At 42.4% G+C, this 144,179-nt stretch overlaps 3 protein-coding genes across 11 annotated transcripts in view; 2 read left to right on the forward strand and 1 right to left on the reverse strand.

Annotated features, from left to right (window-relative positions):
- The first annotated feature begins 6,255 nt into the window (after positions 1-6,255).
- LOC145413500 (uncharacterized) lies at positions 6,256-22,812 on the forward strand. Its single transcript, XM_080283196.1, has 3 exons — positions 6,256-6,403; positions 18,381-18,562; positions 22,666-22,812. The coding sequence occupies exons 1-3, from the start codon at positions 6,370-6,372 to the stop codon at positions 22,810-22,812; spliced, it is 363 nt and encodes a 120-aa protein (XP_080139322.1). The 5' UTR covers positions 6,256-6,369.
- Positions 22,813-23,636: 824 nt separating this feature from the next.
- Positions 23,637-111,121, forward strand: Mi-2 (chromodomain-helicase-DNA-binding protein Mi-2 homolog). Of its 9 annotated transcripts, none has more exons than XR_013899730.1 (32): positions 23,637-23,796; positions 24,048-24,176; positions 25,652-25,852; positions 26,312-26,506; positions 28,216-28,434; positions 28,900-29,057; positions 30,752-30,920; positions 35,722-35,849; positions 38,426-38,643; positions 39,005-39,215; positions 42,094-42,529; positions 43,012-43,251; positions 44,158-44,280; positions 45,868-46,055; positions 47,994-48,122; positions 49,508-49,679; positions 50,477-50,634; positions 50,861-51,047; positions 51,520-51,666; positions 57,189-57,318; positions 58,086-58,180; positions 63,871-63,962; positions 64,564-64,750; positions 64,983-65,088; positions 67,990-68,177; positions 76,962-77,192; positions 80,377-80,645; positions 84,262-84,427; positions 84,946-85,140; positions 85,880-86,054; positions 98,522-98,775; positions 110,229-110,361. XR_013899730.1 is itself a non-coding variant. In XM_080283137.1 (32 exons), the coding sequence occupies exons 1-32, from the start codon at positions 23,653-23,655 to the stop codon at positions 110,444-110,446; spliced, it is 5,751 nt and encodes a 1,916-aa protein (XP_080139263.1). In that variant the 5' UTR covers positions 23,637-23,652; the 3' UTR covers positions 110,447-111,121. The 9 variants fall into 9 exon arrangements, 7 of the variants coding, with proteins under 7 accessions (XP_080139263.1, XP_080139268.1, XP_080139264.1 ...); XR_013899731.1 differs by having other exon boundaries at positions 80,377-80,633; XM_080283137.1 differs by having other exon boundaries at positions 98,522-98,668; positions 110,229-111,121.
- A 12,323-nt stretch (positions 111,122-123,444) lies between these two features.
- Positions 123,445-144,179, reverse strand: part of Not10 (CCR4-NOT transcription complex subunit 10) — a 62,821-nt gene continuing 42,086 nt past the window's right edge. The window contains exons 9-16 of the mRNA XM_080283197.1: positions 142,654-142,766; positions 139,603-139,742; positions 138,712-138,898; positions 138,020-138,183; positions 133,051-133,160; positions 130,911-130,983; positions 129,594-129,659; positions 123,445-123,458 (exon numbers count right to left, since the gene is read on the reverse strand). Of these exons, the coding sequence (XP_080139323.1) occupies positions 129,607-129,659; positions 130,911-130,983; positions 133,051-133,160; positions 138,020-138,183; positions 138,712-138,898; positions 139,603-139,742; positions 142,654-142,766 (840 nt within the window). The 3' untranslated portion in view covers positions 123,445-123,458; positions 129,594-129,606. The remainder of the gene's footprint in view (positions 123,459-129,593; positions 129,660-130,910; positions 130,984-133,050; positions 133,161-138,019; positions 138,184-138,711; positions 138,899-139,602; positions 139,743-142,653; positions 142,767-144,179) is intronic.

The following is a 144,179-nucleotide window of genomic DNA, read 5'->3' on the forward strand; positions in this document are numbered from 1 at the left end:
CTCACAGTATCACAGGCAATATTTCACCAATATAACACAGACAGATTTACAGACAACACAACCCAATATATCCACAGGGACAGTTCTTAAGCCTAAGTATTCGCATGACAGACGGGTCCTAGCTAATACATCATCGCGTGACATGTACGGAAGTCCCTAACTTAGCCTCTATATACGCGTCACACAAGCCGACAATATACTGTAGGTCACAGTGGGGAAAGTGGGGGGGTGGTTAAGAGGGCTTAATGAGGATAGGGAGGGTTTCTCTCTGTGGGGCCGGGCCAGGGGCAGGGAGGAGAGGGGGGAGGATATAGCACTGAGATACACTGGGATATTGTTGTGTTACATGAATGATACGGGGCCCGACTGTCACCGTCCGAGTGGGGGGGGTCTCAACCCGGGGCTGGGGTTACACACTCCGCGCGTGATTCACAGGAGCTCGATTCATCGGCCAGGGGGGGTGGGGAACACTATGAGTGCGGTGTGTGTGTGTGTGTGTGTGTGCAGAGCACGGGGATAGGGGGAAGGAACACAGGAGAACGGTTCACTGGTAGTTCACTGGGGGGGGGGGGCTCACAACACTGGGGAAGTATACAATCACGAGACCTGTTACTCACGGTTCTGACGGAGGGGGGACCACGGCCCTCGGGGAAGAGAACCTATGCGGGAAGCTCCAGTGGCGGCCAGACGTGGGAGGCGGGCCATCCGGGGAGCTGTGTAGGACAGTGGGGCCCGTGGAGTTGCCACTAGTCCGGGAGGAATGGAGCGGTGTCTGGGGTGGCTTCCTCACCGCGTCGGCCCTGCAGGAGGCAGGGCTCCCGGGGCTGGGACCGAAGAGGGCCAGGAGTTGGGGTGTACGCTGATGGCCCTTGGTCGTTTTGGGGATCCGGGGGAGGGCCCGGTGGAGGCCCGGGCCGAGGGTCCGTTGCGGGGAGGGTGCTGCCAGGGCAGGGCAGCCTGCACTTCGGTCCGGGGCGGTCACCAGGGAAGAACTGCTGCCACCAGCTTCGGGAGAGGCCCTTCGGCCACGGTGAGCACCTGGAGATGCCTGCCGGCTCTGGGGGCTGTGGCCTCTGCTACTGGGGGAGGCCGGCAGGGTAGGACTGCGGCCTCTGGTCCTGGCGGAGCCCATCAGCATCTGGGGTGGGCAGGGCTGGAGGGACTGGATACTAGGCCTCGGGGATGCCTCATCTGGTCTGGACCCAGGTGGGGAGCCTGTAGGGGGAGAGACTCCAGCCTTCCAAGGAGAGGGCTGGAAAGAGTGGCACCTCGCTCTACCACCGGGGCAGTGGGTCAAGTCAGAGTTGATTCCTTTCGTCTGGCAGCCCTGTCGGGCACTGCCTTGGGCACGGGGGCACTCCTGTCATGGGGCTAGGGCCTCCTGCCCTTGAGACGTCGGGAGGAGGAGGTCGGACGTACTCTCTTGGCTTTTGCCACAGCTCCGACGGAGCATTCCCTCCCTTCGTCGGGTCGGAGTTACCTGTCCCGGGGATGTCAGGAGGACAAGGTCGGACGAACTCTCGCAGCTTACGCCACAGCTCCAGCGGAGCGTGCCCTCCTTCCATGTGGGAAGGTCTTGTGCCCGTAACGTTGGGAGGAAGAGGTCGGATGTACTCTCTCTGCTTTCGCCACAGCTCCGACAGACCATGCCCTCCTTCAGTCTCGGTGGGGGAATAGCAACCCTAGAGACTCCTCCAGAGTCCTCAGTCAAACGTGGAGCCAATCCAGCAGACTCGGCGTCCGAGGGTGTGCTTGGGAGTTTGCCACTGCATGTCCCACCCTGATTCTGGCAAGCATTCCCTCCGCTGGAGAGTAGTGTACTTTCCCTGTACACTGCCGGGTGGTCTGGCTGCGCATAAGAGGAGCGCCGAGTCACGAGGAAGATATGTCATTGTTGCCGGGACGTTGAGCCTGGTAAATTGGCCCCTCTGTCGTCTCCTAGTGGGGTGGGTATCACTCCCTCACTCTCTCCTCCTGGGGTGGTGGTGTCGGGTTCACCCCGCCACGCCTGTATTTCAATCCTCTTGTATGTTAAAATGCAGTATAGTGCCACAGGGGGCGACCTAACACCCCAAGAAGGAGCCCACAGAGGAGCAACGACAGCGCGCTGGGACTCAGGGCGACAACGACACAAGTCCACCCGGGCTGCACACCCCTATGACCCGGAGATTGCCTGCCACCACCATAGCAGGAATACAAGAAATCCTTCCGGGCGACCTTCCCCAACCAACATCAGGGTGGAGCTGTTACTCCAGCTCTAGTCAGCACCCTTGAGACAGCCGGTAGCCGCTCATCCCTCCTGAAGGAGACGGCCTGCAGCTGCTCCCGCCTTTGTCAGGAGACGGCCTGTAGCCGCTCTGAAGGTGTCCTTTCCAAGATGGCCAGTAGCCACTCAACCCTCCTGAAGGAGACGGCTAGCCACTCTGAGGGAAAATAGGAGATGGCCTGTAGCCACTCCCGCCTTCATCAGGAGACTGCCTGTAGCCACGCTAAAGGTGCCCTTCCCAAGACGGCCTGTAGCCGCTCAACCCTCCTGAAGGAGACAGCCTATAGCCACTCTGAGGGAAAATAGGAGATGGCCTGTAGCCACTCCCGTCTTCGTCAGGAGACGGCCTGTAGTCGCTCTGAAGGTGCCCCTTAGTCGGCTTGTAGCTGCTCCCTTTCCCAGGCCATGGCCAGTAGCCGGGCCTTAGTGACGGCCTGTAGCCATGCTCCTAGAAGGCCATGGCCAGTAGCCGGGCCCTACGGTAGGAGACTGCCTGTAGCCGCTCCTCCGTCAGGTGCCGACTCCTGTTCACCAACCTACGACTCAGAGGGAGTCCCCAGCCTGGAGGAGTATTGGAGAGGCCCCGTGACTTCTGGCCTCTTCTCCCTGCAACAGGATCTGGAGAGGACTCATCTGATGGACCCCGATGTAGGCCAGCGACGTAGGCCAGCGCCGCAGCCCTTTCCTGACGGTGCCACCGATCACCAAGGACCGCAGCCCTCGGGACCCCCAGACCTCCCCAAGGACCCCTGGGCGGGACTTTCCTACACCCAGACGCCGGAGATCTTCGTCCTCCGTCAGGCGCCTGAGCGAGAAGTTCAGACAGTTATTCGGTCCCAGCCCTGAGGGCCGTACTCCCGCCCCAAGCCCCGAAAGTGCGGGGCCCTTCGCCACCTGCAGCCCCGGACGAGAGAGGACGCCCCTACACGTGATCCTGTGGCCCCTGAACACAGAGGCCCCCCGCGGAACCCAGCCCCATCAGTAGTGAGGCTGGGTCACCTCCGCCGCCCTTGTACCTGACCGCCACGACGCCCAGACCCGAAAGGAGTGACAGTGAAAGCACAGTGTCCGTGACTTAGAGACGTAAAGGCAGAGCAGTGAATTAACCATATAAAGAAAGTCAGTGAAAGAAGCACCAGCGACTATATAAAAGTGGAGTGAATACAAGTAACAGTAAAACCGTGAACACGGCCAAGCAGTGAAATACGGGTCCATTACAGTGAATACGCTACCATCTAATAACGCCGCTTCATACTAAAATCATACACAGACCCCAGTGTTGCCAACCGCGAAACAGTACCACCCACTCCACAAATATATAAAACTTGGACTTCCTGCAATAATAGTATATAAACCTCTGCCCTAAGTGCTATTTACCTTGCCCGACCTTGACCTGGGTAGTATCCTGCGCGATACTAATAACCCATATCTAGGCCTAAGAAGTATAATTGTCCACCGTATCTGTATTCGTGACATCTACCCGTTCCACTGTAGAATTTAGTAATAAACGAATAAGGTTGTTGCCTTGAGTTTTTGTGTCCTGCCTCTCTCCTATTTGTCTAAGCTCCGGTCTAGAAAGAGAGCCCAGCTACACACTAGGCGTTAGGGGGACGGGAAGCCAACCCTAAAACACCTAGCATTACATATGTTACTAATGCAAAATGTCGATACTCAAACGACATTAATAACTTGTAATTTTAATGTGTAGATCAATGCAAAATAAATCGCTAAGGAAGAATGCTACGAAGCCGCCTATATATTTTAGAATATGGACCCAAGGGCGACATGGAAGGGGGTTTAAGGGACGAAACGAGCGGTTCCAGAGGAATCTGGAGTATTTTTATATTATTAAGAGAAGCAAATGGGAAGGAATTTTGGCAGTGCTTCGAGGTTTTACAGTATGTTATTATTTGGATAGGTTGAAGGTGGTAAAGATTGGAAATTGAACTCTCAACATAGAAAAGGTTATTGTTGTATAACAGATACATACAGTATGTCCAAGTCTTAGCCCAGACTTTATGGGACTGTGAGACAGTCCTTGCCTATTGGCATTATCTAAGGTTAACTAGCACCCGCAGAGCTTCTGGCACCATCGGAGGTTATTTTGTGAATTTCAATATAGCTTTGTTACAGAAATGTCTGCAGAGTCCAGTACATCAAACTGTACAGTCTTTTCATTTAGGTGAATTTACCCATGTGCGTAGATTCTGCGGACGGGGGTTTATATCCCTCCCTACACCTGAGTCCGGGGAGATGTCCAATGTAATCATCCCCTCCCATAAATCGGGCGATCCAAAAGAAATGCAAAGTTAAACCTTCAGTTACCCTCAGAGAATATTTTACACTGAAAATGCAGTTATTTCAGTAACGGGAAAACTGCAACTGGATCAAGTATTATTACATCAGAAAATTTAAGTGTATCCGATACAGCAAACTCGACTTACGAAACAAGCACCAGAAGGGGCTATTTCATAGCCATCTTTTTGCCTACCTCAGTCAAGTTTATATACAAGAAACTGCATTAGCCAGGCACGGATCTGGGGGAAGGGAGCCGTCGGGGGACGTAGTCCCCCATTTTCGGCAGATCAATGATTACTTACAGTAAAAGAACAATGTTATTTACATTTATGCAATGAATACCCTATTGCACATACACATACCTATATTGTTGTTCTCCTGTGATAAAAGCTAGTAATATAAATGAACTTTTATACTTCTCTATTCCTTAGCGCACCGAGAGGTATTTCCGCCAGGATTTTTTTTTTTTTTTTTTTTTTTTAATACTGTTGGATACGGCCCTGTAAGCTGACGTCTTTCGGCGGTGGACATCACTGATCTCTGCATCTTTAGTCTGAAGTCATACCCCCTGGAATCAGAATAAATCTACACCAATTAATTTGCCTCTAACTTCCAAAAGGTACCGACCCATTCTCGTTGACCTGGCAGACCTCGTAACATCTCTACCCCAGAGTGTTATGCACTGGTTTTGTCTCTTACCCATCACCATATGAATTCTACGTTACTGATGCAAAATAAATCGAGGAAAACGTGTTACGAAGTCTACTATGTCGACGAGAATAAGAACAGCACTATTTTGCCAGGCAAGTGGGCATGCTTGTTTTCATTTCAGTAACTTTCTCAAAAGTTCATAAATCTTACACGTATATCTAAACGGGCATCGGTGTACAATGTACTATAGCCCACAGGGATACTTCTTATTCTCAAATTACATCACCACCGTACATGAGGTTTAGAAGTAATTAAGGCATCCGGATGTAGATGCTTCAGTTTTCATCCTTGTGTGTAATTACTGGGGATGACCCCAATATTACTTCAATATCAGAGCAGTCAGAATATTCATCTTGGCTTTCACCACTCACAGTTTACGCTTCTTTCCCCCTTTTGCCACTCGATATATCCAATGTCGTTCACGTTCATTATGCAATTACCCTTATGAAATATCTGAAGTTTACGTAGGACTAGATAACTGGTATTTCTTATCCAACTCTTAAAGAAATGTCGTATAAATACTTCAGTAATGCATAGGTCTATTAGGTTGTTTTTCTACCCTGACTCCTAAAGCATGCGATAACAGCGGACTTTCAAGAAAGTTCACGATCAAGGCTGAAAAGATGCCGTCGTTACCGGGACTGCGAAGCGATACTTGGTTCGCTCCCTGATGATGATTAATTAGGCTGTGGAATTGTGCACACAGATGGAGAGAGTATTAAACCGTAATGAATTTCACAAACTGATTTAATCCAGGCTGGTGAGGGAAGAAAAAAAGTTATTCGCTTGAACTGATGAACTGTATGAGAAAGGCAGGCGGAAAAGTATTCACTAGTCAATAATGCAATGCCGTGCTTTTATTAAAGTTATTTCCAAAATTTATTGTATAACACAGATTGCCAAAGGACGCAAGCCACGCTCCCCAACGCATGCGCACTTGACTTTCTTTTGTCCCGAAAAACCCCGACCGACCCCGACAAACATCCAGCGAGTGAGGAGGCAGACGCTAGTTTCCAATTTTTTTAACGACGTTCGATGGAAAAATAGCAAGGAACCACAGAAAACTAGCGTCGTAGTGCGGGTTCACCCTCAGGATGCCGTCAGACGTGGATGAAGCAGAGTACCAGGGTAAGTAAAAGAGAAATTTGGATTGATAGAAGGAAGGTTAGTGTTTTGAATGGGCCGGCGTGATGCACAGTGTTCACAGGAATCTGGACCTTATTACTTGTGATGAGTGAGCTTCAATATGTCTACAATACACACACAGGTGTATAGAACCTTAGACTGCATGATTTGATGGCTGAATATAAGCAAAAGTTAAAATTTCATCATGTTGGCAGTGACGCTGTACCAAATATGGGTCGGCTAGTCAGCGACGAATCGGGATTGTGTCGCTGATGCTGGTGGCCTGTCGCTGCCTAGCCGACCCTCATGACAGTGATGACTTGGTAATTTGGGTTATTTCCTTCCATAGTTTGTTAAATATTCGGTCGTACCACTGTAGGATAATGAAGCATCACTTAAATTGCTTGTGTGTATAAGAGTTGCAGTTAAATGTCTGAAGAAACGTTTGTAGTTGCACGTCTGGCATCCGTGTTGTCGCTGAAAACCGATCCTATCGTTTTTGGCGCGTCATTTGTATGTCGAGAGAAGCAAATTTTTTGTTCTCAAGTATTAATAAATCTGCATAATTTATTAAACAATCACAAAACGCCTGGAAATTCTAGTGGACTAATATCCAGTAGGAAAACACTTGTTGAACTGATTTTGTGGGTTCACCTAACCTGTACAAATGATTGGATCCATTTCATTATTCTAAACTAGCACAACTTTCATTTTGGCACTGTGTAATGCGTTTGCATAACGGCCTTGAAAAGCTTTGACCATTAACCACTCTTAAGTGTACTTATTACTGTTTACCGTGGATGTAACTTCTGTTAATGGGTACTGAATTTCCAAAATTTTTAAATTGTTTTGCAAAAGTGCTTGTGTACATTTATGTCTCCTCATACTGCTACCTTACACGCACAGCCAAACAGGAATGAACCATCTGGCACCAGAAATGAGTTGGTAGGAGGTTAGACTGATGGCTGAGGACACTGAGGCAGTTTGTGTGGCCCCCTAATGCGGAATTAGGGCATTTGGATATACAGCAGATTGTCCAGTCCATTATTGCCCCTATCAGGATTACTGGTGAGGGTTGAACAATCCAAACTTTATATGAGAGTGAAGAGTTGTTTCTCCCAGATGTGGTATGGAACAGTTAAGGATATTTATTATGGATGACATCCAATAGTACAACCAATGCCAGTCAGGTGTCCATATGGTCATACCATGTAGCATGGTCCAGTAATTGGTCTCTGCTACAAGAAACCATATGGTTGTCAGTGCAGAATAGGGTTGCTATACTGTACGTCCGGTGTCACATGCACAGAGTGACTATGCAGGAAGTTACCGTGAGTTGTTAATGTAGGAGCAATATACAGTAGTAATCGATATATATTAATATATGATAATGTTACATCATACATGTAATTATAATACAATATCATAACCATCTGTTTATCAGTGTCATGAAACAAGAGTGTCTTGAATCACATAATACAACCAGAAAAGTATCGAAGTATCGGCCATATTTTTACCTTGCCGATACAGATACAAAAAAAAAAAAAAAAAAGGCCGATACTACCGATACCGATACTATCGGCACATACCAGTATTGCTGTGCTGTATCAAAATCTTTAAATCTTTTTACAATATAATGGAAAACAGGCATTGACTGAAAAATGCCAAAACTAGATGCAGGATACGATCAGAAGAGTAACATGCTGCAGTGTAACAATGAAAAAAGCCAATAATTGTGTACATTTACCATTTATTTTATGGCTGTAACAGCACAATGGAAGAAGAAAAAATAAGAGCTCGTGGCTGAACAACAGGAAAAGGCAGGACAGTTAAGCCACCCACTAGCTCACCAGCCATGTTGGCAACACTTACTAGCTACGAAAACAACGAAAGGTCTCTCTCGTTTTTAATTATATATATATATATATATATATATATATATATAGAAAAAGTGTTGGAAGCTGAAATTCCAGACTTTCGGAGATTTTTTAAAATTCCTCCCGAACGAAGATTTTGATCTAAATGCAGGACATGTCCGGGAAAATCCGGTGTCGTATGCACGAAATGACTTTATGCAGGAAGACACCGGCATCAAATAAATCAAAAAATTAAATACATAAAAAGTAAATAAAAAATTATCGGTACCGGTAAAGCATCGGCCATTTGTATCGAAGTGTCAGTATCGGTATCGGTCAACATCTTGGTATCGGCACATCACTAATATAAAGGTTTCATAATGTCAAAGGCCCAAAGTGTGCTGGGGGCGGGGGGAGGAAGCATGGGTTTCAACGGAGGCGTCCGGTATTTTGACTGTTTAGATATGGCCACCCTAGTGCAGAATTACCTGAAGATTCCTTCAGATTAGAAGAAATTATTATGAAGACTGGATTAGCTGCAAAATGGTTAAATTCTTAATAAATACAGGCCCAGGTTATGGTGTTGACTGACCAGTGTGTGTGTAGCTGGAAGCAGAGGTGTGAAATGAGACGCGTGATTTCTCTGAATCTCCACATCACCTCTGCTGCAGTCAATACACCTGTTATACTGTGCCACAATTTAACTCACACACACACATGTAACGTTTTAGGTTTTAAATTATGTATAAAAAGATATTATTAAGTAAAATGATTATTATTTTTTTAAATTATATACTTATTAATATAGTTTTTGCATTGTATGGAAGTAACTATTATATATTACTTCCAGTTTATCTATATATGCAGTTGATTTAGGGAAAATTTAGGTTAATTAATTACATGTAGTAGAATATTGTAATATACTTTTTTTTTTCATGATTTTATTACTGTACAATACTGAGAACCTGATTTTAGTCATGCACTGGTATTTTAGCAGTATCAGTAGCTCTCTGTAAATGAAGAGCAAATTATGCATGGTTAACCAATTGAGAGCCAAAATGATATCACTACCTTGATAGCAGTCTCCAGGTTCAAGGCAAACATTTGACATGGCATCATATACAATGCCATCCTTATCTTATTGATTGCTTACCATATGATAAAGAGGCAAGGGAGCTAAATTTCATAAAGATGGCCTTTTCTTATAAGCTTAGTCTGATGCCAGTCTTACCTGTTCTTGAAAGTACAGTATTCACATTGAGGCTATTAACCACATTCTCTGGCAGACTTCCATCAATTTGTTGCCCTCGCATTAAACAGTTATTCCTCATTGTGGTTGAAGGAAGAAAATTTTGGTAATAAAAGAGGTGAAATCCACTGTAAATATGATCACATACTAACCTTTTCTCACACATGGTATAACCTGTGACATGCTGGTATATACGGTACAGTAGTGGTACATTATTTCAGTAACTTAAGCTCTTCAAGCACTCAAGTGCCCTTTCAGTATGTTTTCTCGTTTTTGTTTTTGAAGGCTCCAACATGCTTGCATGCTTCGGCCTTGGTCACCTAATGGCGGCTCTCCATGCTGCTTGATCTTTGGCAGCTTCCTTATTTAGTCCCATAACCCTGACGTCATACTCAGTGACCTCATCCCAGGTCATTGTTTAGTCTGCCTCCCACTACCCTACCCCTAACATTAACACTTCTCACTTTCTGCACCCAATAATAATCCCCCATCCTCTCCACATGCCCAAACACACTCAGTCTACCTCAGTTCATCACAACACCAATACATTCCAGTCCCATCCTACCTCTCAACTCTTCCATCGTAAACCTAGCCCCCACAGGCCTTGGACTCAAGGAAGCACTTCTCATCCATCTAATCATTGCCATTTCTGTACATTTGAACCTATGAATATCATCTTTCCTTACTGCCCAGGCCTCACTACCATACAGCTTCACACTCCTAACACATGCCGCATACAAAAATCCCTTAGCACGGAGGGAGAGCACTCTCAATGCCAGGAGAGACAACAGCTCCCATAACTTCCAACCACACCTCACTGTAGCCACTGAGCTAGCTTCTGCCCCACCTCCAGCACATAACCTGTTTTTCAAATAACAAAACTTTTCCACACACTCAAGAGACTCACCAGCAAGTTCAGTCATTTCACACCTGGCAATATCCACATGCTCTCCCTGACAAACTGTCAGCATTATCTTGCAGTCTACCTCTAATACCACTACATTCTCTTACACACCCACTTATCACAAACACTGCACAAGATGGCATTACTTCCCACATGCCCTTGTGACAGATTGTTCAAAGCCACTCTCTCTTGTTTTTGACAATACTGCCCTCAGCCCTAGATACCATCAGTTTTGTTTTATCTGCATTTAATCTTAAGCCCTTGTGCCCCATACCATCACTTCACTTTCTAAATCTTTTCTCTGCCTCCCTTTCACTCTCAGGAATCAACACCAAATCATCAGCATACAACATCTCGCACGGGAGTCCATGTCTGAAGTCATGTGAGAGGGCTTCAAGTACCATGATAAACAACAAGGGGCTCAAGAATGACCCCAGATGCACACCAACATTCACAGACAACTCATCACACAAGTCTCCATTCACCCTTATCTGGGTGTGAGCACCCACATACATGGCCATAACAATTCTAACCAGCCACTCCTTGATCCCAAGCTTTCTCATTGCCCACTTCACCACCTCTCCAGGGACTCTGTCAAAGGCCTTCTCTATATCAACAAAGACAAATTACAGTTCCCTCTTCTTTCCTACATATTTTTCCTAAAGGTGACGAACAATGAAATATGGCATCAGCAGTCCTGCCGCCTGGCATAAACCCAAACTGTATCTCTTCAGTATTCACTCTTTCTCCAGTCATACCGGTACCTTCTAGAACTCTCTCCATTACCTTCATTATCTAGTCTAAAAGCTTTATGCCTCTATAATTTCCTCTTTCCAGGGCATCACCCTTCTTCTTGTACACATTTACAGTTACATTCTTCAGCCAATCAACTGGAACAACACACTTATATAGTGGTTTAACAGGTCAGTGACTAACCTCACTCCTATGCCTCCTGAGGCTATCGACATTTCAGCAGTCAACCCAGACACACCTGCTGCCTTCCCCACCTGCATCTTGCCTATTGCCCCACTCACAGTTGCAGCATCAATTAAAGGTTAAGGGCCAAACACTGGATGTGCTGGCCTCAAACCTGCCCTATCCCAGTCAAACTCTTCACTCAACAGTCGGCTGTATTGCTTTTTCCATGTATCTTTAATATCCCCACTGTTCACCACAACCCTTCCTTCATCATTCTTCACACACTGCTCACCTGTGATATCCCTATTTTCCCTCTTTATCTGATTGGCCATCTTAAAAACCATATTCTTCCCTTCCACACACTTTAGGTTATCAAGTACGTCTCTGTGACCCAGACTTCGCCCTGTAAACCTCTTTTCTAGCCCTACGCATGGCAGCCAAGTATTCCTCTTTGTTACCACCCTTCTTCCATTCCTGGAAAAGTCTTATTTTCTCCTTAATTGCAGCTTGTATACCCTCATCCCACCACTAAGTAACCACGTGTTTTGGTGGGCCTCTTGTCATCCACATACTGAATCAGTAACTCTCAAGAGGCTGGTCTTGAGGGCTCTGTACTGTTCATTAACACTTCCATCCACATCTCCCTGTTCAGCCACCACTCTCCTCATTTCGCTATAGAAGGCATCCCTTATTACTTGGTTTTTCGACTTCCATATTTTCCTCCTTGGTGCATAGGTCCACTTTTTCATTACGTGCTCTCTAAGTACCATGTCACATATCAATAACTTGTGTTGCTGCACACACTTCTCATTCCCTATAACTTTAACATCCCTCACCAACTTCCTATCAGCCCTCCTGACCAGGAAATAGTCTATCTGGCTGCTATTTCCCCCAGACTTGTACATAGCCTAATCAACCTACTCTCTCTTTTCCTAAAATGTGTGTTGCACACAGTCATGTTCATTGCCTCCTAAAACTTGAGTATCCTTTCCCCCTCCTCATTTCTTATACCATATGCATGCATATCCCCCATGTATTCCTTCACATCCTTGTGCTGGATCACCTACATGACCATTTAAATCCCCCCCCCCCTAATACTTCAGTCTCATCATCATCCATACCACTTACCTTATTACATGTATTAAGTCATCCCAAAATCTATCCTTCTCTATCTCATCCAAGCCTGCCTGTGGAGCATATGCCAACATAATTGCAAACATCATCCCACCGAACAAAATTTTCATAACATTCATGATATATTCCAACCATTTCTCTTTAACCAATACACCCACACACCCCTATCCACCTGGATACCCTGCCACAACAACTTATAATAACAATCCTTCCCAGCAATATTTCTGGCTGATTCACCCCTATATCGGACTTCTTGCATGCATTTCACATCCACCCACCTCCCACTATTTACCTCAACCAGTTTCCTGTAAGCCAAGAAACCATTTACAGCGCTGGGTGGTAACCATATAACCAACCCATACGTGCTCCCTACGTGTCAACAAGTGGGTTGGTGGAGGGTTAGTGCCCCTCCCCATAAAACCAATAACTCAAAGTCAAATGGCCACCCTTTATGGGATTATGGCGTCTGGCAATAGATAGATAAATAGATAGACTTCCCCCCTCTGTTCCTCAAACTTCCCACACTCTGATCCCCCTGGGCGATTTGATGTCCTCAGGCTTGCCTTGAATTACATTCTTTAACTTGGTCATAATCAGTAAAAGAAGAAGAGGAGAGACATACCATAGGCCCCACCTACAGCACAGTCCCAGGCCCAGCAACGGATCTGGGACCCCTAGCCCACCAGCCTCAAACAGTGGCTGTGGTAGTGGCCTTGGGGCACCCTGCAAGGACGGCTACAGGGACATCCTCCAAGCGCACCTTGGCACTGTAACACCCATTGATGGGCAGCCTCCTGGGGCGCTACTCCCAGGTTCAGGCCTCTCTCTATTGGGCAGAAACGGCAGCCTGGGAACCGCAATGCCACGTACCCTCTAGCACAGGTTCGAGCCCCATCTCACCCTGGCCCCACAATCTATGCTGGAGGAGCCCTCATCACACCTCCCTCAAAAGGTCCGCCACTAGGTAGCAGGGGCAGTTTTCTGGCTGCATGCCCTTGCTAGCGTCAACCTCTGTGACGCCGTTGGGTACATTTCGTAATATGTAAAGCGCATGTGGTGTAGTGTGTAAGTTTGTCTGAGGAAGTGTTTGGGAGAGTATGCTGGTCTACTGTCCATGTCAGTGTCATGCTGAAAAGGTCAGCAAAAGGGGATAGTTAGATAGCTAGTGAAACAGGAGCACCAGCTCTCCCCATCACCAGCATTTCCATTCCCCTTGGGAGTAGCACCTTGATTGGCTGGTGCTACAGCCTCCTCCTGCACTTTTCTGCACTTTGCATATTCTTTTATTTTTATTTCACTGACAATAACACTAAACTTTACTGAGAAACACTGGAACATTGTCAAGATTCTTTCAGTACTCTGTATGATAAAGATCCAATTATCTGCTGAAAATTAAATTACCAGTACCAGCAATGAAATCGTTTGACTTTTTTTTTTTTTTTTTTTTCTTTACTAGAGCTTTACTAGTGTTGATCCAGGGTATAGAGAACTAACAACTGAACAGTGCATTCGGTGCAACTTTAACAGAACTATGAATGTGTTCATAACTTTAACAAATGCTGAATGTGTTGTCTTGATCGGATACTGTGGATGGAATAGCAGTTTCTCTGTTTCGCTACGTGTGCAATCTAAAACCGTTCTGCATATTCCAACAACCACAAAATTCTCTGAAAGAGGTGCCTGGTTCATTTCTCATGTAGAAATGACCATCATAGTCCTCACCAGTTGATTTTGAAGGACATGTATTAGTTTACAGTACAAGCGACCCCCACTTTATAAAAGATCATGCAGCAAAATTTCTCTTTAACGAAATTCATGTTTTACCACCCTTCACTCACCTAACGAACGCCAAAATTTGCTTTAACAAATTTTTTTCTGTGGGCAATTTTAAACCAAGTGTGCTTTCAGTCAGCAGATTCCACCACAGCAGTGTAGTTAAGGTAATGTAATTTCCCATGTCAAACATAAACAGTACTGTAAAATTTAAGAAAACAAAACTCAGTTCAAGTGCGAATTATATTTTTTATCTGCCAGTTGTGTTAAATTGTAGATGTATTTGTAGAGGTGAAGTCAGTGAATGTACAGCGAGGTTGGATGGTGAGGAATTGGAAAATGTGAGTACGTTTAAGTACTTGGGTGGTGTGATGAGTAAGGATGGAGGTTTGGAGGATGAAGTGCGTGCAAGGGTACAGCAGGGAAGAAAGGTTGCTGGTTCTTTGAAAGCAGTGATAAGAAACAGGGAAGTGAGCATGGAAGTGAAAAAGTTACTACGTGACAGTATTGTGATACCAACTCTAACGTACGGAAGTGAAGCTTGGACATTGTTGGAAGGACACAAGTCAAGAGTGAGAGCAGTGGAAATGAGTTATTTAAGAGGAGCCTGTGGAGTCACATGGAGAGACAGGCTGATGAATGAGGATATAAAGGAGCATTGTGGTGTGGATGTGGATGTGATAGGAAGCGTTATGAGGAACACACTGAGGTGGTTTGGCCATGTGGAGAGGATGGAGAGTGAAAGACTGACAAAGAGAGTGTATGTGAGTGAGGTGGACGGGGGAAGAGGGAGGGGGAGGCCAAGGACGAGATGGAGGGATGGGGTGGAGAGGTATATGAGAGAGGGGGGTGTGAGTTGGGAGCAGGGCAGTGAGATGGCGGAGGACAGGGCGACTTGGAGGCGATTTGTTTGTGGCCACCCCAAACGGGATTGAGGTGTCTGGCAATAGATAGACAGATAGATAGATTTGTAGATTAAAGGTTAGGGAGTCTTAAAATACACAAATATTAATTCAGACTGAGCAAAAAAAAGGGGTTAATACGGGTGGATTGGGGGGAAAATCGGGGTCCTGGAACCAATCTCTATTTAACGTGTTATAATGGGTTCACTCAAGAAAAAATCACTCGGCGAACGTTTTTTCAGGAATGTAACCCATTCGTAAAGTGAGGGCCTCCTGTACTAACCTTTCTCACAGATGTTGTACTAACTGCAGTAAAAGTGTTTGGCGAAGTGAAAGTTTGTACTAACTGCAGTAAAAGTGTTTGGCGAAGTGAAAGTTACTGTAGTACAATATAATTCAGTGGACACTCATTAGTGTAATAAGTGTTGCACAGATTTAGTCCTCTGAAGTAACTGATTCAACTTCCAGCCTGCAGATTAGTTTACTGCATTAGGAAGTAACTGCACTCGCGTGGCAGTCATATTATGTTACGTCAAGTTCCCATATATAGTCCTGTATACCATAATGTCTTGTATGATTTTGACAGAATATTTCATTCCGGTTTTGTAAAATTCAAGTTGTCTTTTAGCATTCTGTAACTGCCTGGAGAATAATACAAGGTATTTTTAGATTCTGACAATTGGTAAGTTGGATGTGACTAGAATCAGGTTTAGAATCCTTAGATTGTGCATGTTTCACCATTCTGTACAATTTTTTTGTTTCTTTCATCAACCAGAAAAATTCTCTCAGTATTTCTTTTATATATGGTGGGTCTGTTTACTTTCGTATAAAAACCAAAATGACATCAATAAACTGATGATGATGATGAAGAGCAGTAGGAGATTTGTCGGCTCTAAAGGTGACTGCTGTGGCTCAGTGGGTTAGAGTGCTGTGCTCTGACCCAAGGGTCAGAGGTTCGAGTCCACCTAAGGGGTTACTGGTAGACATCAGAAAGGGCATCCGGTCATAAAATGCTACATGCTCCAAACCAAAGCCCTCTACCCAGGGGTAACACCTTAGCCCTTATCGAAAGGGAGGTCTTGGTGTAACCCCCCCCCCCAAATGGTGGTGACCATCATCCACTCACTTGATGTAGTGCTGCCTACTTCCTCCATCACCTTTATTATCCTTCTCTTTGTCAGCTCTCCTCTTTTCCTATTTCTCCTATCTTTCCTGTCACTTTTTATTACTCTTCTTTCGTCTTCAGGTGGCTATACACCAAATGACAAGTCAAATGGTTTCCTGTAAATCAGGAAACACTGTACAATGTTGGGCGGAAACCATATAACCAACCCGTACATGTTCCCTACATGTCAACAAGTGAGTTGGTGGAGGATTAGTGCCCCTTCCTGAAAAATAATTAACTCAATGACAAATGGCCTGTGGAGTCACATGGAGAGACAGGCTGACAAATGAGGATATAAAGGAGCATTGTGGTGTGGATGTGGATGTGATAGGAAGCATTAGGAGGAACACACTGAGGTGGTTTGGCCATGTGGAGAGGATGGTGGGTGAGAGACTGATGAGGAGAGTGTATGTGAATTGAGGTGGAGAGGGGGGAGAGGGATGGGGAGGCTGAGGATGAGATGGAGGGATGGGGTGGAGAGGTATATGAGAGAGGGGGGTGTGAGTTGGGAGCAGGGCAGTGAAATGGCGGGGGACAGGTTGACGTGGAGACAATTTGTTTATGGCCACCCCGTACGGGATTGAGGCGTCTGGCAATAGATAGATAGACAGATAGACAAACGGCCACCTCTTATGGGATTATGGCATCTGGCTATAGATAGATGGATAGATAGATTACGGTATCTCCCCTGGGAAGCAAAAGAAACTTAGAGCTTCTAGCTGGCTGTTACAGCCGCTGACTTAGTGGTGAACCATTTTTAATGTGTGTTAACCCTTTTTGCTTTGCTGTTCTGGGGCTGTTGTCACCTTCTGTTTATTGAGAACCAACACACTTGTCAGAGTTACATGATGTCACACTTTGGCTATCTGTTACATTTCAAATTTGATCTTTTATGCTTGTCACCAGTTATAATGTAGCTTAAATCTTTTGTATACATTTATGATATGTAATTCTGTTAAGGAACAATATAGAAGGCTTTATGTGGAATGTTAAACCTTATGCAGATTTGCAATTTTCACTCCTCAAGCTAGTTTTCTTTCTTAAATAGAAGGGATACTATTAAAAAAAAATCTAAACATAGTAAAAAACTACATTCTTAGTTTGCAAATAGACACCAGTAACACCTTTGTAGCTTTTGTCGTGTTGCTGTGACAAAAGGTGAAGTAAAATATAGTAAGCTTCAAATGATTTGCTGCAAGTTTTGGAAACTTGATAGTCTGAGACTTCAGAGACAGTGTAAGCTATTCTTACACGTCAGTGGCCCAACCAGCACAGATTGGGGTGACAGGACAGGCATGGATGGTATATAGTGGAGTTGAAGATGAGAGAAAAAATGCTGTATGGGAGTAGTTTACATTTGTGAGGATGTCTGAGGTGCAAAGGTTAACATGGTGAATATTGACCATAGGCCACAGTCTGTATAATAATACTCTGTTTGTAATTAAAGCACCCGTACTCATATGAGTATAGAGCAGTATCAAATTTTGCACCAGCAATTTTATTATGGATTACACTGAGTCTGTTACATTAGGGATAAATCTGATATCAGTTATAGGAACAGTTGTATTTTCTCAGATTATCAGCACCCAGTGTAGATTTTTATTAATTATTATTATTATTTTTTTAGTGGTAGGTGGGGGCGCTCACCATCCACTCACTTGATGTAGTGCTGCACTTGAATGACTCATTTCCTCTCTTCCTTGTTTTCTTCCTTCCTCTTGTCTTTCTTTCCTCTTCCTTCGGTTTATGGGTGACTTACACTGAGTGGCAAGGCAAATGGTTTCCTGTACACCAGGAAACCATTTACTAGGCTGGGTGGTAACCATTTAACCAAACTATGGTGCCTGGTGGTTTAATGGGTAATTAAGGTGCTCCAGCTGGATTGAGCCTGTGTATGTTTATATCCAAGGGGTGGTTGGGGTTTATTGCTGATGTAATGCCACTCAGGGATGAGTGAGGCTGGTCACTCAACTTAAATGTCAGGACCAACTTGGCTAGGCCCAGGCTCCTATGCTCCTCATGGGGCAACACAGGATTAGTTGATGATGATGATGATGATGATTTTTTTTTTTATAACAGAGGAGGAGGAGGAACAGGGTGAGGGAGAGGAAGGAGAAGAGGAACAGGGAGATTCAAATGAGGAAGAGCAAGATGAGGAGTGGGGGGGAGGAAAGAGAAAGCGTAAAAAGAGCAAGAAACGCAAGTCCTCCAGAGGCGAGAGAGGACGTAAGAAGCGCAAGAAGAAGGACGAAAGTGAGAGCGTAAGTTGACTGTGTGAGCTGTATTGAGGACTGAGCTTTTGAAGAGATATCCAGATGTTATATTACACTGAATTCTCTAATACATTGCTGTTCTTCATTCAGCATAACAGGAAATCATTTAAGATTGTAGATTTCATGTTACTGCTTGTCATTTTACATGGTCAAAGCCAGTTTCTTCTGTTGCATCACATCTACATACCACTTGAAGGTAAGTCTGCCACATTCCATCCCAACACATCCTATCAAAGAGAATCACCTATCCTCTCTCAGAATAGGAATGTTAGACATAGAGGAAAGGAGGAAATAGAGGTGAAATTGTTGGTGAATTTTTGTCCTGTGCAATATATTTCTGACCATATTCTTAAAACTGGACATATTAACTATCATGAGGGGGTCATTTTTGTGGGTATCAAGCGTATTGCATTTATTATTATATGTTAATTATACAGTGGCTGTTCTTGTGCTGTATTACAGTTGCTCTTGATGGTTACTGATTCATTGTGTGGATTGACAGTGGGCCCTCCATGACCTATGGTAACATGGTTGTGGGATGAGGGTTTAGAAGCCACATTTAAGGGTGGGGGGGGGTGGAAGACACTCTGGGAATAGAAAAGAGGTTGTAACAGAAAGGAATACTTGGATGCCAAGTGTTGGGCAAGAGAGGAGGAAAACAGGGCAAAATCTGAGTTCTGTGACTTCTACTGGACAACCTAAACAGTGCTGAAAGGACGAATATAGTATTGGGGTGGCAAATCTGATGAAGCGGAAAAGCAGGGATATAGTTAAGCAGTGTGTGAAGAATGATGAAGGAAACATAGTGGTGGACAGTGAAGATGTTAAAGACACGAAGAGAGAGCATTATAACTGGTTGCTGAATGAGAAGGTGACTGGAACAGGGAAGGTTTGGAGTCTGCAGAGCCAGTGTTTGGCCTTTGGCCTTTGATACTGATTTGATAAATTTGATTGTATGTGAGTGTGTTGTCCTAGATGACTGGCCGGAGTGTGATTGTAAATGCGCATAAGGGGAAAGTTGATGTCCTGGAAAGATGAAGTTTAAAGAGGCACAAAACTTTGTGGACCAGAAAATAGAAGGTAATTTGGGTTTATTCTAGGCAAAGGGACCACAGATGCCATACCCATTGCCCGACAGCATCTAGAAAAGTATATACGAGAGAGAAGAGAGCTTTACTTACATTGATGTGAAGGTTGTGGTAGGTGGGGGCACTCACCATCCATTTAGTCGGTGTAGTGTTGCTCTCAGGTGTCTGCCCTTTCCTCTCCTCCATCATTCCTTCCATCCATCTTCTGGTCTTTCTTTCCTTCATTTTTTCCTCGTCCTTCTGCCTACAGGTTACTTTACACTCCCTCTTCGGTCTTTCTTTCCTTCATTCTTTCCTCTTCCTTCTGCCTGTAGATGACTCTGCACTGAGTGACAAGTCAAATGGTTTCCTGTACACCAGGAAACCATTTACTACACTGGGTGGTAACCATATAACCAAATTTTGGCACCTGGTCGTTTAGTGGGTAATTACTGCACTCCAGTCGGATTGAGCCAGTGAAGGTTTATATCCAAGGTGTGGTTGGGGTTTATTGCTCACATAATGCAACTCAGGGATGAGTGAGGCTGGTCACTCTCATCTTAAATGTCAGGACCAACTTGCCTAGCGCCGGGCTTCTACACTCCTTGTGGGGCAATGTAGGATTAGATGATGGATGGATGGAAAAAGCCTTTGATAGAGTTCCTAGGGAGGTGGTGAAGTGGGCATTGAGAAAGCTTGGAATTGTTAGAGTGGTTATGGTTGTATATATGGGTGTCCGCACCCAGGTGAGAATGAAGGGAGATTTAAATGATGAGCTTGCCATGAATGTTACCATACATCAGGAGTTAGTCTCGAGCCCCTTACTGTATGTCATGGCGCTCGAAAATCTCTCATGTGACTTAAGAAATGGACTCTCATGGGAGATGCTGTCTACTGATGACTTGGTGTTGATTGCAAAGAATGAAAGGGAGGCAGAGGAAGGGCTAGGAAATGGAGACACGAAGTAGGGCGCAGGGGTTTGAGAGTAAATGTGGATACAGTTATATCTAGGGCTCGTAGTTTTTTTTTTTTTTTTTTTTTTTTATGCGAGGAAGAAGGAACCAAAGGCCTTGATCCCGCAATAGAGTTCCCTCCAAGAGAAAAACAAAATACAAGAGAGAGCCAAATTCAAGATCCATTCATTTCGAGATGCCTGGACATACTGCATTTGAAAGACTGGAGATCATAGGCAGCAGGAAATACAGACAGAGGGAGACAGTTCCAGAGTTGACCTGTTGCATAAATGAAAGACTGGGAGTAACGGTTAACTCTTGCACTGGAGAGTTGGACAGAAAAAGGATGAGAGTTTGCTGCTAGACGGGTGCTACGCGCCCATCGTAGAGGTGGAGGAATGCATGCAGACAGTTCAGAGGAGCAGTGACCATTAAAGTAGTGATAGAAAAGAGATACAGATGCAACAGTGCGGCGAAGAGACAGGTTGATGGGAGTCAGTAAGAGGAGGAGAGTTAATGAGACGAAAAGCCTTTGACTTCACACTATTGAGAAGAGCTGTATGTGGGGAACCTCCCCACACATGAGAGTTGTACTCCACACAAGGGCGGATAAAACCCCTGTATAGACTCAACAGTTGTGAAGGGGTAAAGAAAGAACGGAGTCGGCTCAGCACACCCAACCTCTTGGAAGCAAATTTAACAAGAGATGTAATATGATCTTTCCAAGATAAGTCCCGAGTAAATGAAACCCCAAGCATGTTCAAGGATGATGCAGGATTAAGCTGAATATTATTAAACATTAGTGGGTATACCTGTGGAAGATTTTGATGGGTTGATAGGTGTAAGAACTGAGTCTTAGATGCATTAAAAACAACAAGATTACTTTTACCCCAGTCATAGATACGAGCCAAGTCAGACATTAGGTGTGCCATAGCCTCATCCCTTGTTTGTTGAAGTAACTGCCGAGATGGGCGTTGCGGGAACCGAATGGAAAGGTGAAGCGTGGAGTCATCAGTGTATGAGTGGATAGGGTTAGATGTACAGCTTAGAAGGTCATTGATGATTAAAAGGAAGAGAGTTGGTGATAGGACAGAGCCCTGAGGAACACCACTGTTGATAGATCTAGTAGAAGAACGATGGTACTTTCAAAGCAAAGAGGGTGTGTGGTCATGTGCAGTTTGCCACAAGGGTGTGGGAAGTAACTCAGTCATGTGCAGTGATGGCGATAGAGGTAGGCTCCAATATAAAGCTGATTTCATGCCTGTGATGTGTCGGGAAGAGCATTATAAATATTGTTAGGTGTAAAAGGACTGATCTTGCTGAAGTCTCTTGAGTTTGTGGAGGAGTTTTTGTTATTTTGGGGACATGTTATGTGTTGGAGATGGGGCTGGAGCTGGCTGTGTGGCTAGGGTAAGGGGTGGTTGGAAGAAGTTCAGGGGAGCTGCTGCCTCTCCTGAGAGTGTGAGGGCTCTCCCTTCATGCTAAGGAATCTTTGTACATGGCATGTGTTAAGAATGTAATGCTGTATGCTAGTGAGGACTTGGCAGTACAGTATGAGGATATTTGTTAGCTCAGATGTACAAAAATAACAGAAAAGATGGATGTGTAGTGCATCCATGAATACGTGGCCTGGGACAGCCAGGATTGCAATGAAAGAGTTGAGAAGAAGCAAGGGACTTGAATGTATTGGTGTTGTGATGGGGAGGGGTATATTGAAATGATGTGGACAATTGAGAGGATGGAGGATAACAGTTGGGTGGAGAGGGTCAGAAGTGTGAATGTCAGGGGTGGGGTTGCAAGAGGCAGACCAAAAAAGACTTGGGATGAGGTCATAGAGTGTGGTCCTTAGGGATAAGGGACTGAATAGGGAGGCTGCCAGAGATCGAGCAGCATGGAGAGCCACCATTAGATGACCAAGGCTGATGCATGCAAGTATTGTATGTTGGAGCCTTTATAAATGATATGATACAGTGTACTGTATTATTGCACCGACCACTTAGGAGTTTGGTGCTTCCCTCAGGTGAATAAGGTTGAAAACAATCAGAATAATGACCTTGTTTTCCTTCTACAGGAGGGTGAGTTTGAGGAGGAGTCTGAGCGTGCAGATGGGGACAGCACAGAGGAGGGAACCAGGGGTCGGGGTAGAGGCAAGGGTCGCGGTCGTCCTTCCTCTGTGGCACCAGGAGGACCGGAAGGTGGTAAGAAGGCCATTATCTGAACTATATTGTGTACCTTTTCATATCGTGATATTTGAATTAATGTTATATTATTTTATATCAAATAGGGATTAAGTTGTGAAAGTAATTAACTTTTCCCATCTTTGATATTACTTGAAGCAGCATTTTCCTTTATGATAGTGTACTTTGCTACAGTAGCCTAACCTTGGACCCCTGCACATCCAAGGAGGGGGTAATATGAGATTGGTTGTCATCATTATTATTATTATTATTGGGCAACACTGGATTAGATGATGAAAAAAAAAAATCATCACCATCATCATCCAGATCTCCTTTCCCACCCTAGGGTAGTGTGAGGAGTGACAATGTCCAGACAGCCCAAGTTTGCCCACCCCAATGGGCCATGCTTCCATTCACTCATCATTCAAGCCCCTGGAATCCTGGCTCTATCTGATTTTGCCAAAAAACTTTCACCACATTCTGTAGCTTCACATAAGTGTATCCAGTAGAGTCAAGGGATTTATTATTTTTATTATTATTAAGCAACATTGGGTCTCGTTAGTACTTGGATGGGTGACCGCCTGGGAACACCAGATGCTGTTGGCATCCCTACGAGTCAAGTGGGGTTGGTGGAGGATTAGTGCCCCTCCCTGTAAAACAATTAACTCTAAGCCTTTGGCCACCCCATTTGGGATACATGGCATCTGGCAGTGAATGAATGATGAATTATTATTATTACTACTACTACTACTACTACTACTACTCCTTACCGTGTATTAGATAGTACTTAACATTCCCATTTATCCTCATTTCAAGCAGCAGTAGGAGGAGGGAACAATGGTGGTGGTGCTGGTGGAGGTGGAGGGGGAGGGGGAGATCAGATGCCCACAGTGGCGGAGGTTTGTGAGAGCTTCAGCCTGAATGATGTGGATATTGAATATACAGAAACTGACTACCAGACCCTCACTACATACAAGCTCTTCCAACAACATGTCAGGCCAATGCTGGCCAAAGAAAATCCCAGGGTTAGTGATTAAAATACCTTTCTTATCACATTTAAACTAAGGGGGGGGGGGATTTGTTAAGTATTCTACCTGCCGTAACAAGCGTTACATAGTATTGCACAGGTTATCAAAACTAAGACAGATAAGACCTTTGATTTTGTAAGTGTCCTCATTTTTCTAACCTAGCTCTGTGCCATTTTATTTTTCAGAAGTTATACTGTTTTTCAAGTTTAGAGGAATAATTTGAGTCGAACAAAGTATTTTTGCTGCAGGTGCCGGTTTCAAAATTAATGATGCTAGTAGCAGCTAAGTGGCGTGAGTTCACTGCTCGTAGCCAGGAAGAAGAGGAAGAGGAAGAGGAGGCAGCGGACGATGAAGAACCAGAACCTGAACCAGCACAGGTTTGAATGGCTTTTTTTTTTTTTTTTTTTTTTTTTTTTTTTTTTTTTTTTTATAAATACAAAGAACAGTTACTTGATATCCATACTTTAAGTACAGTAATTACTTGACTGACATATATACAGTAATGGTGTTTACTTAACCTTTATGAGCAGCATGAACTACTGTCTTTCATAGAACAGTTTTATGCCTGCTTTTCTGTTAGATTAGCAACCGTGCAGCTATGAATGATAAAAATTTATAATGGTAACAAAGGAAACTGCTGTACAATATTCCTGTGAGTAAAGCAGGTTATAGCAAGGAAGACTTTTATAACTTAGTGTCCATGCAGACCATTGGAACAGGAGCATAGGTAGATGTGAAAGATTTAGGCTGAATACACACACACAGTATTTTTTTCACTATACTGTACTAACAATTCTATCTTGTGCAGTTTTTGTGAGTGCATGAGAGATGTAGTGGTGTTAGAGGTAGACTGTGAAATAATAATGATTCTGTGTGTGTGGTGTGTCAGGGAGAGTTCATTGAGATTGTCAGACATGAAAAGATTGATCTTACTGGAGAGTCTCTTGAGTGTGTGGAAGAGTTTTGTTATTTGGGGGACATATTATGTAATGGAGGTGGGGCCGGAGCTATCTTTGTGGCTAGGCTAAGGAGTGGTTGGTTGAAGTTCAGGGAGCTGTTGCCTCTCCTGACACTAAGAGGGATCTCCCTCCATGCTAAGGGATCTTTATATGTCATGTGTTAGGAGTGTAATGTTATATTGTAGTGAGACCTGGGCAGTTAAGGAAGAGGATATTCGTAGGCTCAAACATACAGAAATGACAGTAATTAGATGGATGTGCGGTGCGTCCTTTAATGTGAGGCCTGGGACAGCTAGGGTTACAATTGAAGAGTTGAAAGGAAGGATGGGACCAGAGTATATTGATGCGATGAGGAGGGGGAAATTGAGATGGTTTGGGCATGTGGAGAGGATGGAGGATGACAATTGGGTGCAGAAAGTGAGAAGTGGGTTGTGAGCGGCAGACCAAAAAATACTTGGGACAAGATCATACAGTGTGACCTCAGGGATAAGGGACTGAATAGGGAGGCTGCTAGATATTGAGCAGCATGGGCTCCACTTTGCCTAGTTTTTGGTTATTTGGTTACTACACTGAGTAGTAAATGGTTCTGTGGGTTATGGGAAACCATTAGGCTTGTCACTTAGTGTAGGGCTATGTGAAGTAGAAAAGAATAGAAAAGGTGACAGGAAGGATGGGTGAAATAGGAAGGGAGGAGAGCAGTCACAGAAAGATGATAACGGTGAAGGAAGAAATTGGCAGCACTACATGAAGTGAGTGGATGATGGTTGCCACCACCACTTACAGTTGTTGGTGTGCTGTTTAAATTTTGACCTGATTGAAGGTAACTGATGTTCAGATACTATATGCTTTTAAAAGAGTGAGTTGAGCATATCATGACAATCCCTCACCTTCAGATTACTCCAAAGGGTCGAGGTCGGCCTAGGAAGTCCAAAGTGGATGAGGAAGCTGAAGAAGAATTAGAGGAGGACAGTGAGGGTACTGGTAAGAAGAAGCGTGGCCGTAAACGCACCACCACTGCTGAAGCCAAGGCCAAGAAGGGTGGCAAGGTCCCCACATTGAAGATCAAACTGGGCAAACGCAAGAAAGATACCTCAGTGAGTCTGGTGATGCTGTGGCGTATATTAGTGATACACAGAAATGCAACATAACAGAATGAGAGATTTTTAAAAAATGCTGCAACTATGAAGGAATTTTGATTTGAAATAGAATATATATACTGTTTAACCTACTTGAGTCAGTTTAATTATATTATTTACATAACCTTGTATTTATATTGTTTTAATCAGTGTCAGTTTAGCAGCCTGTATATTATATTGCAGTTTTGTAATCAGGTAAACTTTGGAGAGCTTTGATTGACAGTGTGTTGTAACCTGACTCGGTTGGTGGCCAGATATTAGATAGGATGGTTGTTTTCATTACTATCAAAGCTGACTCATTGTCTATGAATTTAACTTATCCATGACTTAGTATTCAAGTTATGGAAATAGCCCAATTCCATCATGTGGAAAAAAAAAAAAAAAAGTCAATACAGCATTCTTATGAAATACCAACAGGACGACTCGAGCCAGGATAGCGATGCAGAGTTTGAACAGATGTTAGCCGAGGCAGAGGACATGAATAAAGCTGAGGATGAGGCAGAGGCAGCAACAGGTACTAAGAAAAAGGCAAAGACAAAACTGGGCAGCAAGAGCAAGCGACGTAAACGTATGAAAGCCAAGGATGAGGATGGATATGAAACTGATCACCAGGTGAGCTGTGTTTTGTGTTTTGCCATAGAATTTAATAATAGGATAAGTAAGTTAGAGTCAAAATAAGTGGAATCATAAAAAGGTAGGGAAAATGGACCAGCATGGGGGTGAAATGAATAAAGAAGCACTGGTTACAGACATACATAGATTTTGAAAGGGAGTGTTTCATGCTTGCATGGGTAAGATTTTCTCACCTGATGGCTGTTTTCCAAGCTGCACGGTCTCCTGTACATCCTGGTCAAGTCCTTTAAACCTGAGGTTCCCTCTTAGGATATCATCCCATGTTTTCCTTGGCTTGCCCGTAGGGGCTACCCCATCCACTCTGAGGTCTGTACAGTAGATAAGAATTGGGTTAATAGTGTACCTAATAGTTCACATGAAAAATACACACCAGTGAACCCGTGAAATTACTTTCTGTAAATCATGCTGGGGAATTGATAAAACTTTTTGGCAAATATGTAAGGAACTTTGATATAAAGAACATCGGGACACTAATCCACTCACTCGATGTGGTGCTGCTCTCAGATGCCTGTATCTTCCCCTTTTCCTTCCGTCATTCCATCTTTCCTATTCTGTCTTTCTTTCCATCATTCTTTCCTCATCCTTCTGCCTATGGGTAATTGTACAGTGAATGTCAAGCCAAATGGTTTCTTGTACACCAGGAAACCATTTACTATGCTGGGTGGTAACCATATAACCAAATTATGGCACCTGGTGGTTTAGTGGGTAATTAAGGTGCTCCAATCAGATTGAGCCTGTGTAGTTTTATATCCAAGGGATGGTTGGAGTTTATTGCTCATGTAATGTCACTCAGGGATGAGTGAGGCTGGTCACTCTCATCTTAAGTGTCATGACCAATGTGCCTAGCCCTGAGGTCCTACGTTTCTCATGAGGCGACATAGGATTGGATGATGGATGGATGAAGTTTGATGGAAAGGGTGAGGAAGGTTAACTTCTTCAGCTAAAGGGATCTCTAATTTGCTGATTAAAATGATCTGGGGTTAGCCAGAATAAAACGAAAAGAAAATTCTTCTGAAACAGTTACTATAATTCTAACCCTCCCAGCCTGAGGGATTTCATAAGTTATTTGTAACTGTGTGGCCCTAGGAAGAACAAAAGTTAAATATCAGTTTCTGCTGATTGAATTCATGTCCCACAAAATAGAATGATGAATTTGAGGCATAATAAGTGTGTCTTCACATAGAGTTGCAGATGGATTGTGAGATGCAGTTTTGTTCCAGTTGAATAATGTAGCTTTTGAGGGTCTAAAAGACACCGATCAATGTTTTACATGTCAGTTCCATACTTTTAGCACCCTGTTTGTGAATGTAAGTTTTTGTATTTCTTTTATAATTCATGTGGTAACTGCCTAAGGGTGGGAAAGGAGTTCCGGATGATAATGAAATGTGTTATAGCACGTAGGTAACAGATGCTGAAGGAGTAAAAAGCTATTGTACTCAGGTAGTGAAAGCCAAAAATTGAATTAAGTGTACAGTAGTTTGGCATTAATATTGCCATACATTTGAATGTACAGTATTTTTCATAATCTGTATACACACTGCAGTTGCACTGAGATTAAAGAACTGAAAAACTGTGAAATACTATAAGATGAATCTGGATATCATTGGAGTAATTTAAGTGAAGTAGTTTAATTGTGACCCATTATCAGACATGATACTAACTGACACTTTCTTGCCTCTAACCAACAGTCTCCCCCCAATCAGGACTACTGCGAGGTGTGTCAGCAGGGTGGAGAGATCATCCTGTGTGACACTTGCCCTAAAGCTTACCACTTGGTGTGTTTGGAGCCAGAGTTGGAGGAAGCCCCTGAGGGCAAGTGGTCCTGCCCCACTTGTGAGGCAGAGGGGGTTAAGGAGGAGGATGAGCACATGGAGTATTGCAAGGTTTGCAAGGTCAGTAAAGAACAGGTCAGTCCCTTCCTTATGGTTCTTTCTTCCTAACTTGGCCATAGGAAGCATATTGCCCGCCCCAATAAATGGTCATTGGGAGAATTTTACCCATCCCCCTTTTACCATTATGAGTGTATGCCTAAACCATTCAAGGCATTTCTCCTTTGCTGTTTCTAAATTCTGTAAAAATATTTCACCAAGCTTTTCCAGCCTCACAGACAGTTGTGACAGTACTGTAGAACAGTTCTGTTGTTGTTTGTGTTCGTGGCAACCATTTATAATTAATCATGTCTTTTATCAGTTTGGAGAGTTCTATGCCAAGCTTATAGGTTTAAGTGTGGAACTTATGCATATATAGAAGATTGGATGTCAAATATTTGATAGAAAAGTGGAAATACTAGGTTAAACAAATGGAATATGCTAAGGTTATGAAGAGTAAGAGCAGTATCTTAGTGATATGTGTTGTATGGTGCTGTTGTTAAGGACGGAGGGGAGTTGCTGTGCTGTGACTCGTGTGTAAACGCCTACCACACCTACTGCCTCTCACCGCCCATTTTTGAGGTGCCTGATGGAGAGTGGACTTGCCAGCGCTGTGCCTGTGAACCCCTTCCAGGAAGAGTCCAGAAAATCCTCTTTTGGAGGTAAAAAGGGGTTGTCGCTTCTGTTCAGATTCTGTATTTTACTGGATTTCCAGCATTTTTATCATTAATCAATCTACTTAATTTATGTTGTGAGCAGTTGATATACACACAACTGTTGTAGGTAATGAATACATTTGATTTAATTACTTGTTATTGGTCAACTTATTTTTCATGGGGGGCGGGGAAAATGTTTACTCGGTTAGAATTCTTTCTGATTCAGAATGAGGTCATTGTAAAAACCCTGAGCGTTCTGTTGGAAAGCCCGGTCTCGGCTGTGGCCTTCCTTAGGGACTCGGGGCTGTTTGGCCAGACTGCCTAGGGAACAACTACTACTACCCTGTCAACAGAATATCTTTTTCGTCATATTCTAACCACCCTTAGATGATATTACAGTAACCCCTCCAATATCCGGATCAATAGAGCCATAGGCAGGTCCGGATAGTGGTCCTGTCCGGATATTGGGCCCCAGCTTATGGACTAGTACTTATGGACCCTAACTCTGAAAAACACCTATACAACTCCCTCTGGACATGCATTGCACCTATTTAAGACCCAAATCACACCAATAAGGGACATAAAAGACTGAAATAAATGCAAAAGAACCATAAAATGAGGTTTTAGAGGTGAGTTTATACAATATTAAACATTCTGGGTACTTACAAGTCCCTTGGTCTTGGACTGGTTTGAACCGCCAGTTTGCAGTCCACAGTTAATCCTCTGCACTCTAAATTCTAATTTCTTAACACTGCACACCACTGTAAATTCCTGTGTGTTCTAGTGGCAAGGTATTGCAGTTTATTCACTGTTTATTCACAAAAAACAAGCACCTGTGGCTTGCACTGTTATGAGTATCTGCTCTCCATCGGAGTTAAGCTGTGACTGTTGATGTTGGTGGGGTAACAGAGTTGCCAGATCGCAACAGCCACATTACCAATCTCCTCAACTTTCATTGTCAAATATAACTTTTCATTACCAAATTCGTAAAGCTAGCATATATTCTTCACTAATTATATATACAAGTGGAAATACATGTAATCACTCTCCTTATAACTAACACCATGTTGATTATTTTCACACTATGTAGGGTAGCAGATTAATCAGAGAGAGCAAACAATCCACCATCTCCATCCTGTGTATCCTCATACATGTGAAAAATCCATTTGGTAATGCATTATTCTAATGCATTACCAAACGAATTTTTCATTACCAAATTGGCCCACACTTGGTAATGAAAAATACCAAATGGCAACCTGACAGGGGAGGGGGGAGGGGGAGCAAGGAAGGGGTGAAGGGACCATGGTGTAACAGCTGTTTGGCGCCAGGCGGGAATTTCAAATTATGGGAGGGAAAAAAGGCAGATTTTTTTCGAATTTTTTGCAGTTTTTGGCCCATTTTGGGAATGTTGGATCCCAGGAGGATTATGTCCGGTTAATGGGGATGTTCGGATATTGGGCGTTCGGATATTAGAGGGATTACTGTATTATGAAAGAGCTCATCATGTTAAGGGGGATAGTGAAGATTGTATCAAACCTCCCCAGCTTGAACAGCCTGTCCTAAGCTGAACAGAACTATCTGAAAGTAGGAAGAGCATAGTGAAAAGACATCATCATAATGAAGGGTTGAGTATTAAATTTGCATGAAATACATGTAATACACATATCAAAATGGCTGATATACTTTTCCATAAAATGAAGATTTGTGGACCCACCAAAACCACCTGAGAACTGGCGTGAACTTGTTGGAGACAAGGCAGACAAGTACCAGTTCAAATCACTTCGGGAGTTCTTGGTGAAATGGGTTGACATGTCTTACTGGCACTGCTCCTGGATCTCTGAACTCATGCTGGATGTATACCACCCACAGGTATGGTAATAGCATACATATCCTTAATTGTACAGTTCTGTGGAAGATAAAGATAAGATGTACGGTATAAACCTGTCATCATACCACACTGGGATTACTGCAGATGTGACTGCTTTGTCAATGCCTTGTAGTATTGCATTTGCTTATTATAGACCTCATTAAAGTAATATGGACCTGTGCAGATGTTTATGAAGGATTCTGTTAAGTAAAATTACATGCTGAAGAGAGTTTGGAAGTAGAAAAATGTATGGTATCACTCATTTGGCTTTTAGAAGCAATTTTTGAACATTTTTTTCTTTCTTCTTTTTTCCCTCAAACTCTCATCCACTTGTTCACTGCCAGATGTCAGGGCTGACACAAATTAACCAGATGTAGGTTACCTGTACCTTGTTAGCCTTCCTACTTGCTTGTCAGGAATTTTATATATAGAGTCATTAGTTCAAGAGTATTGGTACACTTGACTGCACCCCCATTCCCATTTACAGGCATCCTTCAGTTAATGATGAACCTTTTAATGATACTTCAATTCAGCAGTGCTTGTGTTAGATCCATAGTCAGTCTAGAGAGTACCAAGTTACTTTAGAGTTCCTAAGTATGAAACAGTTGGAGGGAGAGCCCTCTCAATGTCTGGAGAGACAACAGTGCCTAAAACGTTTTCCAACCACTGCTTCCTTGAGAGGATGGAGGATGACGGTTGGGTGTGGAAGGTGAGAATTGTGAACGTCAGGGGTAGGGTTGCGGAAGGCAGATTGAAAAAGATCTAAGAGGAAGTTATAGTGTGGCCTTGTGGATAAGGGATTGAATAGGGAAGCTGCCAGAGATCGAGCAACATGGAAAGCTGCCATTAGGTGACCAAGGTCAGTGTATGCAAGCTTGTCGGAGCTTTAATAAATGATCAGAGATGGAAGGAAAATAACTATTCCTACAGTCGCTTCTGGAAAATTTCAATCAATCAATCAATCATTTCCTGTGGCACCCTCGGGGATGCATAGGGCCTCGATGAACTCACACCACCACATCCTATCTTGTGCTAACTCCTCAAGATCTCCCCAACACTCATCTCCAGCTTCCCGCCTCATTGTCCTCACCCACGTCTCTTTTGGCCTTCCTCTACCTCTCCTACCAAGTGCCACCCACCCTGGTGTACCTCGTACTATTCCCTGTCTCCTATACACATGTCCTAGCCACTTCCATCGTGAGAATCTAACATATTCATCGATCGGCTGCACTCCCGTTATTTCTCTAATTCTACTATTTGGTATCCTTTCCCACCACTTAACTCCTAATATTCTTCTAAGTGCTTTATTTTCAAACACCAAGAATTTATTTTCCATAGTCACTGTGCTGTACCAAGACTCGTGTCCATAAATTAAGATACTCCTAACCATTACCTTATAAAGTTTGATTTTTGTATGCACAGAGAAATTGTTATTATTCCAAATATTTTTAAGCATTCCCATTGCCTGATTAGCCTTCTTTAACCTTTCCTCGAATTCAAAGTTCAAAGAACCATCCTTGGCTAAATAAGTACCTAAATATTTAAACCTATCAACTTGCTTTACAACCATACCTCCAATTACACATTCCTGTGCATTTTCCATATTCATATTGATTATTTCAGTTTTCCCACAATTAATAACCAAACCCACCTTGCGACCTTCACTCACCAAACAGTCCAACACTCTCTGCATCTCTTCTGGCCCATCACAAATCAAAACTATATCATCTGCATAATCTAAATCCAAAAGTTTCCTGTTCTCTCCCCAAAGTATACCTGCACCGGTTTCTGTTCCAACGCGTTTCATAATGTAATCAATGACCAATATAAATAGTAAAGGCGATAGAACACCACCTTGAATTACCCCGGACTTGACTTCAAACGAATCACTCAGACAACCATCAACCATCACTTTACAAAATGTGTCCTCATGCATGTTCATAATGACCCTCACAAACTCCTCTGGTATTCCATAATGTCTCATGATCTTCCCCATAGTCTCTCTCGAAACACTATCAAAAGCCTTTTCAAAATCAACAAAACAAAGACTTAATGGTACTCTCATTTCATTAACTTGCTGCATCAAATGCCTAACTATAAAGATCTGATCATTGCAACCACGTCCCTTTCTAAAACCAGCCTGTTCATCCCTCAGAATACCCTCAACCAACGGCTCCAACCTATTTAACAACACTCTACTGAAAACTTTCAAAGCTATCGGTGACAAAGAGATTCCCCTCCAATTACCACATTCACTCAGGTCTCCCTTCTTCGGAACTTTAACAATTACACCATTCTTCCAAACTGATGGTAGTAACCCCGTCACCCATATCTTATTGAATAGCTTGGTCAAGATCATTATTAATCTATCCCCCTCCACTTTAAACATTTCCGGAAATAAACCATCCTCCCCTGGTGCCTTATTATTCTTTAACTGTTTTACTGCTTTCTCCACTTCTGCAAGCCTCAACTCTCCTGTTTCTATATTTAAATCTTCCTGAGCAGACGGTATATCCTCTTCTGGTGATATTGGTCTATTAAGAACTGTCTCAAAATGCTCTTTCCATCTATTTTTAATATCTCCATCTTTGGTCAATAAATTTCCTTCCCTGTCTCTAACTGGTATTTCCTTGCGTTTACCTGTATTACCACTCAGTTCTCTAATCGATTCATATGCTATTCTTTGACTCTGTCCATCATTTTTGTTTATTAAGATTTCAGTCTCTGCAACCTTTTCATCCACACATCTTCTTTTATCTCTCCTAGCTAACCTTCTTACTTCTGAATTCAAACTCCAGTACGCAGCTCTTGCTAATTCAATCTCTTGTTCATCAATGCATTGCATCTCACTCCTCAATTTAGCCTCACCTCTCTTTTTTATCATATCCCACGTTTCCTCTGATATCCATTTCTTTCTCCTGAAGCTATGTCTCCTTCCAATTGTACATTCAGCAGTCTCATGCAAAACTTTGTTCACATCCTCCCACATCTCATCTACACTTCTCTCCCTCTCTTCCAACGTTTCCAACACCAAAAACCTATTTCTGCATTCTAATCTGAATTCCTCCTTTTCTTCTCCTTCCCTTCTAAGCTTAACAATATCGTATCTACCAACACCAGATTTTTCCTTCTTCTGATTTTTAAGTTTAAACCTTATTTTTGCAATGCTGAGTTGATGGTCACTACCAATATCCGCTCCCCGTTTAACATGAACATCTAGCAGAGAACTTCTATGCCTCCTACTGATAGCGATGTGATCAATCTGATTTTTATATTTTCCACACGGCGACACCCAAGTTGTCTTGTGTATATTGCAATGCTGAAAGAGTGTGCCCCCGATGACTAAGTCATTTGCTAGACAGAAGCTTCCAAACCTCACTCCGTTTTCACTCATCCTACTACCAACTCCCATCTTACCCATACATGCCTCAAATCCCTCATTTACTTGAATTAAATGATAATATGACAGTTAACCCTTAAATGACTGGCGACGTCGAATGATGCCCTTTAATACTGGTGCCGGGGACATCGAATTGTGCAATCTGTAAGAAACTGCAAACAGTTATGGGAAGGGAACATACATGAACGTATTCAACCATCACAAGCACTCAGGTAGTTCATCTTGCCTGTTACCGCCCATTGGTATATGTGTCATTGTAAAGTGCATAGTAATATTACTACTTTTTCTGCGAATCACAGTGAATCACAGGGTGAGTTTAGGAAGCTAAAAAATATTTTGCCAGGTGTCTGAAAATTCTCTCTACATCTGTAGGGAAAAAAAAAATCAGTTTTCAAAATTTGAAAAAATTGTCCTCATGCCGGCCTATGGTGCACATGAATGTATTACCTCATGGCCATTGAGGAGTTAAATTGAACACCGGAACACTTAGAAATCTTAAGACACACTGTAAGCAGAGAATATTAACTCAGTTGTGTCTTTAGTGCCAGTCTGTTGATCAGGTATAAATATTGCAACCTCAGTTGTGTTTGTGAATGTTATGAAGTTTTATGTAAAATTTCTTTGAATTTTGCATTATATAAGAAGATGACAAATCATTTTGGATTTCAACATTGCTGTAATGTTAAGTTCTGTATAAGTTAGTGTGAATTGTATTTCTTATAATTTTATTTGTTGGGATAGTTTCATGGTTGTGAGAGTTTTCCAGAGATAGATAAGTCAGCCTCAACAGAATGTGTAGGAAAAAAAAAAAGTTTCACAGACCTGGAACCAATGTGTACAGGAGTCTGAATGCAGTAAAAGACAGTTTTCATTATTAGGATGTAGAGGAGTCTGAATGCAGTAAAAGGCAGCTCTCATTATAAGGATGTACAGGAGTCTGAATGCAGTTAAATGTAGTTCTCATTATAAGGAAAGGATGTTTCTAATATATCACTCCTTCATATAACTCATTCTGTTAATTGGGGGAAACTAGCTCGTGAGTTTTATAGGTATGGTAGCAATCGAACTTTAAATGGCTAGTTTTCTGTAATTATTTAATAGCCAAAAGAAAGTAAAAAAGTGACAATGAGGGCTTCATGTATTTGTCTGGCTACTGGTAATTTACCTTAACTGGATTAAGTGTGTATCAGTCAGATATATTTATGTGAAACTACAGAATGTGGTGAATGCTTTTGGCATATCTGATAGAGCCAGGATTCCGGGGGCTTGACTGATGAGTGAATGGAAATGTGGCCCATAGGATTGGGCAAATTTGGGCTGTCTGGACATTGCTACGCCTCAACTTGCCCTAGGGTAGGGAAAGAGAGCTGGATGATGACGATGATGATGACCTCATTTTACAGATGCTGAGATCATACTTCAAAAAATTTGACCCAGATGAGCCACCTGTCCCAGGGATTGATGATGATGATGAACTTGGTTCTCAACGACGTCACAAGAAGGAAATCAATCCCAATTCCCTTGAAGAGAGGTTAGAGATGACTAGGAAATCTTAGTAATGTATCAGTCTGTCAGTCAGTCCTTTATTGCCCCATCAGGAGCATATGGGTCTGGGACTGGGATACTGAAAATAGGCATTTAATGTGGAAGTGAACTGTCGAAACAGCTTAGTGGCATTATGTAAACAGCAAATCTCAACAACCCCTCGGATGTAAATTTATGGGCCACATCCATCTGCAACACTGTAATCCACTAGACCACCAAGCATCCATTTATTGGTTATATGGTTACCACCCAATGAAGTAAGTGGTTTCTTGGGTTACTGGAAACTATTTGGCTTGTTGTCAGTGGTAGCACTACATCAGGTGAGTGGATGTTGAGCATCCCCATCTACTGCTTGGGTTATTGCAAGATTTTGCAGGAAAGAATGGGGAATAAGTCTGTATTCATAATTTTAAATTACACACATAAGCATAACATCTTAGAGTGAAGCAGTGAATGTAGCATTTTTTCTTGTGTGTTTCTCTGCCTTGTTTGATTTTTCTTTTTTTCCCCCTAATGACTTACAAATGTAAACCATAAAAACAATTGGATGACTTGTGATCTAGTAGCTTAAGGAATTCCAGCCAGTTATGAACCACAAGGGTTTAACCCTGAGGCTGCAGAGGTGTCGTTGTAACCCACATCCGTGGTGCAGCAAATACGGTGTGGGTGGGGTGGGGTGGGGATTCATTAACTGTTTTGACCCTATTACACCTACCCAAACATGTTTACATTTTAGTTACACAAAGTTCAATCTTTCCACTAACATTGAAACAAACTAGAGTCCTTAGGTAGTCCAGGGACAGAGAGAGCGCAAGTTGAATAGATGGTGTTTTTTGTGGTTTGTGAGTGTGAGGCTGTGTTGCAAGTGGCTGCCACACCACATGAGGGGAAGAAGGTTGGGAGATCACTTCTGTGCTTAATAACATTAATAATCAAGTTATTCAAAAAATTTTAAAGATAAGATGATGCACTTCCCTGTGGCTATGGATGTAACATACAAGGGCAAAATCACAAATGCAACACCTACTGCTAAACATGCCACGTGAGCTTAATTTTAATTGAGGTGACACCATATTGTATGTGCTTATTTTTCTTACTTTTCTTACTAGTTTGGCACATCGAGGTGACACCATATTGTATGTGCTTATTTTTCTTACTTTTATTACTAGTTTGGCGCCCCCAAGGCTATTGTTGGCAGGGTTGGGCAAGGAAAAGCAAAGCATGGCAGGGGAAGGCAGGGTAGGGTAAGGAAAGGCAAGACATGGCAGTGCTACACTTGCTGCCAAGTGTTCCACATGAGCATACTTTTAATCGAGGTGACAACACATTTTTATCCTTATATTTTTTTAAATTTTCACACTACAGTCGTTCTAATTTATCAAGGCAGTTTGGGTCGGGCTGTCTGGGACCTCACTCTGTTAGCTCTGTTGCCACATCGTCGCCACACACGTGTGCTCTCTCTCTCTCTCTCTCTCTCATATTATATATTAACTACTACTAATTGTATTTTCTTAATTTTTTCTCTTGTTTTCTACTTTTTTTCCACACCACCCCTGAGGTAAAAGTCTATAGGTGCGTTTTTTTTCTTTTTTTTTTTTTAATAACTTCCATGGCGGGAGACTGACCGAGTATGACCCACTCACGCAGGGCTGTCCCTCGTTTCACCACCTGACAACGTCTCAAAGGCAACGCTGACAAGTCTTATGAGATTTATACTATACTACAGCTTTTTTATTGAATTACATCTATACAGAGTGTTTAAAATTCATTTATAAGTATTTACTAGCTTAAAATAGGAGAGTGAGAGAGAGAGAGAGAGGTGAACACAAATAATTACACGTGTGTCGGCGGCGATGTGACAACAGAGCTAACAGTGTGAGGTCCCAGAGAGCCCGACCCAAACTGCCCTGATAAAATAGAACGACTGTAGTACATCATTTATTGTTATCACTTTTCAGTAACATAATGAAGTAGCATAATTATGCACAGATGCCACATGAGGGAAGAATGGAACACTTGACAGCACCAAAATATTTATTTACTTATTTTTCTACCACCAGTTGTGAATGGAGTTCATTTTCTTCCTCTGTAGTACTTATCTTTGGTTGTATAAATATAGCAGTTCAGAATAGCTTCACAGTGAGCATCACTTTCACTCGCTAGAATGTAACACACTGCTACATCACTCGCCATTGTTTCCAACATGGTCTTATACTAATGTAATCTCCCTTTGTGTGAGGAGAGGCAGAGTAGGGTGGAGAAATTCAAGGCATGGCAGGATAAGGAAGGTCAAAGCTTGGCAGGGAAAGGCAAGGTAGAGTAGGGAGATGCAGGATAGGATAGGGAAAGGCAGAGCAGAACAGGGAAATGTAGGTAGGGACTGAATAACCATAAAATAATTGGACTGTATAGCCTAGTGTGAACTTCAAGCTCCTCATGAAGCAAGAATAGATTGGATGATGGGTAGATAGTAATGACCTGTATATCCCCACAGTCATTGATTATTTTATGTTCTTAGCTCTAAGCTTTCATTTGTTATTCATTGCAGTCTTCATTTGCCAGGTATTACAAATATGGAATAAAGTCCACTTGGCTAAAGATTCACCGTGTACTGAACCACCGGACACTTCGAGATGGCACCACCCAGTACCTTGTGAAGTGGCGGGACCTCCCGTATGACCAGGCCACGTGGGAGGACGAGGATGAGGAGATAGTTGGCCTTAGGACTGCCATAGAATTCTATCATGATCTCCGTGCTGCTTGCAATGCTGATGCTCCTAGTCAGTATTTCTGTGTTTGTGGTGTTATTGATATGAGATGACTTCTTATCCTGATCTGGTTTCTGAGAACAGTATTTGAATTGTATGGATAGGAACCACCCTATTTCTTTTGGCAGTGTTGATACCTGTTACTCATGTGTTACTTTCCATATTCTGCATGTAAGGCCTACTTCACTGGATACTTTGTTGATACTTCCACATTTATGCTTCCCTCAGTGTGTTCTGGGATCTCAACTTCCCCGTTTTAGTGGAAGGTAGTGTTAAAATGACGATATGTGGATCCTACCATGGCAACCTTTTAGAAATTATGGGAAATTGGGGTCTTATGATGACTGAGTTTTTCTTGCTTTTCTACATACAGGCAAGAACAAGAAGGGGAAGAAGAAGGCCAAGTCAAGGATGCGTGAACTAGGTGATGAGGACCGAGAGCCATCATCGCCACGTCGCTACACTCCACCCCCAGAGAAACCAGTCACCAACCTTAGTAGGAAATGGGAGAAGCAGCCTGACTATATTGACATCACTGGACTCTCACTTCATGAATACCAGTTGGAGGGAGTCAACTGGCTAAGGTGAGAGTTATTTGTTGTAATGGTGAGAATTGTCAGTAGAAATGGTTCTTTTCATTAGAACTATTACACTAACATCAGGTCAGTAAACAGTTTTTTGTGAAACCCAAATAAAATCATATAAAGTGGGAAGTTTACATGATGTGACAAGCCCTGTGAGTTTGGGAGCTGTATCATTGCTATGAGTTTTTACATTTTTCATTAATATTCACCTGAACTGTTTGTTTTTTCATACTCTGCTGAATTAAGTGTCATATGAGATTTTGCTCAATCATTCATTGGTATAACTTAGAAGAGAGAGCATGTTGAAATGTATATACTGTAAGTATATACTGAAGTGGAGAGAGCAAAGCGACTGTTAGCTTTGTTGGTTTTGGGGGTGTACAGAGAAGGAATGCAGTGCCAGGAAATGTGACACTAGCAGAGGTGAAGATCGTTGTGAAGCGGCTGAAAAATGGGAAGGCAGCTGGATTTGATGAGGTGTATGCAGAGATGATTAAGTGTAGTAGAGAGCTTGTCAGACGTATGTAATAAGGCATGGATGAGTGAAACTGTGCCATTAGAGTGGAAAAAGGCTGTGATTGTACCCCAGTACAAAAATAACGGTGACCAAAGTGAGTGCAAGAATTATCGTGGTAGGGAAGTTATATGGAAGAATTATTATAAAAAAAGGAAGAGAGAAATCAGAAGTCCTAGTGAATGATGTACAGGGTGGCTTTAGGAGTGGCATGGATGTGTGGATCTAATATTTGTAGTAAGACAGATAGTGGAGAAAGCGTGTGAGAAGGCCTGTAAGGTGTTTATGGCATTTATGGATCTGGAAAAGTCATACAACAAAGTAGACAGAGAAGGATTGTGGAAAGTTTTGCTTATGTACAGAGTAGATCAGGGGCGGGCAACCTTTTGAGAGCGAGGGCCAGATGAGACTTTCGGGAGCAGCCCGTGGGCCAGAGTGACAAATGAGAACACAGAAGTGACTAAATACAAGAATTTTATTGGAAAACATGTAAATTAAATCTATATCAGGATACAGACTTCACACTTGAAGGGGTGGAACGTGTTTGAGCACATGGGTTAAGATCTCAAAATATCTGTGAACTTGAAAAGTACTACATACATACAGTACATGGATATGCAACAAGTGTTTACCTGCCATAAGAGTGACACATACCTCCTCTCAATGTGGAAGTCCTACAAACACTAGCATCTGGCAGGATGGCGGAAAGATTGTATCGTGCGGGGTGAGGGGATTGCCGAGTTGCCAAATAGCATCTGCCAGTTGCTGCTATTTGTCAGAATATAATTTGTTTTGGCTGTGGTTTCGCGGGCCGGATTGCTATGCTCAATCCGAGCAGGTTGGCAGGCCGGATGCTAGACCTTCGCGGGCTGGATCTGGCCCGCTGGTCGGAGGTTGCCTGACCTTGCAGATGGTAAGGTGCTAGGTGCCGTCAAGAGTTTTTATGATGGTAGTGAAGCATGTGTAGGGTAAATGGGAATGTAAGTGATTGATTCACAATCAGTATGGACGTGCGACAAGGTTGTGTGATGCCCCCATGGTTGTTCAATATATTTATGGATGGGAAGATGAGAGAAGCAAAAACACAAGTATTGAAGAGAGGGATGGCATTGGTAATGAACGGTGATGGATGGAATGTCTCAAATTTGTTGTATGCTGATGATGCAGTGGTACTTACCAATACCATACAAGAGCTTGGTAGACTGGTGTAGAGTTTTTTAGATATCTGAGTTTTGTGCCTTGAGAGTAAATGTAGAAAAGAGTAAAGTGATGGTTATTGAGAGAGAAGGTGATTCCCAGTCTGATGTTACAGTGAATCGAGAGAGACTGGAATTGGTGAGAGAGTTCAAATACCTGGATACCATGATAGAAAAGAGAGGAAAATGTGCAAAAGAGGTGGAAAGTAGAGTGACACAAAGAAAGTAGCTGGTGCTATGTAGCCCTTGAAAAGAAACAGAGGCTTGAGTGTTGCAGCTGCATGAGGCTTACATTAAGGCATTTTATTGCCTTTTTTTTTTTTTTTTTTTTTTTTTTTTTTTTTTAAGGACAATGAATGGAGGAAAAACAAAACAAAACAAAACATGTCCATGTGCCTAAAGGCACCCTCCACTCATAAAATATTTTTAACAGCCAGATGTGAGACTAATATACGGATGTGAAACTGTAGTGTGGCATGAAAATGAAAAGTCAAGAGTAAATGCAGTGGGGATTGGACTGCAGAGGAATGTATGTGGAGAACAGAGAGTGGATAGGATACAGAATAATGTGATTCGTGAAAGATGTGGAGTAAGGAAGTCTGTGGACACCAGAATTGAAGAGAGTGTACTGAGATGGTTTGACCATGTGGAGAGAATGAATGACAATAGAGTGGTGTAAAAGGTATATCTGAGTGAATTTAAAGGAGGGAGGAGGTGAGGTAGGCCAAGAAGAAGGTGGAGGGATATGGTGGATGAGTGTATGAGGAAGAGAGGTATGGAAGTTTGTGAGGCTAAGGGACTGACAAGAGACCGAGCTGGCTGGATGGATTTTGTGCAGAGAAGCGCGTAACCAGGGATTTGGCACCCCTTTTTAATGTGACAGCATTTGGATTGACTCTATCAGATAGGTATGTGTGAAAGTACAGAATGTGGTGAAAGTTTTTTGGCCTATCTGATAGAGCTAGGATTCCATGGGCTTCAGTGATGAGTGAATAGAAATGTGGTCCACTGAATTGGGCAAGCTTAGGCTGGATGGACGTTGCTGCTTCTCACCCTGCCCTAGGGTGGAAAAGGAGGTGTGGATGATTGTAATGATGATGATGATGATATACTGAAATGTGTAAAGGTTGTATTCATTATTGTAAAATTCTCTATTTTTTGCTTTCAGATATTCATGGGGCCAAGGAACTGATACTATTCTTGCTGATGAGATGGGTCTCGGTAAGACCATCCAGACTATTGCTTTCCTTTATTCACTGTATAAGGAGGGTCACTCCAAGGGTCCTTTCTTGGTTGCTGTACCTCTTTCAACAATTATCAATTGGGAGCGAGAATTTGAGATGTGGGCACCTGACTTTTATGTTGTCACTTATGTTGGTGATCGGGATTCTAGAACCATGATTCGTGAGCATGAACTGTCATTTGAGGAGGGTGCTGTCCGAAGTGCTACAAAAGCCAGCAGAATCCGCACAACTAATGTCAAGTTTAATGTGTTATTAACCTCATATGAAATGATTTCCATGGACCAGGCCTGCCTTGGCTCGCTTGAATGGGCCTGTCTGGTAGTGGATGAGGCACACAGGCTGAAGAGTAATCAGTCAAAGGTAAGACATTAACTTAGTAAATTATGTACACTACTTAAGGGTCAGACTTTCCCAATTGGAGTGACAGCCATGCCACATGCACAGGTTTTTGACCATTCAGTACTATCAAGGAGAGTAATAAGTTACTTCAGGTGTAGAGGATTGCCCAGTGTTGCCTGCATAGTGCAGTATAACTAAAGTTTATCGTATTTTAAATATAGAAGTCTGATAGATGTCTATAATACTGACATTAGAATCATATGAGTATCAGATAGAGCCAGGATTCCGGGGACTTGAATGATGTGTGAATGGAAGTGTGGCCCATTAGACTGGGCAAACTTGAGCTGTCTGGACGTTGCTACTCCTCACCCTGCCCTAGGGTGGGATAGGAGGTCTGAATGATGATGGTGATGATGAGAATCATACGTTTGAGTATAACATATATTGGTATGCAAGTAATATATTGGTACTGTGCCATAACACTAACCTCATGTTTTCTCCAGTTTTTCCGAGTGTTGAACCAGTACAACATAGTATACCGGCTGCTGCTAACGGGGACGCCTCTGCAAAATAATCTAGAGGAACTCTTCCATCTTCTCAACTTCCTCTGCCCTGAGAAATTCAATGACCTGTCAGCCTTCCAGAATGAGTTTGAAGATATTGCTAAAGAAGATCAAATTAAGAAATTACATGACCTACTTGGTCCTCACATGCTTAGGAGACTTAAAACAGATGTACTTAAGGTAGGTTCCTGTTTCTTTGGATGGCTGTGAAAGAAAAATGGAATTCCTTCATTTGGGTATAAATTCAAGTAGATTTGGAAATGTGGCCACCACACTTTCTTGCATCACTATAGACTCAAAATACAACCCACAAGCAGTATATTATACTCACAGTGCCATGAACCTTGCCCCCCCCCCCCCACACACACACACACACCACAACACTTGCCTGATGCACCACACTATCACGACACAGACAATACCTCAACAGAATCTAAACAGATATCTGGGAGTGGCCAGTTGAACTGGGCAGTTTCATGTGGTTCACATCCAGATAAACCTCGGGATGGAACAACAGCAACAACAAGTAATTTTTAACCACTAAAAGACGGACATCGAAATGTTTTGACACACTCAGGATGGGCATAATCGGCGGGGGCGATATGATGGGGGGTTTGTGGGGGGGATGAGGGGGTTGTGGGGTGGTGGAAGGGGGTGGTTGGAGGGTGTAGAGTAGGGGTTGGGTGGGAAGTTGGGTGGGGGTGGGGGTGGGAGGGTGATGGGTGGGGGTAGGGGGTGGTAGGGTAGGCTAGGGGGGTTTGGGGTGTGGAGGATGGGGGGTAGGATGTGGAGGGGAAGGGGGTGGGGGCAGTGGTGGGTGGGTGTGGTGATAGGGGGGTGGGGAGACATGACCGCATATGTGGATGTTCATCTTTTTGGTCCTCGTACTCTCGGACAGCATATGTGGACACCAGTCTTTTAGGAGTAAAAATTTAAAGTTTTGCAGTTTGATTGACACTTAAGTTTTGGTGTAACTGTGAACCTGTCTAATACAATTTTTTAATACACCAATTTATACAGAAAATTGTCAGTGTGTTCTATTCAGCTGGATTCCCCCCCTCCCAACCTATTTGTCATTCCCAACAGAACATGCCAACCAAATCGGAGTTCATCATCAGAGTGGAGCTGTCACCTCTGCAGAAAAAATACTACAAGTATATCCTCACCCGTAACTTTGAAGCTCTCAACTCTAGGGGTGGTGGCCAGCAGGTAAAGATGCTGCAAGAATTGATTTCTTGTTGTTCAGTTTGTATTTATTAAGGATCGTAACCCATTTACAGGATAAAATATCAGTAATAGTAGTAGTTTACTGTTATAAAATAGTTTTGCTTTTTGTATTCTTTTTCTCTTTTATACTTACTAGTTAGATAGCTATATGAAAGTAAAAGAGACTAGAATTGGTGAGAGAGTTCAAATACCTGGGTACAGTGATAGAAAAGAGAGGAAAATGTGCAAAAGAAGTGGAAAGGAGTGACACAAGCAAGGAAAGTAGCTGGCGATAAGAAACAGAGGCTTGATTGTTGCAGCTGCACGAGGCTTACATGAAGGAGGGTTGGTGCCAACTTTAACATATAGATGAGTCTATGGTGTGGCATGAAATTGAAAAGTCAAGAATGAGAGCAGTGGAGATGGGACTGCTAAGGAATGTATGTGGAGTACAGAGAGTGGATAGGATACGAAATAATGTGATTCGTGAAAGATGCGGAGTGTGGAAGTCAATGGATACCAGAATTGATGAGCGTGTACTGAGATGGTATGATAAGGTAGAGAGATAACAGTAGAGTGGTGAAAAAGGTATATCTGAGCGAATTTGAAGGAGGGAGGAAGCGAAGTAGGCCAAGGAGAAGGTGGAGGGATATGATGGATGAGTGTGTGAGAAAGAGAGGTATGGAAGTCAGTGAGGCAAGGGGACTGATGAGAGATTGAGCTGGCTCGATGAATGTTGTGAGAAGAAGCACATGATCAAGGATTTGGCACCCCTCTTTTAACGTGACAACGTTCGGATTGACTTTATCGGATATGTTCATGTGAAGCTACTGAATGTGGCAACAGTTTTTGGCATATCAGATAGAGCCAGGACTCCGGGGGCTTGAATGATGAGTGAATGGAAGCATGGCCCATTGGAATGGGCAAATTTGGTCTGTCTGAACATTGCAACTCCTCACGCTGCCTTAGGGTGGGAAAGGAGGTCCAGGTGATGATGATGTAAAAGAATACACACACATTCATTCGTACACTTTAAGCTCCATGTAATTGCCACCAGAAGTTGGCCTAGACCAGAACATCTTTGTTTTTAGCATCGTGAACATGATGTTGGCATAAAAAAGTAATACTGTATATGTAATGGAAAGCCATTGTTAATTGAATATAGTATAACTGTGTGGTAGGTGGTGGCGACCATCATCCACTCACTTGATGTAGTGTTGCCTACTTCTTCCTTAGCCTTTATCATTCTTTTTCTTTGCCTACCCTCCTCTCTTCCTATTTCTCCCATCTTTCCTGTCACTTCTTATTGTTTTTCTTTCCTATACAGGTGGCTTTACATTGAGTGACAAGCTAAATGGTTTCCTGTAAGTCAAGAAACCATTTACAACGCTGGGTGGTAACCATATAACCAAATCGTACGTGCTCCCTACATGTCAGCAAGTGGGTTGGTGGAGGGTTGGTGCCCCTCCCTGTGAAACAAATAACTCAAAGTCAAATGGCCACCCCTTACGGGATTGTGGCGTCTGGCAATAGATAGATAGATAGATAAGATAACTAATTTAACTCTGGACTCTACTTCATTTGTAAAAGGTATCACTTCTGAACATTGTAATGGACTTGAAGAAGTGCTGCAATCATCCATACCTGTTCCCGGCCGCAGCAGAAGAGGCTCCCAAGTTGCCTAATGGCATGTACACCACCAGAGATCTGATCAAGGCCAGTGGAAAGTTTGTGCTGCTGGAGAGTATGTTGGAGAAGTTGAAACGGGATGGCCACAGGTCAGTTGACCTCTGCTGGGGTTTCCCTTGGCTGAATGAAAGAGAAGGGTTCAAAGTTTTTTAAAAGTGTGGGAATGGCAAGGTCTGAAAGTTTGTGTAGGAAGGGGTTAAGTTAATAGTTTGTGGAAGAGAAAGTGACTTAGTGCAGGTGTGCAGACATAGACTGTTACAGTTTAGAACATTTCAAGGTAGCTTACAGCCCACACCTCCAGTGGTATTACATTAAATAAAAAAAAGGAAAAAAAAAAAGTAAAATTTCAGGAGTTCCAGATATATGCAAGCAAGGCAAAGTTGTCGCTGGTGACTAACCCATTACACCATAAGACCTTCTGAATATTTCTGAGGGAGTTGTATTCCTTTATTATATACTAGAGCAGCCATGTGGAATAAAAATCTTATTGCCATACCTTTAGAGATTTTGTAGTGAGTTTGTCCTCAGCAATTCATTTTGCCTGCTGCATTTTGATGACCTTTTGTATTCATTACATAGCATCCCAGAGGGTTAGAGTGCAGTGGGGTGGGTAAATTGCTGGGTGAAGGGAGGGGGGGTGCAGGTTTTCCATTGCCACCTTGATATGGACTACCAAGGATGATATATGCAAGTATGTTGGACGTACGTACATACATCATCTAATCTTGTGTTGTCTCATGAGGATTGTAAAATCCTGGGGCTAGGCAAGTCGGTCCTGATATTTAAGATGAGAGTGACCAGCCTCACTCATCCCTGAGTGGCATTATGTGAGCAATAAACCCCAACCACCACTTGGATATAAACCTACGCAGGCTCAGTCCAATTAGAGCGCCCTAATGAAATGATGAAACAAAGACATAAAAACATAGCAGCTGCAAATTTTAGGGTCATGAGTGATAATGTGAAGCAGTGTCATTATCTGCATAGGGCTGAGCAGTCTCCAGGGACTTGCACTGGGGGCTACTACCTGTTTTGACACGACCTTCCATGATTAACCCCTCCGCGCCAAGCTGTTTATACTAAGGTCACCCTCTCAGTATGGGCAGTTTTCCCAAAGTTGCTTGTTTTCAGACCTTAATATCTCGGAAAGTATAGCAGTTAGGGAAACAAATTAAATGCCATATAACTCACCAGCTCTTCTTCTTGCAAATAAAACCATCCCCAGGTCTGTAGCTGGTCACATTGGTGAGTAAGGAGGTGAAGAGGATTTTTGGCCGTGAGGCAGGCTGTACTGGTTTGTGTGCAGGTGACACCGATTTTTTATTTGCTTTCAGCATGATAACTTTTCCATTACTAGATAAACTAGACACAGTTGCATCCAAGACACACCCTATGGCACAATCACTTAACTCTTTCCTAGTGTCCTTGGAAAGAGGCTTGGCAGGGGTGGATGAGGCAAGGGTCCACATAAGGGGGAAACAGAATTGGACAAGAGATGTAAGAAAACATCATCCTACACATAGCAGAGTCACAGAGTCGACTGAGGTATGTTTGCCTCAGGTGCCGGGAGGCAATCCCCACCCTTTGGCGATGAGATCAAGTGGTGGCTACTTCAAACTGTGGCGCGAAAACACTTGCGATTATGGCAGTCACCTGGCGCCCCAGTGCACCAGCTTTACATCGGATATAACCGTCACCTGATGCATAGGGGTTAAAGTGTAGGCTGTACACTGCTTATTGAAGAGATGGGTTTAGTTACTTCTGTATATGTGTACGAGAATGGATGGATGGACAAGGGTTGAAAGTCCTTCCTAGGAAACCTGAAATGAAATGTGTGACAGATTTGGTGTTAAGACTTTAGTTAGGAAGGAGCAAGAGATCACAGAACGTTTGAGGCTGCCATAAAGTAAACTACGACTCCTATGCAAGCATGGAAAGGCTGTAAAACATGGGTGATGATAATAGTTTTGTGTGTACATCCTTGGTTACTACTCCTGTACTTTTCTTACCAATTTTCCCTTTTCCAGAGTGCTGATCTTCTCACAAATGACAAAGATGCTGGATGTGCTTGAGGATTTCTGTGATGGTTTAGGATACAAATATGAGAGAATTGATGGTGGGATTACTGGACTTGCCCGCCAAGAGGCCATTGATAGGTTAGTCCCTTTTTTGTACACTTTAGAGCTGTGGCATGACAAAACAGTGTACATTAATCTAAAAAATATATATATATATATTTATACATATGAGAGTTATTTAATAATTACGTAATACTCAAGTCCTTGAACTTTGAGTTAAGGACTGTTAGGGGACAGAAAAGGTAAGGGAGTACATTAATTACCCAGAATGGATAATACAGAACTGCTGTGTAATAGAATGATGGTGTAGTGGCAGAATGGAGAGAGACTGGAGTTGATGAGAGTTCAGATACCTGGGTACAGTTATAGAAGAGAGAGGAAAATGTGTAAACAAAGTGGAAAGTTGAGTGACACGAGGAAGGAAGGTATCTGGTGCTATGAAGGCCTTGATAAGAAACAGAAGCTTGAGTGTTGCAGCTGTGCAAGGCTTACATGAAGGAGTGTTAGTGCCAACTTTAACATATGGATGTGAGACTATGATGTAGCATGAAAATGAAAAGTCAAGAGTGAGAGCAGTGGAGATGGGACTGCTGAGGAGTGTATGTCGAGTACAGAGAGTGGATAGGATACGAAATAATGTGGTTCATGAAAGATGCAGAGTGAGGAAGTCTGTGGACACCAGAGTCGAAGAGTGTGTACTGGGGTGGTATGGTCATGTGGAGTGAATGGATAACCTGAGTGGTGAAAAAGGTATATCTGAGTGAATTTGAAGGAGGGAGGAGGCAAAGTAGGCCAAGGAGAAGGTGGAGGGATATGGTGAATGAGTATGTGAGGAAGAGAGGTATGGAAGTCGGTGAGGCAAGGGGACTGACAAGAGATCGCGCTGGCTGGATGAACATTGTGAGAAGAGGTGTGTGATGAGGGATTTGGCGTCCCTTTTTAACGTGACAGTGTTCGGAATGACTCTATCAAATACATTTATGTGAACCTGCAGAATGTGGCGAAAGTTTTTGGCGTATCAGATAGAGCCAGGATTCAAGGGGCTTGAATGATGAGTGAATGGAAGCATGACCCATTGGATTAGGCAGACTTGGGCTGTCTGGACATTGCTATTCCTCACCCTGCCCTACTGGGGTGGGAAAAAGAGGTCTAGATGATGATGATGATGATGATAATTGAATAAATGGTAAATGGAAACGAAACTCCTGACCCTGCCCTAGGGTGGGAAAGGAGGTCTGGATGATGGTGATGATGATGATGTAAATGGAAATAAAAATAAGCCCATAAACTGACATAGACTTTCATAAAACTGACCATTTGGCCTATTCAGTAGCTGTTATCATAATACTGATCATTGCAAATGTTCGTAAGTATAATCGGAATAATTCTTAATGCAGATATTGTTAGTCTGAAAGATGTCAGGAAATGTGTATTCAGTAATTAGCATTAAGATTTTCTTCCAGATTCAATGCCCCAGGAGCACAGCAGTTTATCTTTCTGCTGTCAACTCGTGCAGGAGGCTTGGGCATTAACTTGGCCACTGCTGACACTGTCATTATCTATGATTCTGACTGGAACCCTCACAACGATATCCAGGCCTTCTCCAGAGCTCATCGTATTGGGCAAGCCAATAAGGTGGGCCACAGTTACAATATTGCATTATACTTGAAGACATTTTGAAATAAATAAATGTTGCATCCTTGTCCATGCTTCTGTATATTGTGTCCCCATTTTGATTTATGAGCATGCTGTTCATAATTTTACTACTGTACTCTAGTACTGTCTCTTTGTTTCTGGAGTTCTTTGATGTTATTACACTTTCTTATGATTCTAAATCCTAATCCCACCACATCCTTTGGTGAGAAGAAAAGTAAGGATGATAATTTTTTATTTCTCATGTAGGTGAGGGTGCTCGCCATCCATTCACTCAATGTAGTGGTGCTTTGGGTGTCTGCCTTTTCCTCCCTACCTTCTTCTGTCTTGCTTTCCTTCATTCTTTCCTCTTCCTTCTGCCCACGAGTGACTCTACACTCCCTCTTCTGTCTTCCATTCCTTCATTCTTTCCTCATCCTTCTGCCTATGGATGACGTTAACAAGCCAAATGGTTTTCTGTACACCAGGAAACCATTTACTGTGTTGGGTGGTAACCTTATAACCAAATTATGGCACCATGTGGTTTAAGGGGGAATTTAAAACACTCCAGTCTGCTTGAGCCTGTGTTGGCTTATATCCAAAGGGGGGTTGGATTTTACTGCTCACGTAATGCCACTCAGGGCTGAGTGAGGATGATCACTCTTATCTTAATTGTCAGGACCAATTTGTGTAGCCACGGCGTCCTACGCCCCTCATGGGGCAACATAGGACTGGATGATGGATAACACTGTCCACTTAAAAATCCTGATGTGCATGAAGCTTGTCCATTTTTCCGACAGGTTATGATCTACCGATTTGTGACTCGTAATTCAGTAGAGGAGCGAGTGACTCAAGTTGCCAAACGCAAGATGATGTTGACTCATCTGGTGGTGCGACCTGGTATGGGAGGGTCAAAGTCAACCAATTTCTCAAAACAGGAGTTAGATGATATTCTTAGGTAAGGTTGTGGGAAACAGGGGATCATATTCTAAGTGTTTTATGAAATTTTGTAACACTTACTTTCATAGCTCTTGCTTTTCTGTATTTTACACATCAATAATCAAATCTCTTGTGTGATATTGATGCAGACTGTATAGTAGGTATTCAAAGCATAAATTACTTAAAAAACAATAGTGGAGTTCTCTTTTGTAGTTGCAAGACAAGTTACCATCAACAAATTTCAGGTTTGGAACTGAAGAACTTTTCAAAGAAGTGTCAGGAAAGGAAGATGAGGCCATTCATTATGATAACCAAGCTATCGAAGAGCTGCTGGACCGTAGCAAGGAGGGTATTGAACAGAAGGAGAACTGGGCTAATGAATACCTCAGTTCATTTAAGGTTGCATCATATGTCACCAAAGAAGGAGAGGAGGTGAGATTCTGCTTAGAAGTAAATAGTTCTGGCTGTTACTGGTGTACGGTACTCTTAAGGAAAATTACCGTAGTTAACTTAAATGATAGAATGTAGTGTAGACAGGTGAACATGGTAGTCTTGTGTATGGATGAGTGCAGCTTAAGTTACACTCTGAAGCACTAAGCTTTACATAGTATTTTATGATTTACAGATAAAACAGGTGATTGTCATTTGTCTAAAATAATTTAAGCATAGAGAAGACAACTACACTCACCAGCAGGTATATGAATATACATATCAGGTATATATTTGTGTATGTATGTATGTATCTATCAGTCTATCTATCTGTTTATCTATCTATCTATATATATATATTTAGAGAGAGAGAGAGAATAAACTGTGCTGGTATACTTGCATTTTTAACATTTTAATTATATGAGTACTGACTAATATAAATTGTTGCCATGGTAAATTTACTTTATTCCCCAAGGATGACATGGAAGATGTTGAGGTGCTGAAGCAGGAGGCAGACAACACAGACTCTCAGTATTGGGAACGACTATTGAGACACCACTTCGAACAGCAGCAAGAAGACCTTGCCCGCACCCTTGGCAAGGGTAAGCGTGTCCGGAAGCAGGTACGTTGCCCATTTACACAAACAGATGCACCTGAATGCTTGTGTGTTGATAAAGAAGGAAGGTGTAAGTCTGATGAATGTGAACAGATACTCAAGGAAGAGTATATTTTGTGTGTATGCTCATATGTACTCATGTAAATTGCATGGATGTCAATGGTTTATAATGTATGTTATAACTTTAAATCATGAGGAGAGAGAGGAGCAATCAGGGAGAAAGACTGAAAGTTGAGAAGCTGAGGATCAAAGAAATGGCAGGTGAATACAGGTCCAACAGAAATGGCAGGTGAATACAGGTCCAACAGAAATGGCAGGTGAATACAGGTCCAAAAGAAATGGCAGGTGAATACAGGTCTAAAGTAGGGGAGGATTTGGAATCAGTGAATTGGAATGAAATGGATCTGGACAGCCTGTGGAATGCATATAAGGATTGCGTAGTTAGGAATGCTAAAGCAGTGTGTGGTGTTGCAAGAGTAACAACAAAGAAGAAAGGTACGGCATGGTGGGATAAAGAGGTTAAGAAAGCAGTGGAAGAAGTGGCTAGAGTGGATGCAGAACAGAGGTTCAGTTGAAATAAGAAATGAATATATTGAGATCAAGAAGCATGTAAAGAGGCTAGTGAAGAGGAAAAAGGAGGAGGTAAATGATGATCTAGGACGAAAATTGATTGCAAATTACCCTGAATATAGGAATCTATTCTGGAAAGAGGTGCAGAAATGTAAAACTCCCAGTGGAAAGAAATGTGAAAATGTGAAGGATGTAAGTGGTAGATTAACTCATGGTATTGAGGTAGGGACCAGATGGAAAGAATATTTTGAAAGCCTGATGAATGGGAGTAGAGACAGCAGAAAAGCAGTAAACATGATTGGTTTGAGGGATGTGCAGAGAAGGAATGCAGTGCCAGGAAACAGGACATTCGCACAGGTGAAGAATGCTGTAAAGCGACTGAAAAATGGGAAAGCAGCTGCGATTGATGAGGTGTATTCAGAGATGATTAAAGCTAGTTGGAGAGAGTGGAATGAAGTGCTTGCTGGAGATACATAAGAAGGCATTGATGAGTGAAACTGTGCCAGGAGAGTGGAAAAAGGCTGTGATTGTACCCTGTACAAAAATAAAATTGACCGAAGTGAGTGCTAGAATTATCATGACATAAATCTATTGGGTGTGGTAGGGAAGGTATGTAGAAGAATTATTACAGAGAAAGTAATGAAAGATATCAGAAATCCTAGTGAGTGGGTGGCTTTAAGAGTGGCGGAGGATGTGTGGATCAAATATTTTCAGTAAGACAGACAGTGGAGAAGTCTTGTGAGAAGGACTATAAGGTGTTTCTGGCATTTATTGATCTGGAAAAAGCATACAACAAAGTAAACAGAGAGAGATTGTGGAAGGTTTTGCACATGTACAGTGTAGATGGTTAGCTGCTAGGTGCGGTCAAGAGTTTGTATGATGGTAGTGAGGCATGTGTAAAGGTAAATGGGGATCTACATGAATGGTTCACGATCAGTGTGGGCATGTGACAAGGTTGTGTGATGTCCCCATGGTTGTTCTATATATACTGTATATATATATATATATATATATATATATATATATATATATGGATGGATGGGATGATGAGAGAGGTAAAAATGTATGTACTGGAGAGAGGGATGGCGTTAGTAATGAATAGTGGTGGATGGAATATCACCACATACAGCTTTTCTCAACAAGGTGGAGTCAAAGGCTTTTCATCTTGTTAACTCTCCTTCTCATACTGGATGCCTTCAACCTGTCTCTTCGCTGCACTGTTACATCTTTATCTCTCTTCTTTCGTTACTTCAATGGTCACCGCTCCTCAGAACTGTCTGCTTGCGTCCCCCCACCACTCTGGTGTGTGCATATCACCCGTCTGGCAACAAACTTTAATCCTTTTTCTGTCCAACACTCTAATACAAGAGTTAACAGGTACTCCCAGTCCTTCATGTATGCAACAGGCCAACTCTGGAACTGTCTTCCTGTGTCTGTATTTCCTATCTATCTATCTATCTATCTATAGCCCGACGCCCTAATCCCGCAAAGGGTGGCCGCAGACAAAACGCCTCCAAGTCACTCTGTCACCCACCATTTGACTCCCCTCCCCCCAGCTCACCCCCCCCCTCCCTCATATACCTCTCAACTCCATCCCTCCACCTCATCCTCGGTCTACCCCTCCCTCTCCCTCCCTCCACCTCACCTACATACACCCTCTTAGTCAGTCTTTCATTCTCCATCCTCTCCACATGTCCAAACCACCTCAGTGTATTTCTCCTAATCTTTTCAACCACATCCACATCTACCCCACAACGTTCCTTCACTTCTTCATTCGTCAACCTGTCCCTCCACGTCACTCCACATGCTCCTCTCAAGTAACTCATTTCCACTGCTCTCACTCTTGACTTGTTCCCCTCTTGCAAGGTCCACGCCTCACTTCCATACGTCAGGGTAGGGATCACAATACCATCATGCAGTGACTTCTTAACTTCCATACTCACCTCCCTATTTCTCATCACTGCTTTCAGTGTGCCAACAACCTTCCTTCCCTGCTGTACCCTTTCACGTACTTCATCCCCCAAAGTTCCATCCTTACTCATCACACTACCCAAGTACTTGAATGCACTCACATTCTCCATATCCTCACCATCCAACCTCACTGCACACTCTGTGACTTCATTCCTCTCAAACACCATAACTTTACTTTTGTTTACATTAACTTCCAGCTTCCTCCTCCTACACACTGTCCCAAATTCATTCACCAAACCTTGCAACTCCCATTCATCTTCACTCAACAATACTGTATCATCAGCAAACAGCAACACCGGAAGCTTCCAAATCTCACCCTCATTCATTAGGGCCACCCCCACATCTACTGCCCTACCTTGTACCTCCTTTACAACCCCATCCATATATATATTAAACAGCCATGGAGACATTACACACCCCTGTTTCAGTCCCACATTGAGATCAAAGAACTCACTCAGCTCACCATCCACTCGCACCGTAGCCCTAGCTCCCTCATACATACTCTTCACAGCACTCAACAATTTCCCCTCCACTCCATATATTCTTAATACCTTCCACATACCTTTCCTATCTATTCTGTCATAAGCTTTCTCCAAGTCCTTGAAGGCAGCGTACACTTTCCTTCCCTTCTCTAGATACTTCTCCACTAAACATCTTAGAACAAATATCTGATCTACACACCCTTTTCCCTTCCTAAATCCCCCTTGTTCTCCAACTAGCTCCTCTGTCATATGCCTAACCCTATCAATGAGTATTCTACCATATATTTTACCAGTCACACTAAGAAGGCAAATACCCCTATGGTTACCACATACTTCTCTCTCCCCTTTTCCTTTGTACAGAGGAACAGTTATACCTGATTTCCAGTCCTCTGGAACCCTTCCCTCTTCCCAAGCCAATCTACACAACTTCCATATCCACTCCACAACAATCTCACCCCCATACCTAAGCATTTCACCACACACTCCATCAATTCCTGGGGCCTTTCCCAGCTTAATCTTCTTCATCGCTTCCACTACTTCCGACCTACTGATCTCTTCCTCCCTCCTCTCATCTCTTCTTCTCCCAGCCATTCCCCAACCACTTATACTCACACTGCTCTCACTCTCTACATTCAACAAATCCTCAAAGTGCTCCTTCCATCTCCTCAATTTCTCTCTCTTCTCCACCAACAATCTGTTATTCCTATCTTTCACTCCCCTACTATTTCCCCTTTCACACTGCCTTACTTTCTTTACCTCCTTCCAAAACAATTTCTTACTCTCCCTCCATTTCACACTCAGATTCCTCCCAAACTCTTCATCCACTTTCTTCTAACTCTCCTTCACCAGTCTCTTAACCTCCCTTCTCCTGCTCACATATACCTCTCTCTTCTCTCTCTCATCTTCTCCCCTACCTCTACTCGCCAACCATTCACCATATGCCTTCTTCTTTTGTTCCACAGCTCGTTTCACCTCATCATTCCACCATGCTGTCCCTTGCACACCCTTGCATCTCCTCACTCCACAAACCGCCTCACACGCTGCGCTTATCTCTTCCGTGAATATCTTACATACGTCTTCCATCCCTTCCATCTGCTCTAGCTCATACCTTCCCAATCTTTATTCCACTATGCTCTTATACTCTGTCCTCTTCTCACTATCTTGCAATTTCTCCACTCTTCTCACAGGAGCTGCTTCCTCCTGTCTTCCCCTTCGCCTCCTCAACCACTTTCTTTGCAGCTCTACCTTGGCCATCACTAAGTGATGGTCCGAGACTCCATTCCCCCACCCTCTCCACACCCTTGCATCCAACACTTGTCTTCTCATTCGCTCATCCACACACACGTAGTCTATCATTGCCTTTCGTTCAACAAGTTCACCATCCATCCTCCTCATTACTCTCCATGTATACCGGTGGATCATCTTATGACGAAAGTAGGTGTTGGCTATTGCCAACCCCTTACCAGCACAGATGTCCACCAAAGCACTACCATTCCCATCTACTTCAGCTGGCACACCCCACTGACCAACCACTCCATCCACTCGTACATTCCCAACTTTGCCATTCATGTCTCCAGTCAACAGCACTCTCTCGCTCCTCTCAAACTTGTCCATACATGCTTCTACTCTCGCCCAAAACTCATCTTTCACTCTTGCCACTCGATCCTCTGTTGGAGCATACACACATACAATCGCCCATGCTTGTATACCTACTTTCATCCTCACCCATACAATCCTTGCACCCACTGTTCCATACTCTCTTATATTCTCCTTCCACTTCTTGCTTATCATCAGACATACTCCCTCTCTTGCCTTCTCATTCTCACTGACTCCCGCACATATACCTACACCGTATTCCCATTCTCTCATCCTTTCACCTTTCCATTTAGTTTCAGTCAATCCACATATATCCACTTTTGCATCCTCAAGCACCTGGACAATCTCTCTCTCTTTCACTTCATCATTCACTCCTCTCACATTCCACGTTCCTACCCTCGTAATGTCCTTTGTCCGTTCCTTAGTCGTCAATGTATGGTCCGTCCGGGTCCGAGGCGCTTTATTTGCTTTTTTAGTTAGTTCTTTTTACGGGGTGGGGCACTAACCCACCACCAACCCTTTTAGTCGCCTCGTACGACAAGCAGGGATACTGGGGGAGTATTCTTGAAACCCCCCTACCCCCAGGGGGTATTTCCTACTGCTTATAATTTCCAGTCTTTCAAGTGCAGTGTGTCCAGACATCTGGAAATGTATGGATCTTCAATTTGGCTCTTTGTTATTATTTTTTTTTTTTATTGTTGAGGGAACAATTTGCAAGCTCCTGGCCTTTGGTCCCTTCTTCCTTGGGAAAAAAAAAAAAAAAAAAAAAAAATTGTTGGAAGGTGACCATAAACATGTTTGTTGGTCTAATAAATTATGAGGAAGTTTGTTATAGAATATATTTGTTGGAAGGTAACCACAGAACATGTTTGTTGCTCTGTATACTGTAACATCACTTATCATTTACAGGTGAACTATAATGATGCAGCAGATGGCCGAGAAGACCTCACATGGCAGGAACAGGGATCAGATTACAACTCCGACTTCTCCATGCCCTCAGACAATGATAATGATGATGAGTTTGATGAGAAGAATGAGAGTAAGTATTAGGAGACCAGACAAGATTGACTTCACTGACTAATATTGATGTGTGTTTTTTATCATAATATTTTGGCATTCTAGTGGAAAAATGTTGGTTCTGTAATGAAATACAATAACTAGTTCTTACTTATTGTTGAGACCAGCAAGGACTAAGATTCCACACCTGTCAAATTGTCATTAAATGTTAAGTTTTGTACAAGGATATTCTTCCTGCATTTTATATCACAGTGCATTTCTGAGGTTGGTGGGGATGCTCACCATCCACTCACTCGATGCAGTGCTGCTCTCAGGTGCCATCCCTTTCCTTTCTTCCTTCTTTCTTTCCATCCTTCCTCTTCTCTCTTACTTTCCTTTATTCTTTCCTCTCCTTCCTGTCTGTGGATGACTCTGCACTGAGTGATAAGCCAAATGGTTTCCTGTACACCAGGAAACCATTTACTATGCTGGGTGGTAACCATATAACCAAATTATGGCACCGGGTGTTTTAGTAGGCAGTTGAGGTGCTCCAGTCGGATTGAGCTGGTGCAGGTTTATATCCGAGGGGTGGTTGGGGTTTGTTGCTCAGGTAATGCCACTCATGGATGACTGAGGCTGGTCACTTAAATGTCAGGACCAACTTGCCTATCCCCAGGCAACACTGGATTAGATGATGAATGAATGAGTGAATTACCTAATGAATGCATTGTCTTTCTGTCTGTCAGTCAATTTGTTTATCTGTCTACTTATAACATGTGCTTGTCTAAAACTAACCTTGATCCATCCCAGATGATGGGAGCCGAAGATCGCGGAGGCGTGGAGATCGTAATGATCGGGATCGTCCTCTTCCACCTCTATTAGCCAGAGTGGGAGGAAATATAGAGGTGAGTTTTTAAACTACTGCACAATTTATAGTCAGTATTGTAAAAATAAAATGAATTTTAGACGCTAATGTATCAATATACAGGAAAAGTCCTCTCATTTGGCATCTGGTCTTAAGGAATTTCCGGTCTCAGCAGTTTTCATAAATAATCCCATTACGAAGGTTCTCTGCTCTGGTGGCACATATGCTGAGCTAATCGGCACCCGCGACAGGGTCGCCAGTTTGCTATTGGTACCCATGCAGTGCACCCATAGTTGCTGATTTGGTGCTGTTGGCACTAGATCTATCGCTTTTCATAATAATTTAGCACCAATCAATATTAAATTTTCTTCTATATCTAGTGTGTTTTGAACTCCAGTTTAGCATGAAGGTTTGAACAGTTCATCTATAGCTTAGTGCATTTTAAAGTTGAGCTTAGCGCTTTTGAAGATTTTTGCTCACCAACAGCGCCTGCGCTGTCAGCCATCATAACTCATGAGTGTCTGGCTTTGAGAGCGGGACTTTTTAAAAGTTTGGAAACTTTGTTGTGCTACCTTACGATCATCCTCTTGTTCTCGTGTTGTGCTATGGCCTCTTCTAATGGAAAGCCTATTGTTGTTGTGAAAAAACATACCCATAAGGTGCTGACTATCATCAAGAATTATTGAAAAAATTGGAGGTGAGTGTTCGAAAGAAGGAGATATTGGAAGATTTCAGTGTGAGCTTTTCCACTATATGCGACCTTAAGAAATAGAAGGCTGATTTGACTAAGTTTGTGTCACAAGGAACAACCAGTGAACGAAGAGTCATGAAGAAACCAAAGTTTGAGGAGCTACTATATCTGGTATTGTACAAATGGTTTGTTGGCATGTGGTCTGAGGGCAAGCCTGTATTGGGACCAATTATCTATTATACTGTAGCACAAGCCGTGCGTATTTTGGGCAGCCGAAAGTACACATTCAAATCGCACCAAAATTGGCACAAAAATCGCAAAAAAATTTGCTGATGTGAAAGACTTAGTCCCATCACAATTGAAAAATTTTTACTATATTTAATGAGCGATCACATTTTGACCAAAAAACGCCTCTCCCGGTGCCCGGCATAGGATCTCTGTAGAATTTTTTGCCCATAGCTATAACTATATTATAGCTTCGCAAGAGCCCTCCGCAGGAGCAAGTGCGAGGGGTCCAAAGGGCTCACGAGCACTTGTCATAGAGAAAGCAAAAATGTTTTATGCAGAACTGAACATAACAGAACAATGTGCTTTCTCTGGTGGCTGGTTAAGAAATTTCAAGCAACGTCATGGCATTAGGCAGCTGGATGTTAGTGACAGATCTGTCAGCTGATGCCAACGCTGCAGAACGTTACAGCCAAACGTTCTCGGATCTCATTCGGGAACGTGATCTGCTGCCTTGGCAAATATACAGTGCCAATGAAACATGCCTATTTTTTAAGAATGTACCAGAAAAAACCTTGGCAGGGGCTGGTGAAAAAGCAGCCATGGAGTTCAAATGGAACAAGGACCACATAACGGCGTTAGTGTGTGCAAATGCCATGGGAACCCACAAGCTGAAACTGTTCATTGTGGGTTCAAGAAACTGATGGCCTTGAAAACTGTGAAGAATTTGTCTGTATGGTATGATGCACAAGGTAATACTTGGCTGACTGCAACCCCCTTCTTGCACTGGTTCCACCACTACTTTGTCCTGTCAGTGAAGATGAATTTGGAGAAGGAAGGTCTTCCTGCTGACTCAAAAGTTGTCTTCCTGCCCGATAACTGTCAAGCACATCCTCTTGCAAGTGAATTGGTCAACAGGAATGTTTTTGAAGTGTACCTACCACCAACTGTTCTGTCTCTCATACAGCCTATGGACCAGGGAGCGATGCAGAAGTTTAAGTCTTTGCACTGTACATCATTTATGCGACAAGTATTGAATTCCTCTGCTTCTGTTCCCGACTCCCAGAAGGGGTTCAGTATCAAGGATGCAGTCTACATGCCTTCCCTTGCATGGGGAGATGTTAACCCCTACCATCCCAGGCATTTTTGCAATTTTATACCCACCCAATCCCGGATCAAAAACGGAAAAATTTTCATTGCATAAAACAATCCAAAAGGACATATAAATCAAGCAAAAAAAAAAAAAAAGTACTCCTTATAGGAGAAATAAGAGCAGGATGGCCGTCTGTCATGTTTTTAGCCCAGTTTCCCAAACTGTGAGCGATGTTTTCCCACCCAACTGGGCGGGATGCGTGAGAACGGGGGAGGAGAATGGGGGATTCCCTGTTCTCAATATCCTTCTCCACTGGCTCATATTCCTCCCCAGAAGTCATCCAGGTCTTCCTCTTCTGAAGAATCACTAAATGAAGGGACAAAAGGGTCCATGTGACAGTTTCAACAGCCTCCTCTAGCCCAATGAGGCGGGAAAATGGCATGGTTTTCGCGACATTCTGACGCTATGACGGACAGTGGCAAACTGATGTTACCCGGCCATGCAGAACCAAACTCCGTACTACAGCTGCTTGGACACAGTATTGCCAATACATTAAGCTACTCTTTAGCAAAAATTTATCGAGATTGAAGCAGTTTGAGATGTGCTACAGTGCTCGAATTTTCCTGTCGGCACCATCACATCGCTGGGATTAATCAAGACTTTTGTACTGTCGGTACCATGCCGACGGCAGGATTGTACGGTTTAAGAAGGCCACAATGCAAAGGTGTTTGAGGAAATTGTGGCTTGGTTCTGTGTTCCAAATGGATGAGGAAGAAAAGGAGTTTGCTGGCTTTGGTGACAAGCATACCGATGATTACCATTCCATCAGAAAAATAGTTCAGGGTTTCCCACCATCCAGTGTCTTGAGCACCCAGTTGGAGGATGGAATTGCTGAGTGGGTGGAGGGTGACGACAATGCACCAGTGGTGGAGGAGCAGACGGATGACCAGATAATCTTGAGTGTGATGAATCCCAAGGCACTGAAGGCTAGAGACCATCACAGCAGTGATGATGAGGAGGAAGAGCCAGGGAATGTCTCCTGGAAGATGGCAGCAGAGGGCTGTGAGACATTCCTGAGGTTCATTGAGAGGTCTTCTCTACACCATCACCAGAGTTATGTGGTTTCACCTGCCATACTGGGAGTTCCAAAAAAAAAAAGGGGGGGGGGGCAGCATCACTCAAGTAGGCAGCACTGTATGACCTCTTCAGAAAAGCTGCCAAAAGAGCCTCATCATCAACTGCTTTATCACCACTGCCAGCAACACCCTCTGAAGCTTCTGCTACATCTCCACCCCTGATCAACCCAATGGAGGTTGTTGACCTTGAGGGAGTGGAGGTCACTGAACCTGAGCCCTTCAAGGACCCCTTGCTGGTTGAGGACTTTTACTGTAAAGAGCTTAGTTGAAAGAGTAGTTTCGTTAATTCAGTAAAGTATTGGAACAGAAAATGGCTACTCTGTTTTAATTTTGCCTTGACCAAAATAATTCAGGATTGTGGAGTATGTGTAATCTTAATCACAGAAGAAGTTGTATCAGATTGCCTACAAGTTGCAATAATGATCTCCCTAATGTAGGCATCGACACATTTACAATTTTTAAATATGACATTAATGAGGTGATTGACAAAATTTTATCTGTATAAATGAATATGCTGTTATTTATACAAAAAGGTATGATCAAAGACAGTGATATTTGCATGTTGTACCTGTTAGTCGAGCAAAATTATCTTTCATAAAAAGAAATAATGTATATCAGCAGTGGCATCACCAGGGGTCAGTTTTTTGGGGGGCTGTAGCCCTGGTGTAGGTAGAAGGGGGGGGGCGAGCAAAGCAAGTCTATGCAGCTGGGGGGTACAGGGGGGCGCTGTAAGCCCCCCCGGAAATTTTTTCGGAAATTGAGCAGTATTAGAGGCATTCTGACAGTCGAGTGTCGACTGAACCAACTAAGTACTGCTGACTTTTTGTATAGAGTATAGGCTAGATCTCATATCTGTAAAAACAAAAATGAACAGGTAAAGTGAGGTGGCTAGCAATATACCGGAACGTAGTAACGTCTATACAGCCACTGAAACCAATACATTCAGATAAAACCGAAAACAACACAGGATTTAGCCACAGTTCACAGAAACTTCTCAGTGTAAACAAACATTCCGAGTTCCGATACTCTGAACATTCGAATTTGTGAAAAATTGCATAGGTCAGATATTTTAGACTGCATAATCCAAATTTAAAGCTCCATGATTAATATATTCCATATTATATATTGTTAATATATAATAAGTCTGATAAATGTAATACAATCTTGCATTCTTTGTGCAATAAATATATTTCAAAGAAAACCAAGCTTGGAAAAAGTATATGGGAAACTAGTATATTATAACTATTATGATTTGAGTCATAGGTTTACGTAAATTGTGAATAACTAATCAGATTATATAGCTATAAATAATATTGTATTAAACTAATATGGATGCACGAATAAAAGTGGATTGGTGGTAGGGGGTTGGGGGAAAGCTAGGTGGGTCAATGCTGAGCTGCAAGCATACTATGTAAGCTGGTGATTTTTTATTATTATTATTTTGGGGGGCTGCAATTTTGGGGGGGCTAAGCCCCCCCTAGCCACCCCCTGGTGACACCACTGTATATCAGTACATTTATGTCACGTCTGTGGATCTTAGCCTAACCAGTAAGTTTTGGTTATGGTTTAAAAACATGGACAAGAACATATTTGTTAGAGGTTTAGGAGCCTTGTCACAGTTATGGCTTGGCATAAAGGCACTCTAGCACATAGCAAGTTTTATCTATTTTGGTATATACCTGTATGTAATAGGAAAAGATAAAAAATTTATAGGAGGCTAGAGATACTAGAAGTGATAATGTTAGAAAAGTAGCAGGAGTAGAAGGTGCAACAACAGATATGCTAAATTTGGGGTGGATTTCTTATTAGAATCAATTATAGTATGCCAAGTATGATAGGAGACAGTTTTACTACAACTTGTTATTCTTTCCAGGTGATTCCAAAACTTTTCCTTATCTTCCATGCTTCTCATCTCATATTACGTATGCAGTAATCAGATCCACTTTCTCCATCACAAACCCATACCTGACATGAATGCACCTTGAGTTGATATGCTGGTAATCATTATTTCATCTACACCTCTGACTGTTTTTCAGCAGACTAACTCTCTCTTCACTCCAACATTCAGTGCTCATTGCAGACCTATACCCATTCGTCGACTTCATCCCCACCTCATCTTCGTGTAAAAAATGTCATCATGTACTGTCCTTATATGCCCTCATTTCATTACCTTCACCGTTTTACATAAGTCATTCAGACCATTGTAATGCCATGCACCCAGTGAGTCTGCCTAGTTGTACTGGCCCTGTGCAGACACAGGACCTATGTCTGAGACCTCCCAAATACTACATTTTTTAGGTACTTTCTTTAAGGATAAGGAAATTCTTAGTTCACACTACTCCCCCAATCATCTTGGCATATGGGAAATATGTGGGTTGAGTTCTCTTCCCTCAGCACCAGGGATACCAGCTGAAAAATAGTGTATACAGATCTATTATGTGTGAGAATCTGTTTGGGCATTATTTACAGCTGATGTCTTGCCTGAGCTTTAATGGCTAGGTGGCGAGTTACTAGACTGGGACTTACACTTTCCTCATACCCTCATTTTAAAGAAACTTTAGTCATCAAATTTTCTGTGATTGCAGGTTCTTGGATTCAATGCACGACAGAGAAAGTCATTCCTGAATGCTGTGATGCGGTATGGTATGCCACCACAAGAAGCCTTTAATTCTCAGTGGTGAGTAGTGTATCCACATAGTATGGTTGTTGTGGTTTGAGGCTCATTTGAACGTGAACCAGGTGGACTTCAGGTTGAAGATTCCCTTTGCAATCCACCATCTTCCTTTAGGAGGATGGGGAAGGAGATGAGGGATGGTTGTAAAACTGGTTAGTGGAGCCTTTTGGTGATGTCAGTGATATTATGTGAAAGCATTTCTCTACAGCATGTATAGTATGGTACCTCAGAGTTAAAAAAATGCATACATAATAGTACATTACTGTACTTTTTATCTTTCCTGTAGTAACAGTTTTTATTGTAAGCATTTGTATTAAATATCTGCTTTTTTTTTTTTATACAAAGGCTGCCAGAGATCAAGCAGCATGGAGAGTTGCCAGTAGGTGACCAAGACTGACACATGCAAGCATATTGGAGCCTTCATAAACGATGTGATACGATATGAAACTGTCAGAACAGTTATTTTTCAGTCACATTAACTTAGTTCTTTGTGCAAGTTTATAAGTTTGTAATTTACATAAGTGATCTGCTGGGATAAAAGCTTTATTTTATTACTATTATTATTACTACTGTATTTTTTAATAACATCGTGCCGTCTCCACAGGTTGGTGCGTGATTTGCGAGGAAAGAGTGAAAAATGTTTCCGGGCATACACGTCACTCTTCATGCGACATTTGTGTGAGCCGGGCAATGACAATGCAGAGACATTTGCTGATGGAGTGCCTAGGGAGGGACTTAGCCGGCAACATGTCCTCACCAGGATCGGGGTCATGTCACTCATCAGGAAAAAGGTTAGACCTTTTGACATGAAGTAATTCAAGTTCTGCATGTCGCTTGGAGAGGAAAAAGATTGGAACTTTAAACAAGAAGTGTTTAGAGTTCTAGCTATCTGCAGTAAATAGAATTTGCAAATCATACAAAATTGGTGTTTAATCATGCATTTAAGTACAATGCAAGCATTGCAGTTTCCGTAGCTCACTTGCCAGTTGCTCCAGATCACACTGCTATTATCTTACCTTGCAGGTGTCTGAATTTGAAGCAATCAATGGCCACTACTCAATGCCTGAGGCTTTGACCAAACCTGTGGAGCCAATCCTGTTAGACAAGAGCAATGGAACTTCTGCCTCAGGTTAGTCATTGAATAACATCAGTTGATGTAAAAGAGCGGAGGGAATGGTCCTCGCTTAGTCTGTAATTGTACAGGCAAAATGTTACTTTACGTGAAACAGCTTTGAAATTCTGGTTCATGGTGGAGAGGTTTGATGCTCAAAAAACTAATTTCTGGCCACAGAGTAGCTTGAAATAAATAAGAAGCACTTTTAGAAGAAAATATGTTAATTCATAAGCAACTTAGGTGGTGGCTCGATCGGTAGAGAGGTAGCCTGTAGTCCTAACGGACCTGGGTTAAAATCCCGCTGAGGCAGGGAACAGTTTAAGGATTTGAATTTCATAAAAATCAGACTTTACTGATCTACCAGAAGACCCGCCGACATGTCGTAAAAATACCCCCACTAATACCAATACACCAGTCCTGTATAAGACAGCCCTAGCATGTATTCAATATGGACGGTGGGTGTTAGCACCGAAGCGGTGACATGTAGAGGTGTGCGGTACGTAGGACTACTGAGGCTTGAGAGCAGGCTGTGAAGCCTATGCCCAGAGTAAAAAAAAAAAAAAAAAAAAAAAAAAACTTGCCATGCTATATTGATACTGCTATTGTTTGAGGAGGTAGGATTGCATTTAGTGATGTGTAGCGTATGTAATGTTGATTACATAATTATAAGATAGGAGGAATATTTTTTTTGTATTTAGTGTAGCAAAGCTTTTGATGAGTTTGAAAGAGTGGTACTTTAACTACAAGTTTTTTTTTATTTTATTTTTTATTTTTTTAATCAATCGGGTTACCATTAGATGATTTGTTCAAATTGAGTGAAATTATTAGCAGCAGTAGGGTTAGAGAACCCCAACCCCTTAAGTTTTAAAGCTGAATTAAAACATCAGAGAGCAGTGATAACAATGATATACTTGGAGTGAAGAGGTTAAATTATAAATCAGCAGGACCTCCAGTAGTGAAGTCATAAAGGTTTTATATAACCCCTGCATTTAAAAAAAAAAAAAAAAAAAAAGAGCCTTTCGTTTTCGTTTTTAAAGGCTCCAACATGCTTGCATGTGTTGGCCTTGGTCACCTAATGGCGGCTCTCCACGCTGCACGATCCATTGCAGCCTCCCTGTTCAGTCCCTTAACCCTGAGGTCACACTTAATGACCACGTCCCATGTCTTTCTCGGTCTACCCCTCATAACCCCACCCCCAATATTAACACTTCTCACCTTCCTCACCCAGTTATCATCCCCCATCCTCTCCACATGTCCAAACCATCTCAATCTACCTCTCCTCATCACAACACCAATACACTCGAGTCCCATCCTACCTCTCAACTCTTCCATCGTAAACCCAGCCCCTCCAGGCCTTGGACGCAGGGACACACTGCACATCCACCTAATCATTGTCATTTCTGTACGTCTGAGCCGGCGAATATCTTCCTCCTTCACTGCCCAGGTCTCACTACCATACAGCATTACACTCCTAACACATGCTACATACAAAGACCCCTTAGCACGTAGGGAGAGTCCTCTCAATGTCAGGAGAGGCAAGAGCTCCCTGAACTTCTTCCAACCACTTCTCACCCTAGCCACAGAGCTAGCTCCAGCCCCACCTCCAGCACACATGTCTCCCAAATAACAAAACTCTTCCACACACTCAAGAGATTCACCAGCAAGTTCAGTCCTTTAGCTGAATAAAATAATAATCTGGTAGTAGTGAGAATGAAATACAGTGGAATCTCCTAAATTGCTGTCTTATCAGAATGGGCTCATGCCATGATTTGAGACTTATGATATAGAAATAACTAATCTTTTTATGGGAGAAATTGCTTTATGATTCTATTGTTTACGAAAAGCTGCCCCCCTTACCCCCAAACCGACATCAAACTGGTTACCAGCAAATTCAAACAACCTGGAAAAGAAACAAGCAGTGTATTTAATGGAAATGAACAATATTTTAAGATTTTTACCTGATTCTGATTGATGACATTGCTTGAATGGACAGGGGAGGGGGGAGGGGCTCCTCCTTATCACATGATCGGCCATAGTAAATATTCTCAAGATAATTTCAACCATAATGAAGTCCTGTACAAGCTATATCCTGTAATGAGGTCCCTGGTGGAATGGCCCTTCCCACACCGATTCCCCCTTAAGAAATTCCCCGCTCACAGTCCACTCCACCTTACCCCCATCCTCCCATGGAAAGAGAGAGTGCACACACACACACACACACACACACACACACACACACACACACACACACACAGACTGTGTTTATGTAAACAGCATGACATGTTAAAAAAAAACGCATCAGGAAACCTTTGCTTTTGAGGTTGCAGTCGCGCATTACTCATAATTTCCACGAATTACTGAGCCTGCAAACAGTTGCATGATGTTTCCACGTATTATGAATTCACTGTTTAGAAATGTGCGATTTAGGAGATTCCACTCTAGTCAGCTTCAAGGGGTTAAATTAGGAATAAAGGCTGGATAAATCATCTGGTAGCAGTGAGATTATAAGAATGATGTGCAGTACTTAGGTTTCACTGCAGTGGCTGAGTGGTCAGTGTCGCTGACTGAGAAGCTGCCAACCTGTTAGCACCAGGGTTCGAATCATGGTGTGGACAGCTGGCATCACTCAGCTCGGGTGTCTATCCACTCTGTGGGTTGGTAGGTAAAATGAGTGCCTAAGGTAATACCTAGGGGAGGTAAGTGTGGTAACCTGGATGATGCAGTGGTCTTTTATCCAAGGATATTGGGTGAAGAACCTGCCACAGGCTCAAAGGTCTAAGTTACAGAGATGAGAACGGCAGCTAAGCATCTCGTGGCGTCTGTCCCTACCTTTACGTTTTTTTGCTCATGTTGAAAGGTTTATGTTACTAATCTCTTCCATCATAATCATCATCATAACCATTTTCTCACCTGCAGGAACTCCAGCCACCAGTGTGACACCATCTCCAGCACCCTCAGTCAAGGGTGAAGTGGAAGAAAAGGAAGAAGATAAGAAGGAGGGAGATAAAGAAAAAAGTGAGGAGAAGCCAGAGGAGAAAGAGGGTGAGAAGCAGGAGGAAGAGAAGGAAGCGAAAAAAGAAGAGGAAACTGCAGAAACAGAAGAGGTATATCATGTTTATAGTATTTATTTTCAGTTTCATATAAAGTTTAGTAACACAGTTGTACCATAACTCACACTGTCCTCTTACGTCAGTCTGGGAATTAACTATTTTCCCAGCTTCTTTAAAGGGTTATTTAAATTCAAAGTTCTGTAATCAGAGTCTGAAGTGAACTTATGCATATCTCAGATGGTTTAACTTCTTCACCATATGTTCATCAGCCCTTCTTAAGAAGATTTTTAAATTGCAAATTGTACAAGTAGAACTTTTATTTAATCTCTAGTTTGTGTCATGCATGTCAGAAGGAATATCTGAGGTGTGAAATTGCTGCTTTCGGGTGGCTGCCCTTTTCTCTCTTCATTCCTTCCTTCTTCTTATGTCTTTCTTTCCTTCCTTCCTCTTATGTCTTTCTTTCCTTTTCCTCTTCCTTCTGTCTACAGGTGACTCTACACTGAGTGACAAGCCAAATGGTTTCCTGTACACCAGGAAACCATTTATTACACCAGGTGGTACCCACATTAGCAAACTGTGGTGCCTGGTGGTTTATTGGGTAATTAACTTGTAACACACAGGGGGGGGGAGATACCCCTCTATGCCGATTGATTTTAGATTATTTTTTCTTTCTTTTTCTCTGGCTAAGTGGGCGTAAAACATCAATATAAGATCCCTGGCATCAATAAAAGTAATCACCAAAGCCAGAAAGTTGGTTAAATTGAGTTGGGTCGTTGTCACATAACCTCTGAAATCTTTGGGATTACTGAGAGAGCAGAGCAGCAGTGAGCCTGTGAAGATTGTCAGCTGCCTCTCGTACCTCTAAATCAGCGTTGTAAGCATAACAGAGAAATTTCTGAAGTTAGCAAGATATGTTATTACTTTCCATTCTACTTCAGTTTCCTGCAATGACTTCTCAGTGCTGCAAGACGTATATCTGCTTTGCTGGCATTTTAGAGAGGGACGTATGTCTACTTTCCAAGTGTGGCACGGGTTAAGGCTCTCCAGTTGGATTGAGCCAGTGCAGGTTTATATCCAAGAGTTGGTTGGGGTTTATTGCTCATGTAATGCCACTCAGGGCTGAGTGAGGCTGGTCACTCTCATCTTAAATGTCAGGACCATCTTGCCTAGCCCCAGGCTCCTACGCTTTTCATGGGACAACACAGGATTAGATGATGGTGGTGATTTTTTTTTTTTTTTTTTTTTTTTTTTTTTTGAGGAAGAAGGAACCAAAGGCCATGAGCCCACAGTAACAGTTTCCTCCTAGAGAAAAACAAAATACAATAGAGAGCCAAATTCACGATCCGATCATTTCGAGATGCCTGGACACACTGCGTTTGAAAGTCTGGAGATCATAGGCAGCAGGAAATACAGACAGAGGGAGACAGTTCCAGAGTTGACCTGTTACATAAATGAAAGACTGGGAGTAACGGTTAACTCTTGCATTAGAGAGTTGGACAAAAGGGATGAGAGTTTGCTGCTAGCCAGGTGCTACGTGCCCGTCGTAGAGGTGGAGGAATGCATGCAGACATTTCAGAGGAGCAGTGACCATTAAAGTAGCAATAGAAAAGAGATAAAGATGCAACAGTGCTGCAAAGAGACAGAGGTTGAAGGGAGTCAGTAAGAGGAGGAGAGTTAATGAGACGAAAAGCTTTTGACTCCACCCCATTGAGAAGAGCTGTATGTGGAGAGCCTCCCCACACATGAGAGTTGTACTCCACACAGGGGCAGATAAAACCCCTGTACAGAGTCAACAATTGTGCAGGGGCAAAGAAGGAACGGAGTCGGCTTAGCACACCCAGTCTCTTGGAAACAGATTTTACAAGAGATGTAATATGATCTTTCCAAGATAAGTCCCGAGTAAATGAAACCCCAAGCATGTTCAAGGATGATGCAGATTAAGCTGAATATTATTAAATATTAGTGGGTATACCTGTGGAAGATTTTGTCGGGTTGATAGGTTTAAGAACAGAGTCTTAGATGTATGAGAGATTTGAGAAGTTTCATAAAAATAAAGTAGATCAATAAAAATTCAGTACACAAGTAATTTAGTATATCATTCTTTCTACTCACAAATAAAACAAGAATACTAAAGAAATCCCCATTCACACTGAGTGATGAGATGATGATGCCTGATTTTGGCCATTTTGTATCATATTGTTTATAAAGGCTCCAATATGCATCCGCTATAATCGCCTAGTGGTGGCTCTCCACACTGCTCGATCTCTGGCGGCTCCTTCTTCAGTACCTTATCCTTAAGGTCACACTGTATGACCTTGCCAAAGGTCTTCCTCCCCCCCCCCCCTCCACAGCTCAACCCTCAACAGCAAACGTCTCACCCCTCGCACCCATTTTTTTTTTTTTTTTTTTTTTTTTTTTTTTTTTTTTATTATGTGTCCGACTCTGGGCATAGGCTTCACAGCCTGCACTCAAGGCCCAGTAGTCCTCCTACATACCATACACCTCTCTACATGTCACCACTTCGGCGCTAACACCCACCGTCCATACTGAATACATGCTAGGGCTGTCTCATACAGGACTGGTGTATTGGTATTAGCGGGGGTACTTTTTATGACATGTCGGCGGGTCATCTGGTAGATCAGGAAAGTCTGCTTTTTCATGAAATTCAAATCCTTAAACTGTTCCCTGCCCCAGCCAGGATTCGAACCTGGGTCCAACAGGACTGCAGGCCGCCTCTCTACCGATTCAGCCACCGCCTCCCCATCATCCATCCTCTCAAAATGCCAAGATTATCATAATCTACCCCTCTTCAAAACACCAGTGACCTAAGTTGTACATCTAACCCTATCCACTCATACGCTGATGACTCCACCCTTCACCTTTCCGTTCGCTTCCCGCAGTGTCCATATTAGTTGCTGCAACACACAAAGGATGAGGCTGTGGCACACTTAATGTCTGACTTGCCTCATATATGTGATTGAGGTAAATATAACCTTGTTTTTAATGCATCGAAAACTCAGTTCTTTCATCTGTCAACCCAACAAAATCATCCACAGGAGTACCCTCTAATTTTTAACAATATCTAGGTCAATCCTGCATCATCTTTAAACATACTTAGGGTTTCATTCTCTTGAGATTTATCTTGGAAAGATCATATTACCTCCCTTGTAAAATCTCCTTCCAAGAGATTAGGTGTGCTAAGCCAACTCCGTACCTTCTTTACCCCTGCACAGTTGTTGACTTTATACAGGGGTTTTATTCACCCCTGTGTAGAGTACAACTCTTATCTGTGGGGAGGCTCCCCACACACAGCTCTTCTCAATAGGGTGGAGTCAAAGGCTTTTCATCTTATTAAATCTCCTTCTCGTACCGGCTGCCTACAACCTGTCTCTTTGCTGCACTGTTACATCTTTATCTCTTTTCTCTTGTTACTTCAATGGTCACCGCTCCTCATAACTGTGTGCCTGCATCCCCCCAACACTCTAATACAAGTTAACTGCTACTCCCAGTCCTTCATTTATGCAACAGGTCAACCCTGGAACTGTCTCCCTCCATCTGTTTTTCCTACTACCCATGATCTCCAGTCTTTCAAACACAGTGTGTCCAGGCATCTCGAATGGATCTTGAATTTTGCTCTCTGTTATCTTGTTACTGTTTTTTCTTGGAGAGAAGAATTTGCAGGCCCCTGGCCTTTGGTTCCTTTTTCCTTGCATTAAAGGAAAAAAATATATACAAAATGGTTCGTGGACAGATTGGAGAAAGTACCACTGATGTGGGACTTAGTGTGCACAGTATTAATGTTTCACCTCATGGCTTCCTCAGACTATTATTGCTGAATATACATCATATTTCCTGTATATATAATATATATATATATATATATATATATATATATATATATATACAGTACAAGTCCCATTATTCGGCATCTATGGGACCAGGATGATGCCGAGAAATTAGATTTGCCGAATAATCAAAAACCTACCCACTCAGTACTTTAAATATATTGGTGAACACTCATCACCACTTATGGTATGGTATTACAATTGTGTTTGGAGAGTACTGTATACTGTACAATACTGCAATCAATACAGTACTATACCTGAATCTGAAATATATATATATATATATATATATATATATATATATATATATATATAAATTAGTGAACATATACAAGGGTAATGACACAGTAGGCCTACAAGTCAGATAACACTTCCTGGATGGCCGAAATGATACGGAATATTACCTACCAGCTCAGTACATCACTTGTATTGGTGAACTCATCACTACTGTACTTATATTATTACAAATATGTTTGGAGTGAGGACTGTATACAGTACTTTTTCTAAACAAAATAAAATAGTCGGAAAATTGCATAAAATAAAGGGGTCTGAATTGGTAAGGTCTTTCTGATGAAAGTTATAACTTACATTTAGCACTCTCTTTTGTTCGTTTTTTTGTTTACATGTGAAAGGAGAGTACTGATGGAAACAGTAATGTATTCCATGAACCCCTTAATAACCTCCGACATTGAACAACCCTTTACAGTACCGATGTCGAGTGAGTGAGCTATGGAAAAACTGTGAACAATTATGGGAATGGAACGAAGGTCACTGGTATGTTTATATGACTCTAAGCTACGATTCCAAGCAGTCAGGGGGTCAGTTAATCTCAGATGTTTTCGCCCATTTGGTAAATGTACCGTAACTTTATCAATTCTCCAGTCAATCATAGCGAATCATAGCATGGGTTTAGGAAGCTAAATAACACATTTCTAGGTGCGCCAGACGATTATCTTCACATCTTATAAGAAAATGGAAGAAATTAAATCCCTCTCTGAGTATGTAAAGTTCTTCCATTCTTCTGAAATCAATTTATTTTTCTTAAAGATGGGAAGATAATCGTCTGGCTCACCTAGCAATGTGTTATTTAGCTTCCTAAACCTATGCTATGATTCGCTATGAGTCACTGAAAGATTGATAAAGTTACGGTGTATTTACCAAATGGGCGAAAACATCTGAGATTAACCGACCGCCTAACTGCTTGGAATCGTAGCGTAGTCATGTAAACATACCAGTGACCTTTGTTCCCTCCCCATAATTGTTCAGTTTTCTTTATAGCTCACACTAACTTAACATCACTGACATCGGTACTGTAAAAGGTTGTTCAGTGCCGGAGGTTATTAAGGGGTTAATAGGATATATTACTGTTTGCATCAATGCTCTCTCTTTCACGTTAAGCACAAAAACAAACAAAAGAATGAGCACTAAATGTACGTTTAACTTTCATCAGAGAGACCTTAGCAATTCATATTCCTCCAGTTTATTTTTAAGTATTTTTCTGACTATAGGTTAGGTTAGGTATGGTTAAAATATTAGGTACAGTTAAACTCGGTTAGGTTAGGTTTAGTTAAACAGGACAGTCTCTTCCACCATTATGCTGAGGAATAAAAATACTAGAGCTGTCATAGCTGTACAGCTAAAAACAACAGGGAAACTGATTTAACAAGCGACATTTATTTATGGGTAATGCATTACAGTGTCAGTGGTTCATGGGCTACTCAATTACTGGTAAGTGTCATTTTCAGGAAGGCATCAAGAAAAAGAATTTCAAGAATTAGCGTGGGGGCTTGGAACGTAACCCTTGCTAATTTGGTGGGGGTGGTTACTGTAGTGTATGATACTGTGCAATATTGTAATCAATACAGTACTATATCTGAATCTGAATAAAAATATAGAAATTAGTGAACATACAGAAGTGTAATGAAACATTAGGCCTACAAGCCACAGATAACACTTCCTAGACTGCCGAGATGATTCCGGAGATCTGCCGAACAATCAATGATTTTCGTAAATGGGACTATTTCTCAAAACTGCCGAAATGTCGGATCTACCGAACAATCAGCTGTCGAATAATAGGACTTTTACTGTATATATATATATATATATATTCATGTGTTGCTACTCAGGGATGAGTGAGGCTGGTCACTGTCATCTTAAATGTCGGGACCAACTGCCTAGCCCCGGGCTCCTACGCTCCTCATGGGGCAATGTAGGATTGGATGATGGATGGATGGAGAGAGAGATATGTATATATATATATATATATATATATATATATATATAAAACAAAGCAGTGGGGGTGTGAGGGGGGGCAGAGGTACTGGTAGGGCGGTGGAGACAGGTGTCTGCGGTGGGCTGGTCTAGGTTTGGACGTTGTAAAGACAGAGGGATGGGGGATGGGTGGGGTAGTAAGTCCAGTGGGATAGGGAAGATATGGTTGGGTAGGAAAGTGAGATCGCAGGGGACAGGGGATTACAGATCAAGGCACAAGGACAAAAATGGCACAAGGGATGGATGAGGTGGTAAGTCCTTTGGGAGAGTGCAAGTGGTGTAAGGAAGGCAAGGACACAGGGGAAAGGGATTACAGATCATGGCACAATGATGAAAAGAAACAAGGGACAGGTGAAGTGGGAAGTCCTTTGGGAGAGGGAAGGAATGGTTCAGGTGAGGAAATTGAGGTCATGGGAAAAAAAAAGAGGAATGCAGATCACAGCGCGTGTGTGTGTGTTTATGTCTGTGTGAGTGTGCACATTTATATCTCTGTCTTTACAGTGTCCAAACCTAGCACCTCCCACCTTAGACACCTGTCTTCACCCTTCTACCAGTAACTCCCCCCTCCCTCACACCCCCATTACCTTCTCCTGTATATACAAGAAATATGAATCATATTCAGCAATTGTATTCTGGGGTGGAGAGGTATATGAGAGAGGGGGGTGTGATTTGGGAGCAGGGCAGTGAAATGGCGGGGGACAGGGCGACTTGGAGGCGATTTGTTTGTGGCCACCCCAAACGGGATTGAGGCGTCTGGCAATAGATAGATAGATAGATAGTATTCTGAGGAAGCCTTGAGGTGAAATGTCAATACACACTGAGTCCCACGTCAGTGTTTCTTTCTCCACATACAAAGGTGATGTTATCAAGGGCTGTAGGCAGTACTGTCAAAGAAGAGGGAGAGTGGCCACATGTGTATTGCACAGGGCTGTAGGAAGTACATTCCATTTTGTGCAGTGTTTGTGATGAGTGGGTGCATAAGAGATGTAGTGATATTAAAGGCAGATTGTGAGATAATGCTGATATTGTGTGCAGTGTTTCGGGAAGAGCATGTGGGGATTCAGGCATGAAAGGACTGATCTTGCTGGTGAGTCTCTAGATTGTGTGGAAGAATTTTGTTATTTGGGAGACATGTTAAATACTGTAGGTGGGGCTTCAGCAAGCTCTGTTCCTACAGTTAGGAGTGGCTGGAAAAAGTTAAGGGAGCTGTTGCCTCTCCTGACATTCAGAGGGCTTTCCCTCTTTTCTAAAGGATCTTTGTATGTGACATGTGTTAGGAGTGTAATACTGTATGGTTGTGAGACCTGGGCAGTAAAGGAAGAGGATATTTGCAGACTCAAACATACAGAAATGACAGTGATTAAGAGGATGTGCAGTACGTCCCTGAGTGCGAGGCCTAGGTTTACGATGGAAGAAGTAAGAGGTAGGATGGGACTGGAGTGTCTTGTGCTGTGATGAGGAGGGATGGATTGAGGTGGTTTTGGCATGTGGAGAGGATGGGGGATGACAACTGGCAGAAAGTGAGAAGTGTTAACATCAGGAGTAGGGTTGTGAGAGGTAGACCGAAAAAGACCTGGGATGACGTCATTGAGCGTGAACTCAGGGAAAGGTACTGAATAGGGAGGCTGCCAGAGATCAAACATCATTGAGAGCCGCCATTAGGTGACCAAGGCCGATGCAGGCAAACATGTTAGAGCCTTTAAAAACGAAAACAACGATTCCTCTCAATTCTTCAGTCAGTCCTAGTCCCCCAGGTTTGCATTCAAGGACACACTATACATCTATCTAATCTTTGTCATTTCTGTATGTTTGGGCCAGTGAATGTCCTCTTCCTTTACTGCCCAAGTCTCACAACCGTACAACATTACACTTCTAACACATGCTGCATGCAAGAATCCCTTAGCATAAAGCGAGTGCCTTCTCAAGTGTTGGGAGAGGCAATATTTCCCAGAATTTTACCCAGACACTCCTTACCCGTCCCTGCCTCCAGCACACAACGTGTCCCACAAATAACAGAACTCCTCCACACACTTGAGAGACTCTGCAGCAGCATCAGTCCTTTCACACTTCTCAGTCTTCACATGCACCCACTGACACCAGACACACTAAATCAACATTATTGTTATATCCTACCTCTAATACCACTAAATGTCTTATGCACCCTCTTATCACAAACATTGCACAAGTTGGAGTTGCTTCACACACCCTTAAGGTAAATTGTACATTATCACATTCCCTCTGCTTTGACAGTACCACCACCAGCCCTGGATATCATCACTTTTCTACCCTCATTTCATCTCAAACTCCTGTGCCCCACTGTCTCTCCACTTACTAAATCTTTCCTCCATCTCCCTTTCATTCTCTGAATCAACACCAAGTCATTAGCCTACAACATCTCATATGGGAACTTCCAGTCTAGCGGGAAGTTGCCACTACCACTGTCATGCAAGCCAAAAGCTATATCAACCCTTTTATGGCCATTTGTCATCAGTAAACAATCACTTCATGCCATATGGAAACACAGAAACTTGGAAAAACAAGCCTAGATTTAAGCTACCAGAAATTATGTTTGAAAGGTATGTTTCAGCCCAGTATACTACTTTTTTAATCTTATGGTTTCTTGTTCCTATTTGTTCATCCTACCTATCTCATTTTTGGCGGGAAGTTGTTTTAGGATTATAATGATGCTTATGAAGACTGATCTGAATTTTCATCAATCAAGGAAAAGAAAACAGAGGAGAATGGAACAGCTGAACCCAAGAAAGAAGAAGAAGAAACTACTGAAGAGAAAGAGCCAGAAGAATCGGAAAAGACAGAGAAGACAGAGGAAGTGAAGGAGGAACCAGAGAAAATGGAGACCGAGGAGAAAGAGGAAGAAAAGAAAGAAGAGAAGGCTGAGAAAGCAGAAGAAGAAACCAAAGAAGCAACGGAAGAGAAATCTGACAGTGATAAGGTAAGCATATTGTACTCAAGAATTCTATCTATCTATCTATTGCCAGACGCCTCAATCCTGTTTGGGGTGGTCACAAACAAATCGCCTCCACGTCGTCCTGTCCCCCGCCATTTCACTGCCCTGCTCCCAACTCACACCCCCCTCTCTCATATACCTTTCCACTCCATCCCTCCATCTCATCCTCGGCCTCCCCCTCCCTCTTCCTCCCTCCACCTCACTCATACACTCTCTTCGTCAGTCTTTCACCCTCCATCCTCTCCACATGACCAAACCACCTCAGTGTGTTCCTCATAACACTTCCTATCACATCCACACCACAATGCTCCGTTATATCCTCATTTGCCAGCCTGTCTCTCCATGTGACTCCACAGGCTCCTCTTAAATAACTCATTTCCACTGCTCTCACTCTTGACTTGTGTCCTTCCAACAACGTCCAAGCTTCACTTCCATACGTTAGAGTTGGTATCACAATACTGTCATGTAGTAACTTTTTCACTTCCATGCTCACTTCCCTGTTTCTTAACACTGCTTTCAAAGAACCAGCAACCTTTCTTCCCTGCTGTACCCTTTCAAGCACTTCACCCTCCAAACCTCCATCCTTACTCGGCACACTACCCAAGTACTTAAACGTACTCACATTTTCCAATTCTTCATCCAAACTTGCTCAAAGACCATCACTTTACTCTTCTCTACATTCACCTTTAAATTCTGTTTCTTACACACTTTCCCAAACTCATCCACCAAGCCTTGCAGCTCCCCTTCGTCTTCACTCAACAACACAGTATCATCTGCAAACAACAGTATAGGGAGTTTCCAAACACTATCCTCTCTCACCAGGGCCACTCCAATATCCACTGCCCTACCTTGTACCTCTTTTATTACCCCATCCATGAACAGATTGAACAACCTTGGAGACATGACACATCCCTGTTTCAACCCAACCTCCAAAGAGAAAAATTCACTTAGTCCACCATCCACACGCACTGCAGCCTTAGCATCCTCATACATACTCTTCACAGCATTCAACAACTTTCCATCTACTCCATATATTCTTAACACTTTCCACAATCCTTGTCTATCCACTGTGTCATATGCTTTCTCCAAATCCATGAAAGCCGCATACAACTTCTTTCCCTTCTCTAGAAACTTTTCCACTAAAGATCTAAGAATGAATATCTGATCTACACACCCTCTTCCCTTCCTACAGCCTCCCTGTTCTTCTCCAACTAATTCCTCTGTTCTGTCTCTAACTCTGTCAATAAGTATCCTACCATACACTTTTCCTATTATACTGAGATGACAAATGCCCCTATGATTACCACACACTTCTTTTTCCCCTTTTCCTTTGTACAAGGGAATAATTATACCTGACTTCCAATCCTCCGGGACTCTACCTTCCTCCCAGGCCAATCTGCACATCTTCCACATCCATTCTACTATTTCTCCCCTATGCTTCAGCATTTCACCACACACTCCATCAGTTCCTGGGGCTTTCCCCAATTTCACTTTCTTCATTGCTTCCACAACTTCTATCCTACTGATTTCTTCCTGTCTTCTCACCTCCCTCCTTCTCCCAGCCATTCCCCAGCCACTTATACTTGCATTACTTCCATCATGTATGTTCAACAATTCCTTAAAGTGTTCTCTCCATCTGCTCACTTTTTCTCCCTTCTCCACTTGTAATCTACCATTTTTATCTTTCACTCCCCTGCTAACCTCACTTCCACCCTGTCTTACTCTCTTCACCTCTTTCCAGAACATTTTCTTACAGTCCCTCCACTTTACACTCAAATTCCTTCCAAATTCCTCATCCATTCTCTTCTTGCTCTTTCTTACTAATCTTTTCACCTCTCTTTCTTTCTACATATAATTCTGTCTTCCACCTCTCAACTTCTTCCACGCCCCTATTTCTTATCCATTCATTGTATGCTTTCTTCTTTTGTGCCACAGCCTGTCTCACCTCTTCAGTCCATCATGCTGTTCCTTGCACTCCCCTCCGTCTTCTTTTCCTCCCACACACCACATCACATGCTGCACATATTTCTTCTGTAAATGTCTTGCACACACCTTCCACGTCCCCCATCTGCTCCAGTTCATATTTGCCCAATCGTTCCTCCACTTCTCTCTTATACTCTGTCTTTTTGTCATCCTCTTGTAACCTTTCCACTCTCCTTGCAACTACTCCTTCCTCTCGTCTTTCCCTTCTTCTATTCCTCCATCTTAGTTGTATCCTAATTCTAGCCACCACCAAGTAGTGGTCAGAAAGTCCACTCCCCCAACCTCTATAAGTTCCTGCATCCATTACACATCTTCGCATCCTTTCATCCACACTCACATAATCAATCATTGCCTTCCTTTCATTCAGTTCACCACCCACCCTTCTCATCACGCACCATGTATACCTGCGGATCATTTTATGCCTGAAGAGGGTATTGGCCATCACCAACCCCCTCCCAGCACAAATGTCCACTAATGCACTGCCATTCTCATCTATCGCAGCAGGCACACCCTACTCACCAACTATTCCATCCACCATCACATTCCCTACTTTATATACATATCACCGATCAAGAACACTCTCTCATTCCGTCCAGACTTTTCCATGCACACTTCCACGTTTGTCCAGAACTCTTCTCTCACTCTGCTAGCACGATCTTGCGATGGCGCATACACACACACAATCGCCCACATTTGTATTCCAACTTTCAACTTTACCCACACAATCCTTGACCCAACTGATCCATACTGTCTTATGCTCTTCTTCCATCTTTTATTCACAACTATACATACTCCTTCCTTTGCCCTCTCATTCTCACCTACTCCTGCACATATACCCCATCCTCAAGAATTCACATAACATTTTATTGAAGTATATGTTAAGTCTGTTAAGAGAAGAGTTTACAGACTGGAAGAGGAGATAGGTTGAGTACTTTTAGAAAGTTTTTATATACATCAGTGTTTATAAATATTGAAAGCGATATAAGACAACGGTCAAGAATGAGGTGGAAGAAAGTCTGTATTGTATATCAAGGACAGTAGTGTCATGGGGGAGTCATTGCTGTATAGGGACAGAATTGCCTGAAGAGCTTTTTGTTAGGACCACCTCTGAATAGGATGTAGTTTCATGCAGTAGATAACTAGACGTACAGTGGAGGTCTTGTACTTTTTTTTTTTTTTTTCCCAGCCTGAAGAAAAAGACAAGAAAGAGGAAGAGAGCAAGGAGAATGGCAAACCAGAGGAAGAGAAGAAAGAGGAGGAGGAGGACAAGGATAAGGAAGGTGGAGACAAGGAGGGAACCAAGAAAAAGGAGATTGAGCCAGTGTCGAAGAGAAAGTTTATGTTCAACATCGCAGATGGAGGGTTCACCGAGCTTCACACACTGTGGCAGAATGAGGAGAAAGCAGCTGTCCCAGGACGCGAGTGTGAAATTTGGCACAGGAGGTATAACAAAATGTAAAAATTAACTACCGCTACTACTGACAATACTAATATGGATGTTTGTGATGGAAACTAGCCATGCTGGTGTTTGAGTTGGTAACCAAGAATGGATGAATTGGATACCTTTGTCCAGTTTGTGTCTACATTTGTGCATGCAAAAGCCTCAGAATTTTAGATGTGACTAATATCCTACTAACCTGGTGTTTGCTATACTTAGAATGCAGATTCTTTCATCCTTTTGGTGTTAACTGCCGAAGGAAACTATCTTTTTGTGTGTTGCACCTGAAAACATCAAACAGTTGAACATTCTTAGCTGTAAGGTACACATTTAATATTATATACTTTCTCCAACCTTTCTCCAACCTTCTTTCCTTCCATCCTCTTCTGTCTTCCTGTACTTTATTCTTTCCTTGTCCTTCTGCGTATGGGTAACTTTACACTCCCTCTTCTGTCTTTCATTCCTTCATTCATTCCTCTTCCTTCTGTCTTTCGGTGACTCTACACTGGGTGACAAGCCAAATGGTTTCCTGTACACCAGGAAACCATTTACTATGCTGGGTGGTAACCATATAACCAAATTTTGACACCTGGTGGTTTAGTGAGTAATTATTGCGCTCCAATCGGATTGAGCCGGTGAAGGTTTATATCCAAGGGGTGGTTGGGGTTGAATGCTCATGTAATGCCACTCAGGGATGAGTGAGGCTGGTCACTCTTATCGTAAATGTCGGGACCAACTGCCTAGCCCCGGGCTCCTACGTTTCTCATGGGGCAATGTAGGATTGGATGATGAATGGACATATTGTACTGTACTAACATAAAAATGACTGCTTTCTGAAACATGTATCCTGCCCTTGCAGGACTTCAATAGTTGCTGACTGGTGAAGTGTAGTTTTAAAACACTTAGAACATTCCTTGTGGTAGGTGGGGGCGCTTACCGTCCACTCACTCGATGTATTGCTGCTCTCGGGCGTCTGCCCTTTCCTTTCCTCCATCCTTCTTCCTTCCATCCTCTTCTGTCTTTCTTTCCTTCATTCTTTCCTCATGCTTCTGCCTACGGGTGACTTTACACTCCCTCTTCTGTCTTCCTTTCCATCATTCATTCCTCTTCCTCTTGCCTGTGGGCGACTCTACACTGAGTGACAAACCAAATGGTTTCCTGTACACCAGGAAACCATTTACTATGCTGGGTGGTAACCATATAACCAAATTTTGGCACCTGGTGGTTTATTGAGTAATTAAGACACTCCATCCGGCCGGATTAAGCCAGTGAAGGTTTATATCCAAGGGGTAGTTGGGGTATATTGCTCACATAATGCCACTCAGGGATGAATGAAGCTGGTCACTCTTATCTTAATTGTCAGGACCAACTTGCCTAGCCCTAGGCTCCTACGCTTCTCATGGGGCTATGTAGGATTGGATGATGATGATAACTGATTCCTTTAATTTATTGTTTAAACTTTCTGAACATGATACCATACTATACAGCTTATTCATATTCTCGTAAAGTACATGTAAATGCCACAGTAAATATAAAGATGTAAGATGCGATTATCCATAGAATCTAAAGGTGAATGTAGGGAAGAGTAAAGTTATGGTTTTCAAGAGAAGTGAAGTCAGTGAATGTACAGTGAGGTTGGATGAGGAGGAAATGGAAAATGTATGTTTAAGTACTTGGGTAGTGTGATGAGTAAGGATGGAAGTTGAGAGGGTGAAGTGCTTGAAAGGGACAACAAGGAAGAAAGGTTACTGGTTCCTTGAAAGCAGTGATAAGAAACAGGGAAGTGAGCATGGAAATGAAAAAGTTACTGCATGATAGTGTTGTGAAACCAACTCTAACGTATGGAAGTGAAGCTTGAACCTTGTTGGAGGGACAGAAGTCAGGAGTGAGTGCAGTGGAAATGAGTTATTTGAGAGCAGCATGTGAAGTCACATGGAGAAACAGATGGACAAAGGAGGAAGTGAAGGAGCATTGTGGTGTAGATGTGGATGTGACAGAAAGCATTAGGAGAAACACATTGAGGTGGTTTGGCCTTGTGGAGAGGATGGAGAGTGAGAGACTGATGAAGAGAGTGTATATGAGTGAGGTGGAGGGGGGAAGAGAGAGGGGGAAGCCAAAGATGAGATGGAGAGATGGAGTGGAGAGGTATATGAGAGAGGGGGGTGTGAGCTGGGAGCAGGACAGTGAAATGGCGGGGGACAGGGTGACATGGAGGCGATTTGTTTGTGGCCACCCCTTACAGGATTAAGGCGTCTGGCAATAGATAGATAAATAGATCCATAGATGAAACTTGAAATCATATTACAATATTAACACCTTAACTTACACCTGTTTTAGTTAATATTACAATCTAGTGTCATACTCGAAGTACCAGTACAGTACTAGGTATCAGAACAATAGTCAGAGGTACACAACACTGTCCAAGATATCATATACTACACACATTTTCTTCGCCACCTGTTTGGTTACGAACGAACCATTTCCCTCTTCTAACATTTGATTATCCAGCTTCTTGTGTATGCAGATAACTGATATTCCTTATCCCATCTTACTTTTTATTTGCTGTCTAACAAGCAAGTCCCAAAATAGTTAGCAAGCTATAATTTTTGATAACTACTGTTTAATAATCTAATATTTATAGTTCTCATTCTTCCCAGTCATCTGCTACTTGTCTAGTCAGAACTTCATGTCACTCATTCCAGTGATTTGTTTCCCACCATGAACACTTCCATACACCTTCTGTATTCAGGTCGTTCCCATATTCAGTGTTTTGACTCCTGTATCCTTTCACTCGTCCCCTCCCCAGTTCCTCCCACTCATCCTCTCATTCTAACCTATCACCCTTGTCCCACATCCCAGGCCATCACCTTATCCCAGTGCATCTTGCTTTAATATCCTTGTCTTCAACTTGTACCATGAGGTACCATGATAATTGCCTCTACTCTTCCCCATGTGACTTACTTCTCTCTCTTGATTTCCCTAAGGATGTTACCTCTGCTTCTATCATTGTACCCTTATTCAGTGCCTTGATGATATTTCTTTTGTATGCATATGCTTTTCTTTTACTCCAGCTATCAAATTATGTACAGTACAGCATTATGCCTGGTAGGGAACCCTTGGTATTGTAGAGGTTTGCTAAATTAACCCCTTCAGTTTGATAATCTCTTACACTGGCTGCCAAAGATATGATTTTATGCAGTTTTCAGGAGACCACTTGTGAATAGGCTTATTACTCTCTCGTTCCCACTTTTGTGGGACTTCTTATGCCACTTACCATGCATTTCATTTTCATTCATCCTCTTAGTTTATTTTCCCATAACCCACATCAGTCATGCATTTATCAACAATCCCAAACTTATTTATGATTATTGACCTCATTGTCAGGTTATGTACCTTCAGCTTCTTTCATAGTACTTTAACATTACTGAAAATTCCAGTTTTATTCATAACACATGAAAATTCAAGATCTGTTTTTTTACCACAAACTTTTCATTTTGAATTTTTACCTTTGTCCAGCCGTACCTGCAGTCTGTCAAAACATGAATCATCATAACCATCATCCTGACTCCCTGAAAACAAGGAAAGAGGAAGCTAGTAAGACTTACCTTGTATTTTTCTCCTCCTTTTCCTTAGACATGATTATTGGCTGCTGGCGGGCATTGTGACGCATGGGTATGGGCGTTGGCAGGACATTCAAAATGATGTGAGATTTGCCATCATCAATGAACCTTTCAAGATGGATGTGGGCAAGGGCAACTTTCTGGAGATCAAAAATAAGTTCTTGGCTCGGAGGTTCAAGGTAGGTGCCACATACTTTCTGTGTGATTGGGGGACTAAAATGGTGAGTTAAATTGAGTTTCTGGCCCATTTCATTGGGCAGAGTGTTGATAGTTATTCTTCTGTTGCATTTTCTCTTTCCTTACTTTCTGAACTCTCCCTCATCCCATCCTCAGGTGGGAAAATAGAGGTCATAATGATGATGATTTGATCTTTCATAACATCATTGCGACGTGTTCTTCCCGTGTAAGGATACGGTAAGGTGGGATCCAGAAAATAAGGAAATAGAATGTATGAAAGAGGGTAAACTATCAACAGTATGCCTTGTGAAATGGGCCAGACTTATTGACAAACTGCATAGGCCCAGGGAATCCTGGCTCTGTGTCACAGGCCTAACTATCTTTGCATATTTTAGGATATTTTTGTATATAGTTGTGCATAACATTATCTGCCGGATAGTTAATCCACTGACTAAGTTAAAAAGGGTATACCTAATTCTTGCTATATCCTTTTCCAATAACTACTTATAATTTGTTTCAGCTGCTGGAACAGGCACTGGTAATAGAAGAACAGCTGCGTCGTGCAGCATTCCTTAACCTTCAGCAGGATCCTCACCATCCTGCTTGTGCCCTTAATGCCCGCTTTGCTGAGGTGGAGTGTCTGGCAGAGTCCCACCAGCACCTAAGCAAGGAATCCCTTGCTGGCAACAAGCCTGCCAATGCTGTGCTCAACAAGGTGCCAAGTGTTCTTTGTACATAGAATAAGCTGATTATTCAGTATCATCTAATTGTTTATCACCTGATGCTGAATCCTTAAAAGTATTTCTCATACCTGCTCAACCTCTTTATTCTCCTGAACCTTTTCATTGTCACTCTGCATGCTTTCCTCTCTGAGCAACATAACCCTTCATCCTGGTGTTTCCTTTACTGCTGCATCCTTCCCTTCACTGTAACATTTGCCAGACTTGACCTGCAGAGTGGTATGGCAGTTCACTGTTTGTATTACTGCCCAAACTTCTACCTTAATTTGCATCCCACACACACACAATCAGTCATTCCCTCATGTTATCATTCTTCCTTGCAATCTTCTTTTCCCTCACCATAAATGCTTGTGTATCAGTTTCTGTTGACAGTACTTGTGATGGACAATACTGCTTCACTGTGAATACTGCCCAAAGTATTCCCATTTCCCTTCACTCCTGGTATTCTGAAGGTACCTAAACTGCCATTTTCCACAGACACCAATATTGCCTAGTTATACGAATGTCCCTCAGCTTTCCCATCTGGAAAGGAGTGGCAGGCTGCAAGAAAAGGCCAGCTTCAGACTGTAGTATATTAGGTACAAATCCAGATGAGCCTGGGGCCACAACAGCTGATTAGATCCTGTTGTCATGAGACCCAGTGACTAAATTTGTGCATCAGTTTCATTAGATCTTGTAATCCTTCTCACTTACTTGAAAGGAATATATCCACAGGTGCTGAACCAGCTAGAAGAGCTTCTGTCTGACATGAAGTCAGATGTGACGAGGTTGCCCGCTTCCCTAGCCCGCATCCCACCTGTGGCACAGCGGCTGCAGATGTCAGAGCGATCCATTCTGTCTCGCCTGGCCTCCGGAGCTGGTAATTTGGACAAGAATAATACAGGGGCAGGTGAGGGGCCACTTGCTGCTAGTTAGTCACTGGTCTATCATCCTCATTCTACATTGTCATTGTCTTCCTTAATACTCCCTTTTGTAATATGCAAATATTGTAGCTACTAATTTCTCAGATATTAGTACAGTGCACTCACTAGTTTCACGAAATATACTTTCGCGAATAGCAATTTCGTGAGTTCCTTTGCAAGGAGTCTCGCGATTGCACTGAAAGGTTCACAAGTCCCAGCGGTGAGTAATCGCACGCATACGCATCTCCTTGGTCACTTGTTCACAACATTGGTGAGCTTGATGAACTCCCACTGGATTTTGAGGGCTTTGACTTTGAGGCATCAGGAAGTGGTGATGTGGGGGACTTAACAGTGGTGGCGAGGAGCAATGAGGGTGCAGGTGGTAACTAACCACCACTCCCAGCTTCAGAACTCATCTTCAAGCCTCATCAAGCAGTTCAGCCAATGTGTCAGTGTTAGTAAAGTCTTTAGTATTATGACTGAGTAATATATATATGCCTGTTTAACTGTATGTAATTTATAGTAGGGGTATCGTGTCATTAATGGGTAGCTGAGGGGGAATGAGATGGCTGACCCTGGAACCAATTACCACTTATTAGATGTAAAGTATATGCACGAGTTTCGCAAGTTTTAGTTTCGTGAAGCGATTGTTGCATCAATTAGGTGCAGAACTAGTGAGTGCACTGCAAATGGTTTGGTTGTTTATGTCTTACTTTCTACTGAAATTGCCTGAAACAAAATTTCATATTCTCTTCCTACATACTACTGTAGTTCAAAGGGATACATATTCTAAATATTGGGCTATAGTATGTATATTTGACTTTTTAGTCATCATTAGTAATGAAAATTTAGTAAACCATGTAGGATAGTCTTTAGTAGGTTTATAACTATCTTTCTCTTTCATTTGTGAATTCTTCAACTTGGTATTGACTGTGTTTAGCCAGAGGACATCTTCTGTAATTTATTTTTGCTACTTGATGATAATACTCAGCTTCGGAAAGATGTTTCAATCAGGAGATGTCTTTCTGATGAGAAAGAGAATAGTTACAGGTAGCAAGAATAAGGTAATGTAATATGTCATCTGATTCAATAAGTTAACACCTGAACCTTCTTGGTAGCACAGTGGGTAGAGGTTGTATTCTGAATGACATAGGAGGCTTCATAGTACCTATTCCTTATTTTACATATTACACCTTAATATTGTCTTCTATGTTATATACAGTACATCATTTTAACCCACACCTCTCAGGGTATACTGCACAACGAGCATTCACCACTTCCTGGGGAAGTCTCGAAAATTACTCACCTTCACACCATCACATCCCAGGAACTAGACCACCTATAACATTCAATTCAAAGACCAGAAATCTCACCAGTCATTCCTCTTGCTGATGCAAGTATCCCCATGTTTAGGTGATGTTACCAAGAATGGAGCGGAGGAACTGGAGTAACGTTAGGTTCTTGGCTAGGTGGTGAAAGCATCACAATTCACTGCCCTTATTTTTGCCATAATACATCTGTGTGACTCACTGATTTGTGTGTGGGCATCTTGTGAGTGGCTGATAACAAAAATATACAGTATATCTGACTTAGTTGTTGCTGAGAGGGTGACTGACTCTGGAGCATGCCAGAGCCTGTAGTATATCTCGGGAGTGGCTGGCGGGGGAAAATATTGGCTGACACTGAAAACTATGGCAGTAATGCAGTTGGGAGTGTACTTGTGGCCCAGAGGACCCAAGGAAGCTCAAATTTCACTAGTATACTGTACTTCTGACCTGGAGGATAGTAGTTAATATTGACTTAGTTTGCATCAGTAACATACAAGAGGATATTGGGGTGTAATGTACAGAATAAGTTACTGAGGAAGATGTTACGAGTCTTCATAGCTACCTAGAATTCCACCTTAAACCACATGGCCCCATACACTTAATTGGCTAATGCTCTGAATCCAGATTCACCACAAAACTTATGACCAAGTCCCTCATACTACATAGATTTTGGTGTGCAGAAAGAACAAAAGGCATGAAAAGTATATGCACTCTTCTTATTCCTCCTGCCTGCATAAACAATAGTTTGTAAGTTTACTATAGTAATTGAGATTTGGATTTGCAGAAAGAATGAGGCTTGGAAAACATTGTACACTTTCATTGCTTTTTCTGCAAAAACAAATCATCAATTTGACAGTAAGTTTACCAGTGAACCTGGCACCTTTACTGTACCTTTGTTATGCAACTGGTGTCTTGGAACTGACCATCTTTAAACCACAAAATTTCTGACCTTTCTGACAATAAGTTTATCAGTGAATCTGGCACCTTGACCATACCTTTGTTGTGCAACTGGTATCTTGGAACTGACCATCTTTAAACCACAAACAAAATTTCTGACCTTCCAGTGCCGTGCATGGCTTTTTCAGTGCCCCAGGGTGGTGAGAGTGATGTTACAGAATGGTTTTATATTTTACTTTCTTTATTTTTTCTGTTCATTATGAGGACTTTTTCTTGCAGTCTCCAGATGACTTTTTTCAGCTTATTGTGGTAGTGGGGGTGCCCATCATCCACTTCCTCTATGTGGTGTTGCCTTATGGTCTCTACACTGAGTGACAAGCCAAAGGGTTTCCTGTACCCAGGAAACCAAGTATTATGTTGGGTGGTAACCATATAACCAGGGTGTCTGGCTGGGTTAAGTGTCCCCCTGATACCTCTATCTGATATCACTAAATTATGGAAAACCTTTCGGAGGGACAGGTTGACGAATGAAGAAGTGAAGGAACATTGTGGGGTGGATGTGGGTGTGGTTGAGAAAATTAGGAGAAATACACTGAGGTGGTTTGGACATGTGGAGAGAATGGAGAATGAATAACTGACTAAGAGGGTGTATGTAGGTGAAGTGGAGGGAGGGTGAGGGAGGGGAAGACTGAGGATGAGGTGGAGGGATGGAGTTAAGAGGTATATGAGGGATGGGGGAGTGAGTTGGGGGGAAGGCAGTCAAATGGTGGGTGACAGAGTGACTTGGAGGTGTTTTGTCTGCGGCCACCCTTTGCGGGATTAGGGCATCGGGCTATAGATAGATAGATCACGGAGGGCCCAGTACCTACCCTGGGCCTCAACCAGATGGACGGATTCGCATGGCCATGTGGAATGTGAGAGATGTGAATGAGAAGAGTAAGAAGGTGGAAGTGGTGAATGTGTTCAAGAGTGCGAGATGTGCCGAGATGGCATTGTGTGAAACTAAGTTGAAAGAGAGTGAATTGGAGGAGTGGGAGGGTGTAAAGTGTGTAAGGTCAGGCATGAATGGGCAAGGAAGATGCAAGGAAGGAGTTGCTTTGTTGTTGAATGAGCTGTAGCAGAGTGGAATGAGAGATTACAAATGTGTCAGCTCAACATGTATGTATGTCAAGTTCAAATGTGAGAAGGTGAAAGTAGCAGTGATTGTTGCCTATGCACTGTGTGAGAACTGGAGTGAGACAGAGATAGACAGGTTTTGGGATGAGCTGGATGAAATAGTAGGAGAAATGCCCAGGAGATATAAAGTGATTGTAATGCGTGATATGAATGGTAGAGTTGGCACTGGTCCTGTGAATGATAATATGGTAATAATGGCATACCAGGAGAAAATGATATTGGGAAGCAACTGAAGGACATGTGTCTTGAAGGAAGGTTGTGCATTTGTAGTTCTTATTTTAAACACAAATATGCACATAAAAATATGTGGTATATAGGGAATGGAGATCATGTTGAAAGGAGCCTGATTGATTACATGCTCGTAGAGAAATTGATGCTGGGTAATGTTGCTGATACGAGGGCAGTAAGAGGAAGATGTGGAGGTTTGTCAGATCATATGATTGTGGTATGCAAGATCAAGCTGAGAGGAGTGAGGTGGATCAAGAGAGAGAGAGGAGCTGTTAGGGCGAGAGACTGAAAGTTGAGAAGCCAAAGATCAAGAAATGGCAGATGAATACAGGGCTAAAGTATGGGAGGAGGTAGAATCAGTGAATTGGAATGAAATGGATCTTGACAGCTTGTGGAATGTATATAGGGATTGCGTAGTTAGGAAAACAAAAGCGGTGTGTGGTGTGGCAAGAGTAACAACAAAGAAGAAAGTTACAGCATGGTGGGGTGAAGAGTTAAAGATAGCAGTGAAGGAAAAGTGGAAGAAGTGGCTAGAGTGGATATAGAACAGGGGTTCAGTTGAAATAAGAAATGAATATATTAAAATCAAGAAGTACATAAAGTGACCAGTGAAGAGGAAAAAGGAGGTGATAAATGATGATTTAGAAGAAAAATGACTGCAAATTAATCTGAAAATAGGAAGTTATTCTGGAGAGAGGTGCAGAAATGTACAAGTGACAGTGGAAAGAAGTGTGAAAGTGTGAAGGATGTAAGTGGTAGATTATTAACCCATGGGGATGAAGTAAGGACAAGATGGAAAGAATATTGTGAAAGTCTGGTGAATGGAAATGGAGAGAGCAAAGTGATTGTTAACATGGTTGGTTCGGGGGATGTTCAGAGAAGGAATGCAGTGTCAGGAAATGTTACACATGCGGTGGTGAAGAACGCTGTGAAGCAACTGAAAAATGGGAAAGCAGCTGGGGTTGATGAAGTGTATGCAGAGACGATTAAGTGTAGTGGAAAGGGCGGAATGAAGTGCTTGTTGGAGATGTGTTAGAAGGCATGGACGAGTGAAACTGTGCCATTAGACTGGAAAAGGGCAGTAATTGTACCCCTGTACAGAAATAAAGATGAGAGTGAAGCGAGCGCAAGAATTATCTTGGCATAAGTCTATTGAGTGTGGTGGTGAAGGTGAATGGAAAAATTAGTGTACAGAAAGTAAGAGATATCAGAAGTCCTAATGAGTGATGAACAAATTGGCTTTAGGACGGGCAGAGGATGTGTGGATCTAATATTTGCAGCGACACAGATAGTACAGAAGGTGTGAAAGTAGGACAATAAGGTGTTTATGGCATTTATAGATCTGGAAAAAGCATACAACAAAGTAGACAGAGAAGGATTGTGGAAGGTTTTGCGCATGTACAGTGTAGATGGTAAGCTGCTAGGTGCCATCAAGAATGTTTATGATGGTAGTGAGGCATCTGTAAGGGTAAATGGGCATCAAAGTGATTGGTTCACGATCAGTTTGGCCGTGCGACAAGGTTGTGTGATGTCCCCATGGATGTTCATTATATGTGATGGGGTGACAAGAGAAGTAAAAACACAAGTAATGGAGAGAGGGATGGCACTGGTAATGAATGGCCATGGATGGAATATCTAAGATTTGTTGTATGCTGATGTAGCAGTGCTACTTGCAAATACCACACACGATCTTGGTAGACTAGTGCAGAGTTTTGTCGATGTCTGTGAGTGTCGTGCCCTGAGAGTGAATGTAGAAAAAAGTAAAATGATGGTTATTGAGAGAGAAGTTGATTCCCAGTGTGATGTTACAGTGAATGAAGACAGAGACCAGAATTGATGTGAAAGTTCAAATACCTGGGCACAGTGATAGAAAAGAGAGGAAAATGTGCAAAACAAGTGGAAAGTAGAGTGACACAAGGAAGAGAAGTAGCTGGTGCATTGTAGGGCTTGATCAAAAACAGAAGCTTGAGTGTAGCTGCTGTGCGAGGCTTACATGAAGGAGTGTTAGTGCCAGCTTTAACATTGATGTGAGACTATGGTGTGGCATGAAAATGAAAAGTCAGGAGTAAGTACAGTGGAGATGGGACTGCCAAGGAATGAATGAGAAGTACAGAGAGTGGATAGGATACAGAATAATATGATTTGTGAAAGATGCGGAATGAGGAAGTCTGTGGACACCAGAACAGAAGAGAGTGGACTGAGATAGTATGGTCATATGGAGAGAATGGATGGCAGATGAGTCGCGAAAAATGTATATCTGAGTGAATTTGATGGAGGGAGAAGGCAAAGTAGGCCAAGAAGAAGGTGATGGGATATGGTGGATGAGTGTGTGAGGAAGAGAGGTATGGAAGTTGTTGAGGCTAAGGGACTGACAAGAGACCGAGCTGGGTGGATGACTTGTTTGGAGAAGCACATAACCAGGGATTTGGCACCCCTTTTTAAAGTGACAGCTTTTGGATTGACTATCAGATAGGTATATGTGAAGCTACAAAATGTGATTTTTTTTTTTTTTCCCTATCTCATGGAGCCAGGATTCCTTGGGCTTGAATGATGAGTGAATGGAAGCATGGCCCATTGAACTGGGCAAACTTAGGCTGTCTGGACATTGCTACTCCTCACCCAGCCCTAGGGTGGGAAATGAGGTATGAATGATGAGGAGGAGGAGTAGGAGGAGGAGAAACTGTTTTTAACTGGAGGGGTTTTATCACAGTAGGACTTCCACAACACCTGCCTAAAATAATCTTGAAGTAGCAGCAATATTGTGTTGCCATCAAGGAGTTGATAACTTTATATGAAAACTAATTTGTATTATAGTAAGTGGTTCCAGAATAATAAGCCATGTTTAGTTATAGTATCCTTAAGGTAGTAGCTAAGAACTTATAAGGTAATTGCTGAAGTAGTAAAAAACTGGATAAACCATTTGAGGAAAGGAGAAACAGTGGAATCTGTAAACATATATTTTTATATCATTTATTATTATTAAGGGTGACTCCACAGTGAGTGACAAGCTAAATGGTTTCCTGTACACCAGGAAACCATTTACTATGCTGGGTGGTAACCATATAACCAGATTATTGTGCCTGGTGGTCTAGTGGGTAATTAAGGCACTCCAGTCAGATTGAGCCGGTGCATGTTTATATCCAAGCAGTGGTTGGGGTTTATTGTTCACTTAATGCCACTCAGGGATGAGTGAGGCTGGTCACTGTGGTCTTAAATGTCAGGACCATTTTGTCTAGCAACAGGCTCCTATGCTTCTCACGGGGCAACACTGGATTAGATGATGGATGGATGGATTATTATTACTATTTATTTTTAGGGTAATTGAAAATCCCATAATGTGGGATCACCAATTTATGATTTTTATTTTTGAAGTGTGATCAGTTTGGTGATATAGGGATGACTGGTGGCCTTGCCATGCAGTCATGGGTTAGAATCTCCCCAGAGGTGACTGATGGCTTTTCAGACATGTAACAATCCCATGGGCATATGCCTTGCCTTGCAGTCATGGGGTAGAATCTCCCAGAGGTTTTCAGGCATGTAATGCACCCATGGGCATGTTTCCCTATAATGGTATGAACAGTGAAAGCCTAGCCTTGGATTCATGTACCCCAAAGGGTATAATATAGGATTAGCTGATTCAATTTTTATCAGCAGTTTGTGTTCTGTATATCCAGGTCCTGATGCTTTACTGAATAGCAGGTACCAAGTGTATAGTTGTATTATCATACACTGCTACTCAGTAACCGTTTTTGTTTTCGTTTTTGGAGGCTACAACATGCTTGCATGCATCAGCCTTGGTCACCTAATGGCGGCTCTCCATGTTGCTCGATCTCTGGCAGCTTCTCTGTTTAGTCCCTTAACCTTGTGTCACACTCGTTGACCTCGTACCAGGTCTTTTTCGGTCTACCTCTCACTACCCTATCCCCAACATTTACACTTCTCACTTTCTGCACCCAGTTATCATCCCCCATCCTCTCCACATGCCCAAACCATCTCAATCTACCTCTCCTCATCACAACACCAATACATTCCAGTCCCATCCTACCTCTTAACTCTTCCATCCTAAACCTAGTCCCCCCATACCTTGCACTCAAGGACACACTGCACATCCACCTAATCATTGCCATTTCTATACGTTTGAGCCTGCAAATATTCTCTCCTTTTACTGCCTGGGTTTCACTGCCATACAGCATTACACTCCATACAAAGATCCCTTAGCATAGAGGGAGAGCCCTCTCAGTGTCAGGAGAGGCAACAGCTCACTGAACTTCTTCCAGCTACTCCTCACTGTAGCCACAGGACTAGCTCCTGCCCCACCTCCAGCACATAATGTCTCCCAAATAACAAAACTCTTCCACACACTCAAGAGACTCACCAGCAAGTTCAGTCATTTCACTCCTGGCAATATCCACATGCTCTCCCCGACAAACTGCACACATGAAATCAGCATTTTCTCACACTCTGCCTCTAATACCACCACATTTCTTATGCACTCACTTATCACAAACACTGCACAAGGTGGAATTACTTCCTAAGCCCTTGTGACAAATTGCACATGGCCATTCTCCCTCTTCTTTGATAGTACTGCCTGCCCTAGATACCATCACGTTTGTTTTATCTGCATTTACTGTTAAGCCCTTGTTCCCCATACCATCTCCCCACTTCCTGAATCTTTCCTCTACCTCCCTTTCTTTCACTGCAACCAACACCAAATCATCAGCATACAACATCTCCCACGGGAGTCCATTTTTGAAGTCACATGAGAGGGCTTCAAGTACCATGATAAACATCAAGGGGTTAACCCCTTAACCACGGGGCGTCACTTTCGTGACGCTTGGGAGCAAGGGATCATACCGCGGGGCGTTGCTTTTGTGATTCTGTGTTATTTTGAATTCACCCGGGCTTCCAAGTGGGGGCTTGTATCATCTATCAGTACTGCCAATGTCCAACACTAGTCAGCACTCCTAATCTCATCTGTACTCCCATCCATTGTTGACAATTTAGCCATTTCTCCCCGTTCTTGACTCCCCTCCCTACCCCCCCTCCATTACCCTATCCTCTCACCTGCCCGGCCGTGCTACGCTAAGTAAATCTTCCCTGGAATTTTTCACTGATTTCATCCATTGAAATAAGCCCTATGCCCTATTCTTATACCAAATAATATATACAAGAAAGAAATAAGTGAGAGTGCCATACACCTGGAATTGGCCAATTATCACCTGACAACACCTCACGTGCACTCGTTCGCTAATTTTCGCTGTTTATTTCCCCTTGAAATATGCCGTATAATCTATTTTCGTAATAAATATACATATAAGGAGGGAAGGGAGAAGCCTAAGTGATATTTACATTCACCTGGAACTACCTAATTTATAATGTATTGTCTAGATTTCCTGCCAGTCATTTCAGTGCTATACATAGCTGTTTCAAGAGCTAACATTGGTAGTACTGAATATCCCTAGGTAGGCCTCCACCCCGGCCCTCCCTTATCAGTTCACTCTCATCTTCCGAAGTGGAGGTACGTCTGTTTCCTCTTGCTGACTTCAGGGACTTTTCACCCCCATGCAAAGGGCCCTGTGACCTTTACCCCCTACTAAACCTCGTGTGGAAAGAGGTAAAGGGCTGACAATTGATAAAAGAGTGACTACAATCTTTCTGTTGAGTAAAACAGTGCAAGTGGAATTGTAAATAATGTGTAAATAATGGGTAAACAGCAAGTGAAAGTAATGAATGTAAATATACGTGAACAATGGAAAATAGTTTTATAAGTTACTTCAAGTGACAGTGCATAACACAGTGTAAATAAAATAGAAATGTAAATAACGTAAATAAAATAGAGAACGTAAATAGAAATGTAAATGAGTAGTATTATAAGAATACGAGTATATACCCTAGGAGTAATGAAAGTGAAAGTTTCACTCTAGCATGTCTGAATACTATGAGTTATGAGAGTGAAGATGAAAGTGACATTCACTCTCAATGCTAGTATACAGGACGAGAAAGTGAATGCTACGTATTTTACTGAAAGAAATTGAATCCCTACAGTGACAATAAACTAATACTACTGAAGGAAACTTATGGATAAAGACTGTAGATATATATAAGTGTTATATAGTAATAGAAATATAAAGTGTGAGGGGTTATGTGAATAATAAATGACAGAGTACCAAGAGCGAACTAGCGCAAGTGGGACGGTCAGACGCGCTCATAATTTTCCTTGCTTTCACAGTGTGTGTGTGTGTGTTTTTTTTTTTTTTTTTTTTTTTTTTTTTTTTTAAGTATGGATCCCAAACTACTTGAAAATCATAGAGTAGTGTTTATAGTGTTAATATCTGGCTGTGGTAATCATATTACGGGTTGTCGGGAAGTGTAAAGTGGAGACTTCGTTACCCAACTTCAGAGGTCTCCACAAGTTCTACGGTAACTGACGAAGGCTCAACAAACATTCCAGGAGAAAGCTGAAGATATGTGCTATAAGCATATGTAATTTTAATATTCTAGGACTAATAACTGATTTTTGGCAAATATTTTTTGAGAGTCTCTCGGAGCCCGAATAACCCCGCGGCACACGCAAAACATTGGTAAACATGCCCGCGGTGTAGGGGTTAAAGACTGACCCCTGATGCACACCAACATTCACGGAGAACTTGTCACCCAAATCTCCATTCACCCGTGCCTGGGTGTGAGCACCCACATACATAGCCAAAACGACCCTAACCAGCCACTCCTCGATCCCAAGCTTTCTCATTGCCCACCTCACCACCTCTCTAGAGACTTTGTCAAAACCTGTCTCCAAATCAACAAAAACAACCTACAGTTCCTTTATATATATAAATATAAATATATACAGTATATATATATATATATATATATATATATATATATATATTCCTGCAGCTGTTGAATAATGAATATGGCATCAGTGGTCCCTTTGCGTGGCATAAACCCAAACAGCATATCAGTATTCACTTTTTCTCTAATCATACTTTCTAGAACTCTCCATTACCTTCATTATCTGGTCTAAAAGCTTTATGCCTCTATAATTTCCTCTTTCCAGGGCATCACCCTTGCCTTTGTACACATTTACTATTGCACTCTTCAGCCATTCACCTGGAACAACACCATCCATCCATCCATCATCCAATTCTATGTTGCCCCATGAGGAGTGTAGAAGCCCGGGGCTAGGCAATTTGGTCCTGACATTTAAGATGAGAGTGACCAGCCTCACTCATCCCTGAGTGGCATTACATGAGCAATGACCCCAACCACCCCTTGGATATAAACCTTCACCGGCTCAATCCGACTGGAGCACTGTAATTACCCACTAAACCTCCAGGCGCAGCATATAATCATATTTATCAGGTCTGTGACTAAACTCACTCCCGTATCTCCTGAGGCTTTCAACATTTCAGCAGTCAACCCAGACACACCTGCTGCCTTCCCCACCTGCATCCTGCCTATTGCCCAGCTCAGAGTAGAGGAATCAGTCTTTACGAATTAAGATCATCATCATCTTTGTCTCTTAAATTTATCCATATGCAGGCTGAATGAAAAAGTTTGTGTCATGCACAGGATAAAGTAATTCTGTTCATATAAATAATTCTTTGCTTTTGTTACTGGTGTCCTCTATGTGTCGGGATGGAATGTACACTGTAGTGTGCTTGAACAAGTGTATATTAACTGAATGTAACAGTGATCATTATTAGAAATGCAGCTTTTTCCCAGCAGACACTGTTCAGACCATTAGAGTATGCCATGAAGCTGAAGGTTACTGGCACTTTTACTTGTACAGAGTCTTGTCATAAACATTAATTGTTATTCTTGTGACATCCTGACAAGGTCAGTGAATTATTGGCATACGGAAGAGCTGACAGGACAAAGTATGTTTTGTAGTGTAATTTTTCTTCTCAACATGGTTGGTGATTTTATCTTTAGTCAATGCTTGAGTAATGCGCGGTTCAGTAATGCATTTTTGTTCTAATGGTCAGCATAATGCGACAAGTCATAATCAATACGGGGAAGATCTTGACCTTACGTGGGAAATGTCAACTGGCCTGGCGATGCAGTTTGAAAGTTGTGCGTGGTGACATCGCCTGCCTGACTTGCCATGATTGGCCGGCTTACATCTGGGTACATCCACCTCCGATGACAAGGTCAACTTCATTGTTTCAGTCCTGGCCACTGAAAGATTCGACTTAGATGTTGAAGAAGGAAATGCAGGGGCAGGAACATTTCAACAATGACAGCATCATTATTGGGGATGGGGGGCAGGGGAAGAGTGCTGCGGAGGTACCCATCAATAACACACGGGTACCTAGCCTAACTTTTGTTTTAATTAATGCTATTTTAATACCAATTATGATTTCAGTTACAACAGTTATCTCTCTCTCAGTGTTTTACCTGATGGTGGGTATAAGTAGGGGGTAATTTATGTGGGGCAGGGTGATAAGAAGGAGTATGAGTTTTGGTAAGTCACCAGAACACATTGTACTGTTATACATTCAAACACATTGAGTAACACCTGTTTGAGTAGCATGTCCTTGTCCAGTCCCTGTTGTCCGCTTTACTTGGTGATTGACTGTATTCGTAAGTTATTTCCCAAAGGTCAGTGGCACACTAAGACCATACTGGGCTCTACATTCTGTCTTTAATACGTCTTCCTAACTAGCCCCATTTTATGTTAATCTCCAGTTATACTGTAGGTCAGCAAGATGGAGTGAGGCAGTTTTAGCAAATTGAATAGTAGAGTGATGTTCTTACTATCTTAATCAGTCATCCATGATCCCTGATATAGCCGGGCACACTAACCTTTAGGTACCCCACAGGTGGTGAGGCAACACCATTCCCCGTGGGCTATACACCTGCTGGTCAGCTGGCATCTCTGGGCAACACCAACTTTGCCAACTTCCGGCCCCAGTACTCCCTTCCCGGTGCCGCCACCACCCAAGGTGCTGTGCAGGCAGCCTTCCCAGGTATCCCTCCCATGGCTGCCAACCCTGCCTCCAAGTAGACCCATGCTGCTGCTGCTGCTGGTGGTGATGCTGCTCTGCGTGGCCCAGTGTGACACTAACCCGGCTCGGTGAGTGTGGTTGTCACTGGTGGTCAGGAGTCACTGCTCACCTTGAGTAAGGAGTCTCTTGGAGCAGGGACTTCACATTCCTGCCCCTTCTATTGGCTAGTACTCACCAGGTCCCCCTGCAGTCTCTCAAAAACCTGTACCTGTTAATAACTCATTAAATGTTGCAGAATTGACTACTTTGCCATATTAAGTATAATATTTAGTGTTTCAACTGTTGAAAGGCTGCAGTTATTTACCTTGCATAGATCATCATGAGACCTCTTAAATCCGGTGTATAAAGCTCCTGACTGCCATACCAACTAAGCTGCCCAATAACCTGATGAAAAGAATGTGGTTCTGTTCATGTGTTGCATGGCTGTTTCTTTGGTTTGCTTGGTGATATGCTTAGTATTCTTTATGCTAGCACATGGCATGACCACTTATGTTTTGTGTGTCAAACTTTACATTTCAGTACTGTTGTGCTTACAGTGTGCTAAGTCAAATTAACCCTTTGGTGTCTGTGGCTAATGTCAGTTTTGGATTTTCCCTAAGTCAGAGAAGACAGTAGTAACCTTGTAATTATCTCACCTCATTCAGAAAGTTCAAAGTATTTTGTAAAAACTGATAACTACACTCTAGTTCAGTTCAGGTCACATTACTAATTCACAAGTGACAGTTGTAAAGTGTAAAGATTTATGTAGGTTTATATCCCAAGTAGAAGTTGATGGTATTGAGTTAATAACCACACTATAACACAGGCCCTTTGTGAGTTGTTTGTTTTTCCTTTTTGCTGGATTTCATGCCATTACTTGTATGATTATTAGCATAATCCTTTTCCCACTGAAAATACGTTTGGTAGCAAACAGGAATGAGGAAGCACAAAAGTAGAAATATCAACCTCTTACTCAGAGAATTGGGCTTTCACAGTTCGGATATAATCTAAGCCTTTGAAATTTTGTGCTCTGCCTCTCCAGCCAAAACTTCTTCTGTGTGTGTGTGTGTGTGTGTGTGGGCACGCACGTGTGCGCTTTCATTCTGGCAATTGTCATTTTGTATTGTTAAAAAAGGCTTCAACATGCGTGTATGCATTGGCCTTGGTCACCTAATGGTGGCTGTCCATGGTGTTCGATTTCCGGCAGCCTCCCTCTTCAGTCCCTTATCCCTGAGGTCATATTGATTTCATCCTAGGTCTTTCAGTATGCATTTAAAAAAAAAAAAAAAAAAAACATCCATCATCCAATCCTATGTTGCCCCATGAGGAGCATAGAAGCCCGGGGTTAGGCAAGTTAGTCCTGGCATTTAAGATGAGTGAAAAAAAAAAAAATAATAATAATAATAATAAATAATTTTCCATCCATTTTTTCCTTTGTTGAGTCTCTAAAGATTATGGAGCATCCAGTATTGGTTCTGGATCAGTAGGAATCATACCTCTTTTCCAGTTTGCCTCTCAGGAGCTAGCTCTCCTTAATCCATATCTGAAGCACTGGGTGAGGGTGAGTAACTTCTATAGAAGAATTGTTCCTAGGCCTCACTGCTCAGTTACTCCTTCAGAACTTATTAAACATGGTGTCAGCATGTGTAGTAGAGCTGTCCATCCATGTTAGGTGTGTTTAATTAAGCCAGAGACATCTTGCTTAACTGAAATAGTCTTTGTAAAATTCTTCATGATTTGGTCATTAAATCCTGCCTCTGAAGGTCCTCCCTGTTAGTCATGGTGGATTTTGCTGCAGTTTTCTTGACAATAAATCATTAATTGTGCAGGGTATCGTTTGGCTTTGGGTGTTTATTATGATGCAATCTTCTTGAGCTATTGGTTCTGCCAGATCAGCCTCAACGTGTAGTGGTTGGTGGAGCCATTTCATATCTAGGTCCATATTTTTAGGTGACACAGAAGGCTGAGTGTGTAGTGGTGGGTGGAGTAATTTCAGACCTAGGTGTGTATTTTTTAGATGGCATACATGACTTCATGGCACCTCGGTCATGGTGATTTATATTTCACATTATGCCATGACACGTCCCTAACTTTCTTCTTATATGTCTTTATCTGTGACACTCCTTGTCCTGTTTCTTGTCTCACTAATGTACTGTTCCACTCTTTTCTTCATGATACATATAGTTTGCAACTTCCAACATTACTCCCAGTCTCATTTTTAGGGACTTGCTTTGAATATATATGTACTGAACCACCTCAATGAATTTCTTTGTTTCAGCCCAGAAATTCTGTACCTCACTCCTGTTGCCCTATCCTTCATTCCAGAGTGTCCCAAATTTTCAGTTACTAAGACCTGTGGTTGTCATATATATGAATTAGAAAAAAAAAATCATTTGTACTACAACAGTAATCCAGGAAGTTTTCCCCAGACTTCCTTGCCAGGTTTCACTCCCATGAACAAGTAATCATCTGTACAGTACAGCAAAGCCCTGATTTTATGACTTAGCTAGTGACACCACCCAAGTAGGTGCACTAGGAGCCTTCAGTAAACTGACATTTTCAGTTTGGCTTCAGGTATTCCAGTAGGATACTTCCCAGAATGCCTTGTTTGGGGGATTTTTAGCATTCACCACAGTTTAGTCAAGTATCTGGCATTTTGATCAGTATTAGTGATCAGCATGATTTAAACCTGTGGCATCAATACTATACCTATAGCTTAATGTATCTGTCATTGTAGCAGTTGGTTCATTTGAATAATGAGTTCCAACAAAGATCATTAATATAATGATACAGTGCAGCCTGACAAAAGTTTTCATTCCAAACGTTAACAGCTGACCATCCATAATGATGTAAATCTGAAAGGGTTGCAGTTTATTGCTAACATTATGCCAGCCGGGTCAAGCAGGTGGTCACTTTTGCCTTAAATGTCTTGAGTACCATGGACCTGGACCCCTGTGTTCATGATGACAGTAAAGGACTGGATGATAGAGCAGTTAGGTATTCCAGTTTCATGAAAATTTTGTAGGATTACCTTTAATGCAGGATCTTTGCAACACTGCACTAACCATCCAATCCTTCAGAATTCTGCCATGTTCTTCATCTGCTTTTTTCGCCTGAAGCGATCTCTCACTAACTAACCTCTTGAGCCATTGTGCCATTTTTGCCTAGTACGACTCCCAGATATTTAAAATTGTTAACATCTCAAGTTCCTCACCTCCCATTTCTTCTCTGCAGTCAGTCCTGTGACCTTTGTATCATATGCAGCATGCCAAAATTTACTGTGGCATATTCTTTCAGATACTGTTATTTTGCTTTTGTTTGCAAACATTAAGTTTTCTTCTGCCAACTCTTTCTAACCCAGTCACTTTCTGACATACAACTGCATCATCAGCTTACAGACAAGTTAAGAATTTCCACAGTTAACTGTAGTTTAGCTTGTTTAGCACGTGTTGAAAGGAGCCTGATTGATTATGTGCTCGTAGAGAGGTCGATGCTGGGAATGGTTGCTGATACAAGGGCCGTGAGAGGACGATGTGGAGGTCTTTCAGATCATTTGATTGTGATATGCAAGATCAAGCTGAGAGGAGCGAGGTGGACCAGGAGAGAGAGGAGCAGTCAGGGAGAGACTGAAAGTTGAGAAGCTGATGATCAAAGAAATGGCAGATGAATGCAGGTCCAAAGTAGGGGAGGAGTTAGAATCAGTGAATTGGAATGAAATGATCTGGACAGCCTGTGGAATGCGTATGGGGATTGCTTAGTTAGGAGTGCTAAAGTAGTGTGTGGTGTTGCAAGAGTAACAGTAAAGAAGAAAGGTACGGCATGATGGGATGAAGAGGTTGAGAGCAGTGGAGGAAAAGAGGAAGAAGTGGCTAGAGTTGTTACAGGACAGGGATTCAGTTGAAATATGAACAGAATATATTGAGAGAAAGAAGCATGTAAAGAAACTAGTGAAGAGGAAAAAGGAGGAGGTAAATAATGATTATCTATTTATCTGTTGCCAGACACCATAATCCCGTACGGGGTGGTCATTTGACTTTGAGTTATTTGTTTTACGGGGAGGGGCTCTAACCCTCCACCAACCCACTTGTTGACACGTAGGGAGCATGTATGGTTTGGTTATATGGTTACCACCCAATGTTGTAAATGGTTTCTTGGCTTACAGGAAACCATTTGGCTTGTCACTCAATGTAAAGCCACCTGTAAAGGAAAGAAAAGCAATAAGAAGTGACAGGAGAGATGGGAGAAATAGGAAGAGAGGAGGGCAGGCACAGAAAAATAATGATAAAGGCTTAGGAAGAAGTAGGCAGCACTACATCAAGTGAATGGATGATGGTTGCCACCACCTACCACCTAAGAAAAATGAATGCAAATTACTCAGAGACTAGGAAATTATTCTACAAAGAGGTGCGGAAATGTTGAGGTGACAGTGGAAAGAACTGTGAAAGTGTGAAGGATGTAAGTGGTATATTATTAACCCATGGGGATGAAGTAAGGACCAGATGAAATGAATATTTTGAAAGCCTGATGAATGGGAATAGAGAGAGCAGAGCAGCTGTAAACATGATTGGTTTTGGGGGTGTGCAGAGTAGGAATGCAGTGCCAGGAAACGTGACATTCACACAGGTGAAGAACGCTGTGAAGCAGTTGAAAGATGGGAAATCAGCTGGGATCGATGAGGTGTATGCAGAGATGATTAAGACTAGTGGAGAGAGCGGAATGAAGTGCTTTTTGGAGATGTGTAAAAAGGCATGGATGAGTGAAACTCTGCCAGCAGAGTGGAAAAATGCTGTGATTATACCCCTGTACAAAAATAAAGGTTAGGGAAGTGAGTACAAGAATTATCGTGGAGTAAGTTTACCGAGTGTGGTAGGGAAGGTTATAGAGAAAGTAAGAGAGATATCAGATGTCCCTAGTGAGTGATGAACTGGTTGCTTCAGGAGTGGTAGAGGATGTGTGGATCAAATATTTGCGGTAAGACAGATAGTGGAGAAGGCTTGTGAGAAGGACCGTTAGATGTTTATGGCATTCATGGATCTGGAACAAGCATACGACAAGTAGACAGAGAAGGATTGTGGAAGGTTTTGCGCATGTACGGTGTAGATAGTAAGCTGCTTGGTGCCGTCAAGAGTTTTCATAATGGTAGTGAAGCATGTGTAAGGGTAAATGGGCATCTAAATGAATAGTTCACAATTGGTGTGCGTTTGCGACAAGGATGTGTGATGTCCCCATGGTTGTTCAATATATATATGGATGGGGAGATGAGAGAAGTAAAAACACGAGTAATGGAGAGAGGAATGGCGCTGGTAATGAATGGTGATGGATGGAATATCTCATATTTGTTGTTCACTCTTCTTCCTTCTTTCCTTCCTTCCTATTCTGTCTTTCTTTACTTCATTCTTTCCATGTCCATCTGCCTACGGGTGACTACACTCCCATTTTTGTCTTTTTTTCCTTCATACTTTCCTCTTCCTTCTGCCTATGGGTGACTCTGCCCTGAGTGACAAGCCACATGGTTTCCTATACACCAGGAGACCATTTACTATGCTGGATGGTAACCATATAACCAAAATATGACTCCTGGTGGTTTAGTGGGTAATTACAGCGCTCCAATCAGATTGAGCCAGAAAAGGTTTACATCCAAGGGGTGGTTGGGATTTAATGCTCATGTAATGACACTCAGGGATGAGAGAGGCTGGTCACTCTCATCTTAAATGTCTGGACCAACTTGTCTAGCCTTGGGCTCCTATGCTCATCATGGGGCAACGTAGGATTGGATGATGGATGGATGGATGTTGTATGCTGATGATGCAGTACTACTTGCAAATATTGCACAAGAACTTGGTAGACAAGTGCAGAGTTTTGCCTATGTCTGTGAGTGTGCGTGTGCGACAAGGATGTAGAAAAGAGTAAAGTGATGGTTATTGAGAAAGATGAATCCCAGTGTGATGTTACCATGAACGGAGAGAGACTGGGATTGAGAGAGTTCAAATACCTGGGTACAGTGATAGAAGAGAGAGGAAAATGTGCAAAAGAAGTAGAAAATAGGGTGACACAAGGAAGGAAAGTTGCTGGTGCTATGAAGGTCTTGGTAAGAAACAGAGGCTTGATTGTTACAGCTGCACGAGGCTTACATGAAGGAGTGTTAGTGTCAGCTTTAGCATATGGATGTGAAACTATGGTGTGGCATGAAAATGAAAAGTCAAGAGTAAGAGCAGTGGAGATGGGACTGCTGAGGAATGTATGCGGAGTACAGAGAGTGGATAGGATACGTAATAATGTGATTCGTGAAAGATGTGGAGTGAGGAAGTCTGTGGACACCAGAATCGAAGAGAGTGTGCTGAGATGGTATGGTCATGTGGAGAGGATGGATAACAGTAGAGTGGTGAAAAGGGTATATCTGAGCGAATTTGAAATAGGAAGGAGACAAGGTAGGGCAAGGGGAAGGTGGAAAGATATGGTGGATGAGTGTGTGAGGAAGTGAGGTTTGGAAGTTGGTGATGCTAGTGGACTGACAAGAGATAGAGCTGACTGGATGAATGTTGTGAGAAGAAGTGCATGATCAAGAATTTGGCACCCCTTTTTAACGTGACAGCGTCTGGAATGACTCTGTTGGATACGTGTATATGAAGCTACAGAATGTGGTGAATGTTTTTGGCATATCAGATAAAGCCAGGATTCCGGGGGCTTGAATGATAAGTGAATGGAAGTGTGGCCTATGGCAAACTTAGGCTGTCTGGATGTGCTGCTTCTCACCTTGCCTTAGGGTGGGAAAGGAGGTCCAGATGATGATGATGATGAACACTTGTAGCTCATTTTGAAGATAACTGAGTTGGGTCTGGCAGGCAGTCTTTTGAGCACCAGAAATGTTAAGCAACTTTCACCAACTTATTATTATTATTTTTTTTTTCTTTCCTTTAGTTCAGATCAGTTGTCCTTGCCAAAACACACTCCCTTTCCTTCTGTTAGTTTTAGCCAGAAGGAGTTAGCAATAAACTTTGTAGTGTAGTAAATGGTGAAGTACACAATGTTATAATGGTTTCATATATTGGTTGTGGCTAATGTACCATTACAATTTCTTGGATGACAGAACTTGTTTAAATTTGAAATAGTTTTTTTTTTCAGGCAGATACAAGGCTTTTTGCTTTTTATTATTGCTTGGGAGGGACCTTACTTCATTGTGCACTAACTGGCTTGATACCCTGCCTGTTGACTTGCTTTAATGCCTGGGAGGGATGTCAAGTTCTTATGTTCTTTGAAGATATCTCAAAATATATGTATAGCATAAAAATATTTGTATCACCCATATTCATCCATCTTACAGATATTCCTTATATGATGACTGAATTATTACTTGGCAGATCCTTAATGTGACATCTTGGCAGACCCATTATCTAGTTGAGCTGATGTGACAGATTCCATGTTTAACATCTTTATTCACTTTATATAAGGGCTTGATAATGACTGAACAATCCTTCATCTAAATTATCTAGTTGAGCTGATGTGACAGATTCCGTGTTTAACATCTTTATTCACTCTATATAAGGGCTTGATAATGACTGAACAATCCTTCATCTAAATATGATAACATTCAATGTAAAGTAAGTGTTAGAATTATTTTCAGTTATAAAAAGGGCATACACTGTGTTCCGGTAGGCTATATGGGGTGTCACAAAAGTCACATGCTTTTATTTTTCTACTCTTGGGTAATCAGAAATATGTCAATGTATATAAGAAACCATCCACAAGAAACACCATCTCTACTATGCCCAAGAATAACTCTAAGAAGAACACCAAAAGTAGATATTCTTATGGCAGAAATTTTAATGGTTAATCATGTTAGGCTGTATTTTGCCCTTGTTCTTTAAGTGAAAGTTTGTTTTATCTTTATCAGATTCCTAAAGATTACTGTACAGATTTTTTTTTTTTTTTTTTTTTTTTTTTTTTTTTTTAAGACTATTCTTATACAGCTTATCATGGTTAATCCATTCAGAACCAGTTTCCAAATTTGTAGGTATTATTTTTAGCAGAAGAAAATTACAAGTTTTTTCTACACAGTTTGCAGTGTACTGTTAAATTTACAGGTTATCATAAGACTAAAGTAATTGATAAAGCAACTAAACTAAAAAATAGTCTCTCCCATCCATACCATACTTGTAGCTGTGTTAGAGTGAATTTCAAATTAAGGTTTACACTCACTTGATGCAGTGCTGCCTTCTTGTGTCTGCTTAATTCTCACTTCCATCCTCTTTTATCATTCTTTCCTCGTCCATCTGCCTATGGGTGACTTTACACTCCCTCATCTGTCTTTCCTTCATATTCTTTCCTTCTTCTTCTGCCTACTGGTGCCTCTACTGTATACTGAGTGACAAGCCAAATGGTAACCTGTACACCAGGAAACCATTTACTACACTGGGTGGTAATCATATACCCAAATTATTGCATCTGATGGTTTAAAGTAGTGGGTAATGACGGCACCCAATTGGACTGAGCCAGTGAAGGTTTATATCCAAGGTGTGGTTGGGATTTATTGTTCACATAATGCCACTCAGGGACGATTAAGGCTGGTCACACTCATCTTAAATGTCAGGACCAACTTGCCTAGCCCTGGGTTTCTGCACTCCTCTTGGGACAGTGTAGGATTGGATGATGGATGGATGGAGATTTATTATTGTTCAAAACAGAAATTAGAATACAGTATTACGCTCTGTTGCCTCAGTGCTACATCCCTGTGACAGATGCTTGGTAAGAGGACCTTTAGTATTCTTGTACTCATTTGATAAATAACCTCTCCTACAACACCTACTAAACCAAGGGACATTTTCATTTGTCATCTCCTGATGATTTTTTTCGCTTAGGTTAGAATTGTTAAAATGGAGGGGTTAGACACAACCTTAATTGACCTATTCATTATGAGAGGCCTTTCCAATAATATTGTCCAGTAGCCACAATAATAAACAGTAAACAAAAAAAAAAGTGTGTCACCTGGATTTAAGGAGTTACGGTTTCACCATATTGCTCTGTCATGCCCTCATACATTTTGTTAGCCAGCCTCTCACTCTGTAATTGTTCCATGTACCTGGACCACCTCAAAGTATTTCTCTTGTTTCCCACATTACTCATAAACCCTTTCATTTGTCAATGTGTCCCTTTAATTCATGCTCCAAACACTTTAATTTGCATCCACTGCCCTCCATAACTGTTGTTGAGGATCACATGTACTTCACCACCCTACATCAGGGTTAATTCTATACAACATACTCTACTCATACTTCTGTATCTACATTTCATTCCACGTTGCAGCTGTTAGTGCTCTCAATCACTTTTGCCCCTTTAAATTTGCCTCTGTACTACCATGTATGATCCTTAAAAATTCTGCAGTGTCCACTATCTACAAATGTTTTATTAGGTAGCTTACCACTCATTTTTCCATGATTGTCTGGCATCTCAGTAGCTTTCTTTGGAGTGTCCATCTCATACTTCTTAGGATCAGGAGACATGGGTTCAAGTCTTCAGCATGGTAGCCAGGATCCTTGTCAATCCTTTGTGAGCCAACATGAAGTAGGTGCATTCTCCTTAGTGGAGTAAGCTTGTCCTGCAGTTAACTGTTAAGTTATGCACAGAAGAAATTGAATAATCAGCCTTGATGCCTATCTATTTCACATTCTTATTAACACATGAAATATTTGAGCTTTAAATCAACAAAAGATCTGAGATCACCCCACTGAGATGCCGTTTCATACAGTCCACTGGCTACAATATAGTCATCACTTTGCCCCATCTACATCCATGATTAGTTTCATTTTATATAATCATCATGTGGTAGCACTGGAATTCCTGAGACAGCTAACCTTCATCATTACCACACACCCCTAGTATTGTCACTCCTTGTAGCAGTAATGCCATCAGTACTTGGTGAACAGTAGTGGGTACTTTCATAAACCTGTCTCAGTCTGCTGTTTAACCTACTTAGAGGACCTTGTCTTTTAATTCCAGAGAGTATTATTCAGTTCTTCCAGTGAACACATTGTCAGCCTTCTCAAAGGGCACCATCCACTCTGATGGCGGACTCCCCTCCTTGTACATGCTCTGGACGACCATCATAGATCAGATTCCCATTCTGTATAATTTTGAAACCTTCCACAGTACCTGCTTATCAATTCCATTATACTAAGGTTAACAACCACAACTGATATTATTTATGGAAGGCAAGCGAGTTCAGCACTGCTTGATAATGAGTGTAGTTTCTTTACCAGAAATTGATTATTTCAAGAGTTGTATGTGTAGAGCATCTTTAGGTGGGATGTAATTGAAAAAGTACTACATTGAACCCCTTCTATACATACTTGCCATTTTTATTCTTTCTTCCTGCAGATGATTTTGTTCAGCAGGCAGTAGACTTTTTGTAAAAAGGTTAATGAAGGCTATTTTTGAACTTCTGATAGAAGTCTCAATAAATAAATAAATAAATAAATCACACACACACACACACACACACACACACACACACACACACACACACACACACACACACACACACACACACACACACACACACACACACACACACACACACACACACACACACACACACACACACACACACACACACACACACACACACACACACACACACACACACACACACACACACACACACACACACACACACACACACACACACACACACACACACACACACACACACACACACACACACACACACACACACACACACACACACACACACACACACACACACACACACACACACACACACACACACACACACACACACACACACACACACACACACACACACACACACACACACACACACACACACACACACACACACACACACACACACACACACACACACACACACACACACACACACACACACACACACACACACACACACACACACACACACACACACACACACACACACACACACACACACACACACACACACACACACACACACACACACACACACACACACACACACACACACACACACACACACAATTTGATTGAACACGTTAATAGGTTTAGGACAACATACCTCTGGCAGAGAAATTACTCAATAACTATTTATGAGTTGAAAATAACCAGTCAAAACTTTAATGTCTTTTCTAGCCACATAAAATTCATCAGACTTCTTATTTAGTTGATACAGTATAATCCTGACCCCCCACCTCCTTATGATTATTATCTCAGATGCCTTGCTGCCTCTTGGAAATCCCCAAGCAGGGGATGGCTGTAACAGAAACTCTTCCAGGCTATCTCATCCTCAATTACATCTTGTACCTTCACAATTACTGCCATGTGTTTAAGAAATTACCAGACATTACTCACAATCCAGTATGTATTTGAATATATCCATAAATACGATGTCTAATATGTTGGATCTGGACTTTTCTCCCCCGTATACAGTAAATGGGCCTGTTCTGCCTATAGTGCGAGAAAAGGAGAGAGGGAGGGAGGAGGTGGCAAGGTAAGTATGAGGGCTGGTGTAACAAGTTTCCCTCCTCTACAGGTGTGTCTCCGGGTCTGGCTAGCCTGAGTACCAACCTCCAAATGCTGGCCTCCTCCACCTCCCTCCTGGACTCCTCCCTACAGCAGCAGTCTACCCCTACATCCCATTGTGGCACAATCTCTGCAGCCACCCGAGCCTCACTATTGTTGCATCAGCAGCAGCAGCAGCAGCTTCAGCAGCAGTCATCAGACACCAAAAATCTTATCTATTTGGACTGAAGCTTCAAGACATAATAAGCCTGTCAGTTTTTTGTTTCTGAGAAAGGACCACTTTTAGCCATTCCGTGCAGTCAGACGTTTTCAAGTTTACGTAATGCCATCGGTGTTCACAGCACATGGTAGGTTTCTTAAGTGATCTCACATAGTAAGTTTTTATTGTCAAAATACTCCAAACTTATATTTAATGGTGTAATGTAAGGTTTTTATGTGAAGTAAATGGCAATAAAAAACACATATATTTGTTTTTTAACACTACTAGGACACTAAATTACATTCTACAAAATTACTAATATACTAGTATTATAAGTTAAAATTAGTTATGTTCCTAATGCTATATATTTCTAATATACAGTTTTGCATTCTTCACAGTACGGCACTTGTTTATTACAATGATGACTAGGTTGTAATTACAAGATTAATATTCTGTACATATTTGCAGTACAGCATATTAACCCAATCAGTGGTTTTAGGTTTATTTTGGCTATGGGAATCACTTCACATTTCCATAAGCCAGATGATTTTAATTGATAATCCTCTCCCTCTAAGTGTTAAATCCTACCAGCTACCATACCTTGTTAGTGATGGAGGCACTTTAAGATACACTGTAACCCATCACAGTCATAGTAGTAGTATATGGTTTTCAGTTAAGTACTGTTGCTACCCAAGAATTCATAATTTTAGTGTGCATGTAACTAAAGTTCATTAACTTAGTATCTAAAAACATTGGGTTTGGTTAGCATAAAAGCTAACTGCCTGTGGTAGTCTGAGAAAGTTGATTGTGTGTGTGTGTACATATTTTTTTCTCCTCCCAGTGTGATCTATTTTATTTTTATTTACTCAAAATTAGTGTGATCTTTTTTAGTTTTATTTACTCACAATTAGTGTGATCTATTTTATTTTTATTTACTCAAAATTAATCTGAACATGATTATCCTAACTACCGTTAATTCAGAGGATGCTCACGATTGCAGGATCTATATTCTGAATCGCTATGGGGGATGACAATTGGGTGCAGAAAGTGAGAAATGTTAGTGTTGGGGGCAGGGTTGCGACAGACAGACCGAAGAAGACCCAGGATAAGGTCATAGAGTGTGACCTCAGGGATAAGAACTCTGAATAAGGAGGCTGCCAGCGATTGACCAGCATGGAGAGCTGCCATTAGGTGACCAAGGCCGACGCATGCAAGCATGCTGGAGCCTTTATAAATGAAACGAGTATCTCAATTAAGCAATGTCAGTCGAATGGTTAGTGAGGTTTGAGGGTTTATGATTAACGTGCTTACCCATCTCGGAATGGTGGGTACTGCACATGTGAATTTTGAGCATGAAAGAGTTGGGTTGTTGAAAGGACATGAATCTACTGTGACTTTGAATCACATGCAGGATTGTGTTGAAGTTGACATGTCGGCTCAAAAGTGACACTACCATGAATTTAATGCTATTATAAGTAGATTAATACTCTAGTGTACAACTGCTCTGATTACACTGTCTAATATTAGCTCCTATACCCTTCATCACCTCATAAGTCTTATATTTTATGATACAGTCCAACCTTGTTACACATTATAATGTGGTTTTAATAGGGACATGTTATTGGTGAAGGGCCACCCACCCTACGAAGTATAAAAAAAAAGTTGCTGACTTGCTAAATTGGTTCCTTGGCTGGTCCAAGTCATCACCGTGGGCTCCCACCGAGGCTGGGGGACAGCTGGTATCCCACAGGGTGCACTCATTGTCCTCAGGAGCAGGTGATGAGCAATGGGGAGACCAATCAGGTGGTGAGGTGGAGTAGGCAGTCAAAATTAAGGCAGTGCAGTGCATGGATGATCCACTGCTGGAAGACCTCAGCTCTTCCCTACTAACTGATGGTCTGGGTTGGAAGAATGAGGTTATGCTTGTTGGTCTCACTACCCTCTTCTTTGAGGAAAGTAGCTCATGGTATATTCGAAAAGAATTTTCAATTTCACAGTAGGTAGTGTCACAACTGCCAGGGTTGGGATCCTTCTCTTGAATGAATGGTATGGCTTGGTCCTTCAGTGCCTTGGTCACATTCATACCGGTTCTACCTCCTTCCCTTCCTCCACATGGGCCCACTGGTCCTCCAGGTTCAAGAAATTTTGTTCTGAAGCTCCTCCCTGTGACTCTTGAGCATCTCCTGGTCATCTGCCCTGTCTACATCTTAGAACCCTGCCTTGTGAAACAAGTTCAGGGTGTCTCATTGTAGCTCCTCTACCACAGGGAACCTGATGAATGTTTGCGCACATTCAGGCCACAACGTTCATAAAACTGTGTTCACTGTGGACTGCTTCATCTCCTTCAGTGGACTGGAATACTGTCTATAATTCTGCCAAAAGATTTTAACAATTCTTGTTCTCAGTAACTTGCCCTCACCAGCTGTTCCATGGAGTGTTAAGGTAGCAAGCCATAAATGTCATTATGACCCCCTGATCCACTGGCAGGAACAGGGTGGTGGTGTAAAATGCCACTTTTGATGTCTATGGCCAGGGCCCCTGACTAGGGTTTACCACCAGGAGAAACTGGCTGGATAAGTTGTTCTTTGCGGCATAATCCCAGAGCACTGAGGATAGGTAGCTGGCCAAGAGCAGCAAATTGAGGTGGTGAGCCACACCTTGGGGTTGAACTTCCATATCACCCAAAGGTCTTCCTTCACTTATCTGGCCAGTGCCCTTGGATTCTCCCAGTGGTAGATGAGCAGCAGCTTTAGTCTGAGATTGCTCTCAGCATTCCCCCTCCATAACCAGCATCTGGTGGTCCTTTGCCCCCTTAAAACCGGACACATAATTTTCTTCACTGATGAGTCTTCAACATTTGTTTCCAAAAAAGGCCTGTCTCATCTCATCAAAGATGATCACCTGCTTTGGGCTGTAACCACCAGATGTGATTCACTTCAAGATTAACTCCAGGAACTCTGCCGTTTCAAAGTCAGCATGGGCTGCCTCACCATGCAGCGTGATGTTCTTCAAGCCAGCTCCTGAGGTGGTCAAACCAGCTTGAGCTGGTTTTGAACTGCTCCTTGACCTTTATCCTCATCCTGTTCTTTATATCATTCCATAGGACAGAGCCTTCATGCAAATGAAACTCATCCCCAGAGGCTCTCTCTCCTAATTCTTAGTCCTTCATCCATATCGTCAGTAGCTGTTCCATCTCCTCCAGGGTAGGGTCCCTGGTCCTTGTCAGCCACTCTGCAGTCAGGGAGGACACATTTCCCAACTGCAAGGACGGCATCAAATCAGCGCTTAGTCGAGCACTTCCACTACAATAACAATATTGGTCCAATGGCTATTCACATGCGAGAAGGCGATGTAAACTGCTGGACGCAAGGAGAGACATGATCGTGGTGGAACAACTCATGAAGGGGTGAACGAGCATCATGAAGACTTCAAAGGGGTGGTGGAAGCAATGGGATCTGTGCAGTTGTTTAAAACGTCCATTTTGGCTCATCTGTATGATTGTCAGCTTCTGTGTCACTGCACAGATGACTTGAAGGGAAAACTGCACAGACTGCATAAATGATTCTGGCAAATCACTAACAGAGGAAAGGATGAAACTTCACAGATCTTGCACATGATCACACAGCAATCAATCGTAGTGTGGTCAGCCTATACTGTATGTACAGTAAAACCTCGATATAACGGACTTCAGAAGACCGGAATTTCTCTTTTATTGGACTTAAGGAGCTACAAGACTAAATTCCTATATATCGGCAAAAGTCCGATAAAGCCAGAAGCAGTCCGGACTGCCTGACCACTTCAGCTATGTTCACCACAATAAGGGAAATAAAAGACATGTTTACAGGGTACAATACAGTACTATTACTGTATATATATTATACCATTTGATTATTGTAGTGAAGGTATGATACAGTACAGTACCACAATGGTAGTCAAAACAGTTTAAAAACCGTTGGTGTGATCTGGACTAATGTCTGATTCAGTAAAACCTCGATATAACGGACTTCAGTAGACCGGAATTCGCTTATATCGGACTTGAGGAGCTACCGGACTAAATTCCTATATATTGGAAAATGTCCGATAAAGCCAGAAGCAGTCCGGACTGCCTGACCACTTCAGTTATTGTCACCACAATAAGGTAAATAAAAGACACATTTATCAATGTACAGTACTGTATTATTATGTATATTATACCATTTGATTAATGTACTGAAGTTATAACAGTATAGTACCGCCATGGTAGTCATAACAGTTGAAGAACTGTTCATGCGATCCGGACTAATGTCTAATATATCGGAAAAAGTCCGGATTAGCAGGGGGAAGTCCGGATGTCTCATTTATCGGAATTTCGCATTTTTCGGAATGGTTTGGGTCCCAATTAGTCCGTTATAGTGAGGTCTTACTGTATATTGAAAAAAGTCCGGATTAGCAGGGGGAAGCCTGGATGTCGCTTTTATCGGAATTTCGCTTTTTTCGGAATGGCCTTGGCCCCAATTAGTCCGTTATAGTAAGGTCTTACCGTATACTTCAAAGATGAGTATGAATGAATCTACAGAACCATAAATGTGAAAAGCTGATTTGAGGTCTCACAGTCATATGTTCAGGTGGTCCAAAATGTGAGGGTGCCACAAAATCCAACAATGTCAGGTCCCCAAAGTTTCATACCCCTCAAGACTGATGCCGCACAATTATGCTTTTGTGTAATTTGACACGACAGCCTATCCAGCACAATCACTAAAGACACAAAAAACTGGGGGAGGGTAACTCTGCCCCTTTGGTGATATATAAGGGATCACACCTATGAGAGGTACTGTAGAGTGTCTAGGGTGGTATGGTGTGATTGGCCCCCTTAGGTGGGGGTGAAGGAACCCCCCCACCACCATCGTCACTTTACCTCCCTCAGCCCCACTGCGTCATCTCCATATTGTCCTCTCCCAACCAACCACAACCCAACATACCCCCTACAGCAGTGTGTGTGCATAGCAACCCTTCTCCCTTCTCCTTCCTCCCCTATCTCTCCATCCTACCCCCTCCAGCCATACACACTCCACCTCCACTTTTCGCCTGGCTTATTTTGCTGCTGTGGGCCTATGCCACACTGACAGCTTGTCCTAGGGAACACTTCACATTGACGTTAGTTATGTATATATAATTATTTACTGTAAATAATGTATTTTCTGTACGTTTTCTATTTTTGCCCAAGGGGGATCGGTAACAAATTTGAATCTTTGACGGGTGATTGTGCAATAACCATTTGGTCAATCTGGCTAAAACATACATTTTCATGTGTGTAAATGCAGTCTCTTGAAATGTGGAAGAAAAATTTTTACCTTGGTAAAAGTTGAAAAATCGACCCTGTTTTGCGGCTGGAGGGACAGACCTGCTGAGCAAATTGTGTACTTTAGGGGTTAAGCATATAGGTTTCAGTGTCAAGACACAGCAGGAAGGGTCAAACTGTTCCATATGTAGTCATGTCAGTCTTGTTTACATAATGGAGGGAAGGGGGGGACAGGGTGGCTCAGTGGTAGGGCACCTAACTTGAGACCAAAGGACTAAAAGTTTGCACCCTGCCCGGGTAGCTGCCCTGCTGGGAGAGGTAACACTCTCCCGTCACCTAGCGGGGCTGTATGATCTATCAAGGTCTGGCTTGGGGAATACATTACAAAACCAAGGTACTGTATAATCCTGCATGTAAACTGTATCGTTCACATAATTTATAAGACTCCAACAAGGTTGCATGTGATGGCCTGGTCACCTAATTGCAGCTCTCGATGCTGCTCAATCTCTGGCAGCCTCCCTATTCAGTCCCTTATCCCTAAGGTCACTCTCTATGACCTTGTCTCAGGTCTTTTTTGGTCTGCCTCTCTCAACCCTACCCCGACATTCACATGCCTCACATTCTGCACCCAGTTGTCATTCTCCATTCTCTCAACATGCCCAGACCATCTCAATCTATCTGTCCTTATCACATCATCGATACACCCCAGTCCCATCCTTCCTCCCAATTCTTCAGCCGTAATCCTAGCCCCCCCCAAGGCCTCGCATTTAAGGATGCACAACATATCCATCTAATCTCTGTTGTTTTTGTGCAGTTGAGCCTACGAATATCTACTTCCTTTACTGCCCAGGTTTCACTACCATACAGCATTGCACTACTAACGCATGCAGCATACAAGGATCCCTTGGCACAGTGGGAGAGCCCTCTAAATGTCAGAAACAACAGCTCCCTGAACCTCCTTTAACCACTCCTTACCCTAGCCCCACCTCCAGCACAGAACACGTCCCCAAAGTATAAAAAAAAAAAAAAATCCTCTACACACTCAAGAGACTCACCAGCAAGATCAGTCCTTTCATGCCTGATACACTCAACGTGCTCTCCCTGACACACTGCACACACCATAAATTTTACCCTGCATGAGACAAATATTATGACAATGGAGATTCCAGGCTTACTGAAGTATTAAGAACTGCATATGTGTGGAAGGCTATGCCAATGAAAGGATGTCAGGATTCTGGAGGGCTGGAATTGGTGAGTGTGCGGGTGGCCCATTTCAAGGGTATGCAGCTGTTTCCTTCTCCCTCTTACAATGTTTATCACTTAATGCCTTCTTGATCTCACCTTACCCTATATCTTGGGGGGAAAAAGGTCAGAATGATGACAATGACTATCCATAATAAGGACAACCCCCATCCCCAATTCTACCCTCACCTCAATTTCTTGCTTATGTGACAAGAAGGTGTACTTAAGACTAGGGTTTACTATCAAAGCATATGGGTGCAGTGCAAATTTCACTCACTCATTACCAGTTGATGCAGGCTGTCTGGATACATTTCACCTGCTTGCTACCATTCAACCCTGGTTGCGTCGAACAAAGCACTACTTGTGTCCCTGTGTATCCCTCCGCCGCGCTCAACCCACACAGCACCTAGCATCACCCCACTGCCCCAGTCAGTTTGCATGAGCCTTGCTCAAGTGTAAGATAATTTCCTGCCGTGTTCTTTATACATCAAAATGTCCCCAAATAAATTCCCTGTAACTTTTTCTCAGTAACAATTACCATAGAAAATTATATTTCTATGAGGGAAAAAAAAAAAGAAAAAAAGCATAATTTACATTCGGCTGAACTTTTTTTACAACATCATAAGAAAGTACATTTATTCAAGATTATGGTGAAAAAAATTACGATTATCAAAGCATAAATAAGGGTGTGAGGAAAAATTATTTATGAACTACTGAGTGTGTGGTGATGGGGGGGGGGGGGGGGGGGGTCTCAGTGTGTGGCCTTGGGCGCCAAGGCTCGTGTCACGAGTACTCGCCCGTGGCAGGACACAGCCTGCATTGAATGGTAACGAGAGGGTTGGCCCTGAGGGAATAGCATGTGCACCAATTTGGCCAGAAGCCCAGGAGTAAGATAAGACCACAGAGCACAGACAAGAATAACTTACGCTACTTGAGAAGTGTATGAACAAACTACATGAGTATGAAGGATATTAACAGGATGAGTGGTGGACAGTGACCACATCTGATTCAAATGTAAATAATCATGACAATTACAAACTGCTGCTTCTCTATCTATGAACTTAATTGTTTCCAGGAGCTGGTTCATAAGTTGAAATTCTCTAATACATAAGACTAAATCTGTACAAATCATTGGTGAACATTTTGAATGCACAGAGATACTGATATACCAGTACTGTACAAACTGCCTCAAGCAAATTACAGTTTTAGAAATTTTAGCATTTTAGTCTAGTACAGTGAGGTCTCCCAACATGCCAGAACATGTCTGACAAAATGCGCCACGTATTGGAAACTTCGCATATTAGAAACCATTGAATCAATGGAAATATATGTTTGTGGTCGACACCTCACCCTATCTTTGTCATTTACGGTACTTTCCCATTACTGACTATTGTTTTAAGAAAGATTTGCTCCAAGAAAGATTTTAGACCTATGAATATAATGTGCTAGATGGTGCTTCATTTGTATAATTGAGGGATTAGCAACCTTACTGTGCCCATCCACCTGCTGGCCTCCACGAGTCTTGACGGTTTGTAAAATCTGCTTCTTGTTCTTATGAATGTTCCTCATTGTCGATTCACCTAAGCCAGGTTCACAGCCAATGTTTTAATTCCTTTTACCTTGCTTATCCACCTCTATAACCCTCATTTTCAGCTCCACTTAGTCTTGGAATGCAGTGGTGGGTCCATGATGTAACAGGTGAGTAAGAGCTAGTCTTGTACAATGCTAAAAACACCACAATATGCGAGAGGTGCGGGCAGACACAAACTGAAAGTCTTGAAACTTGACTTGAGAGATGCCATGAAGGAGAAAAACAGTGGGAAACCAATCAGCCAGACTACCATTTTGAGTGGGAACACCGGTTTTCCCTTGTTTTCAGACAACAGATTCACATTTTATAATCACATTTTGCATTTTAAAAAATTATAATTTTCCGGAGTTGAGTTCATGTATTACCCGGTAGGTGTTTCACATATTGAGATCCTGCATATTGATAGTCTCTATCTATTGCCAGACGCCTCAATCCCATTTGGGGTGGCCACAAACAAATCGCCTCCAAGTTGCCCTGTCCCCCGCCATTTCACTGCCCTGCTCCCAACTCACACCCCCCTCTCTCATATACCTCTCCACCCCATCCCTCCATCTCATCCTCGGCCTCCCCCTCCCTCTTCCCCCCTCCACCTCACTCACATCACTCTCTTCGTCAGTCTTTCACCCTCCATCCTCTCCACATGGCCAAACCACCTCAGTGTGTTCCTCATAACGCTTCCTATCACATCCACATCCACACCACAACGCTCCTTTATATCCTCATTCATCAGCCTGTCTCTCAATGTGGCTCCACAGGCTCCTCTTAAATAACTCATTTCCACTGCTCTCACTCTTGACTTGTGTCCTTCCAACAACGTCCAAGCTTCACTTCCATATGTTAGAGTTGGTATCACAATACTGTCATGTAGTAACTTTTTCACTTCCATGCTCACTTCCCTGTTTCTTATCACTGCTTTCAAAGAACCAGCAACCTTTCTTCTCTGCTGTACCCTTTCAAGCACTTCACCCTCCAAACCTCCATCCTTACTCATCACACTACCCAAGTACTTAAACGTACTCACATTTTCCAATTCCTCACCATCCAACCTCGCTGTACATTCACTGACTTCACCTCTCTCAAAGACTATCACTTTACTCTTCCCTACATTCACCTTTAGATTCCGTTTCTTACACACTCTCCCAAACTCATCCACCAAGTCTTGCAGCTCCCCTTCGTCTTCACTCAACAACACAGTATCATCTGCAAACAACAGTACAGGGAGTTTCCAAACATTATCCTCTCTCACCAGGGCCACTCCAACATCCACTACCCTACCTTGTACCTCTTTTATTACCCCATCCACGTACAGATTGAACAACCATGGAGACATGACACATCCCTGTTTCAACCCAACTTTCAAAGAGAAAAATTCATTTAGTTCAACATTCACACGCACTGCAGCCTTCGCACCATCGTACATACTCTTCACAGCATTCAACAACTTCTCATCTACTCCATATATTCTTAACACTTTCCACAATCCTTGTCTATCCACCCTGTCATATGCTTTCTCCAAATCCATGAAAGCCGCATACAACTTCTGAAAAATAACACTATTAATACTTCTTGAGAAGCTTGTAACTTAATTTGTAATAGGGAAGCAACTGTTCTGCAGTCCTGCATGTCTATGGATACAACGGTAGTGTATATGCCACCAAAACTACAAATTAACTCAATCAAGTAAATACGGATTGGCCAGCTGCACTTCAGAAAACCTGTATTTCCTACACAAAGCATCTTCATCACTTTTTGTAAGTTCGCTAGGACACCTGAGTAACAAAGGTAGAAACTGAATACAGTACTGGCAATGCCATAAAAGTTCATACACAGCCTCATGGACTGGGTAGCTGTGTTGCCCACTTGTACAGTTACACAAACTATATCTGATGGTGTCAACACCACAGAAAGGAAGTGTAAGGTGCCACAGCAACTGCTGCCAAACACTGACGTTAAGGGAAACATCACAGAGGAGCCACTAGCTGTGACAGAAGGAGAACTGGAACTTCATTGTGTATATCATCATCTGGACCTCCTTTCCCACCCTAGGGTAGGGTGAGGAATATCCAGACAGCCCAAGTACGCCCAATCCAATGGGCCATGCGCCATGCTTCCATTCACTTTTCATTCAAGCCCTCAGAATCCTGGCTCTATCTGATACACCAAAAACTTTCATCACATTCTGTAGCTTCACACAAACGTATCTGAGAGTCAATCTGAATGCTGTCACGTTAAAAAGGGGTGCCAAATCTCTGATCATGCACTTCTCACAACATTCATCCAGCTAGCTTGATCTCTTGTCATCCCCTAGCCTCACCAACTTCCATACCTCTCTTCCTCACACTCATCCACTATATCCCTCCACCTTCTCCTTGGCCTACCTCGCTTCCTCCCTCCTCCAAATTCGCTCAGATATACCATTTCACCACCCTATTGTTATCCATTCTCTCCACATGACCATACCACATCAGTATACTCTTTTCGATTCTGGTGTCCACAGACTTCCTCACTCCGCATCTTTCATGAATCACATTACAGTATTTAGTATCCTATCCGCATACACTCTTCAGCAGTCCCATCTCCACTGCTCTCACTCTTGACTTTTCATTTTCATGTCACACCATAGCCTCAAATCCATATGATAAAGTTGGTACTAACACTCCTCCATATAAGCCTCATGCAGCTACAACACTCTAGCCTCTGTTTCTTATCATGGCCTTCATAGTACCAGCTACTTTCCTTGCTTGTGTCACTCTACTTTCCACTTGTTTTGCACATTTTCCTCTCCTTTCTATCACTGTACCCACATATTTGAACTCTCACCAATTCCAGTCCCTCTCCATTCACTGTAACATCACACTGGGAGTCACCTCTCTTGATTATCATCACTTTACTCTTTTCTACATTTACTCTCAAGACATGACGCTTACAGACATCAGCAAAATTCTGCACTAGTCTACCAAGCTCTTGTCTGGAATTTGCAAGTAGCACTGCATCATCAGCGTACAACAGATTTGAGATATTCCATTCATTACCAATGCCATTCCTCTCTCCATTACTCGTGTTTTTATTTCCCTCATCACCCCATCCATATATATATATATATATATATATATATATATATATATATATATATACTGAACAACCATGTTGACATCACATACCTCTTTCGCATGCCCACACTGATCGTGAACCATTTCACTTAGATGCCCATTTAGCCATTCACAATGTGTATAAAAATATATAATCCACTACAGTTTTGTGGAAGTAGCAGCTTTCTTTCCACCATACAAGGGAATCTCATCTGATGGCAAGCTGACAATCCCAGATTGAGTACAATTCAGCAAAGGAATCTCTAATTATCTGAAGCTTTTGGAATGGGTTTCAATTACACGTTGGAAGGGATGGGGGGTGGGTGAATGGTTGCACAGCCAAGCAAAGGTTATGGAACTACCACTAGGTTATCTTTCTCCCCACAGCATTCTTCTTAATTTTACACTCTGCCTAAACTGGCAGAATAGTACCACACAATAAATCTTTACACTACCCTGAGTGGATGTCATGCCACAAGACAGTAGGATCCCACCAAAATGTCTGACGTGGTGAAAGTTTTCACTACCAGAAAACCTTTGGGAGGTGGGCTTTTCTATACATGCTGGAGTTGTGGCTCACCCTCTGCCTCAGCTGGCACTTTAATAAGGGTATATGAGAGAGAGGGTGTGTAAGCTGGAAGCAGGGGAGTGAAATGGCAGGGGACCGGGCGACATGGAAGCAATTTGTTTTATGGCCACCCCTTACAGAATTAAGGCATCTGGCAATAGACAGACAAAATTCCTGTCAGCTTACGAGGCATTCTAGCACTTCTTTCTTAGTGCCATACTCTACAGAATACACTTTACCATTCCCATGTGTTACTTGCTTTTATAACACTTGACATAGACTGCATAAATAACATATGAAGAAACATTAATGTGCCACATACAGAAATTAACTGGTAAGAGGTTTTGAAGGCCTCTTGCACTGACTAGAATATGATCCACAGTCTAAGATGAACCCCCCCCCCCCTATCACCACCACAGGGCTTGGTGTTATTAAGGGTAGTTTATGCCTCCACCATCTCAATACAAGGAGGATACAAGTCCTGGTTTATGTAAAAATCCCTAAAATTATTTGCAATTACACAAGCTGATACAGCATAGCTGTGATGTTGTCCACTATCTACAATGTACCATGCACAAATCTTATCTCATTAAACTGGTTTCAACTGATGAAGATACATTTTGTATAAATGGACATGATGTGGCATGCATTCCCAGCATACATGAGAAGGTCTTCTACCAGTCTCTAGATACAGTAATTAGATTTATAACTGTGCCACAAAAATATGCTTGCCACTGGCAATCGGCAACATTGTGTACTTGTAAATCACTTTGATACACAAAGCCATGGGGACAAATATGTCACTACTACACTTCACTCACTCAATCTGACTTTATGTAAGACACAAAGTGAAAATGCAAAGCATGGGGTAAACTATGGAGATAACATTACTGTCCAATATGTCCAAATGCAAAGGCAATGATGGATAAAAATCTGTGCCTACCTTACTATATTTACACTAAACTGCTAAACACAGTGTCCAAAGTGTATACTCACACAGTGGATGCTGTTTATACCCTAATGAGTAGAGCATAAACTGGAATGCTAACATGTTTGTTCTGATATCTGCAACTTAGTTTTATAACCACAACTACAATTTAAGAAGTTAACTCACAATAATATCAGACTTGAACTGGAAGCAATATAGATGAATGGTACCTGTAACACTTGCTTTCTACTGAATTTCATAACAGCTTTCATGAAAACCACAAATGAAGCAGGAAGACCTAGGGACTGGGTATGATGAAGGAGAGGAGTCAAAGCTTCACGCCATCTGCAAATAAAAAAAAAAAATTAATGAGGAATCAAAACATAAACAGTGAGTACACAGTACAGTACATATCTCAGTAAATTATTACCACCCTGATCAGTATACCAGACATAAATAGTGAATACACTGTACATATCTCAGTAAATTATTACTACCTTGATCAGTACTGCTATTTTATACCAGTCTGTCTGGCTGAGCAGACCCATCAACTAAGTGTAGGTGTAAAATAAACTCTTTTTCACTTAGTTACTTTTTGTCTATTAATCTTCTCATTAATACATCAAAGCCCACCAAGCCCACTACATCACTGTCAACAGTGACTGTCTCTTCTCCCACTACAGTATCTTGTTCTCCATCCCTACGGGTCCCATGGATGACAGCTGACCAGGAGCAGTGTTTACCCAGGAGGGGTTCTGATAACTGGACCAAAAAGCTGGCTTACTATAGTCACGGCACACAACTCTGAGGTTGTCATTATCGTACCCTGGCAACCTACCATTCAGAAGTGCGTCCGATTCATATCATATTACAGTATACATGTATTATATTATTATGCACAAATATATCATGTGCAAATATTATCATACATGGACATATTATACACTAAGCACATGCATCTTTATCTCTTTTCTATCACTACTTCAATGGTCACTGCTCCTCTGAACTGTCTGCTTGCATTCCTCCACCTCTACGATGGGCGCGTAGCACCCGTCTAGCAGCAAACTCTCATCCCTTTTCTGTCCAACTCTCTAATGCAAGAGTTAACCGTTACTCCCAGTCCTTCATTTATGCAACAGGTCAACTCTGGAACACTCCCCCTCTGTCTGTATTTCCTGCATCCTATGATCTCCAGTCTTTCAAACGCAGTGTGTCCAGGCATCTTGAAATGATCAGATCTTGAATATGGCTCTCTCTTGTATTTTGTTTTTCTCTTGGAAGGAACAATAATTGCGGGCTCGCGGCCTTTGGTTCCTTCTTCCTTGCATAAAAAAATAAATAAATAAATAAGACACTCCTGAAGGGTAGGTTGCCAGGGCACAAAAACAACAACCTCAGTCACACGTCATAACTAAAGCAAGACAGCACACTGGGTCAGTGCTTAAAAATATATACAGAATTAAAAGCTGAAATCTTCCTATGAAAGTTTTGGAAAAAAAAAAAAAAAAAAAAGTTACAAATCAGCTTTAACTTATGCAATTAAAATGAAAACATTGTGTAAGTCAATGAAGAGAATATGATAAACTGCATAATCATAATCCATACTTCCTTTCCCATATATGTACACAGAATTTTAAAGCTGAAATTTTTCTATGAAAGTTTTGGGAAAAAAAAAAAGTTACAAATCAGCTTTTAAATCTATGCAAATTAAAATGAAAACAGATTTTGTAAGTCAATGAAGAGAATACAATATACTGCATAATCATTACCCATACTTCTTTTCCACCCATTAATGTGGGGGGAGAATAGGTCACAACCTCATTCATTCATCACTCAAGCATCTCTGCTACTGACTCCATCTCGCTAGTTTCATACCACCTATAAGCTAGAGTCAATCCAACGACTATCACCAGTAGGAAAGAATAGGGGTGCCACACTCTTGTCATACACTCCTTCATACATAATTCTTCCAACCATCTTGATCTGCTATCAGTTCCCTAGCCTCCACACAAAATTCTTCCAACTCTTTTAATCTACTATCAGTTCCCTAGCCTCATCACCCTCCATACCTCACTTCTGTCACACACTCATGCACTCTTTATCTACCTTCTTGGACTACTGCACCTTCTCCCATATTCAAGCTCACTCAGATATACCCTTTTTTCCCTTTTATTCATATCCATTCTCTCCTCATTATCATATCATCTACACACTCATGTCCAGCCTTCCTTACACTATATCTTTCATGAATTACGTTATTCCTTGTCCTATCCATTCTCCACACTCAGCAACCCCATTTCCACTCCCTTTTTAGTTCATTTGCATGTCTTTCAGTATATAATATAAAATAAATATTTCAATTAAGAAATTTAGTAAACCCTGATGAACAGTTTAAGAAAATACAAGTGTGGTATTGAGGTTATCTCCAGGAGACTGGGCAAGAGTTCCTTACTCTTGTGATATTATGCTAAGGTGCATATTTCAGTTTTCCCGAATTGTTTCGTTTTTGAAGTCTCCAACGTGCTTGCATACGTCGGCCTTGGTCACCTGATGGCGGCTCTCCATGATGCTCAATCTCTGGCAGTTTCCCTATTCAGTCCCATATCCCAGAGGTCACACTCAATGACCTTGTCCAAGGTCTTTTTTCTGCCTACCTATTGCAACCCTACCCCTAACATGAACACTGCTCACTTTCTGCACCCAATTATCATTCCCCTTCCTCTCCACATGCCCAAACCATCTCAGTCTACCTCTCCTCATCACAACACCAATACACTCCAGTTCCATCCTACCTCTCAACTCTTCTATCGTACACCTAGCTCCTCAAGGCCTTGTATTCTGGGATGCATCGCACATCCACCTAATCACTGCCATTTCTGTATGTTTGAGCCTCCGAATAACCTCTTCCTTTACTGCCCTGGTCTCACTACCATACAGCATTAGACTCCTAACACATGCCACATACAAAGATTCCTTAGCTCGGAAGGAGAGCCCTCCCAATGTCACACAAGGCAACAGTATCCTGAACTTCTTCCAACCACTCCTCACTCTGGCCACAGAGCCAGCTCCAGCCCCACCTCCAGCAAGATCAATCCCTTCATGCCTGGCAATCTCCACAAACTCTCCCCATATCGCAGACATGAAATCAGCATTATCTCACAGTCTACCTCTAATACTGCTACATTGCTTATGCACCCACTTATCACAAACACTGCACAAGATAGAATTGCGTCCCATGCCCTTGTGGCAAATTGCACATGGCCACTCTCCCTCTTCCTTGACAGTTCCACCATCGGCCCTAGATACCATCACTTTTGTTTTATTTGCATTTACTCTTAAGCCCTTGTGCACCATACCATCTCTCGACTTCCTAAATCTTTCCTCCACCTCCCTTTCATTCTCTGCAATCAACACCAAATCATCAGCATACAACATCTCCCACAGAAGTCCATTTCTGAAGTCATGTGCAAGGACTGAAAGTACCATGATCAACATCCAGGGGCTCAAAACTGCCCCCTGGTGCACGCCAACATCCATGGAAAACTGATCACTCAAATCTCCATTCACGCTTACCTGGGTGCAAGCACCCACATACATAGCCATAACTACCCTAACCAGCCACTCCTCAATCCCAAGCTTTCTCATTGCACACTTCACCACCTCTCTGGGGACTCTGTCAAAGGCCTTCTCCAAATCAACAAAAACAAAGCACAGTTCCCTTTTCTTTCCTATATATTTTTCCTGATGCTGTCGAACGATGAATACGGCATCAGTGATACTTTTGCCTGGCATAACACCAAATTGCATCTTATCAATATTCACTCTTTCTGTAATCATACGTTCTAGAACTCTCTCCATTACCTTCATTAGCTGGTCTAAGAGCTTTATGCCTCTAAAATTTCCTCTTTCCAGGGCATCACCCTTCCTCTTGTACACAGTTACAATTACTCTCATCAGCCAATCAAATCATCTGGGACAACATACACATATATAATCATATTTATATTCATATACTGTATAATCATATTTATCAAGTCAGTGAATAACCCCACTCCCATATCTCCTAAAGCTTTCAATATTTCAGCAGTCAACCCAGACACACCTGCTGCCTTCCCCACCTCCATCCTGCCTATTGCCCTGCTCAAAGTAGCAGCATCAATCAAAGGCCATGGGCCAAACACTGGATCTGCTGGCTCCAAACCTTCCCTGTCCAAGTCAAACTCCTCTTTCAACAACCTGCTGTAATGCTCTCTCCATGCATCCTGCCTATTGTCTTGCTCACAGTTGCAGCATCAATCAACAGCCAAGGGTCAAACACTGGATCCCCTGGCTGCGAACCTTCCCTGTTCCAGTCGTACTCCTCATTCAACAACCGGTTATAAAGCTCTCTCCAAGTGTCTTTAATATCCGCACTGTTCACCACTACCCTCCCTTCATCATTCTTCACACACTGGTCATCTATGATGTCCCTAGTCTCCCTCATCTGATCTGCCACCTTAAATATATTCTTCATTTCCACATGATTTAGGTTATCAAGTAAAAGTCTGTGACTCACACGTCTCCCTGTAAACCTCTTTTCTAGCCCTATACTTGGCAGCCAAGTACTCCTCTTTGTTACCACCCTTCTTCCATTCCTGGAAAAGCCTTCTTTTCTCCTCAACTACCGCTTCTACACCTGCATCCCACTGCCATGTTATTTTGTGTTGGGGCCCTTGTCCATACACACACTGAATCTATAACTCTCAAAAAGTTGCTCTTGAGGGCTCTGTACCGTTCATTTACACCTATGTCAACGTCTCCCTGTCTTCCTTACTGTTTGGCTGTTCAGCTTCCACATTTTCCTCCTCAGCACATAACTTTTTTTTCATCACCCGCTCCTTAAGCACCATCTCACATACCAATAACTTGTGTTGCAGCACACACTCCTCACTCCCTATAACTTTAACATCCCTCACTAACCTCCTATCAGCCCTCCTGAGCATGAAATAGTCTATCTGGCTGCTATTTCCCCCAGACTCGTATGTAATCAACCTACTCTTTTTCCTAACGTGTGTTGCATACAATCATGTTCACTGCCTCCCCGCGCTCAAGTATCCACTCCCCTTCCTCATTTCTTGCACCATATGCACATCCCCCAAGTACTCCTTCATATCCTTGAACTGCTTCACCTACATGACCATTTTAGTCCCCTTCCAAAGCTACAATCTCATCCTCCCCCATAACACTAACAACACATACTAGGTCATCCTAGAACCTATCCATCTCTACCTCATCCAAGCCTGCCTGTGGAGCATATGCCGATATAAATGCAAACATAATCCAACTGAACAAAGTGTTCACTACTATTATCCTATCACTGACTCTCACCACATTCATGATATATTCCACCCACTTCTCCCCAACCAACATACCCCATTACCATATCCATCTGTTCTTCCCTGCCAAACCAAGTTATAACAATCCCTCCCAGCAATCAATCTGGCTGATCCTCCCCTATACAGGACTTCCTGCACACATCCCACATCCACCCACCTCCTGCTTAATGCCTCAATCACATTCCCTACTCTACCCCTCAAACTTTCCAAATTCCACAATGCTACTCTGATCCCCTGGGTGATTTAGTGTCCTAAGGCTTGCTTTGAATTTCATTCTTTAACTTGGTCATAATCATTAATTAATAAAGGCGAGAGACATGCCACAGGCCCCACCCACTGCACAGTCCCAGGTCCGGGCAATGGATCTGGGACCCCTTGCCCAGCAGCCTCAACCAGTGGCTGTGGTGGTGGCCTCGAGGCACCCTGCCAGGACAGCTACAGGGACACCCTCCAAACACGCCTTGGCACTGTAACTGCCCCACCATTATACACCCTAGGGTGCTACTCCCAGGTTTGGGCCCCTCTCTATTGGGGGGAAGTGGTAGCCTGGGAACCACAATGCCCTATACCCATTAGCAAGGTTCGAGCCCCATCTCACCCCGGCCCCACAATCTATGCTGGCAGAGTTCTTGTCACGCCTCCCCTCAAAAGGTCCACCATTAGGTAGAGGGGGCAAAGTCTTTTGGCCGCATGCCCTTGCTGGCATCAACCCCTGTGACGTAGTGGGGTACATCATGTGATATGTAATGTACATGTGGTGTAGTGTATGAGACAATTAGAGGAAGTGGTTGGGAGAGTATGCTGGTCTACTCTCCATGTTAGTGTCACATAAAAAGGTCAGCAAAGGGGGATGGTTAGGTAGCTACTGAAACAGGAGCTCCAGCTCTCCCTATCACCAGCATTCCCATTCCCTTTGGGAGTACATCCCTGATCGGCTGGTGCTACAGCCACCTCCCTTGATGTTACAGCCTCTGGTTTTGCCAGTGGTACCTCAATGTCAACAATTGATACAAGAAACAAGTTCTGACAAAACTACAATTTGTGTATTTCAGGAATACATCAAATGAATACTGTATTTACTTCCAGTGAAATTATGTACACTAACCTTGTAACTATGCTCAAGTCAACAAAATGTTTTTCTTGACTATGTTCTTCATAACATCAACATTACCTGCAAGGAAAAGAAATCATCATCACTATAAAATAAAAATATAAAACTCACCAATTTACAAACCTCTCCCATGAAGGGTTGTGAAAGCACTTACTAAAACTACTACATCTGCATTTGAAGGTATTGGTATCTTTTTGTATATTATAATAAGTAAAGCAGAAGTTCTCCAAAAGTTTATGACAGTCATACTTGCACAGTTCCAGATTTAGAAAATCAGGGTAATTATTTTGACACACTGTCCTACATATATCATTATCATTAAAGACAGTTCTACAAGGTACAGTAATCTTTTAAACAGTCACTCAAGCCCAGCATAACCATGTGAGAAGTAGTGTACAGTACTAATAAATGCCTGACAGTTTGTTCCTGCCCATGATGGAGAGAAGACCTAGAATGAGACAAAATCAGAAGGGAAAAATAGATGAGGGAAGACCTGCAGTTGTGGGATGGAATAAGGATAAGCACCGATAGAGAGGACTGGAAGCCTGAGAAAGAGTGTAAAACACAATGGTTCAGATTCAGTACGTAGCCAGAGGTTTTCTGTCATGCTAACTGGGTGCAGATTGTAAGGGGTATGGACACAAAGAGTAGGGTTGCATAAGGCAGACCAAAAAAGAGAACTGAGATGAGAGGTAAAGGACTGAATGGAGAGGCTGCCAGAGATCAAGCAATGTTGAAGGCTGCCATTTCGTGACCAAGGCCGATGCATGGAAGCACGTTGGAGCCTTTATAAACAAAATGAAACGAGAGACTGCAAAGGATGCAGGAAGGTCTTCTACAGCCTGACTTAATTTGGTCTATGGCAGCCTAGATTTGACTCCTAAAAAAAAAAAAAAAAGGCTCTTATAGCATACAATGGCATGATGTAACTTCAAAACTGTTAAAAGTTTTAAAAAATCAAAGTCTGCTACGGCTAGCAAATCTTCTGTCTTGATAATTTCATAGTTCATATCTACAATAATAACAACCTGGCACAGACTACCCCATTCAAGATTCTCAGACATGAAGCTACGCAACCATACTCCAATACAACTATGCAAGGGTGTATAACCAACCTACTCTCTCTGGTGGAATTACATGATTGCAAACCAGTCTCCTCTTGGGTTCAAAAGTAACCACATGGTATGGCTGTCAGTGCAACATCAGAGTGTTACAACCATTATATCACCAGAGCCATTTGTTGTCATAAATTTGTGTAGCTATGTAATTTTTTTCAGCACTTAGTTAACCTGGTCCAGGCTAAGTACTCACCCATCTGCAGCTGAATATACATTGCCAGCATGATGACCTGAGCTGGCATGTTCCCATTACTCTCTGTCCACACCTGTACAAACAAGTCACTTCGTCAACGTTGGGAATACAAGGAATATGGTACAAATCAATTACTGTATATGTGTTATCTTTACCATTGTAGGTATGCATAGTAAGTGCCTTGCAACCCCTTGTCATATAAGGCACTGTACTGACATAAGAATTTGATATAACATGCATGGTTCACAGCTGTACCATCATCACTCTTAGGCAAGGAACTTCACCAGAAATGAGAGCTTAAGCCGAGATGTTGACACTAGAAGTCTTATTATCTATCTTTTATTCCTTTTCTGAAACCCCCACAGATACAAAATTCTACTGAATATATTGGCCAAGATGCATAACACAGCAGTGATAATATCTTGCTAGCAAAGATTATAATGCACAGTAAATTTAGCTAATGTGACTACGAAACTAAACACTAGTTGTGAGTGGGAATGAATGAGTATACAAATACAATAAATATACACACTGTGAAGAGCATAATCAAGAAACTTTAAAAAAAAAAAAAAAAAAAAAAAAAAAAAAAAAAAATCATCATCCGGACCTCCTTTCCCACCGTAGGGCAGGGTGAGGAGTAGCAATGTCCAAATAGCCTAAGTTTGCTCAATCTAATGTGCCATGCTTCCATTCACTCATCATTCAAGCTCCTGAATCCTGGCTCTATCTGATACACCAAAAACATTCACCACATTCTGTAGCTTCACATAAGCGTAACGGACAGAGTCAATCCGGCCACTGTCATGTTAAAAAGGGGTGCCAAATCCTTGAGCATACACTTCTTCCCACAACATTCATCTAGCCAGCTCAATTACTTGTCAGTCCCCTAGCCTCACCAACTTCCATACCTCCCCTCTTCACACAAACATCCACCATATCCCTCTACCTTCTCCTTGGCCTACCTCGCCTCCTCCCTCCTTCATATTCACTCAGATATACCTTTTTCACCACTCAATTGTTATCCATTCTCTCCACATGACCATACCATCTCAGTACACTCTCTCTGATTCTGGTGTCCACAGACTTCATCCATCCATCCATCATCCAATCCTATGTCGCCCAATGAGAAGCGTAGGAGCCCGGGGCTAGGCAGTTGGTCCTGACATTTAAGATGAGAGTGACCAACCTCACTCATCCCTGAGTGGTATTACGTGAGCAACAAATCCCAACCATCCCTTGAATATAAACCTTCACCAGCTCAATCCGACTGGAGCACAATAATTACCCACTAAACCACCAGGTGCCAAAATTTGGTTATATGGTTACCACCCAGCGTAGTAAATGGTTTCCAGACTTCCTTACTCCATATCTTTCACAAATCACATTATTTCTTATCCTCTCCACTCTCTGTACTCCACATACATTCCTCAGCAGTCCCATCTCCACTGCTCTCACTCTTGACTTTTCATTTTCATGCCACACAATAGGCTTACATCCATATGTTAAAGTTGGCACTAACACTCCTTCATGTACGTCTCATGCAGCTGCAACACTCAAGCCTCTGTTTCTTATCAAGGCCTTCATAGCACCAGCTACTTTCCTTCCTTGTGTCACTCTACTTTCCACTACATTTGCACATTTTCCTCTCTTTTCTATCACTGTACCCAGGCATTTGAACTCTCACCAATTCCAGTCTCTCTCCATTCACAGTAACATCACACCGGGAGTCACCTTCACTCTCAATAACCATCAATTTACTCCTTTCTACATTTACTCTCAAGGCACGACACTCACAGACATCAGCAAAACTCTGCACTAGTCTACCAAGTTCTTGTCCGGTATTTGCAAGTAGTACTGCATCATCAGCATACAATAAATTTGAGATATTCCATCCATCACCATTCATTACCAATGCCATCCCTCTCTCCATTACTCGTGTTTTTCCTTCTCTCATCACCCCATCCGTATATATATCGAACAACCATGGGGACATCACACAACCTTGTCACACGCCCACACCAATCGTGAACCATTCACTTGGATGTCCATTTACACTTACACATGCTTCATTTCCATCATAAAAACTCTTGATGGCACCTAGCAGTTTAACTGGTATGACACATGAAATGCCTTTCCTTACCTCTTTTAATAGGTTATTTGCTTTCTCCCACTCCCTGCGCAAAGCATACGCAACGCTCAAGTTGTATCGCATCACCAACATTGCTGAAGCTGTTGTCACGGGGTATCCACCTACAAATATTTCATGTTACATATACTGTACTAAAAATCCAAATATTAATGTATTAACAGTTCATCATTAACCCCTAAAGAACACAATTCGCTCAGCAGGTCTGTCCCTCCAGCTGCAAAACTGGGTCAATTTTTCAATTTTCACCAAAGTAAAAATTTTTCTTCCACATTTCAAGAGACTGCATTGACACACCTGAAAATGTATGTTTCAGCCAGATTGACCAAATAGTTATTACACAATCACCCGTCAAAGATGCAAAAAAGTTACTGATCCCCCATGGGCGAAAACAGAAAATGTACAGAAAATACATTATTTACAGTAAATAATTATATATACATAACTAACGTCAATGTGAAGTGTTCCCTAGAACAAGCTGTCAGTGTGGCATATGCCCATAGCAGCAAAACAAGCCAGGCGAAAAGCGGAGGTGAAGTGTGTATGGCTGGAGGGGGTAGGATGGAGAGATAGGGGAGGAAGGAGAAGGGAGAAGGGTTGCTATGCACACACACCGCTGTAGGGGGTATGTTGGGTTGTGGTTGGTTGGGAGGGGACAATATGGAGATGATGCAATGGGGCTAAGGGAGGTTAAGTGACGGTAGTGGTGGGGGGGTTCCTTCACCCCCACCTAAGGGGGCCAATCACACCATACCACCCTAGACACTCTACAGTAGCTCTCATAGGTCTGATCCCTTATACATCACCAAAGTGGCAGAGTTACCCTCCCCCTGTTTTTTGTGTCTTTAGCGATCGTGCGGGACAGGCTGGTGTTTCAAATTACACAAAAGCACGATCGTGTGGCATCGGTCTTGAAGGGTTAATTACAAAACTACTACACAGTAAAGAAACCAGTTGCATCTTTATCTCTTTTCTATCGCTACTTTAATGGTCACTGCTCCTCTGAACTGTCTGCTTGCATTCCTCCACCTCTACGACGGGCGCGTAGCACCCGTCTGGCAGCAAACTCTCATCCCTTTTCTGTCCAACTCTCTAATGCAAGAGTTAACCGTTACTCCCAGTCTTTCATTTATGCAACAGGTCAGCTCTGGAACTGTCTCCCTTTGTCTGTATTTCCTGCTGCCTATGATCTCCAGTCTTTCAAACGCAGTGTGTCCAGGCATCTCAAAATGATCAGATCTTGAATTTGGCTCTCTATTGTATTTTGTTTTTCTCTTGGAGGGAACTGTTACTGCGGGCTCATGGCCTTTGGTTCCTTCTTCCTCGCTTAAAAAAAAAAAAAAAAAAAAAAAAAAAAAAAAAAGTCAAATAGCTACAGTAAAATTAATCTTATCAGCAGGCTGGAGTATCCTGAAAATGATGCAACTTCAAATCATCATCATCATCATCATCATCGCTACCTTTTTTTCCCATCCATCTAACTTTAAAAATCCCATCAAATGTTAAATATCATCATCATCATCATCATACTTCATTTTATTGAGGTCTACATTATAGAAAACCCTGGGGTAAGAAAAGGGGGAACTATTATCACGTACGGTGACTATGCAGTGAAATGAACCTCAAATCCATTCACTCATTCAAGATTTTATCCAGCCATTCATCATCCAATTCTTGTCACCCCACGAGGAGCGTTGGAGCCCGGGGCTAGGCAAATTGGTCCTGACATTTAAGATGAGAGTGAAAATTATCTTTTTCATTCTCAATGCTACACTAGCAACAAGTTATTTCACATGACATATATGACAGAGCATGTAAAGACACTAGTGAAGAGGAAAAAGGAGGAGGTAAATGATTTGGAAAGAAAAATGACTGCAGATTAATCCAAAAATAGGAAGTTTTTCTGGAAAGAGATGCGAAAATGTAGAAGTGATGGTAGAAAGAAATGTGAAAGCGTGAAGGATGCATGTGGTAGATTATTAACTCATGGGGATGAAATATGGACCAGATGTAAAGAAGATTTTGAAAGTCTGATGAACGGGAATGGAAAGAGCGAAGTGGCAGTAAACATGATTGGTTTTGAGGGTGTGCAGGGAAGGAATGCAGTGACAGGAAATGTGACACTCACAGAAGTGAAGAACGCTGTGAAGTGGCTGAAAAATGGGAAAGCAGCTGGGGTTAATGAGATGTATGCAGAGATGATTAAGTGTGGTGGAGAGAGCAGAATGAAGTGCTTGTTGGAGATATGTATGATGGCATGGATGAGTGAAACTGTGCCAGTAGAGGGGGAAAAAGGCTGTGACTGTACCCCTGTACAAAAATAAAGGTGAGCAAAGCAAGTGCAAGAATTATCATGGCATATGTCTACTGAGTGTTGTAGGGAAGGTATATGGAAGAAGTGTTACAGAGAAAGTAAGAGAGATACCAGAAGGCCTAGTAAGTGACAAACAGGGTGGCTTTCGGAGTGGCAGAGGATGTGTCGATCAAATACAGTGTATTTGCAGCGAGACAGTGGAGAAGGCTTGTGAGTAGGACTATAAGGTTTTTACGGCATTTATGGATCTGAAAAAGGAAACCCAGAGCTAGGCAAGTTGGACCTGACATTTACAATGAGAATGACCAGCCTCACTCATCCCTGAGTGGCATAATGTGAGCAATAAACCCCAACCACCCCTTGGATATAAACCTACACAGGCTCATTCCGACTGGAGTGCCTTAATTACCCACTACACCACCAGGCACCATAATTTGGTTATATGGTTACCACCACGTGCAGTAAATGATTTCCTGGTGTACAAGAAACACTAGGCTTGTCACTAAGTGTAGGGTCACCCGTAGGCAGAAGGAAGAGGAAAGAATGAAAGAAAGAAAGACAGGAGAGGAAGGAAGGATGAGAGGAAAGCGCAGACACCCAAAGCAGCACTACATCAAGTGAGTGGACGGTGAGCGCCCCCACCTACCACCACCAAATAATCAATCTATCTATATACCTAGGCTGCTTCCCCCAAGGAAAGGGAGCCAAGACAGGACGACACACTCCCCATTTACTCATCCATTCAAACACATTCATTAGCATCTTCGCCCCAAAGGGGAGAACGGACAGATCCTCACCGCACCACACCGCACAAGGGTCAACTGCGCAATGCAATCAGTGACATCTGCAGCAGGGCCGACAACAGAGCTGGTTTACCCCTGCCACATCATAACAGACTCATCCCCTTACCCGCACCTGACCTGAAATCGCTGATCAGACCAAATGCGGGAGAATATCCCCTCAGGGCTGAGTCATCACTTATTCATTCACAATTTCTCTCCATTTATTTCTGTCACCCACAGCCACTCTTCCTTGCTCAACAGACATCCCTCTCGCATCCAGTGCTCTCTTCACACTGTCCATCCATCCTATTCGCGGTCTTCCTCTCAGCCTTACACCTCTCACATCAGATATGGTTATCTTTTTCACCAATCGCTCATTATCCATTCTCTCCATGTGCCCAAACCATCGCAACACCCTCTGCTCAACTCTACCAGCCATCTCCTGAACAACTCCAGTTCTCCTTCGCACTTCATCATTCCGCACTCAATCCATACACGTCACTCCACACATACTCCTCAGACACCTCATCTCCATTACATTCAAACTTTTCCTCTCTGCTACACCCATATTCCAAGTTTCAGCCCCATATAATGCAGTCGGTACCACAACACCCTCATACAGCCTTCTCTTTACATCCATTCTAAGCGAACGACATCTAAACACTTTTTTCATTCCTCCCAGCACCTTTCCTTCTTCATTTATTCTAAACTTCACTTCTGCATCTATTCTTCCATCCACAGCAACATGTGACCCTAGATATTGAAAACACACTACCTCCTCAAGCAACTCACCATTCAAAACTATATTCATCCCCCTACCATCTACCAACCTCGTACACTTCATCACTTTACTCTTATTCTCATTTACTTTCAATTTCCTCCTTTCACACACCCTTCCAAACTCCTCTACTAACTGTCTCAATCTCTCCTCTGACTCAGCCACCAGTGCAGTATCATCTGCAAACAGCAGCTGCTTCAGATTCCACTCTCCACCATCAACATTCACCAGACTCAGACCTCCAACTAAAACTCTTGCATTAACCTCCCTTACAACACCATCCATGTAAATATTAAACAACCAAGGCAACATCACACATCCCTGTCGCAGCCCCACTCTCACAGGAAACCAATCACTCACAGCATTTCCCACTCTTACACACACTCTACTATTTACATAAAAACTTTTCACCCCTTTTAGTAACCTACCATCAAGTCCATACAATCTTAAAACAGTCCACAAAGCCTCCCTATCAATTCTATCATACGCTTTCTCTAAATAATAATAATAATAATAATAATCCATCCATCCACCATCCAATCCTACGTTGCCCCATGAGGAACGTAGGAGCCCGGAGCTAGGCAGTTGGTCCCGATATTTAAGATGAGAGTGACCAGCCTCACTCATTCCTCAGTTGCATTAAATGAGCAATCAACCCCAACCATCCCTTGGATATAAACCTTCACCGGCTCAATTCTATTGGAGCGCAATAATTACCCACTAAACCACCAGGCGCCAAAATTTGGTTATATGGTTACCACCCAGCGTAGTAAATGGTTTCCTGGTGTACAGGAAACCATTTGGCTTGTCACTCAGTGTAGAGTCACCGACAGGCAGAAGGAAGAGGAAAGAATGAAGGAAAGAAAGACAGAAGAGGGAGTGTAAAGCTACCTGTAGGCAGAAGGAAAAGGAAAGAATGAAGGTGAGGAAGACAGAAGAGGATGGAAGGAAAGAAGGATGGAGGAGAGGAAAGGGCAGACACCCGACAGCAGCACTACATTGAGTGAGTGGATGGTGAGCACCCCCACCCACCACAATAATAATAATAATAATAATAATAATAATAATAATAATAATAATATAACATGCCTTGGTTGTGAGTAAGGGTGGGTGGTGTGGGAGTATGTGTGGGATCTGGGGTGGGAGGTGAGAGGGTGAGGTCCCCCACCAGACGAGGGTCTAAGTGTGCAATGGCCTCAGACACCTTTCCCAGGTAGATCAGAGCCTCTCCAGCATACAGGTGACCCAACAGCCTGATCACACAATAAAGCAGTATTAGCAGTAGCAACAGCATCTTGATCATCATCATGTCATTCTAACTCTACTTAATTATATATATGGGATGGGTAGGATCCATCATCATCATCATCATCATCATCATCCTTACTCTTGCTGAGCTGCAGACTTCATATGAGGCATAATGAAGGTCTGCACTGGCCAAGGTGCAAGCCTCATATGAGGTACAATTTACACTGGTTATAAAACACTGCCTCAGGGGAGGTAAACTGCCTTACAAAGAATTAGCCCAGCAGGAGTTAACACAAAAATGTTAATTGGACTGTAGGCTACAGCTGCCCTGTGCCAACAGTTTACCATCTTCTTGTAAGACTGACAGGAAGCTAAGGGATGTTTGCATAACCATGCACTGGAACTACTCATATGTATCAGTGACACCATGTAAAGGTGTCCTTTTTCAATACCAGTAAGGAGGACTAAACTAAAATACAGTATTAAGTCCTCTAGGGAGTAAACATTCAAATCTAGTAATGTCCTAAACTTACTTGTACATTGCCGGAGTCTTTGGATGGGCTGCAAGCAGAAGCTCTGCATGCCTGAGGGCAGCTGGGAAGTCTGAGAGGCAGAGTGTGACATAGGCAGTGGCAGCCAGGGCAGACACACGCAAGCTGACTACCTCGGCACCACGCAGCGGTGATGAAGGACCAGCTAGGTATAACTCAGGCAAGACTCCTAAACAACAAAACATCAAAATTAGTCCTGTAAAAAAAAAAAAAAAAAAATCATGCTATTTCATTCATTCATTCATCATCCAATCCTACACTGCCCCATGAGGGGCATAAGAGCCCGGGGCTAGGCAAGTTGGTCCTGACATTTAAGACGAGAATGACCAGCCTCACTCAAACCTGAGTGGCATTACGTGAGCAATAAACCCCAACCACCCATTGGATATAAAGCTTCACCGGCTCAATCCAATTGGAGCACAATAATTACCCACTAAACCACCAGGCACCAAAATTTGGTTATATGGTTACCACCCAGCATAGTAAATGGTTTCCTGGTGTACAGGAAACCATTTGGCTTGCCACTCAGTGTAGAGTCACTCACAGGCAGAAGGAAGAGGAAGGAATGAAGGAAAGAAAGACAAAAGAGGGAGTGTAAAGTCACTCAGAGCCAGAAGGACGAGGAAAGAATGAAGGCAGAAGAGGCAATAAATTATATACAGTACCGGTAACAAAAAATTTATCTATTATAAGTATAACTGGTATCTACAAAGCTGATCTGCTATTTTCCCCAAATTGATAATACCAACTGTATGGAAGTTGTGATACATAAGAACATATTACCATACTGACATACAAGGAGTTACTGTACTTCCTGTCTGACTTTTGGTTTTATATAAACAATGACCCTGATCTCAGCTTAAAGTAACCCACCTGATGCCTCTTGCTCATCAGTGAGAGGTGTAGTTGAGGCATCATCCTGGAGAAGGGCCAAGGCGTTTCGCAGACACAAACGCCCAAACTCTAGCGTAGGCTCAGGAAAGGCTGCATCAGACTCAGAATGGGGGTCACACCTGATACAAATAGAACAGATACAGTACCCTGATTAGCACTGGGTAAATTCAAAACAGAAGCAAATTTAACACTCATTCCTTATGTTCATAATAAAATTACAGTAATCCCTCGATTATGCGTCACAACAGAGCCAAAGACATGACTGGATAAGGGCAATGAATGGATAAGGAGCAATATTCCTTACTGTACCCATACCCTCCCTATACCTATACCCAACCTGTATGTACGGTACCCCTCCTAATTTTGGCAGTGTTCTGCAGTCTTTCAGCTGTTTTTAGACATCAAAACACACATTGGAATATGCAATATAATGCTAAACACTAAGAGAACAATAAAAAAAATAAAAAAAAATAAAAAAAAGCAAAACTCTACCAATATGTACAGTACCCCTCCTAATCTTAGCAATGTTCTGAGGTCTTTCGGCTATTTTTTGACATCAAAGCACACATTGCCATATGCAATATGATCCTAGACACTCAGAAAACAATGAAAAAAAAAAAAAAAAAAAAAAAAAAACTATCAATATGCACACTACCCCTCTGAATTTTGGCAGTGTTCTATGGTTTTCTGGCTCTTCTTGGATATTAAAACACACTGGAATATGCAATATAATCCTAGACACTAAGAAAATAACGAAAAAAAAAAAAAAAAAAAAAACCCTACCAGTATGTACAGTACCCCTCCTAATTTTGGCAGTGTTCTGTGGTCTTTCAGCAGTATTTGGACATCAAACCACACATGGGAATATCCAGCATAAAGCTATACACAAAGAAAACAATGCATAAACAACAAAAATCCACAAATATCCTACCTATAATGTACAGTATCCCTCCTAATTTTGGCAGTGTTCTCCTGTCTTTCAGCTATATTTAGACATCAAAGCACACATGGGAATATCCAGTGTAATGCTAGATACTAGGAAAGCAATGCCTAAACAACAAAAATCCACAAAATAAATCAATGACGACAACAGTTGCAGTATTTTTAACCCTCTTGGGAATTCAAAAAGTTCCTCAGACAGTAAGAGTAATGGCTGACTCCTTTCACAAAGAAAAAAATATCTTTCAATTTCAATATGCTCCCCGAAATCTGGTTATATTGGCATAAATTGTATACCACCATCTTTGTTGGTGCTTATAAGATAATAAAAACACACAAAACTGATGAGTAAAAGTACAAAAATGCACTGAAACTAAACCTAGTTAGTAAAGAATACCTTCAAACAACTTCCCAACATCCTAGCGCAAAATTTTGCCCACAACGTGCAAGAGCTAAGCACATGTCTAGATGCAGAATTTCGTGAGCTTTCTTGTGTTCATTCCGTAATTTCGATACAACCAATAGTAATCCCTTTAAGACCTGGATGCCCAAGTCCTGGACACCCTAAGTCCCGGACATTTTGGTCTCAGGTCTTTGGAAAGAGGTCAATGTGTTCATCCCTACTTTAAATTTGCCCCGCGGTGATTAACAGCTGTGTTTTGGAGCGTAGTTACTCTGATGACCACAAGAACACCCCTGCATTGGTCCCCAGTTCCTGCCTACCCACCATCGTGACTGCACACTCGTCACCATGGCTGCCATGGCTCGTTTTTGAGAATAGACAGTGAATAAACTGCAATACCTCGCCACTACACCACATGGGAATTTACAATGTTGTGCAGTGTTAAGAAATTAGAATTCAGTGTGTAAAGGATTAAGTGCACAGTGCAACAATGGCGTGTTGCAAGTTAAAACAGAATGTGCAGTGTTAAACAATTATAAATCACAGTGCAAAGAATTAAGTGCAGCACAATATTGGATTCCTGTACATGTTTCAAGTGCACCTTCACCACTGTCAGAGCCATAGAGGAAGTGGGTTAATCTTCATGACAGCCACGGACTTGTCGGAAGTACCCTGTACACTGCTAAATATTTTCCACACTCACTTCTGATTTCTTATTCTCTGGTTCCTTTTCATTTATTTCATGGTTTCTGTCTCTTATTTGTGTGAATAGGGTCTTAAATAGGTGCTATGCAGGTCTGGTGGGGAGTTAGTTAGATGGTTTTCAAAGTTAGGTTGGGCTAGGGTCCATAAGTACCTGTCCTGGGGGTATTCTTCCAAGTCCTGGACAAACCCAAGTCCCGGACTTGCCTTTGGCTCTATTACATCAGATCTTGAAGAGATTACTGTATTCGAATAAACTGCAAAAAAATTAAAAACTCATGCAAGGATGATAGGCAACAGAGGGGTGGGGGAGGACTGAGGGAGAGGGAGGGAGGAAAGCCAGCCAGCTGTGAGCATGGGGAGGGAAGGAGGAGGGTCTGAGGGTGGGAGGAGGAGTGAGAGATGCCATGGGACTTGAACCTTTCAGTGAGGAGGCGGAGAGGGGCTTTTGCTCTCCTAGAGGGATAGGCTCTGTGATACTTCTCAGAGGGCAGTATGTTCCCACTGATCCAGCCAGCCAGGGAACTTTCACCACTTGGTAAGGACCCATACAGCCATTCTCTCTCACCCTGTGGTTTATGTCTGCTTTCCTCACGCACAGCTGGTAGGTTTCCGTTTATTGGGGTGGCCGGATGATTTCCACCATACGTTAGGGATCCGTACAGCCATTCTCGCTCACCTTGTGGGTTAAGGTCTATTACCCGTGTCTGGACAGAGAAGCCAGTGAGCCACTGAACAATTATTTTTTTTTTTTTACTCTGTTGGCCAGCCAGTTGCCGAAGCTGGAGCTTGTATGAACGGTTACGGAGAAATAAATCCGGTTACGGTTATAAGATAGCCAAGGCCTAATGAACGGATATGGAGCATGAAACGGATACGGACTGTACCGATAATCGAGAGATTACCGTAGATTGTAAACAGTTAACTGAAAACATTCGCAATAGCTGCCAAATGGATAAACTGGTTTACAATGACTATGTGCTTACCGTTTTTTGTTGTGGTCAGCAATACGTGTGGCAAGGCAGATCTTACGATGTAGTCCCACTCCAACCGTTCCCTGGATGATGGCGCGTTTGTTGGTGGGGTCCTCCCTCACTCCCTGATGTTAACACAATGGAAATTATCTCAATCCACCACATTTGGCTGCATTAACAATTTTACACCTTTATTAAATTCTGTTTTCAAACCTACCATGCAAAATGGAAACAACTTGTTAACAGAACCATAAACTATATATTCCTATACCATAGATATGTGCAACAGAATCCTAACTCTACCTTCTAAGCACATCTTCCTACACATACCAGTATGCAAGACATTATTATCTATCAGATAGTGTTAATCCAATGCAAGACATTATTATCTATCAGATAGTGTTAATTCAATGACTATAAAGTGAAAACAGTGATGCCAGACCTTCATCACATACAATAATAATTAAAATAAGATGATCATAGCTAAAATTGAGAGAGAGGTTTCTCTCCATACTAAGTCTATGTGCCATGCAATTACGGAGATTATTTGCAAAAGAAGACATGTCTGACCATTCCTCAACTAAGGTTACCTCTACCATCCAAATGGACTGGTTACAAAACAGAGTACAAATGCACACTGGCAATGATTAATATTTTTAGTGTACCACCAACTAAACCAAGAAAAATTAATCTTATTAATCATTATATAAATACTGTATATATATACAGCAGGGAAGAAAGGTTGCTGGTTCTTTGAAAGCAGTGATAAGAAACAGGGAAGTGAGCATGGAAGTGAAAAAGTTACTACATGACTGTATTGTGATACCATCTCTAACGTATGGAAGTGAAGCTTGGACGTAGTTGGAAGGACACAAGTCAAGAGTGAGAGCAGTGGAAATGAGTTATTTAAAAGGAGCCTGTGGAGTCACATGGAGAGACAGGCTGACGAATGAGGATATAAAGGAGCATTGTGGTGTGGATGTGGATGTGATAGGAAGCGTTATGAGGAACACACTGAGGTGGTTTGGCCATGTGGAGAGAATGGAGGGTGAAAGACTGACGAAGAGAGTGTATGTGAGTGAGGTGGAGGAGGGAAGAGGGAGGGGAAGGCCGAGGAGGATATGGAGGGATGAGGTGGAGAGGTATATGAGAGAGTGGGGTGTGAGTTGGGAGCAGGGCAGTGAAATGGTGGAGGAAAGGGCGACTTGGAGGCGATTTGTTTGTGGCCACCCCAAACGGGATTGAGGCATCTGGCAATAGATAGATAGATATATATATATATATATATATATATATATATATATATATATATATATGAGGCACTGAGTTCATTACTGGGCTAAGCGCCAAAACTACAAAACGCCAGAAAATATCTCTGTAACCACTTGTGTTATTTTGAATTTTTTTTTTTTTTTTAATGTAGCTTATGGTATTTTCTTTATTGCAATAACCTCTATTTTGTGCTATCTGTCATTAACCATGATGATAGAGTGTGAAGAAGTAAAATTTTGCCCCCAACTGCTGGACCGATCGGTTAA

Source organism: Coenobita brevimanus, chromosome 96 (genome assembly GCF_032717465.1).
Source record: "Coenobita brevimanus isolate Jiangsu-jjx chromosome 96, ASM3271746v2, whole genome shotgun sequence".
NCBI classification, from domain to species: Eukaryota; Metazoa; Arthropoda; class Malacostraca; order Decapoda; family Coenobitidae; genus Coenobita; species Coenobita brevimanus.

Bases quoted from the DNA above. Each gene is read 5' to 3' on its own strand.
- LOC145413500 (XM_080283196.1), top strand. From the start codon at position 6,370: ATGCCGTCAGACGTGGATGAAGCAGAGTACCAGG. The intron at 6,404-18,380 runs GTAAGTAAAAGA...TTTTTATAACAG, and splicing joins GGATGAAGCAGAGTACCAGG to AGGAGGAGGAGGAACAGGGT. The intron at 18,563-22,665 runs GTAAGTTGACTG...TTCCTTCTACAG, and splicing joins AGAAGGACGAAAGTGAGAGC to GAGGGTGAGTTTGAGGAGGA.
- Mi-2 (XM_080283137.1), top strand. From the start codon at position 23,653: ATGCCCACAGTGGCGGAGGTTTGTGAGAGCTTCAGCCTGAATGATGTG. The intron at 48,123-49,507 runs GTTAGTCCCTTT...ATTTTCTTCCAG, and splicing joins CGCCAAGAGGCCATTGATAG to ATTCAATGCCCCAGGAGCAC. The intron at 98,669-110,228 runs GTATCCCTCCCA...CCTCCTCTACAG, and splicing joins TGTGCAGGCAGCCTTCCCAG to GTGTGTCTCCGGGTCTGGCT.